General features: G+C 41.3%; 2 protein-coding genes across 11 annotated transcripts; one reads left to right on the top strand and one right to left on the bottom strand.

Annotated features, from left to right (window-relative positions):
- Positions 1 to 31,509: 31,509 nt before the first annotated feature.
- Positions 31,510 to 63,559, bottom strand: NOP58 (NOP58 ribonucleoprotein). Of its 2 annotated transcripts, XM_080671374.1 has the most exons (16): positions 63,295 to 63,553; positions 60,902 to 60,978; positions 58,710 to 58,762; positions 58,393 to 58,511; positions 55,133 to 55,254; positions 51,851 to 51,987; positions 50,957 to 51,021; positions 49,479 to 49,613; positions 48,567 to 48,712; positions 44,501 to 44,627; positions 41,661 to 41,824; positions 40,545 to 40,679; positions 38,014 to 38,075; positions 35,727 to 35,860; positions 32,053 to 32,219; positions 31,510 to 31,790 (listed from the first exon to the last, which is right to left on the bottom strand). In XM_080671374.1, the coding sequence occupies exons 5-16, from the start codon at positions 55,238 to 55,240 to the stop codon at positions 31,740 to 31,742; spliced, it is 1,431 nt and encodes a 476-aa protein (XP_080527500.1). In that variant the 5' UTR covers positions 55,241 to 55,254; positions 58,393 to 58,511; positions 58,710 to 58,762; positions 60,902 to 60,978; positions 63,295 to 63,553; the 3' UTR covers positions 31,510 to 31,739. The 2 variants fall into 2 exon arrangements, with proteins under 2 accessions (XP_080527500.1, XP_080527499.1); XM_080671373.1 differs by lacking the exon at positions 58,393 to 58,511 and having other exon boundaries at positions 63,295 to 63,559.
- Positions 63,560 to 67,382: 3,823 nt separating this feature from the next.
- On the top strand, positions 67,383 to 103,571 carry SUMO1 (small ubiquitin like modifier 1). Of its 9 annotated transcripts, XR_013960602.1 has the most exons (8): positions 67,385 to 67,506; positions 74,708 to 74,805; positions 75,832 to 76,072; positions 91,674 to 91,748; positions 93,255 to 93,332; positions 98,870 to 98,941; positions 100,609 to 100,717; positions 102,608 to 103,571. XR_013960602.1 is itself a non-coding variant. In XM_080668178.1 (7 exons), the coding sequence occupies exons 3-7, from the start codon at positions 76,061 to 76,063 to the stop codon at positions 102,674 to 102,676; spliced, it is 306 nt and encodes a 101-aa protein (XP_080524304.1). In that variant the 5' UTR covers positions 67,389 to 67,506; positions 74,708 to 74,805; positions 75,832 to 76,060; the 3' UTR covers positions 102,677 to 103,571. The 9 variants fall into 9 exon arrangements, 6 of the variants coding, with proteins under 6 accessions (XP_080524305.1, XP_080524304.1, XP_080524300.1 ...); XR_013960601.1 differs by lacking the exon at positions 74,708 to 74,805 and having other exon boundaries at positions 67,383 to 67,506; positions 93,260 to 93,332; XM_080668178.1 differs by lacking the exon at positions 100,609 to 100,717 and having other exon boundaries at positions 67,389 to 67,506.
- The last annotated feature ends 554 nt before the right edge of the window (positions 103,572 to 104,125 follow it).

The following is a 104,125-nucleotide window of genomic DNA, read 5'->3' as shown; positions in this document are numbered from 1 at the left end:
GAAGGGTCCCAGGTTCGATTCTGGCCAAGGGCACATGCCCAGGTTGGGGCTCAGTCCCCAGTGTGGGGGCATGCAGGAGGCAGCCGATCAATGATTCTGTCTCATCATTGATGTTTCTATCTCTCTCTCCCTCCCCCTTCCTCTCTGAAATCAATAAAAATGTATTTTTTAAAAAAATAAAAAACTTAATTTCTTCTTTCTTTATCTAGAATTTCCCTGGTTAAAATTGGTTAGATATGTAGAGCTAAAATGTGTTTTATTTTCTAAACACAAAACTAATCATACTTAAAAGCTGAACCTCTTCCACTCAAAAATTTCTTTTCTCTTCAACTAAAACACCAATTTTAAACGCCCATTGCTGTAGAAAGTAGAATTATACAACAAATTTAGGATAAAATCTTTGTCTAAATTTGGTCTCAAAGGTGTTCAAAGAGCAAGACCACCCACTCTTTTTTTATGGCAAGAAATCCAAGTTATGCTTATAAAAATAACAATTTAAAAGAAGGCTGAGCCCTAACCAGTTTGGCTCATGGATAGAGCGTCGGCCTGCAGACTGAAGGGTCCCAGGTTCGATTCCAGTCGAGGGCATGTACCTTGGTTGCGGGCACATCCCCAGTAGGAGGTGTGCAGGAGGCAGCTGATCGATGTTTCTCTCTCATTGATGTTTCTAACTCTATCCCTCTCCCTTCCTCTCTGTAAAATATCAATAAAATATATTTTAAAAAATAAATAAATAAAAGAAGGCTGACCATGGGCGGCTCATCTCAAAGCATGTCCCTATTTCATTTGGCATAAAGCTGACTGTATCTCTGGCATCTTTAATATTATTTTGCTTCAAAACAATCATTGCCTTCTACTGGCTAACTCATTTCTCCTGGGGGGATTCTCTTCCAATATGTACTGTTCGTGTTAATCCCATTTTTCATTATAGCCCTAGCTGGTGTTCTCAGTGATTAGAGCGTCCGCCTTCGCAGATTTGATTCCCGATAAAGGGCACGTACTTGGGTTGCGGGTTCGCTTGGGACACGTACAGGAGGCAACCAGTCAATGTGTCTCTCTCACATGGATGTTTCTCTCTCTCTCTCTCTCTCTCTCTCTCTCTCTCTCTCTCTCTTTCCCCCTTCCTCCCTCGCTCCCTTCCTTCCACTCTCCCTGAAAAAGCAGAGGAAAAAAATATCCTCATGCCCTGACTGGTTTGGCTCAGTGGATGGAGCGTCGGCCTGCGGACTGAAAGGTCTCAGGTTCTATTCCAGTCAAGGGCATGTGCCTTGGTTGCGGGCACATCCCCAGTAGGAGGTGTGCAGCAGGCAGCTGATCGATGTTTCTAACTCTCTATCCCTCTCTCTTCCTCTCTGTAAAAAATCAATAAAAAATATATTTAAAAAAAAAAAATCCTCAGGTGAGGGTTAACAAAAAAATTTTTCCCCAGTATATATATCTACTATTATTCAGAAATCAGCTCTATAAATTTATGCTTCATAAAGCACAGAATTAAAATATGGAACTATCAGGCTTATGGGTTTTTTCTCTTTCAAATATTACAAAATAATCTCTCCACATGCCAAAAATAAACGCCGTTGGGAAAAGGCACCAAACACGAACTATGACTAGAAGGGTTTCACGGCTAAGAATTACTCATACACATTCTGTTCCCAAGTTCCATGTAGGACATCTGACAGACATTTTATCTGTCTTTGCCTCTCTTTCCTACATCTCCCTCTTAGGATTTTTTTTTCTTTGCACAAAATGTCAGTAATAGGAAAAATGGGGCAGAGAGGAAAATCTGGTGGTATGATTAGCCTCAGTAACAATTTCTAATTAAAAGGCTAATGATCAATATCACATAACCAGTTATCCATTACCTCACCTATCTCTAACTAAGGACAATCCTATAGGATGAAGACTAACCCCTTAGCTTATGACAAAGGTCTTCACAATCTTTCCAGCCCTAGCCACCCTTTTTATTCCTTAGAGTCCAGATATACTGAGCCTCCTGCAGTGTGCTGAACATACCAGGCCCTTTCCAAAATTTCACCTTCTTTCTTTTGTTTAAATACATCTTTATTGATTTCAGAGAGGAAGAGAGAGATAGAAACATCAATAACGAGAGAGAATCGTTGATCTGCTGCCCCCTGCATGTCCCACACTGGGGATCCAGCCCACAACCCGGACATGTGCCCTGATTGGATTTGAATGGTGACCCCTGGTTCATAAGTTGACACTCAACCACTGAGCCACGCCGGCCAGGCATCCTCCTTTCTAATTTAAAAGAAAGCCCTAGCTGGTTTGGCTCAGTGGATAGAGCATCACCTGGGGACTGAAGGGTCCCAGGTTCGATTATGGTCAAGGGTACATGCCTGGGTTGTGGGCTTGGTGCAGCCGATCAATGATTCTCTCTCATCATTGATGTTTCTATCTCTCTTTCTCTCTCTCTCCCCCTTCCTCTCTGAAATCAGTAAAAATATATTTAAGAAAGAAAGAGCCAAAACAGGTTTGGCTCAGTGGATAGAGCGTCGGCCTGCGGACTGAAAGATCCCAGGTTCGATTCCGGTCAAGGGCATGTACCTTGGTTGCGGGCACATCCCCAGTGGGAGGTGTGCAGGAGGCAGCTGATCGATGTTTCTCTCTCATCCATGTTTCTAGCTCTCTATCCCTCTCCCTTCCTCTCTGTAAAATATCAATAAATATATTTTTAAAAAATCTTCTGGATTTTTTAATATTCTATTTAGTACTTTGGTTTATTACCAGTTAGATTTGTGACTCTTTTTTATTTTTTTGTTTTTCTATTTTATTGTATTATATCATTCAGGTAAGCTTCCCAAAGCCGTTGGTGGAAGAGAAACAGTGTAAAGCCATTCTGGCACTAGAATTTTAACCAGGTTTCACCAGGCCCACATATTGAGCCGAAGTGGGAATACTTCTTTAGAGCAAGGCATCATGAAGACAGCAAAACAACTCACCGTGTGGCTTACACCCGTAGTATGAAAGAGCTGCAGCATGCAGTCAACATAAGCATACCTATAAACAACAAACCATCAACGATATGCAGGAAGCTCTGATATTTATTTCTATCTCTTCTTGATTATACAACTAATGAAAACCCTTAGCTGCAAATGGCTAATTTGTGTTTTCTTGAATTTGTTTTAATTTACCTCCTTCTGCTGATTTTCTTTTATGGGTTTTGTTCTTGCACAATGCAGATCTGGCTAATATACAAACAAGACGGCTTATGAGATCAGGACCTTTATTATTATTTGCTAAAGCAGTGATGCGTTCTAAACCTGTAAATTCTGAGTGATCACTTCAAATTGTATTGTCTAGGTTGTCAGTACGATTCCTGGTCAGGCAACATACTTAGGTTGTGGGTTGATCCCTGGTGAGGGGGCATATGGGAGGCAACCAGTCGATGTTTCTCTCTTACACTGATGTTTCTCTTTCTCTCTCTCCCTTCCTCTAAAATCAGTAAAACATATCCTCGGATGAGGAGGTAAAAATAAATGGTGCAGCTGTTTTGGAATGCAGTTTGATAGTTCTTCAAAAGTTAAGCATACAGTAGCCACATGACCCAGTAATTCTAATCCCAGGTATATCCCTAAGAGAAATAAAAACATGTCTATATAAAAATTTGTACATAAGTGTTCACAGCAACACTATTCATAATAACCATAAAGAATAAACAACTCAAATGGTCATCAATTGATAAATGGATAAATAAGAGTGGTATATCCATGTAATGGAATATTATTTAGCCCTAAAAATAAGTGAGGTACTGATACATGGATAAACCTTGAAAACTGAGTGAAAGAAGCCAGACTCAAAAGACTATAAATTGTGTGATTCTGTTTATATAAAATGTCCAGAACAGGCAAATTTAGAGACAGAAAGTAGATTAGTGGTTGCCTAGGGTTGAAGGCAGAGAGGGGTTGGAAGCAAATGGGGAGTGACCAGTACTGGAGAAGGAGTTACTTTTATGGATGATGAAAATGCTGTAAAACTGATTGTAGTGATGGTTGTACAATTCTATGAATACACTAAAAATTATTGAATTGTCCTATTTATATATTTATTTATTTATTTATTTTTGTTCATCTTCACCCGAGGATATTTTTCCATTGATTTTTAGAGAGAGTGGAAAGGAGGGAAAGAGACACAGAGAAAGAAACATCGATGTGAGATCTCTCTCCCACATGGGCCCTGGGGATCAATTCTGCAACCGAGGAACATGCCCTTGACGGGAATCGAACATGCGACCCTTTAGTCCATAGACCAATGATCTATCCACTGAGCCAAAATGGCTAGGGTTGAACTGTCCACTTTAAATGAATTAATTGTATTCTACATGTAGTCTATCTCAATAAAGATGTTTTTAAAAAGGAACTGAAAGGCATTTGCCAGCAACAACTAAATTGTTAATTCTCAGCTCCGGCCATGTGGCTCAGTTTGTTGGGCATCATCCTGTGTACCAAAAGGTTTCCAGTTTGATTCCTGGTCAGGACACATGCCCAGGGTGTGGCTCGATCCCTGGTAGGAGGTGTGCAGGAAGCAGCCGAGCGGATTGATGTTTCACTCTCACATCAATGCTTCTCTCTTTCCCTCTCCCTTTCTTTCTCTCTAAAAAAATAAAATAGAAATTGCTAACCTTCAGACTTTCACTTCTCTTGTAGAGAGAAAGGGAGAGGGAGACGGAGCAAGAGAAACACCACACACACCCAGCGACACTTCGGTGCACTGGATGACTCTCAACTAACTGAGCCACACTGGCCAGGGCTCTTGCAGGACACAATACTTTTTTTTTAAAATTATTTTATTGATTTTTTACAGAAAGGAAGGGAGAGAGAGAGTTAGAAACATCGATGAGAGAGAAACATCGATCAGCTGTCTCCTGCACACCTCCTACTAGGGATGTGCCCGCAACCAAGGTACATGCCCTTGACCGGAATCGAACCTGGGACCCTTCAGTCTGCAGGCCGACGCTCTATCCACTGAGCAAAACCGGTCAGGGCAGGACACAATACTTTTTAAGAACAGAACCATACTTGAGAAACACATTAGATCTTAAAGCAAAAATTTCTGAGTCCTTCTATTAACCTTAGAAGCAGGGCAAAATCAAGATTATGAAATTGAATCACTTCTTTCCCATGGGCCTTTACCAGATATTATCAGCATATTTATACACAATTTGGTTTGTTGAGAACAATGACTGAAATCTTAAGCTGCTTTAGGTTATAAGAAGGGAATAATCCTTAACTTGTAAACTTTAGGCCTTAAAGTAGGTACTAGAATTTGTAAGCTTTGCTTATATTATGAGTGGACTTTCTATTTCCTTCAAAATCTTGTACAAGCAAGTGGTGTATTAAGCAAGAGACAGAGCTGTGATAAGAGAATTTCTTATAATAACAGTGTACCTGTATCCCTGCTGAGATATCATCAATTTGGTGACAGGCTTGTTTTAAACTTTCCCAAAGAACTGCCAGCCAGTAATCCTATCATTCAATCCCAAGCAACAATTACAGCAACCAAGATGATGAAACCGATAACTAATGGTACGAATCCACTATAGTGCCAAAGCTGGTCGCTGGTCTCTACTTCACAGAGGATTTTGTACTAGGATTAGAGGGGGGAAAATTAATGCAGTCATAATGGAAAACAAATGACAAGAGAAGAGTAAGTGAAGTCACTAGGATTTACTTAGAAATCAACTGAAGTTGTCAAGCATTTTTGCAAATAACATCAAAGCAAGAATAGAAAGGTGCTTGCCTTCCCGAACAATCCCAGAAGAATGGATTTATATGACTTACTTTAACAATTAGTAAAGTGACATTTACTTAACTTTTACAGAGCATTTTCACACCTACTTTTGCATTTAAGCCTCCCTCCCGTGGGGTGGCTAGAACAGATGTTACTTTTCTCATCATCACTACCGTAAGAAATGACCTATACTGAGCCCTAACCGTTTGGCTCAGTGGATAGAGCGTCAGCCTGCGGACTCAAAGGTCCCGGGTTTGTTTCCGGTCAAGGGCATGTACCTTGGTTGCAGGCACATACCCAGTGGGGAGTGTGCAGGAGGCAGTTGATCGATGTTTCTAACTCTCTATCCCTCTCCCTTCCTCTCTGTAAAAAATCAATAAAATGTATTTTAAAAAAAAAAAAAAAGAAAAAGAAATGACCTATACTGAGTTCTTTTGTCCCAGGCAAGAAGGGATTTTTGGCCCCAGCACTTCAACCCAAAGAATGTTTTCACTGGGTCACAGGGAAAAATAAAATTTATGGAAATAATAGCTACAAAAGAAAGCTCACCATAGCAGTAGGTAAAATTGACAAAGCTTACGAGCATAAAAACCTGATGACTGAAATGAATCTCATTGTAAAATGTACATGAAAAAAGTTGATCCTGAGCATAATCATTGCAGTAAAATAAAAATGAGAATAGAAAAAAATTGGAAATAGTTTCACTGTTATTGCAAGGACATTTGATCAAGAAATAAATTGGTTATAATTATTGTTTAAATTGATATATTAATAAAAATAGGGTTTAAAATGGCAGGTTAAAATTATGCACCTGAATCAAATGGGGGGACAAAAATAAGGAGGAGAGAAAAAAATAAGGAGGAGTAAATGGCAGGATCAAATTGGCATTATTGACTTGATTGTTAGAATCCTTCCTGACTTCTTACCAATTTAACATCCTATACAATAAAAGCATAATATGCTAATTAGACCAGATGTCCTTCCGGACGACCTTCCGGACGAAGCTGGGGCTGTGAGGGAAGCCCGGGTCCTGGGTGCCAGAGGGAAGCCGGTGCCGGCAGCCAGATGAAGGAAGGCCTACTCTTGCATGATTTTCGTGCATCAGGCCTCTAGTAATTATATAATGTTAAAATAAGTCTCATTTTCACCCTGGCTGGTGTGGCTCAGTGGATAGACTGTCAGCCTGCAGACTGAAGGATCCCGGGTTTGATTCCGGTCAAGGGCACGTGCTGGGTTGTGGGCTCAATCCCCAGTAGGGGGTGTACAGGAGGCAACCAATCAATGTTTCTATCTCCCTCTCCCTTCCACTCTGAAATCAATAAAAAATATTTTATAAATATAAATAAATAAATAAATAGATAGATAAATCTCAAAATCTCATTATCACCTGGCTGGTGTGGCTCAGTTGGTTGAGTGTTGTCCTGTGCACCAAAGGGTTGCTGGTTCGATTCCCAGTCAGGGCACATGCCCAGGTTTTAGATTCATGAATGTGGGAGGCAACTGATCATTGTTTCTCTCTCGCATCGTTGTTTCTCTCTCTCTTTCTCTCTCTAAAATCAATAAAAAATATATTTAAAAAATAAATCTCATTATCAAGCTCTCTCTTTATCTGTAAAACAAAAAATATAACTATAGGAACTACCTCATCATGTTGTGGATTAAATGAGATAATGCTTATAACATGGTTAGCATAGTAGTGCACAAGTAGGAGGTGTTTTAACCCTACCTTTTCTAAGAATTTGTTGTATTTTTTCAGTGTACCAGACCAGGATCTTTAAAAATAGGTCTCCTGCTCATTAAACCACATTATTCCATCCGTAAGTACGTTCTTGTAATTGACGAAATACCCAGAGAGCTCTCTGATGAAGCTACAATGGAGCTTTACCTCTGACTATCTATATACGTTAAAATAAAAGTTTAAATTAAGAAACATTCTCCCAAGCAACTACTGGAGTATAGAATTAATTAAATATACTCCCAATTGTTTAGAAAATATGAAAAATAAAAATACCTGTGTGGGGTTTTTTTATTTGACACATGAATAGAAGTTATTTTAGTTTGGCTTATCCACCCCAAAATTGCTTTATCTCTTTTCAAGAAAAAAGGTAGGCCAATGAAGTAATGGTATTCTTAGTTTCACTAACAATAACGAAATAGGGAATACTGGGAAATCATTCAGACTATCAGTCTTCTATAGAAAACAGAGATGAGTGAAATACACCCACTTCAGAGTTGTTGTGAGAACTAATTAATGTCTTTAAACTGCTTTGAAATTCACATATGACAAACACCTAATCTGATCTTTATCTGGGAGAGATGGGTAAAACATATGTGGGAAGACACTATTCATATAGAAGCTAAATGTGGAGTTTGCTTGTGTAACTTGAATTTCTACTTGGTAAAAATGTAATTTAGCAGAGAGTGCTGTTATACAATTTTTAAAATGCATGTCTCAAAAGCATAATACTCATTCATTTTTTCATTGTTTCATTCTTCCCATATGATACCAACCACAGCTATTATTTTTTAAATCTTTCCTGCTTTTTCAGTAATCAAAAATATGCAATTCTTAATTGTTTTTTTCCAGGTTCATAACTTATTGTACACATTGAGTATCACATGATGCATTGGCATTAGCTTCTCCAGGAACGGGAAATTAATAAATGAGGTACAGTTTAGAATCCTTTTCTTAAAAAGTTTTTATTGATTGATTTTAGAGACAAGGAGAGAGAGAGAGAGAGAGAAACACCGATTTGTTGTTCTACTTATTTATGTATTCATTGGTTGATTCTTGTATGTGCCCTGACCGGGATTGAACCCCCCACTGTGGTGTATGAAGATGACGTTCTAACTAACTGAGCTACCCGGCCAGGTCTAGTATCTTTTTATGTTGCTTTCACAGCTGATTTTTTTGAGACCTTAACTTGAAGTATAAAACCAACACAGCAATGCCTCCAAATGTGTCCAATACACAATTTATTCTACCTGTGAGAGTATAAGAGTTGAAATATTTTTGACTCCTGTGAAAAGGAATTAGACATCAGTTTCTGAATCTGACATGATTTCAATTTTGCAACAAGCATGAATTCCTTAGCCTCTGTCCTTCAATCTGTGTGCGGTTACCGCTCAGCTCACTGGAAGAATCCACCTGCCTTGCACATGTTCAACCAGCTGTTAATTGTATTTTTTTGTTTTTGTTTTTTGGTTAATCCTCACCCGAGGATATTTTTTCCATTTATTTATTTGTTTATTTACTTATTTTAGAGAGAGTGAAAGGGAGGGAGGATGAGAGAGAGAGAGAGAGAGAGAGAGAAACATCTATGTGAGAGAGACACATTGATTGGTTGCCTCCTATATGTGCTCGGACCTGGACCAGGCATCAATCATGTAACCCAGGCCCTAACCGGTTTAGCTCAATGGATAGAGCGTCGGCCTGCGGACTGAAGAGTCCCAGGTTCGATTCTGGTCAAGGGCATGTACCTTGGTTGCGGGCACATTCCCAGTAGGGGGTGTGCAGGAGGCAGCTGAATCAATGTTTCTCTCTCATCGATGTTTCTAACTCTCAATCCCTTTCCCTTTCTGTAAAAATCAATAAAATATATTTAAAAAACAAAAAACATGTAACCCAGGAACATGCCTTTGGGAATCAAAGTCAAGATGCTTTGGTCCACAGGCCAATGCTCTAAACACTGAGCCACACTGACCAGGGCTAAATTTAAAAAAAAAAAAAAAAGATTTTAGAAAGTATAAATGCCCCATATTTCAATGGCCCAGAAAAACCACTGCTAATAATTTGGTATACAGGTACTCTTCCATTTTTTTTCCCTTTATAACACACACACACACACACACACACACAAACGAATCCTATATAATAAAAGGGTATTATGTAAATTTACCCTATTGGCGGAATGATTGGAACAACCTGTCACTATGCAGTACACTGACCACCAGGGGGCAGATGCTCAACGCAGGAGCTGCCCCTGGTGGTCAGTGCGCTCCCACAGGGGGAGCTCTGCTCAGCCACAAGCCGGGCTGATGGCTGCGAGCGCAGCAGAGTCGGTGGGAGCCTCTCCCGCCTCCTCCACAGTGCTAAGCCGTCAGTCAGACATTCCCCAAGCGCTCCTGGGCTGCCAGAGGGATGTCTGACTGCCAGGTGAGGCCCGATCCCCTGGGGAGTGGGCCTAAGCTGGCAGGTGGACATCTCCTGAGGGGTCCCAAACTGCGAGAGGGTGCAAGCCAGGCTGAGGTACCCCCCACAAGTGCACAAATTTTCGTGCACCGGGCCTCTAGTATACATATAAATAATAAAAGCCTAATATGCAAATTGTCCCCTTGACTGGGCGTTCAACCAGGGGGTGGGGCCGGCCAGCCAACTGCGGGAAGGGAGGCCCTGGCCAGCGACAGCAGCAGACAGCCGGGGGAAGGGAGGCTCTGGCCAGTGACAGCGGCAGACAGCCGGGGGAAGGGAGGCTCTGGCCGGCAGCCGGCAGCCACTAGGGACCCTACCCGTCCATGAATTTTGTGCACTGCACCTCTAATATATATAAAATATAACTGATATATAGATACATATGTATATATATTGCATATATGCATACACATATATATGTATATGCCATCCAAAAAGTTTGTACCAACTTAATTATACTTATTTATATATGTAATTATTATTTTAAAATACGGGGTTATTTTATACACACTATATTGCAGAGCTGAGATCAGAATGAGGCAAAAGAGGAAAGAGACTAGGATTTAAAATTTAAGGAGGCATTCACTCTCAGGGACCAAACCTGCACCCCTGCCACCCTAACAGTGAGTGCTTCCTTAAGTATTGTGCCCTTGGCCTTGCCTCCCTTGTCCCCATACCTCCTGCAACTTGCTTTTTTTTTTTTCCCATTAAGTTATCCTGAATATATTTTCATATAGAACTGTTTCTTTTCAGTGGCTACATAATCTTCCATTTATGACTTATTTATCTGATCACCTTTTGAAAGACACGTGTTTCTAATTTCCAGTGAGCATCCTTGCTATACACATCTGTGCCTATTTGTGTTAGAATTTCTCTGTGCTGAACTTCAAAAAGAACAACTAGATCCAAGTCTAGTAAGCACTTAATTTATTTTTTAGTAACTAAAGGCATTTTGTCCTCAAAAACAATTGTACTAATTTACACTGCCATCAAAAGTGCCTGTTTCCTAACATGCTGACCAACACTGGGTATTTATGAATATGTAAAAGCTTTGGCAGTGGGATAGGTACAAATAATGGCTTGCTGTGGTTTTAACTTGCATTTCTGTAAATGCTGTTGGGCATTTCTTCCTCTTCCTTAACCATTTTTTTTTTTATTTTTACTTCTTTTGAGGATTGATTTCCCACAACATTGTTTTTTCCTGAAATTTTATGAGATCTTTGTATGTTAGGGATTCCAGTATATATATGTATGTATATATGTATATATATATGTATGTATATACATGTATGTATGTGTGTGTGTGTGTGTGTGTGTGTGTGTGTATTAGGGAGAGAAACATCAATATGAGAGAGAAACATCAATCTGCTGCCTCTTGCATGCCCCCTACCGGGCATCGAGCCCACAACCCAGGCACGTGCCTCTGACTGGGACCCTTCCGTCTCCAGGCCGACACTCTATTCACTGAGCCAAAACAGCTAGGGCTTAGCTCTTATGTTTAAGTCTTTGGTCCATTTTGAGTTAATGTCTGTGTATAGTGTGAGGTAGTATGATCCAACTTCATTCTTTTACATGTGGTTTTCTATTTATCCCTGCACCATTAGTTGAAAGGACTATTCTTTTCCCATTGAACTGTTTTGGCATCATTGTGAAAAATCAACTGATCTTACATGTATGGGTTTATTTCTGAACTCTCCAGTTCCCTTCCATTGATCTTCATGTCTATGCTTGTGCCAGAACCACACAGTTTTGATTCACTGTTACTTTGCAGCAAGTTTTGGAATTAAGAAGTATGAATCCTACCTTTGTTCTTCTTTTTCAAGATTGTTTTGGCTTTATTGAAACCCTTTCATTTCCATATAAAATTTAAGATCAGCTTGTCAATTTTTGCATAAAAGCAGCAGCTAGGACTGCTCTCATTAAAAAAATTTTAGAGAATAGTTTATTGATTTTTAGAGAGAGGAAAGGAGAGGGGAGAAGAGGTAAACACCAATGCAAGAGCACACACATCAATCGGGCTGCCTCCTGCATGCCCACTACTGGGGATCAAGCCCAAAACGCAGGCATGTGCCCTTGACGGGGAATTGAAAAGGCAACCTCCTGGTGCACTGGACAACGCCCAACCAACTGAGCCACACTGGCCAGAGCTCATTCAAATATTATTAATATATTTACTTATGGTTTCTTGTGGGACTTTTGCTCTGCCTATATAACTAACAAATTCCTCTCAAATCCGCTTTCCGGACTTCAACCTTGTGACCTAAAAGCAGGCTGCAAAAAGATACAGCATTTTCTGTCTAATTAGGCATAAAAGATGTGAAACACTTTAATATTTGGTTACTACCTACGGGGAATCGTTAGTTTCAAATATAAATGTAGCTTAGTGCCGTGCCCACATCCAGAAACCAGATTGTGAATCAGATGTTGTAGCACAATGTATCATCACTACCTTGAAAACTTTCCTCCCATTTTATGTCTATGGGCCAAATGACAGACTTTAATTCATGCCTATTTGTACTATGCTCATTCCTGCTTTCATGCCTGGTAGTATGGTACAAAGTCAAACAGCAGGATATTTTAGTTAATAAACAAATCTTATATTTTATTTTGTAAAATATCTCTTAAAATTTTTTTTTATTGATTTCAGAGAGGAAGGGAGACGGAGAGAGAGATAGAAACATCAATAATGAGAATCATTGATCTGCTGCCTCCTGCACGCCCCCTACTGGTGATCGAGCCCACAACCTGGGCATGTGCCCTTGACTGGAATCGAACCAGGGACCTTCAGTCCTCACTCTGACTCTCTATCCACCGATCCAAACCAGCTAGGGCTGTAAAATATCTCTAAATGTAATACAAACATGAATTTATAATTGTTTGACTTAACACTAACTGCCTGGCCAAAAATTATAATTCTGAGGATTACTCTCTATTATATCATCTAATACCAAATGTAGACCAGGCATCTAGGGTTCATTTTAGCATACTTGCATTAAACACTGTGTGAAACATTATGAAGGTAGTACTTTATAATGTTTCGCACAAGGAAACTCATTTGAGGGGTTAGCTGGTGTTAGCTGACAATAATCTTTTGAGACAAGCATTTCTCTTTCTTTGCAAACTGCTCCAGCATGTATGTTTACTTGCACCAGTAGTGTAAGTCTTCCTATATTATCAGTAGTGGTGTACCTTTCTAACTAATCATTTAAGAATAAAAGTTAATCTTCCCTGGATGGTAGCTCAGTGGTTAGAGCATTGGCCTGCACACCAAAGGGTCTCAGGTCTGATTCCTCATTAAAGGCATGTACCTGGGTTGCAGGTTCAATCCCCAGCCCTGATCGGGGCGTGTGAGGGAGGCAATCAATCAATGTGTCTCTCTCCCACATCAATGTTTCTCTCTCTCTCCCCCCCACTCCCTCCCTTCCACTCTCTCTAAAATCAATGGAAAAATAAAATAAAATAAAATCAATGGAAAAAATCCTCCTGTGAGGATTAGTGAAACAAACAAAAAAGTTAATCCAATCTTATATTTAATTGTTTTGTTTGTTTGTTTTAGAGAGAGAGGAAGGGGGAGGGAAAGAAAGAAACACTGATTGGTTGCCTCCTGCACACCCCTCACTAGGGATCTAGCCCGCAACCCAGGCATGTACCCTGACCCCAAACGAATAGGCAACCCTTTGGTGCATGGGACGGCGCTCTACCAACTGAGCCAAACCAGCCAGGGCTATTTCGTTGTATTTTTGTCTTCCAAGCCATAAACTTTTCACCAGCCAGAAAATCAACATGAATGAACATCTCCAAATCCAGAAGCAGATCCAATAGGAACCTTGGAGAGTCAGGCAGAAGGCTGTCACAGAACCCGATGAACAGGGGAGAGCATTACCAACCATAGGAGGAGCCCGTGCTTACAGTTAACTGCCTTCCATTTTCATGTTCTGTCCTTTAGGTCCATTTCTCCAATGTCAAGGAAGGATGTATATATTTGACTACTCAGTGGGAGCAGTTTCAAAATAATTGGGTGCTGTTTTAAAATCACCAACACTTGGTGTGGATATACAGACCTCAAAGCCCTCCTCTTCCAGGCCTCTGTTAATGGTACAGTGTCTCCAAACTGTAGTGGCCACTATACAATCTGGATTCCTGCCCTAGTCAGTTTGACTTTGTGGATAGAGTGTCAGCCTGCGAACTGAAAGGTCCCAGGTTCAGATTCTGGTCAGGGGCCCATGCCCAGGTTGTGGGCTCGATCCCCAGTGGGGGACTTGTGGGAGGTAGCTGATTAATGATTCTTTCTCATCATGGATGTTTCTATCTCTCTCTCCCTCTTCCTTCCTCTCTGAAATCAATAAAAATATATTTTTAAAAAAATATCTGGATTTCTAGATGCCTTGGTCAGCCTCAAATGTAGCAGCTTGGTGCTGAACTTTCTCAACTGATTTTAAAAATATTTTTTTAAAATATATATTTTATTGATTTTTTATAGAGAGGAAGGGAGAGGGACAGAGAGTTAGAAACATCGATGAGAGAGAAACATCGATCAGCTGCCTCTTGCACACCCCCCACTGGGGATGTGCCCGCAACCAAGGTACATGCCCTTGACCGGAATCGAACCTGGGACCCTTCAGTCCACAGGCCGACGCTCTATCCACTGAGCCAAACCGGTCAGGGCTCAACTGATTTTAAAAGTTGTTTCAACTGTGCCTTCACTAAAACTCAATTGAGGCAACATAAATTAATACAAGATTAATGGTTAAGAGTGTGATCTCTGTAGTTAAATCACCTGGATTACAATCTCAATTCTGCCACTTCCTATTTGTGTGACCCTGGGTGAGTTAACTAACCTGTCAATGCCTTAAGTTCCTTATACAAAAAAATGAGGATAACAATCTTAATTTACTCATGGGGTTATGATAAAGCTTAACTTGTATAAAACATTTAGAAGAGTACCTAGTACATAGAGATTACTTAATAGATGTTAGTCATTATTATCAACCCTCCTTCACTTGAATATATAGAGGGACTTCATGAAATCTTGGAGATCGTATGCAGAATTTTGGAGGTATGTGTATACTGCATTTTCTGGAGAGTTCATATTTTATCACATTCTCAATGAAATTCCATAGCTGCAAATATTAAGAACCATTGTCTTTCAAATAAATTGTTCAGATTTTAAAGCAATTAGAATTGTTTATAAATTCATATAATTTTAAAACTTTCTCTATTGTACGTCATTATAAATATATTATTATTTTACCTTATTTTTAGTGTATTTTAATACACTACTAGTTATCTAGAGGTAGTAGGTTCATTATTATGTTTAATTTTCTTCTTTAAATTTTCTATAACCTCCAATCTTACTTTTATAATCAGAATTTTAAAAAAAAATTAAGGGTAGAAAAAAGGAATCTGGCAAATACTGTGATTTTTTTTATTTAAAAGGCTATCTACCTCATAGAAAATTAATCAAATATCATCACACTTCTCCTCTTTAACACCAGAAGACAGTGAAGTAATATCCACAAAATTTGAGGGGAAATTATTGTGATCCAAGAATCCTATACCCAGCTAAGCTATTTGTCATATGCCATTCAACAGAAAGTATTCTCACACATTCTTTATTTTTTCAAGGACCCAAAAAATATACTATCCATATACACTTTGTAGAACCATTTTATTCAGAGAAGCACTCTAGCCAACCTCCTAATGATTTAACTTAAAGACCTCTTTTTTTTTTTAATATATTTTATTGATTTTTTACAGAGAGGAAGGAAGAGGGATAGAGAGTTAGAAACATCGATGAGAGAGAAACATCGATCAGCTGCCTCCTACTGGGGATGTGCCGCAACCAAGTTACATGCCCTTGACCGGAATCGAACCTGGGACCTTTCAGTCCGCAGGCTGACGCTCTATCCACTGAGCCAAACCGGTTTTAGCTAACTTAAAGAACTCTTGAAAAGAAAATGCTATGATAAAATAAAAAGAAGTTAACAATGATCAAACAATACAGAGTTTAACTTAAATGAGTTGTAATTTAAAACAATTTTTATACAAAAATTTCCTACTTAATTACTGAAACGTTTCTTGAGAAAAAGAAACTAGGACTCATCACTCCCTGTTAAGCATTTTTAAGTGAAGTTCTCTCTTGGCAAATAACACCTACTCACTTGAGAAATTTTCATCCCAAAGAAGAAGTGGGAAGAAACCAGCCCTCAGGTGTTTAGGCTGCACATTGTGATCAACTGACTTAGTGACTCAAGCCAAGTAATAAACAAAGAGTGAACCTATCTGTGCAGGACCCAACTTGATGGGGAATCAAGGGAATTCAAAAACAACCACCCAGCATTACATGGTTTGGGCCTTTGTTTTTCAGAACACTATAATTTTTCATAATCTTTGCCTTGAATTTTCTGTTATTGGATATATCTCTTCCTGTGGATTCTTTTGACATGATTCTTCATGTCACCTTGAGGGTCAGGCTTATTCTAGAAGTGCAATGAAGACAATGCTAGCCCTCGTTGAGATGCCTCGTGTTCTAGTAACAGCTCTGCCAGTTAGGAAAGTGGTCCTGAGGCTAGTGATCAAAACATCCTTTCTGAGCCTTAGTGTCCTCACTGTTACTCCTCACTACCGTAGTCAGGGTTGAAAAATGAATGGACTCAACAATGCTTTGAACATTCTCAGATGCTCTTGTAAAGGTAAAATACTATCTTTATTCTTTTACTTTGAAATCACCATTATTCAATCAGTCTTGATGGCTTAGCACCTTAATATGCTTTTAAGATTAGTATCAATGTCAGTTCCACTGTATGTAATGTTAAGAATAAAGTGCCTCAAGAGTGCGGAATCTCAGAGGGAAGGTGGGTGAGAGGTAATCAACCAAAGACCTTGTATGCATATATGCAGACAGTGGGATGGTGAGGGCAGGGAAGGCTGGTGGAGGTTAATGGGGGCGGGGGAGGGACATATGTAATACTTTTAACCATAAAGATTAAAAAAAACACACACAAAACAAAAAATAAACTGCAAAAATAAAAAGAATAAAGTGCCTCAGAAGATAACTGATTATCTTTCATTTGTATGTTTTTATAAGGACAGGAGCATGTCAAGGGGCCCCAAGGACTGACCTGAAAGAACACCAGATAGCAAGAGATGGAACAATTTGAGTAACATTATGATACGGGATTTTTGGACTGGAAGCCTGGGCAGGATGGCTTCCCTGGGCTCTTTGTCTGACGGAGTCGAAGAATGAAACCACAGACCAAAGATGTATAGCAAAGGTAGAAATTTACTGAAGAACAAGCACAGACTCCCACATGTGGAGGGGGTAAGAGTCCCACCGAGTTCCTTTTTTCATGGTTTATAAAGGCTGCAGTTTTTTGTGCCTCTATATCCTCTTTGATTGGTCACTATCCCCTTCTGATTTGGTCACTATAGCAACTCCTGAACGCAAAGGTCGAACCTCACATGGGACATGTGAGGCCCTCCTCCCTCATTGTTCTCCTATTCCCTCTGGGCTTTCTTCCTCCTTCTTTATTTTATAAACTAGAGGCCCGGTGCATGAAATTCGTGCATGGGGGTGTGTGTCCCTCAGCCCAGCCTGCACCCTCTCCAATTTGGGACCCCTTGAGGGATGTCCTATGGGGATCGGGCCTAAATGGGCAGTCGGACATCCCTCTCACAATCCAGGACTGCTGGCTCCCAACTGCTCGCCTGCCTGCTTTCCTGATTGCCCCTAACTGCTTTTACCTGCCAGCCTGATCACCCCCTAACTGCTCCCCTGCCAGCCTGATTGATGCCTAACTGCTCCCCTGCCAGCCTGATTGCCCCTAACTGCCCTCCCCTGCAGGCCTGGTCCCTCCCAACTGCTCTCCCTTGCAGGCCTGGGTCCCCTCCAGCTGCCCTTCCCTGCAGGTCCAGTCACCCCCAACTTCCCTCTTCTGCCATCCTGGTCACCCCTAACTACCCTCCCCTGCTATCTTGATCGCCCCCAACTGCCCTCCCTTGCAGGCCTGGTCCCTCCCAACTTGCCCTCCCCTGCTGGCCTGATCGCCCACAAATGCCCTCCCTTGCAGGCCTGGTCCCTCCCAACTGCCCTCCCCTGCTGGCCATCTTGTGGTGGCCATCTTGTGTCCACATGGGGGCAGCCATCTTTGACCACATGGGGGCAGCCATCTTGTGTGCTGGAGTGGTGGTCAATCTGCATATTACTCTTTTATTAGATAGGATAGAGGCCTGGTGCATGGGTGGGGGCTGGCTGGTTTGCCCTGAAGGGTGTCCCAGATCAGGGTGGGGGTTCCCTTGGGGTGTGGGGTAGCCTGGGAGAGGAGCCTGTGGTGGTTTGCAGGCTGGCCATGCCCCCTGGCGACCCATGCGGAGGCCCTGGTATCTGGGATTTATTTATCTTCTACAATTGAAACTTTGTAGCCTTGAGCGGAGGCCAGGGCAGGCCAGGCTGGGCAGGAGGCTTGGCTTCCACCATCGCCAGGGGCAACCCAAGCCTCCTGCTCTCTCCAGCTCTGTGGCTGCTGCCATTTTTGTTGGGATTTATTTATCTTCTATAATTGAAACTTTGTAGCCTTGAGCAGAGACCAGGGCTGGCCAGGGCGGGAAGCTTGGCTTCCTCCATTGCCGGGGAAACCCAAGCCTCCTGCTCACTCTGTGACTGCAGCCATCTTGGTTGGGTTAATTTGCATACTTGCTCCTGATTGGATGGTGGGTGTGGCTTGTGGGCATAGCATGTTTCTCTTTTTTTTTTTTTTTAATATATTTTATTGATTTTTTAGAGAGGAAGGGAGAAGGATAGAGAGTTAGAAACATCGATGAGAGAGAAACATCGATCAGCTGCCTCCTGCACACCTCCCACTGGGGATGTGCCCGCAACCAAGGTACATGCCCTTGACCAGAATCGAACCCGGGACCTTTCAGTCCACAGGCCGACGCTCTATCCATTGAGCCAAACCGGTTAGGGCAGCATGTTTCTCTTTTATTAGTGTAGATATAAACCTTTTGCTACTCCCAGTTTCCTTATCTTTTGGAAATGTAACTGCTGCCTCTCCCAACTCCCTTGTCTTATGGAAATGTAACCTTTTGCAACTCAGTAGCCCTGTGTTTTTTCCATGGACCCCCTTAATTTTAAAAATTCCCTAAACTTGTCTATTTCACCCCTAAAAATTCCTATTTCAAAAATGAATAACATAGTGTTGGATTATAACTCAAAGTAAAAATTAGTGTAAGTCCACACAGATATAAATGAATGAATGAATGAATGAGGAAGAAGAAACAAATCTTCCTGACAGAAGAATTCCATTTAGTACATTCACCAGGAGATGAGCTTAGTCTCCACTCCCTCACGACCCCACATTCCATTCCCCTCCACCTTTCTGAGAGTAGCTACACTTAGTGATTTGCTTCCAAATAGAGTACAGAAAGGGAGCAATAGTAACTGTAGAGTGAAGAAACCTGGCAAACTCGGCGTTAACCGAATGATGAAGGTGAACTCACCAGGGATGCCTGGTAATGCCATCCACCCCTGGCATGATGAGAAGGGCATCTCACCTCTGAGGAGTTCTTTCCAAAAGCCCACAGTGCCCATCTGATTGTGAGGAAAACATCAGACAATCCTAATTTGAGGGACAGTCTACCAACTCTGACCACTACTCCTCAAAACTGTCAGGGTCATCAAAAAACAAGGAAAATCTGCCTTATCCGGTTTGGCTCAGTGGATAGAGCGTCGGCCTGCGGACTCAAGGGTCCCAGGTTCGATCCCCGTCAAGGCCATGTACCTTGGTTGTGGGCACATCCCCAGTGGGGGGTGTGCAGGAGGCAGCTGATCGATGTTTCTCTCTCATTGATGTTTCTAACTCTCTGTCCCTCTCCCTTCCTCTCTGTAAAAAATCAATAAAATATATTTTAAAAAAACACAAAACAAAACAAGGAAAATCTGAGAAACTGTCACAGCCAGAGGAGCCTAAAGAGACATGATGATTAAATGTAATACGGTATTTCTGGATGAAATCTGAAATGGAAAGAAAAAAAAAAAAACCTTAGGGAAAAACTAATAAAATCCAAATAAATGTGGAGTTTAATCTATAATAATAAAAGCGTATATAACATGCTAATTAGACTGGACATCCTTTTGGACGAAGCCAGGGTTGCAAGGGAAGCCGGTGCCGGTGCCGGCAGCCTGGGGAAAAAAGGCCTACTCTTGTACGAATTTCGTGCTTCGGGCCTCTAGTTAATAATAACAGTCCAGTGTTGGTTCCTTAGTTGTGACAAATGTACCTGAATAATATAAGATGTTAACAGTAGAAGAAGCTGGGTGAGAGGTTTATGGGCACTCTGTCTTATCTTTGTAACTTTTCCGTACATCTAAAATTATTCAAAAATTAAAACTTTTGTTTAAAAAAGTTATTATAGAAAATGGGAGAAAAGGTAATTCTTTGGAGGAAGCCATATACTGTAAAATATACTTTTAAATAAATTATTCTCCCTTAAAAATGGTCCTACCAAGAGATAAAGAGGCATGAGAGTAATCGTGAGATGCCCTGGGAAAGGATCTATTCATTTTGTAAATTGTGTTTTAGGGTAGAACATATTAGCATTTGGTCTAAAAACTCCAGGCTAAGCATTTGTGAGGAAATGTTCCAATGTTCACAGAAGCAACATAAGGGCTTGCCTGTCCTTGCCTGCGGCTTTATTCATCTGGCTCTGTTTTCTGGTAGAAGCTGCTGATTTGACATCTAAAGGAACATTTTCCCACTGATTTCTCATGCTAGCCTGGGGCCTCTGAGAACCAGCAGGGTGAGCCTCCAGCGGAGCCCGAGTTTGGGGAGGGCCGGCAGTGGGTGATTATGCAGACAGGGCTGTCTGCATTTTCCCTTCCTCCGCTTGGCAGAACAAGTACAAAGTTCTGAAGATGAAAGGCTCCCATTAATACCAAACCAATGAAAGTTCAAGAGGTTTCTTGACGATGGTTGGGTCATCACCACCATTTCTCTTTTTCTTCCTTCCTTTCTTTTTTAAAAACGTGTTTATGAATCCAAGTCAGGATGTTGGCTTCCCTGGGCTATTTTCTAGTTTCTATCTTCTAGGTGTGAGGCAAAGATTCAAATGCAGCTTTAATGGTTTCCAAGTATGAGAAGAAGCAAATGCCTTCATCCCTGGCAGCTCCTTTTCCTGCTTCCAAGGATGGGAGGGAAGTAGGGAAGCAAGAGAAACTGTCTTTTCCTCCTGTGTCACACATTGTCTTGTACTTCAGAGACATCCATTCACAGCTCGGAGAGCTGCCTCCACTGCACTTCAGGGACCCACACCCACTTTTACCCAGACCTCCTTGTCCTCGCTGCACCACTTCCTTCACTAATGTGCTCTATGGCCCCCATCTCCTTCCTCTTTGTTCATTTATTCATTCAAAGCTATTGAGCAAGTCCTTTTAGGCTGAATGGCAGGTGCAGGATGTAGGGTGAAGTGCTCCTGGGATTTACAGTCTGCTAGAGATACGGCTGAGTTTGGGGTACACGGATGTGAGAAATGTGAGAAAGATGGTTGGAGAAGGAGCTCCTTTGGGGAGGTGATTTGCATACTTCGGCCCTGTGGGCTGAAGGTAGGAGCATGGTATTCAGATAGAGGAAGCCAAAGTCCTAAGGCTCTGAGGCAGGAATGAGCTAAAGTACTCCCATCTGGAAGGCTGAGGTCAAAGGATGGAATGAAAGGAGAAAGGCCAGAGAGATAAGCAGGGCCCCATCGCAGGGTCCTTGTCTGTCCTAATAAGGGGTTTTCAGTTTCTTGTCATGGGAAGCCATTAGAGTTGCAAGCACGGGAGTAATACGATGGCTCACTTTTCTTTGGAGGGAGTAGTTTTTCCTACATATACATTACTCAAGTTCACCAGTTGTTGCTATTTTACCCTGATTGGTTCTCTCTCCCATCTTGTAAGACACAAATATCAACAATAAAACTCTCTCCCTGAACTCTCCTTTCCCTTCCAGCTGCTCCAAAGGCAACCTAGGGAAGGTACTCACCTATCAATCACACCTGAGAACAGAGCTCATTGGCCAGAATGGGTGGAGCTACTGCAAGCCTGAAAGTTTGGGATACATAATCCCCTTAGCAAAGGAGTCTTCTCTCTTGTTGCTTTTGGCTCTCTTGCATTCGCCTGCATGGCCCACCCCACACGTGAAGGACTGATGGACTGCAGCTGGAGACACAAACGAAGCTGGCCTGATGCTGGATCAGACTGCTTCCGCATGGAACAGAAACTTGGACACTGGCTTTTATTTTAGCTCTTTTAAAAGCAAAATGGGACGTCTGTGGCGGGACTGAGGGAAGTGGGACTTTGGGAAACATGGGGGGTTAATTCCACACAAATATAAACCACTCATTCTCCTGTGCACATCTCAGAAAATTCTTTTTCTTGGACTGTCCACTCCCAGGAGCGACAGGCGGGGATGAGGACCTCTCTCCGCTTGTAACAACAGGATTACGGGTGATTTAATTCTCTTTAGTATTCATATAATTTTTTCTCTATGATGAACATGTATTATTTGTATACCAGAGGCCCAATGCACGAAATTCATGCAAGGGCCTTGGCCCCGGCCCCCACCCGCCACCGTGGGCCTCTGCCCGCCTCTGCCTCAGCCCCTGCCCGCTGAGGCTTTGTCCTGAAAGGAGACATCTGGTCTAATTAGCATATTATGCTTTTATTATTATAAAGGAGGCATCTTGAGGCACACCTGTTGCCTGGGGCACCGATCCTAAATTGCTTCTCTTACCAACTTCCTAGTACCAGTGTGCTTCCTACCCAGTCAAGGTTTTTCTGGATTCTGATCTCAGGACTTCTTGTTCCCAGGGAGGAACTCTCTTTGTCCTCAGACCAGATTCCAAACAGTCTTTTGGCTTAGTCACTTATTTCTTTATTCTAGTACAATGTGGGCTCTCCCTCTGCCACGGTGCTGTTGGCCACCCTGTGTAAGAGAGAAAATATGCTGGAATAGAGAAAGGTACTCTTTCCTCTGACCTATTATTTCACTTAGTGAATATTTTAGGACTAAAAAATATATTTTTTTATTGATTTCAGAGAGGAAGGGAGAGAGATAAAAACATCAGTGATGAGAGAGAATCATGGATCGGCTGCCTCCCGCACTCCCGGGGCACGTGCCCTGACCTAGGAATCAAACCCTGACCTCCTGGTTCATAGGACGACGCTCAACCACTAAGCCATACCGGCCGGGCATTTTAGGACTCTTGAGAACTTGGAGAGAAAGGTCACGAGTACAAAGTAAAGGTTTGGAATAACATAACAGACTTATGATGTGTATGAAAGGACCAGGCTTGTTTAACCGTAAAGTGAACTAGGTAACATACTATGCTCCATCTCCACTGAGGAAAAACGTAAAAAGGGGCTGCAGGTGCAGAAAAGGGGATTCTGGTGAGATCAGCAACTTGTACACTTTTGGCTGTGGAACCTTTCCTTTTAATAAAACAGAACCTGGGGGCCCAATGTGTGAAAGAGAAAAAAGAGGAATGGTGCCTATTGAAGCCGGAGTGGGGGTTGCCCATGTCCGCCAGCCCTTTCTTCCCTCAGAGGACTTGCCAAAGCAGTTTGAAAACCAGAGTTTTAGATCAAGTCAACAAACTATAGCCAGCTGACTTTTTTGTAAGGACCATGAGCTAAGAACGTTTTTCCATTTTTAAATGGCTAGGGAAAAAAGAATTATTTTATGTGCCATGTAACAAATTTCAGTGTCCACAAATAAAGTTTTTTTTTAATTTTTTAATATATTTTTATTGATTTCAAAGAGAAAGGGAGATAGAAACATCAATGATAAGAGAGAATCATTGATTGGCTGCCTCTTGCATGCCCCCTACTGGGAGGGATCTAGCCCACAACCCAGGCATGTGCCCTTGGCCGGAATCGAACCTGAGACCCTTTAGTCCACAGGCTGACGCTCTATCCACTGAGCCAAACCGGCTAGGGCCACAAATGAAGTTTTATTGGGACACAGCTACACTCATTTGTCTATGGTGACAATGGCAGAGTTAAGTAGTTGCATTAGAGATCTTATGTTCCGTAAAATCTAGAATATTTACTGGTCCTTTGCAAAAAAAGTATGCCAAACTCTGGTTTAGATGGAAAGCTTTATGATACTGTACTGTTTTTAATATGCAATAAACCGTTTATATGATTTCTTCCTTTTGAAGGCATAAAGTTAGGTGAGGCTGTGGTTTATGAGAGGTCCTGACTAAATAGAGTAGAAATGACTGGTCTCAAACCACCCAGGATCCCTGACAGTCTGTCCCTTCCAGCCCTGGGAGGCTGTGGTTTCACCCGTGGGCTCCAGCCAGTCGCCTGCAGATGGCTGAAGGGAAAAGAAGGCAATGACCTGGCAGTATGCCAACCTCCCCAACCCTCCCTTTCCCAGTTTGGAGCCTTGAATTCCTGGCAGTTAAGAAAAGGATTTCCTTCAGAAGAATACAATGCAGTAAAGCTCTGGCCAGTCACTAGATTTCACAGGGTGGGAAAACATCTGTGATTTGGGAAGAGGAAAGAAAACCCAATCTTAAGCACTGATAAGAGATGGTGCTGAGGAAGACTATGAGAAAGGAATAAAAACACGTTTAGAACAAGTGGAGAATGATAGCAAAATCTTAACATCTCTTAATGCTTTCTTTGAAATTACCTATCGTTTTTTAAAAATACATTTTTATTGATTTAAGAGAGGAAGGGAGAGAGATAGAAACATCAATGAGAGAAACTCACTGATTGACTTCCCCCTGCACGCCCCCCACTGGGGATTGAGCCTCAACCCAGACATGTGCTCATGACTGGAATTAAACCCGGGACCCTTGTCTGAAGGCCGACACTCTATCCACTGCACCAAACCAGCCAGGGCGAAATTACCTATCATTTAGGATCAAATCAGGTCATTTGCATTAATACTTAGGACAACTCTTTTGTCTCCAATCCAGCATTTCACAAACATTAAATTTCTTGATATATTTCTGTCACCAAATGAGGATGAGACCTTAATACTGTCGGGGCCAGGGAAACTATCCCCTCACCCCTTTAGTTCACCCAGCTGGTCAAATAAGTCAAATAACATACAGCAGATTAACAAGAGAAAATAAAATTTTAATTCATGCACACAGGGAATTCACGTAAGCCTGAGCATTCCAATGAGGCAAAATGAGGTATATATGCCATTTTGGACTAAGAAGGCAGTAGGCAATTCACAGTAGATGAGAAAGAGCAAACATTGGTAAACAAATTCTTGCAGGGCCACCCAGAAACAATGGGACACAAAGGGGAATCTAAGGAACATACTGTGTTAAAGTGAACGTTATTTCCCTTCCTGAAGCAGGTTTTTCTGTCTGAATCTCTTTAGGCAGATAAAGGGGAGGTAAGAAACTCTCCTTGAGTTTGTTGGATTTTAATTGTTTTCATCTCAAAATAATGTGCATGCGAGGGTGGCACTTTCTGGGGATATTCACTCCAGACCTTCACAATACCTTCAAAACCATGGGGCAATTTCTTAGCCTGAAGTATAGTGATTAGTATCGGGGAACTAAGGGAGGGCATGTGTGGGGAACTGATAAATCTCAAATAATTTTTTCATTTATTTTTGCTCTTTAGTGGAAAAGGTGCGGTGATTACAGTGGCGAACCACAAAGCTATGAAAAAAGATAGACCCCTCATGGTCTCCGCAGGGAAAAAACAAACAAACAATAAAACAAATAGGCCCTAGCTGTTTTGAGTCAGTGGATAGAGCATTGGCCTGTGGACTGAAGGGTCCTGGGTTTGATTCTGATCAAGGGCATATGCCTGGGTTGTGAGCTTGATCCCCAGTGGGGGATGTGCAGGAGGCAGCCAATCAATGATTCTCTATCACCATTGATGTTTCTATCTCTCTCCCTCTCCCTTCCTTTCTGAAATCAATTTTAAAAATAATAAAAAAAATAAAACCAAACAAATAGCCAGTACCATAGTTGTTAAAAGACTTTCTCGCCGAAACCGGTTTGGCTCAGTGGATAGAGCGTCAGCCTGCGGACTGAAGGGTCCCGGGTTTGATTCCGGTCAAGGGCATGTACCTTGGTTGCGGGCACATCTCCAGTGGGAGGTGTGCAGGAGGCAGCTGATCAATGTTTCTCTCTCATCAATGTTTCTAACTCTCTATCCCTCTCCCTTCCTCTCTGTAAAAAATCAATAAAATATATTTAAAAAAATTAAAAAAAAAAAAAAAGACTTTCTCTAAGCCCTAGCCAAGTGGCTCAGTTGGTTGGAGCATCGTCCCATATACCAAAAGATCACGGGTTTGACTCCAGTCAGGACACATACCTAGGTTGAGGGTCCTCAGGGGGTGTGTAGGAAGCAATTGATCTTTCCTTTATGCCGCAAGCCAATTCCAGCATGTCATAATTTCAAGTTTCATCAAAAGGTTGATGGAACTTGGGGACTCAACAAGGACTGAGAAACATATGTTATCACCTGTTGGGAATGGCTAAAGACATTTCCCCAAACCTGAAAAGGATGCATTAAATGATTGCTTGCTGCCAGACAGCTCAGGGCATCTTAATCTACATGTATTGCCTCCTCCTGGCCAAACACCTGAACAGTCGGAGGTAATTCTTCCAATCTGACAATGGATTCTGTACCTAACCCTGGCCTTTGATGTGTATATCTCCACCTTGCCTTGGGACAAATGTGTTAATAAAAAGCAAGGGGTCCTGAGACAAGGAGAACTTAGTTCCTTTAGCTAAGACTTCTCTGACTCCCTATAATGACTTTCAAAATTATGTTTCGTCTCTGGACTCTTATTTAATTTACACACAGCCCTTCTCCAGATTGCTGAACCCTTCTAGATGCCAGATCAAGACAACCGGCGTTACCTTTACTCTCAACATGGGTGAGGATTAAAAAAAAAAAAGACTTTCTTGCCCTAGCCAGTTTGGCTCAGTGGATAGAGTGTTGGCCTATGAACTGAAGAGTCCTGGGTTTGATTCTGGTCAAGGACACGTACCTGGGTTGCAGACTCCAGGGCGTGTGCAGGAGGAAACCAATCCATGTTTCTCTCACATCAATATTTCTCTGTCTTTCCTTCTCTCTTCCACTCTCTCTAAAAATCAATGGAAAAATACCCTCAGGTGAGGATTAAAAAAGTGTTGAAAAACAAACAGATAAATAATAATTTAAAAAAAACTTTTGCCCTAACCGGTTTGGCTCAGTGGATAGAGCGTTGGCCTGCGGACTGAAAGGTCCCAGGTTCGATTCCGGTCAAGGGCATGTACCTGGGTTGTGGGCACATCCCCAGTAGGAGGTGTGCCGGAGGCAGCTGATCGATGTTTCTCTCTCATCGATGTTTCTAACTCTCTATCCCTCTCCTTTCCTCTCTGTAAAAAATCAATAAAATATTTAAAAAAACACACAAAAACTTTCTCTAAAATTGTTTAAGGTTACACTAGCTGCTGAAACAAATAAAAATATTAGGTTGAACCATATTACATTTTTACAGGTATAAAAATATCGGCAATTTCATGTTTAAAGCTAACATAATATCCCAAAGGTAACAAAAGTTTCTTTCTCTGTAATGTCCAAAACGGATGTTCCCGATTAGTGGATAGCTGTCCTCCAAGCCAGTGGTGGTGTTTCCGAGCACCAGGTTTTTTACCTTATAGCTTCTGTATCTTAACACCTGGCTCCCAAGATTACTGTTAGTCTGCATCAATAGAGGGGGTCAGAAAAGGGCACTGACAACTTCATTTTTATGGACCAGGCTTCCAAGTGGTGAGTTACCACCACTACCATTCCATTGACTCGAACTCAGTCACATCTAACTACAAGGAGGGCCGAGGAATATAATCTAGTTATGTGCCCAGAGATAAGAGAAATGGGTCTGGTAAATGGCTGGCTGGCCCTAGCAGGTTTGTCTCAGTGGGAAGAACATCAGCCTGCAGACCAGAGGGTCCCAGGTTAGATTCCGGTCAAGGGCACATGCTCGGGTTGCGGGCTCAATCCCCAATAGGGGGCGTGCAGGAGGCAGCCAATCAATGATTCTCTCTCATCATTGATGTTTCTCTCTTTCTCTTCCTCTGAAATCAATAAAAATATATTTTTTTAAAATGGCTGGCTAGTGGCTACCATAGAAGGCTCCCTAATGCCTCCCAGCCTTCTCCCCTGCAATACATAACTTTCGGGTCTTTCCATTTTTAAGTATAACAGATTTTGAGTAATACTTTATACTTCTTCAGTTTATAAGAAATTCTTGCATAAATTATGAGTTCCCAAGAGCCAATGAGATAAACAATTATTTCCATCTTGTAGATGAAGAAATTAAGGCTTAGAGAAGGCACATGTTGACTTGTCCAAGGACATGAACAATGAAACCAGCTCATAACAGCAGCAAGGATACTAATTTATATAGTACTTTTTGGCTTATGCAAGACTTTTGTATGTATATTCTCTGACCGCTAGAATAGGGACCTCCCCATTCTGACAGTTTGTGGCCTCTCCATCATGGCTGCTGGTTATTAGTATGTTGCTGGCCCAGCAGATTATAGGATATAAATAGATGCATTTGTTGTCTGACCACCTCTTGCTGGAGTCAGACACATTTACCCCTGATAGAAACCAAGGCCTTCTCTGCTTCTTGTCTCAGGTTAGGAAGGCAGGTTTTGAGGTCCTAAGAATTCATGTGATGGCTTACCTACACTTCTATGGTTCAGCCTGGCTCTCCAGGTGAATGCCAAATTGCCAAAACTCAAAGGATGTTGGGAGAGCAGTTTCAGGGTGGGGATATGGGACACAATGGAATGTAGCCACTTACAATTCAATTACCTGCCAAGAGGTGGTCTCTGCTGCTGCTCTGCTGTTTTCTTTCTTCAGAGTGCAGTATCTTTTCACAGGTAGTGCAAGAGGGATTTCTCTTCCATAAACTCTAATTGCACTTCACAGCTTTCCCTTTCAAAATGTCTGTATTTCTGATCTTCTATTGAGATCTTGAATTCTGCTCCCCTGCATTCCCACTTCTTTAAGCAAGCAGGGACTTAAATAGCAACATGACCATCTTCCTCAGGAGGGTTTCAGGTTGACTTTGTGAACTACCTGAGGGTAGCAGCTGCTACATCTTCTTTGAGTTCTCTTGGTTACCTAGCAGGTACCTGGCCTCTAGTGGGCATCCCAAATGCTTGCTGACCAAGAATGTTGTACAAGTATCTTAGAATTTTCAGAGATAAAGAACTCAGAATTAAAGCAAAATAAATAGCATGTTATTGCTTTAAAAAAATAAGACTTTTAATTATGATCACTTTCAAGCAAACAGAAAATACAATGACCAACCATATACCCACTACCATGTATTTCAACAAGATTCCAATTTTCAGGCTAAGAAAATGTCCCAACACAGAGTAGCTTGCACTTGTCAGAATCAGAGGTACAGCGGGGGAGGAGAGAATGAGCCAAAGCCAAGTCTTAAAAGATGGACTTATGGCCTTGAGAAGCAACAAGTGGACAGAGAACTGCAAAAAGCTCCGAGGGTGGGGCGCCTAAGGAAACGGCTCAGCCAAGGCCTTGGTAAGCATACTGAGGACCCAGAAGACAGTGGAGAAATATAAGTTAGTTTAAACTAGAAAATATAAAATTACAATTTTGAAGAGAAGGGTGTGGAATTCAATAAAGAATGAGTTAAGTTTTTAAGTAGGGATTATTTTATGTGGCTATCACAAGAAAATTCTTCAAATTTGCTGATCAAAATTAGGTATATAAAATTCACCTGAGCTTCTCATTTCAGCCTATGTTCCCAAGTCTCTTCAATAGGACCAGTGCTTCAATTTAGCACAAAGAACCATAACTTCCCATTTGGTTAGTGCTTTAAACAGTTCAGACTTTGGCACTTAAAAGCTGAGAGCTCTGTTGATGGGGAAAAATATATAAAATAAAAAGGGGTATTAAAAAAAGAAAAAGCTGGTAGCTCTGTGATTCAACTGTTTTCCCCAGGCCTGTAGAAAACTCAAATTGACTAGGACTTTAGTATTCTCAGTCTACTTTGCTTCAGACAGAAAGCTTTGACTATACTGCTCTTGGCAGTCCATACGCCACTTTCATCTAAAAGTTATTCATCTAAAAGTCAATAAAGTGTCTGGGATACTACTGGATGAGGCAAAATGACGACATTCTCTGGGGAAAAAATGAACAGCTTTATGTTATAGAAAGTTGTCTATAGATGGCTACATGTACTTCATGCAGCATTTACTTCAATCAAAATACCTAAACTTGAAATGCATTTACATCTCTTAAAAGTTTGTATCATCTTAATTTCTATAAACCAGTTATGACAGGTAATGTTGACCATTATTTATGATTTACATATAAGAAAATGAGGGGGGAGGGGTGTTCATTTGCCCAGTTACATTAAAAGCATAAGTGGAGCCCTGGCCAGGTAGCTTGGTTGGAGCGCTGTCCCATACACCAAAAGGTGGCAGGTTCGATCCCTGGACAGAACGCATACCAATTGATATTTCTCTCTCTCAAAATCAGTAAAATATATCCTCATGTGAGGATTTAAAAAAAAAAAAAAAAAAAGGCGACGGTGCAACTCAAAAGATAAAATCATAATCATTCTAACTAGCCCAACCCCTTGAATGCTTTTACTGATTTGGGTTTTAGCATGATGCCCATGGCATACACAGAAATGCAAGACGTAACAATCCTGAGAATTGTGACTGTCATGATAATACATGGCTGTCAACCAGGCTGCTGTTCACATATTAAACACCATCTTTTATAAAGATTTCTCTTTGGTGTCCTAAGTCCTGGTTTACACCACACCTACTAACATTTTATTTTTGCTCAGCTTATTTTTCCCTTTACCCCCCATTCTTTATAAAATGAATATTACCCTTTATAAAAAGTTCCTTTAGATTACTTTAGAAACAATTCAGGGCCTACATTAAGAATTATTTTGTGCCCTAGTTAGTTTGGCTCAGTGAATAGAGCATTGACCTGTGGACTGAAGGGTCCCAAGTTCAATTCTGGTCAAGGGCGTATGCCCAGGTTGTGGGCTCGATCCCATGTGGGGCGTGCAGGAGGCAGCCAACCAATGATTCTCTCTCATCATTGGTGTTTCCATCTCACTCTTCCTCTCCCTTTCTCTCTGAAATAAATAAAAATATATATTTTTAAAGAAGAAAAAAGAATTACTTTGTTGCATCTTTTGGAATTCCAAGTAAGTAAATAAAGTTAGGGACATGATTTCTTTCTTTCTGGAGAGATGCCCAATATTTTTGCTCATCTAATTTTAAAATTCTGAACACAAAAACCAGCTTTATTTAAATAAATTCAGAGGCAGAAAGATAGCAGAAAAGGAAAAAAAATGGAAGTCCAAAAGAGCGAGAGAAACATAGAGACTCTTAAATTGGTCCATCTAACAACTGCCTTACAAAAGGCTGTTTCAAATGAATAATTCACAACTCTCACTTTTCAGATATGCTTATCAAAAACAGTAATCATCAAACACCAAATAAAATATAGAAAGGGCCAAAGGTTCTCTACCTAAAATAGAGATCACAGAACTGGCTCAAAATACCAAGAAAATATTTTTATTTGTATTACAAAGACTAAAAATAATGACATAATAAAGTTAACAGAGTTGATGTCAAGACACAAGTAGGTTTGAAAAGCTATAGATGAGTAATCACTTTGTTTCACTAAACCTCTGTTCATCCTCGATTATCTTAGGGAGCATCTCTGGCATACTCTTGACTGAATCTTAAGGATGATGTATCCAGGTGATCCAACTGTGATTCCTTTCCACTAGTCCTCATTACCTTTCTTCTTCTTCTTTTTCTTCTTTTTCTCTGGACTCTGAAAATAACCAACAAGAATGCTTTTGAACGAGTTGTAAATGTATGGCTAATAAATTTTTCCTCACACAAAGCAAAGTAGATCTATTTCTCTTAAAAATAAATTTAAGGGAAAGATTAACATTTTAAAATATAAGCCATCTCTAAGAAAGCTACCCGTACTAGATCATATTCTCTCCCCTTACTCAAAGCAAATCCATTTGTAATGAGTCTAATTTTGAGAAACAGTCTTTTATAGTATTGGTAATCAAAAACAAACATACAGGAACCGCTGTGCTGGTGCATGGTTCTTCCTCAGAAAGCGGTTCTTCCTTAATGTGTTTCTTCTTATCCTTTTTCTTCTTCTTCTTTACAGATGTCTCCTGTTCTTCCACCACTAGTACACCTTCTTCTTCTTCTTCTTCTTGCTCTTCGTTTTCTTCTACTTCAACTGAATAGGGTAAATGGAAAGATATAACAATTGACATGGTATCAGACCTCAGTCCCACCAAACCTTTTGAATCTTAGTCTCCTCCTGTCATTCTGGTCAATCATCCAGAGTTTATTAACACTTACCTAGTGCAAAACCACTAACTTTACAAATGATATAAAGCTCAGAGATAAGTAAATTACCCTTGATCATGCAGCTATGCATAGAAATTAGAATTAAGACAGATCATCTCATCTGCAAATCCACTGTTTTGGGGAAGATAGTGAATTAAATCAGAAATGATTAAGAATTTGTGCTATGGAGTTAAAACATGCATTAATTCAACCTGAGCAGTGGCCCTGAGTAAATCGTTTAACTTCTGTAAACTCAATTTCCTCATCTATAAAGTGTAGCAATGCACATCTCAATGGACTATTAGGGTGTAATGAAATAACACATATAAAATACTTAACACATTAGAAGGAAGATTCAGTAATAGGTAGCTATCATCAAGACAGTCTTTTTACACAGAATCAGTGCAAAGGATAAAAATAAAGCAGGAAGGGCCTGGCAGGTGTGACTCGGTTGGAGCACTGATTGTTCCATGCAACAAAAAGGTTACGAGTTTGATCCCTGGTTGGGGTGTGTGTGGGGGGCAACGGATCAATGTTTCTCACTCTCTCTAAAATCAATAAACATATCCTCGGGTGGGAATCAAATAAATAAATAAGAAAGCAGAAAGAGGAACACTGAGGAAGGTGATGCATGTGGACATTTTACACAAAAGTTGGGAAAACACCTAAAAGTAAGGGAATGTATAATGCATGAATCTTGCCCTGGTTGGTGTTGCCCAGTGGTTAGAGTGTCAGCCTGTGTACCCAAGAGTCTCGGGTTGATTTCCAGTCAAGGGTACATGCCTGGGTTGCAGATCGGATCCCCAGACCCAGTAGGGGTCTTCTGAGATGCAACCAATTGATGGGTGTCTCTCTCTCTCTGCCCCCACCCTCTCTAAAAAAATCAATGGGGAAAAAATACTTGGGTGAGGATTAACAAAAACAAACACCCCCCACCCCCCCCAAATGAATCTTGAGGGAAATATTCCTGGTAGAATAAATGCTAAGCTTATTTTGGAAGAAAGGGGTGGATGGCAGGTTCAATGAATAACAAGAGCCAGTGTGGCTGTTACATTAAGTGGCAGGTATGATAGATGGTGAGATTCTGGATATATTTTCAAAGTAGAATCAAGAAGATCTGCTGCAAGAACACAGTGGGTTATAAGAGAACATAATTCAAGGATAAGCAACAGAGTGGAAGTGGCAAGGATCCATAAATGTTAAGTTTGAAAAGCTTATTGGGTATATAAGTGAAGATACATATCTGGAGTCTGGTGCTTTCAAAAGCTACTAATAAACTGAGACATCTCCTTATTGTTCTATAAAAAAACAGAAGCATATGAGTTAAATAATGTTTTCTTCATCTAGGGCAGGAGCCCACATTTGTTCACGGTATACTTTTGACCAGTGAGCTATTTAGAAACCAAAAATTAAATCAGTCATTGCTTTAATGCCTGTCTTGCTAGACTATGTGGTAGGCACTCAATATAGGTCCAGCTAATAAAAAGGGATAGTTACCTTTCAACTTTGTAAGACAGCCTAGTATACTGGAGAGAACCTTTTTTTTCCTTTTCTTTTTAATATTTTTAGTGATTTCAGAGAGGAAGAGAGAGAGAGAGAGAGAGAGAGAGAGAGAGAGAGAAACACCAATAAGAGAGAAACATTGATCGGCTGCCTCCCACACGCCCCCCCATTGCGGATTGACCCTGCAACCCAGGAATGTGCCCTGACCTGAAATCAAACCAGTGACCTCCTGGTTCACAGGCCAACACTCAACCACTGAGTCACGCCAGCCATGCCCCACCCCCCTTTCCTTTTGATTTCAGAGAGAGGGAGAGAGAATCATCGATCAGCTGCATTTTGCACGCCCCCTACTGGGGATCAAGCCCACAACCCAGGCATGTGCCCTGACTGGGAATCAAACCACGACCTCCTGGTTCATGGGTCTATGGCTCAACCACTGAGCCACAGCAGCCAGGCTGGGGAGCACCTGTTATTTTTATTTATTTTTAAATATTTTTCATTTATTTATTTTAAACATTTACTTCAGAGAGAAAGAGGAAGGAAGGAAGGGAGGGATGGAGGGATGGAGGAAGGGTGAGGGGGAGGGGAGGGGGAGGGAGAGGGGAGGGGGAGGGGGAGGGGGAGAGGGAGAGGGAGAGGGAGATCATTGGTTGATTCCTGTATGTGCCCTGACAGGGGATTGAACCCACAATCTTGGTGTATGGGGATGATGCTCTAATCAACTGAGCTACTCGGCCAGGACTATTATTTTTAAAAATTTATTTTTAGTCCTAGCCGATTTGGCTCAGTGGATAGAGTGCCGGCCTGCGGACTAAAGGGTCCCAGGTTCAATTACGGCCAAGGGCACATGCCTGGGTTGCGGGCTCCACCCCTCCAACCCCCGGAAGGGGGCATGCAGGAGGCAGCCGATCAATGATTCTCTCTTATCACTGATGTTTCTACCTCTCCCTTCCTCTCTGAAATAAAAAAAATATTTACATATATATATATATATATATATTAATTTCAGAGAGGAAGGTAGATAGAAACATCAATGATGAGAATCATTGATCAGCTGCCTCCTGCATGCCTACTACTGGAGATCGAGCCTGCAACTCTGGCATGTGCCCTGACCAGGAACCGAACCATGACCTCATGGTTTATAGGTGAATGCTCAACCGCAGAAACACACCAGCCTAGCTAGAGAACACCTTTTATTTTTTTAGTTAATCCTCACCTGAGAGTATTTTTTTCCCACTGCTTTTCAGAGAGGAAAAAAAAAAAGGCTGAGGAGGGGGGCGCAGAGAGAGTAACATCTATGTTAGAGAGACACATCAACTGGTTGCCTCCTACACTGGTCCCGACCGGGAGCAAACCCTCAACCCAATCCTTCGGTGATCATGCTAAAATTCTAACCACTGAGCTACGCCAGCCAGGGCCAGAGAGCCCCTTTTAAATAGCATTACTATGATGGTAGGCTAATAGTATACTAGCACTCTAGTCCATTCAAATTAAGAGAAACCATGAAAAACACCTCTGCTGGCTCAATCCTATACTTAACCATATAACAAAAAGATCTAAATAACCCATTTAGAAACAGCATGTTGTTTTTTTTTCCATTTTAAGCCGATTCTCTCAAAATAGTTCATGTGGTAGAAACCAAAGTTTTGGTTTGATATACTTAGTGTAATATACAATTCCACATGTTCATAGAAATGAACCCCTATGAAATCTGATAAATTTAACAATGTCCTAACTATTCTCAGAGAACACGATGGCTTATTAAAATAACACTAACTTTCAATACGGATGATTTCACAATAAGGTTCAATGGCACAAATTTTACCAAGACTTATGAAGTCTGTAATTAAGGAATAAGAGTATAAATGACATTTAAAAAATTCAAACTAACCTTTAATTTTAACCTTAGCTTTTTTTGCCTTCTTTTCAATTATTTCATCCTCTTGATCTACCTGTTCTATCTTGCGTTTTTTAGAACAGGTAGGCAGTGTGGAGTCACCAGAAGGATCATAAGTCTTCACTTCACTGAAAGAGTCAAGGAGTTTAAGAAAATCTCTACAAATATCTGTAACTAAAATAATCCTAGAGAAGTTTAAAAGAAATGCTATTAGATAACACGTAAGCATAAAATGCTGTTTCAGTTTAGTGGCTTGGGGGCAGTTTATGAAAACTAAGTTTCCAAAAAGGTAAAGAGTGTTTTAATATTTTCCAGGTAGGTTAATCACACTCCAAGAGAAGTGGTGAGCTAAATGAATTCTGAATCAAGTGACTACAGTGTAGAAAAATATTTAGCCCTGGCTGGTGAGGCAGTTAGAGCATCATGGGTTTGATTCCATGAAGGGCATGCATGTACCTGGGTTGCAGGTTCGATCCCTGGCCCCAGTCGGGGTGCATACAAGAGGCATTCTCTCTCATATCCATGTCTCTCTCTCCCTTTCTATCACCTCCCTTCCACTTTCTCTAAAAATCAATAAAAAAAATATCCTCCGGTGAGGATCAACTAACAAATAGATAAATTTCAATTAGCATGGGGGAAAAAGATCTCTTTACAATATAAAGTAATTCAATGAAAACCAAACCAAATGATTTCAATCAAGTTTAATACAGAAGGCTCATCTCAAGAACCCAAGAGGTAGAGGAACAGGAGGGATGGATATCTATGCGTAAGTCCTTAAAACCCAACGACTACTTTGGTTCTAACGTAGCAGAAAGAAAAAAAATGGAAGGAGTGCCAAAAATGTGACGTAAATCTCATAATTAGTGTTTTAAGTGCATGTGATTAAAGTTATAGCATAGAAAATTAAAAATTTATACAAAACAAGCTAAAGAATTGTCTGTTTCTTAAGTTGACTTGCAGGCTAATGACTTTTAGAGGTTAAAATTAAAAACATAATTTAAAAACAAAGATCCATATTTGTCAACTGAGAAATTTGGAAACTTTATATACTATAAAAGAAAACATTAATGCCCAGCCAGTGTGGCTCAGTGGTTGAGTAGTGCCCTATGAACAAAGAGGTCATCAGTTCTATTCCCAGTCAGGGCACATGCCCAGATTGCAGGCTTGATCCCCAGTAGGGGGTGTGTAGGATGTTTCTCTCATTGATGTTTCTATCTCTCTATCCCTCTTCCTTCCTTTTTCTCTAAATGAAATAAAAACTTATTTAAAAAAAAGAGAAAACATTAATGTCCATACTGAATATACATAAGGTTTCTTTCCAGAATAAAGGAAAACGATTTTTCTGAATGTGTATATTTAAATATATACATACTTATAACAGTGATATACTATATATTGCTTTCCCCACCCACTTCTTATTAATTAAAATTCTTAAAGAATTACAAGATTCCGCCGAAACCGGTTTGGCTCAGTGGATAGAGCGTCGGCCTGCGGACTGAAAGGTCCCGGGTTCGATTCCGGTCAAGGGCATGTACCTTGGTTGCGGGCACATCCCCAGTGGGAGCTGTGCAGGAGGCAGCTGATCGATGTTTCTCTCTCATCGATGTTTCTAGCTCTCTATCCCTCTCCCTTCCTCTCTGTGAAATATCAATAAAATATATTTAAAAAAAAAAATTAAAAAAAAAAAAAAAAAAGAATTATAAGATTCCTAAAAGTAGAATTTATGAGTTAATGACTAGAAACATTTTTAAGGCTCTTGATGCATACTAACTGCTTCCCAGAAAAGCTGTCCTGCATGCTACTTCCATCATCACAACCTCATCAATATTAAGCATCACCTCAAATAATAACCAGAACACCTCTCCCCACACACATCTTTTATAAATTTTACGGTTAGGTCTGAATACTTTATCATGTGTCTTAGCCATTTTAAAACTTTTCTTTTCTCTCTTTTTTAAAATATAGATGTTGATTAACTCTGAATTTTCTTTTTGATAAATTGTATAGTATACAGGAACTATGAATGCCAAATATTTACTATCAATATTTGGAAATGAGTAGGGTAAATATTTTAAAAAGCCAAAACAAATATACAATATGTACTTATTACAACAAATAAATTTGATTAAAAAACAGGACTAAATATGAAAAACTATAAATGGCAAAAAAGGGGGGGGTGGCATTGAGGTGCTTCAGTTTATAATAATAAAAAAAACTGCTGTCAACAATTAACATTTAAATAAGTAGGAACTGTCCATCCATCTCCCCCACATGTACTCACCTTTTATGCTCGTATTTTTCTGCTTTTGCTAATGCCTTTCCTGTCCCGCTTATTTTCCTTATCTAAGAAACGAAAAATTATTTTTTAAGATAAAATCTTAATAGTATATACTCTAATACATCAATTCTTATTAAATGTAAGGGAAATTGTCAACAGTAGACACAAAAGAATGAGACATGGAAACCAAGATGGCGGCATAAACACCTAAACTGCTGCCAAGCACAACAATTTCAAAACTACAACTAAAAGACAAAACAGACATCATCCAGAACCACAGGAAAGCTGGCTGAGTGGAAATTCTACAACTAGAAGGAAAGAGGAAAGCCCATTGAGACTCAGAGGAGCTGCAAAAGGCTGAGGTACGGAGACGCGCAGGGAGGGAATGGGCGGCTGAGTGCACGGCTGGCTTTCTACAGCGGGAGGGAGACGGAACCTCCCGAATGCGCTGAACTCCAGTCCCGGGCGAGACTCTGGGAACCCAGACTTATTCGGGAGGAATCTGGACTGTCAGGAAAAGAGAAAGCACACTGAAACTCAGGGGAGATGCAGAAGGCAGAGGTCCGGAGGCACGCACACGCAGAGGACTGACTGCTGTGTGCACGAGCAGCTGAGTGTGCGGCTGGCTTTATAAAGAGGAAGGGAGACGGAAGCTCCTGACTATGCTGAACTCCAGTTCTGGGCGAGTTTCTGGGAATTCAGACTCATTCAGGGAGAAACGGGACTGACTGACAGCGGGCAAAACTTGAGGGCGGCTTTCTCTCAGAGATGCTTGCAGCGATTACCGAGGGACACTGTGACCCAGGGGCCTCATAGGGCAGGGCTGACGGGAAGCCAAGGCTGTCTGCTCCGCCCTGAGACTCCGCCCCATCCAAGCTGAGCACTGAGGCTTTTGCAAGTCTTGTCTCATAAGGGTGTCTCCAGCACAGTTCTCCCAGTGTAGACACAGCTGATCCTCACAGCCAATTGGCCTGGAGGTCAATTCCTCCCAGTGATACCAACAACAATCAAGGCTTAACTACTACAAGACCGTGCACACAGCCCACAAAGGGGTGCACCAAGAGTGTCCACCTCAGGTAACTGGGGGAGGCTGAGTCACTGGGCCCTATAGGACACCTACCACACAAAGCCACGCTATCAACTCAGGGAAGCAGCGAAAATGCGGAGACAAAGAAACAGATCACAAATTAAAGAAATGGAGGAAAGCAAACAACTGGATACAGTTATAAGGTTTTTAAAGAATTTTCTAGAAAAGGCCGATAAATTTAGCGAGACCCTTGAGGATATGAAAAAGGACCAACTAAAAATTAAACATACACTGACTGAAATAAAAAATATTATACAGAGACCTAACAGCAGACTAGAGGACCGTAAGTATCAAGTCAAAGATTTGAAATACAAAGAAGCAAAAAACACTCAACCGGAAAAACAAAAAGAAAAAGAATCCAAAAAGTTGAAGATAGTGTAAGAAGACTCTGGGACAACCTGACACGTACCAACATGAGAATTACGGAGGTGCCAGAAGAAGAGAGAGAGAGAGAGCAAGATACTAAAAACCTATTTGAAGAAATAATGACGAAAACTTCCCCCACTTGGTGAAAGAAATAGACTTACAAGTCCAGGAAGTGCACAGAACACCAAACCAAAGAGGACCACACCAAGACACATCATAATTAAAATGCCAAGAGCAAAAGACAAAAAGAGAATATTAAAAGCAGCAAGAAAAAAACAGTTAGTTGCCTACAAGGGAGAACCCATACGATTGTCAGCTGATTTCTCAACAGAAACTATGCAGGCCAGAAGGGAGTGGCAAGAAATATTCAAAGTGATGAATAGCAAGAACCTACAACCAAGATTACTCTACCCAGCAAAGCTATCATTCAGAGTTGAAGGGCAGATAAAGAGCTTCACAGATAAGAAAAAGCTAAAGGAGTTCATCACTGCCAAACCAGTATTACATGAAATGCTGAAGGGTATTCTTTAAGAAGAGGAAGAAGAAAAAGGTAAAGATAAAAATTATGAACAACAAAGTGACAACAAATACATATCTATCAACAAATCTAAAAATCAAGTGAATAAAAAATCTGATGAACAGAATAAACTGGTGAACATAATAGAATCAGGGGCATAGAAGGGGAGTGGACTGACAATTCTCGGGGTAAAGAGGTGTGGGGGGTGCAGGAAGAGACTGGACAAAAATCGTACACCTGTGAATGAGGACAGTGTGTGTGTGGGGGGGGGAATAAGGGCAGAGGGTGGAGTGGGAACCAGGTGGAAGGGAGCTATGTGGGGGAAAAAGAGGAACAATTGTAATAATCTGAACAATAAAAATTTATTTAAAAAAAAAAGAAAAAGAAAAGAATATATGAGACATACTAAAACCTATCACAAAACAAAACTGTTTATAGGGGTCAATGGGGAAAAAAAGGGACATATGTAATACTTTAACAAAAACAAAACTGTTTAGCAGGTGAACTAAGTTGATTAACTTTTAATAGGTAACACTTCTGCAATGGGCAGGGTGTGTTTCTTACCCCTCTATCTTCAATGGCCCTCAACCTGGCCTCTAATTTGGCTCTGTTCTCAACTCCCATCGCAGAACTGGAATCTTCACCAAAAGCATCATACCGGATAGCCAGAACAGTTTTGGCTGCCAACATTCGAGAAATCTAAATAGAGAACTTGAAGTTAGAAACATTCATGCTAGAATTTTCTTTAAAGCAAGAATTACAAAAGCATTCTGAATGATACAACTCAAGCCACCTATCTTATATTTAAATCTTTGCTGCAATATAATGGCTAACTGGTTATGTACAACCACCATCATTTTGGTGGATAAAAAGATCTTTAGTAGTTATGTCTAAACCAGTTCAAACTATTCTGCTAATGCCCTCCTTTAGTTTCTACTCAATGAGGAGGACAATCAGAAAAAGTACAGCCCCTTTTCAGGCTAATTACCATTTTTATTTTCACAAACTCTTTATTTCTCCTATCACTTTGCTCTGAATTTTATAAAATTTGTTTCTTTTAAAATATGTGCCTTTGCCCTGACCGGTTTGGCTCACTGGATAAGAGTATCGGCCTGCGGACTCAAGGGTCCCAGGTTCGATTCCAGTCAAGGGCATGTACCTTGGTTGTAGGCACATGCCCAGTAGGGAGTGTGCAGGAGGCAGCTGATTGATGTTTCTCTCTCATCGATGTTTCTAACTCTCTATCCCTCTCCCTTCCTCTCTGTAAAAAATCAATAAAATATATTAAAAAAAAAAAAGTGCCGTTTTTCCAAAATAAATAAATAAAATATGTGCCCTACAAAATAGACACAACATCACTGCACAGGGCTATTCTTTTTTATAATTAGTAAAATTACAAAATTGATGCTAAGCTGGTTTCCTGCCACAAGAACACTTTTGATGTATCCCTTACCAATGGGTGAATTCTATGAAAATACTGATACAGGAAATAAGATGGCTTTAACAGGACCGCAATTACTTTCTTTAAACCTGTTCTTTCAGTATACGGAGTGCTTTGAATTCACTATTCTCTATTTAACGAGAATAGAAAGATTCATTGCATACTATACAGTATGAGGAAAAATGAGTTGCTTGGAGGAAAAAAGAGAGAAAAGTCTACCTCAGGAAAACTCTACTCACTTTTCCTTTGTGTTTGGGACTTGTCTGGCCTACGAGTGAAGCATGATAAATGAGACCATACTTAGGGGTATCCCGTCTAGACTTCAGAGCTCTGAAGAGTGCCTTTTCTGCTCCAAGAATCTGAACTGTGGAAGCTGCATGTTTGGCCAAATTCAAAAGAGAACCTTCAAGAGAAAAGAAGTAGCTACAATCACTTTTTAATTATTTCAAAGTTCCATGCATTAAACACAGAACCTACAATCTGGTTATTATAGCCACCAGAACAAAAATCTGATGTAATACAAAAATTTTCTAAGACTAGAATTTATTAAAAATCCTGATGCCTCAGCAATTATGATTCTTCCATTAGCATCACAAGCAAAAGTATATGATGAATGTCTGTGACAAACTGAAGATTGAGCTTGTTCAATTTTACATATTTGCCTGAGAAATAGTTTTATTATTTTGCATTCCAATTAGCATACCACAAGGTCCTATATAATAAAAGCCTAATATGCTAAGTGTCCAATCGTTCATTCAACCAATCAAAGCGTAATATGCTAATACCACACTACCGCACACTATGACGTGCACTGACCACCAGGGGGTAGACACTCCATCTGATAGGTGACCTTGCTGCTGCGGTCTGGCCAATCAGGACTGAGCGAGACAGGCCAGACACACCCTGGAGTTCTCCCGCAGTCCCTCCCTGGCTGGCCAACCTCCCGCATCCCTCCCTAGCCTCTTTCGTGCACCGGTGGGGTCCCTGGCCTGGCCTGCACCCTCTTGCAATCTGGGCTGAGGGACCGCCCCCTCCCCAGAGTGCACAAATTTTGTGCACCGGACCTCTAGTATAAATATCAACATATATATTTAGAGACAACCCTCAACTAGTCTCTATTTTTTGAGATTTTGGATATCAAATATACTTCAGATATGAAAAAACAACAAGCCCATAAAAGTAAATGGAACCTGCCCTAACCAGTTTGGCTTAGTGGATAGAGCATCTGCCTGCGGACTGAAAGGTCCCAGGTTCGATTCCGGTCAATGGCATGTACCTTGGTTGCGGGCACATCCCCAGTAGGGGGTGTTCAGAAGGCAGCTGATCGATGTTTCTCTCTCATCGATGTTTCTAACTCTCTATCCCTCTCCCTTCCTCTCTATAAAAAATCAATAAAATATATTTTTTAAAAAAAGTAAATGGAATCTTATTAGGACATCTTATAGAATCATGTGATATACTCCAAACACTTTTGTTTACCCCTAGTTAAGATATGGATGGAGATATGCTTATAAGTACACAAATTGGGTATGAAAAGTTGCTGCTTTGTTAGATCTGCTACGAATTTAGATAAACCTATCAAATTTTGGATGCAGACAACAAAACCATCCTAAATGATTCCATCCTTACAACTGGGGATATTTGATGACATATTTAACCAATGAAGTATCCATTCTAGTTTAAACAGTTTGCTGTAGGTGACACATTAAGGTCTTCTTTGATGAATTATTACATCTCCAGTAATATAAAATAATGAACCAATACCTTACTGTATTTACAAGTATTCATTTACATAGTTTTTGTAGCACTCATCTTTATGATAACACCATGTACATGTATTGAGTTTTATTATAAGTTCCTTATTTAAAATGTTATTTAAATACATTAAAATATAAAACAGCATATTCAATTGTGAAACACATTCTTGATCAAGGCTTATATAGTCTGACATTTCCTCAACAATAGACCACATACATGACAGCAGCAGGCCATATAACGTAGGAGGCTACACCATCTAGGTCTGTGAAAGTGCACTCTATGACATTCATACAATTTTGAAATGGCCTAATAATGACCAGTTTCTCAGACTGTATCCCTATCGTAGTGCACAACTGTTAAGTATCATCACCTGCTGTGATTTTTCAGAACTACTCAAATTTTGATCCAATCAGTTTTCAAATTTTCTTTCTTTTTTAAATCCATACCTGAGAACATGCTTAGGAGGAGGGAGGGAGAATGAGAAACATCAATTGATTGCCTTCTGAATGTGCCCCAACCAGGGATTGAACTTGATATCCAGGCATATACCGTGACAGGGAATCTTACTGGGAGCCCGTCGTTACACAGGACTATGAATGTTCAACCAATTGAGCCAGTGTGGCCGGATAATTTTATTTTCCAATTAAAGTTGACCTTCAGTGTTATTTTGTATTACTTTTGGGTGTACAACAATCATATACTTTACACAAGTCGTCAGACCAGTGGTCGGCAAACTCATTAGTCAACAGAGCTGCAGTGGCTCGCGAGCCACGGTTTGCTGACCACTGGGTTAGACAATCATATACTTTACAAAATGTTCATGGGTATTTAAAGTACCAACCTGGCACCATATATAGTTATAATAGTATTATTGACTATTTTCACTATGCTCTACTTTTACTTCCTTGGGACTATCTTGTAACTACCAATTTGTACTTCTTAATTCCTTCATCTTTTTCAACAAGCCTCCGAACCCTCCTAGTAACCGAACCCTCCTAGTAACCATCAGCTGATGACTTTTTGTTATAAAATGTTAACTTATTGCATCCTCCTGTATTCATCTGATTATTCTAATTAACAGCAAACTTCTGACAATGGACAAGTGTCTCAGAAGAGGTAGTGACTAAAGATGCCTTCATTATCCCAAAGGAAATCAGGCATACAAGTAAAAATCATCATTGAACACTGGTCCTTAGCCTTCACCCACATATTACCTAACTCTATTATCTAAAATTTCTTTAATAACTGTAATTTAAGTATTTAAAAAATCCTTGCTAGAAAAACTTGATATCCATATTACAAATTACATTACAATCATCACCTGCATGAGCAATAAGCCGTGCTCCAACTAATTCTCCAACCATGACTGTGACATTGGGTGCAATGGCCATCATTCGATTTTGCAGGTATTCATAGAGCTGGGTTCTATATTCTGAGATTTCAATCACCTAGTATAAGGAACAAAATGATTAACTCATAAATGATTAAGACTACAGTTTAAAATTTACAAGTCTAAAACCTCAGTCTTATATCTATCATAGAACTAATCATTGCATACATCAGTTTCCTATAAAAGGGCTGCCGTGACAATTTTTATTACATAACTAGGAGCCCAGCGTGTGATTCGAAATCATGTGGCGCCGCCCACCCTAGAGTTGCCGGTCCAGCCCTGCCTCACTCCCCAGGCCCCGCAGCTGCCACAACCACTGCTGATCAGGCCCTCCCCAGCGCAGGAGCGTGGAGGCCCCTGCTGCCCCGCCCACAACCTCCTCCTGTCCTGTCAACCCGTTACAGTGTCCCGGTTAATTAGCATATCTCTATTTTATATAGATAAATAGATGTATGTAAACAACTTAATACTAGTAAACTGAAAATGCTAGCCAAGTCTAGCTGGTTAGGATCAGTGGATAGAGTGTCAGCCTGCGGATTGAAGTGTCCCAGATTTGATTCTGGACAAGTGCAAATGCCTAAATTGTGAGCTCGACTCCCAGTAGAGGGCATGCAGGAGGAAGCCGATCAATGATTCTCTCTCATCATTGATGTTTCTCTCTCACTCTCCCCACTCACTTCATCTCTGAAATTCAGTAATAGTAAAATATATATATATATATATATGTAAATAAAGTATCAGGCGCCCTAGCCGGCTTGGCTCAGTGGATAGAGCGCTGGCCTGTGGACTGAAGGGTCCCAGGTTCGATTCCGGCCAAAGACACATGCCTGGGTTGCAGATTCATCCATGATTCTCTCTCATCATTGATGTTTCTATCTCTCCTTCTCCCTTCCTCTCTGAAATCAATAAAGAAATATGTTTTTTTAAAAAATGTATTAGGCAATATTACTGTTATTTTTAAAAACCTCCAAGGGCTAGATATTTGTGTCACCCTCTGATTCTTGTACAGCTATTTCCAAAGGAAAGGGGGGAAAAAATCACTACAGGCTGTAGACATAAAAGTTAAAATAACTCAAGCTATCCTTCTCTGCCTTCATAATTTATAATAATTATTCTGACAATGGAAAAACGCAAATAAATTAGTACTTTTAAACAAAAAACATCCTCGGGAGAAACCAAGATGGCGGCATAGGTAAACACCTAAACTGCTGCCAAGCACAACAATTTCAAAACTACAACTACAAGACAAAATGGACATCATCCAGAACCACAGGAAGGCTGGCTGAGTGGAAATTCTACAACTAGAAGGAAAGAGAAAAGCACACTGAGATTCAGAAGAGCTGCAGAAGGCAGAGGTACAGAGACGCACGCGCGGAGAGGGCTGGCAACTGAGAACGCAGCTGGCTTTCTAAAGAGGGAGGGAGACAAAAGCTCCTGACTGCTCTGAACTCCAGTTCCGGGCAAGACTCTGGGGACCCAGACTCATACGGGTAGAAACTGGACTATCTGGCAGTGGGCAAAACTCGAGGGCGGCTTTCTTTCAGAGGTGCTTGCAGCGATTACCGAAGACACTGAGACCCGGGTTCCTCTTAGGGCAGGGCTGACGGGAAGCCAAGGCTGTCTGCTCTCCCCTGAGACTCCGCCCCATCCAAGCTGAGCACAGAGGCTTTTGCAAGTCTTGTCTCATAAGGGTGTCTCCACCACAGAAGTTCTCCCAGCATAGACACAGCTGATCCTCACAGCCAATTGGCCTGGAGGTCAATTCCTCCCAGTGATACCAACAACAACCAAGGCTTAACTACAACAAGGCTGTGCACACAGCCCACAAAGGGGTGCACCAAGAGTGTGCACCTCAGGTAACTGGGGAGGCTGAGCCACTGAGCCCTATAGGACACCTAGCACACAAAGCCACGCTATCAACTCAGGGAAGCATCCAAAATGCAGAGACAAAGAAACAGGTCACAAATGAAAGAAATGGAGGAAAGCAAACTACTGGATATAGAGTTCAAAACCACAGTTATAAGGTTTTTCAATAATTTTCTACAAAAGGCCGATAGCCAAAATCGGTTTGGCTCAGTGGATAGAGCATCTGCCTGCGGACTGAAGGGTCCCAGGTTCGATTCCGGTCAAGGGCATGTACTTTGGTTGCGGGCACATCCCCAGTGGGAGGTGTGCAGGAGGCAGCTGATCGATGTTTCTCTCTCATCGAGGTTTCTAGCTCTCTATCCCTCTCCCTCTCTGTAAAATATCAATACAATATATAAAAAAAAAAAAAGAAAAGAAAAAGAAAAGGCCTATAAATTTAGCAAGACCCTCGAGGATATGAAAAAGGACCAACTAGAAATTAAGCATACACTGACTGAAATGAAAAATAATATAGAGATCCAACAGCAGACTAGAGGATCGCAAGAATCAAGTCAAAGATTTGAAATACAAAGAAGCAAAAAACACCCAACCGGAAAAGAAAAAAGAATCCATAAATATGAAGATAGTGTAAGGAGCTCTGGGACAACTTCAAGCGTACCAACATCAGAATTATGGGGTGCCAGAAGAAGAGAGACAGCAAGATACTGAAAACCTATTTGAAGAAATAATGACCGAAAACTTCCCCCACCCAGTGAAAGAAATAGACTTACAAGTTCAGGAAGCGCACAGAACCCCAAACAAGAGGAATCCAAAGAGGACCACACCAAGACACATCATAATTAAAATGCCAAGAGCAAAAGACAAAGAGAGAATATTAAAAGCAGCAAGAGCCGAAACCAGTCTGGTTCAGTGGATAGAGCGTCGGCCTGCGGACTGAGGGGTCCCAGGTTCGATTCCGGTCAAGGGCATGTACCTTGGTTGCGGGCACATCCCCTGTGGGAGGTGTGCTGGAGGCAGCTGATCCATGTTTCTCTCTCATCGATGTTTCTAGCTCTCTATCCCTCTCCCTTCCTCTCTGTAAAATATCAATAAAATATATTAAAAAAAAAAAAAAAAAGCAGCAAGAGAAAAACAGTTATCTACAAGGGAGCACCCATACGACTGTCAGCTGATTTCTCAACAGAAACTATGGAGGCCAGACGGGAGTGGCAAGAAATATTCAAAGTGATGAACAGCAAGAACCTACAACCAAGATTACTCTACCCAGCAAAGCTATCATTCAGAATGGAAAGTTAGATAAAGAGCTTCACAGATAAGAAAAAGCTAAAGGAGTTCATCACCGCCAAACCAGTATTATATGAAATGCTGAAAGGTATTCTTTAAGAGGAAGAAGAAAAAGGTAAAGATAAAAATTATGAACAACAAATACATATCAACAAGTGAATCTAAAAATCAAGTGAATAAAAAATCCGATGAACAGAATAAACTGGTGAATGTAATGGAAGCAGGGGCATAGAAAGGGAGTGGACTGACAAATCTTGGGGGGAAAGGGGTGTTGGGGATGTGGGAAAAGACTGGACAAAAATCATACACCTATGGATGAGGACAGTGGGGAGGGGGGGGGGATAAGGGCAGAGGGTGGTGTGGGTACTGGGTGGAGGGGAGCTATGGGAGGAAAAAGAGGAGCAATTGTAATAATCTGAACAATAAAGATTTATAAAAAAAAAAAAGAAGAAAAAATTCCTCACCTGGGGACATGTTCATTGATTTTTAGAGAGAAGGGAAGGGAAAGCGAGAAGGAAACACCCACATGAGAGACAAACATCAATTGGTTGCCCTCCGCACACATCCAAGACTGCAGCTGGAAATTGAACCCACAACCTTTTGGTGTATGGGACAACACTCCAACCAAGTGAACCACACTGGCCAGGACAGCACTCTTAATTTCATTTTAGTATATATTTCCCCCTTTAAGTATATAAATCAAGATGGCATCAGATGAGGTAGTGACTGAACACCCTCATATTTATTTATCAGGTGAACAATAAGTTAAAAATCATCACTGCCATCAGAAAATTATTATTGCAGTGCTGGTACCACCACAACTAGTTTCTCTATATGCACAGTTTACCTGAGTGCAGAGATGCAGAATGTTGCAAATATCTTCTTCTGAAACCTCTGTTCCCATAGATATCTCTGCAGCTGCTTTCACTTCTGCTTCAACTTCCTCTGGCAGTAATTCAGAAAGTTGAGCTGAGGCATAATTCTTCCTATCACCTATGGAATGTTTGCAGAGGAAGAGGGAGAATCACTTTTGAATAAATTATACAAAAGCCACCAATCAATCAAAAAAAAGGGTGGAGATAAGACAATGAAAAAGGTGCTTAAACAAAAACAAAAAGCAAACAAATTTGGCCTAGTAATTTTCCTTATGTAAAGGTTTAATTTTAGAGAGTAAAACCTCTCCCCATCACCTCCCTCAAGAAACAAACAAATAGATTAAAAAAAAATAGGAAAAAACGAAAAACCCACCACCAACACAAAGCCCAAAATATCTCCTTCAAAAGAACTAATATTGTGACAGACAATCGGTAGTTAAGGTTATATAGAAGCTACGGCCATAAATTCTTGGGACAAGAAAATGGCAATATAATGAGCCAAGTAACTCATTTATTAACATTCAGCATTTCTACTAATATTACTACTCTATTATTGATATAGACTATAACACTAACAATACAGATAGCAATATAGTGTTTAATATTAAATATGGATATTCCCCAGTCTATAGTTGCTCCTATTAATGGCAAATTCATTATGGGACATATTCACCAGAAGAAGCCATTTAAAGAAAAATTAGAGATCCATGTTCTGTTGCACAGGCCTTCAAAATAAAAGTTAAATTTGTTTTTGAAATCTAACAGGTATTAATATGGCCACACACCTAAAACATAATTTTATGTAAAAAATTCTGGGAAGCTTGTTAAGAAAAAAAAATTGTAACTCAGGTTTTTCAATGCCTTAAAGCATAAAGTTAACTCACCAACTTTCTGCAAACACTTGCAGTATGTCAAATTATCTGAAATTATTTTTCCTAATTCAGGGAAATGCCAGCCATACCATTCTCTACACCGCATAATGTAGTTGTTTAGTTCTTTATCCAAATCATCCAACAAGGCTGCAGCAGATTAAAATAAAAAAACAAAAGAAAACAGGAATTTAAGAGGGTTTTTAAAATTGTGGTAAATACACATAAAATTGATCTCACTTTAACCATTTTAAAATGTACATTTCAGTGGCATCAAGTACATTCACAATGTTGTGCAACTATTAGAGAACTCTTTCATCATCCCAAACTAAATCTCTGTACCTATTAAAGGACTCTCCATCCTCACCTTCCCCCAGGCCCTGGTAATGTTCTACTGTCTCTATGTATTTGCCTATTCTAGAAACCACACAAGTCTTTTTGTGTGTGGCTTATTTCATTTAGCATGTTCTGAAAATTCATCTCTGTTGTAGGTAGCATGTACTAGAACTTCATTCCTTTTTAAGGATGCTTATTTCATGGTGTGTATATACCATTATGTTTGTCCATTCATCTGTTAACAGGCATATGGTTTATTCCTATCTTTTGGCTATTGTAAATAATGCTGTATAAACAGGGGTTTATAAGTATCTGTTTGAGTACCTGCTTTAAATTCTTTTGGGTATATATCCAGAAATGCAATTGCTGTTTAAAGGACTTTTTAAAATTGAAAAATTAAAAGTGGTATTTCAAAAAAATCACTTACTATGGAATGACCTATTATAAAACCAAGTAGAAAAAGCAAAACAGCACAATACGGTTCCCATATAGTTTTAGCATTTTTCATGGAAGGCAAATGAACTGGTTTACACTAATAATGTCATTCACATTATTTCCAACTAGCCTAAATTATGGGTAGTTTTTCCTTTTTCTATACTGCATTTTCCAATTTCTTATTAAGAGTTTTAGTTATGCCCTGGCCAGTGGGACTTAGTTGAGTGTTGGTCCCAGCACCAAGAGGTCACTGGTTCGATTCCCAGTCAGAGCACATGTCCAGGTTGTGGCCTCAATCCCTGATCAGGGGTACATGTGGGAAGCAGCCGGATCAATGTTCCCCCCCCCCCTCTCCCCTCTAAAATCAAATCAATTAAAAAAAATATTTAAAAGAGAGAGTTCTAGCCCTAGCTGGTTTGGCTCAGTGGATGGAGCGTCAGCCTGCGGACTCAAGGGTCCCGGGTTCGATTCCGGTCAAGGGCACATGCCTGGGTTGTGGGCTCCATCCCCAGTGTGGGGCATGCAGGAGGCAGCCAATCAATGATTCTCTCTCAGCATTGATGTTTCTATCTCCCTCTCTGAAATCAATAAAAATGTATTAAAAAAAAAAAAAAAAAAGAGAGAGAGAGTTCTAGTTATTCTCTTTCTCAACAGATAGTTTTAATAGTAGGAAAAAAACAAACCATGCAGAACAGAATAGACCTCACATTTACTATACTTACAAATTGCCTGAACAATCATTGTGTCCACTTTATCAGCACTAAATTTCAATCTATACCGGGACAAGCTGGGGAGAAGGAAGATAAATTACTAAAATAGCATGTATAAAAAGCATTTATTTAACACCTTAAAAACTTGTAAAACCCAAATCCCTCCCTCAGAGTTAGTTTTAGTTTTACTTTTTCTACATGGGAAAATCAGTTGCAAGACCAGAAAATACACATTTAAGAAGAAAATACACCTGTCCTGCTATGACCTATAGTTCTGTAACATTCATTTATGAATGACAACTAGAATAATGCTGTATAGTACAGGTCATGTTGATTCAGATTATTTTTACAGCATATTAATGTCTTATACCAGCAGGTAAGGGAAAAAAATGCAGCACTGTGCCCTAACTGGTTTTGGCTCAGTGGATAGAGCGTCGGCCTGCGGACTGAAAGGTCCCAGGTTCGATTCCGGTCAAGGGCATGGACCTTGGTTGCAGGGACATCCCCAGTAGGAGGTGTGCAGGAGGTAGCTGATCGATGTTTCTCTCTCTTTGATGTTTCTAACTCTCTATCCCTCTCCCTTCCTCTCTGTAAAAAAATCAATAAAATTTATTTTAAAAACTGCAGCACTGTAACACCTGAAAACAGAAAGCTATGGAGGAATAATCCTATATAATAAAAGCGTAGTATGCAAATTGTCCCCTCGACTTGGAGTTCGACTAGGGGGCAGGGCCAGCCAGGAGAAGGGAGGGAAGCCGCTAGGGACCCTACCAGTGCACAAATTTCCTCATCCGTAAAATGAGGGTACTACTATTGATTGTTATGAGAATCGTAGAATGTGCTTAGAACAGTACTATATAATTGTTTATTAAGTAAAAGCCAACTTTGTTTTGCATTAAATCTCACCTGTGGGCCAACCCAAGACACATAGCCGCCATTTCTCGTGGTTCTACCCCAGGTATCAATCCATCCATCTGTGAACGAATTCCTCTCATAAGTTCATTAACAACAGGACTATGGATGCAACTCAGATTCAGCTTTTCCTATAAAAACAAGAAAAATTTGTATTAAATAAAGACATAAAAGCTATAAAAAGTTAAATACAGTTTAACCTAGTTCTGTGTTTTATTGGTGTGAGAAATCTTTTACTACCTTACATTATTTATCTTCTTTTAAAAATTATAAAAGTAATTTAAAAAATTATAAAGGTAGCCCTAACCGGTTTGGCTCAGTGGATAGAGCGTCGGCCTGCGGACTGAAGGTCCCAGGTTCGATTCCGGCCAAGGGAATGTGCCTTGGTTGCGGGCACATCCCCAGTAGGGGGTGTGCAGAAGGCAGCTGATCGATGTTTCTCTCTCATCGATGTTTCTAACTCTCTATCCTTCTCCCTTCCTCTCTGTAAAAAAAAATCAATGAAATATATATATATTTTTTAAAAAAAGGGAGCTCTAGCTGGTTTTGCTCAGTGGATAGAGCGTTGGCCTGCGGACTGAAGGGTCCCGGGTTTGATTCCAGACAAGGGCATGTACCTTGGTTGCGGGCACATCCCCAGTAGGGGGTGTGCAGGAGGCAGCTGATCTATGTTTCTCTCTCATCGATGTTTCTAACTTTCTATCCCTCTCCCTTCCTGTCTGTAAAAATCAATAAAATATTTTTTTAAAAAGGGAAAAAAATTAAAAATAAAATAAAAAATTATAAAGGTAATATACACAGATTTTAATCAATAGAGCTCTAGGACAAGTGAATAAAAAGCAAAATTTTGAGCCTTAAGCCCTTTTCCTACAGATAAATTTTAGCATCCCTTAAGTGCTGCCAAATACACATATACATGTGCTAACCAACACCAGAATTTTGGGCCATACCACCCTGAACTTGTCTGATCTCCAAATATATACATGTTAATATTTATGTATACACACATACAAAAACCTTCATAATACAGTTTAAGGTTTTACACACCCCTTACAAACAGGATAATAAATTTTGTTTTCCATACCTTCATTTTGTCATACTGAGTGTATTTGCTAAATCCATCATAGAAATCTACAGTTCTAGTTCATCAAATACAAATATACAAAAATTGTATATATTGCATCATGTTTAAGAAACAAATATTTAGAATGCATATGAGTAATATTCAGTGTAAATTTTTTTTTTAAATATATTTTTTTATTGATATTTTACAGAGGAAGGGAGAGGGATAGAGAGCTAGAAACATCGATGAGAGAGAAACATCGATCAGCTGCCTCCTGCACACCTCCCACTGGGGATGTGCCCGCAACCAAGGTACATGCCCCTGACCGGAATCGAACCCGGGACTCTTCAGTCCGCAGGCCGACGCTCTATCCACTGAGCCAAACCGGTTTCGGCTCAGTGTAAATTTTTTAAATGGAGAAACTGAAAAGAAAAAATTAAAGATACCCATAATCTCACCATTAAGCAATTTGCCATTCTGCGTGTCTGTTTATATAGTTATTATGCTAAAAGTTAATGATAGGTTGCCTTCTGCACACCCCCTACTGGGGGTTGAGCCTGCAACCCGGGCATGTGCCCTTGACTAGAAACAACCCTGGGACCCTTCTGTCCACAGGCCAATGCTCTATCCAAAACCAGCTAGAGCTAAAAGTTAATGTTTTAACAGAAAAAAATAAACTAAGAATGAAGGTAGAGACTGACACCATCACAGAAAACTTCATGACCTGATAGTATTAGAAATAATCTATTTACACAAACCTCTTTAAATTCATGATGCTGGCTTTAAGAACACTCAAATCTCTAACTTTCCTACCTGAAAGCTCTACAACATAAAGTAACTCCAAAGATCAAACTATCACAACTGGCTCTCAAACGCTTCTGCTTCTTATTTTTGGGAGCCTACTTTTCTGGTCTTTCCTTCCACTCTCACTTTATGGTTAACCTCTAGCAACTCTAGCCCCCACTAAAGTTTTCTAACAAACACATACACTAAAAAAGAAATGTCATGACTCCATTAACGTTGGGGGGAAAAATGTGCCTATACCAAAATATGGCAGGATATACACAAATGGTTAACAGACAATCTCTAGGTGGCAGGATTAAAGCTATTTTTAAAAAAAATCTTTATAGGTAAGTACCTAAACTGCTGCCTTGCACAACAATTTCAAAACTACAACTGAAAGACAGAACGGACATCATCCGAACCACAGGAAGGCTGGCTGAGTGGAAATTCTACAACTAGAAGGAAAGAGAAAAGCTCACGGAGAATCAGAGGAGCGGCAAAGGGCTGAGAAACTATGCAGGCCAGACGGGAGTGGAAAGAAATATTCAAAGTGATGAATAGCGCCGAAATTGGTTTGGCTCAGTGGATAGAGCGTCGGCCTGCGGACTGAAGGGTCCCGGGATCGATTCCGGTTAAGGGCATGTACCTTGGTTGTGGGCACATCCCCAGTGGGAGGTGTGCAGGAGGCAGCTGATCGATGTTTCTCTCTCATCGATGTTTCTAGTTCTCTATCCCTCTCCCTTCCTCTCTGTAAAGTATCAATAAAATATATTAAAAAAAAAAAAGTGATGAATAGCAAGAACCTACAACCAAGATTACTCTACCCAGCAAAGTTAGCATTCAGAATGGAAGGTCAGATAAAGAGCTTCACAGATAAGAAAAAGCTAAAGGAATTCATCACCACCAGACCAGTATTATATGAAACGTTGAAAGGTATTCTTTAAGAGGAAGAAGAAAAAAGTAAAGATAAAAATTATAAACAACAAATACATATCTATCAACAAGTGAACCTAAAAATCTGAGGAACAGAATAAACTGGTGAATGTAATGGAAGCAGGGGCATAGAAAGGGAGTGGACTGATAATTCTCAGGGGGAAAAGGGTATGGGGGTGCAGGAAGAGACTGGATAAAAATCGTACACCTATGGATGAGGACAGTGGGGGGAGGTAAGGTCAGAGGGTGGGGTGGGAACCGGGTGGAGGGGAGCTATGGGGGGAAAAAGGAGAAACAATTGTAGTAATCTGAACAATAAAGATTTATTAAATTTAAAAAAATCTTTTTTTGGTGTATTCGAATTTCCTGCAATGAACATACATGCTTAGCTCTGATAATCATATCGAAATCAATGATGTAGCCTAGGCCGAGCTTTGAAGTCACTCCGCTGTATGTTGAGTTCTGATTAGAAGCATGAAAGAAAAGAGTAACTTTACCTTTATGACCCCTCCTAGTTTAGCATCAGCTACAGCCAGGGGTTCATGGGCTTCTTTCACTATTTTCTTCAGAACTTTTTTTAGTTGCTTGTTGATTTTACCCTCCATCAGAGCTGTGAATGCTTTTCAGGAAAAATAAAAACAAAAGAGAATAATGCTCAAATTTTTAACTGTAAGAGCTTAAGATCTTATTTAAATTTAAAAAATAAAAAATGTACACTCCCTTTCAAAAGGGCTAAATTTAACATGGTTTCTACAATGAAATGATAAAACATGTTTTACAGGTTACACATTTCATAACCTCATCTGATCTTGTCACTCTCATTTCTACTCTAGAACCAGGAGTTAAACGGAAGGTTCTGCTGCTATGTAAGCATATCGAAGTGGGGCCTAACCTCTGCTAATTCCCAATCCAAGGTGTCATGGGCCTATAAACCTCCAACGATGGAAACGTTATTACAAAGGCAGCCTGTTCAATTTTGGGACAGCTTTCACTTCGGTTAGGCTTTAAATCTGTTACTCTTATAACTCTCACCTTCCTCAGACCTACACTTACATCTTCTGAACCCACAGGAACTAACACCTCTTTTGATATTTGTCTGGGTTTTAATTGAATTTAATGTATGCCTGGCAGGAAGGAAGTTTGTCATAATTTCAAAGGCCAAGCATTTAGTCATCTAGATACTTGCTCTTTCTTCCTGACAACATCTCCATTCATTTGAATTACACATCAATTTCATTTGTTACCTGGGAATATGAACGGTGAAGACAAAAACATTTGGCTACCACACAGCTCTCTACACTCTAAAAAGCGAAGATTCAACCTATTTTTGTTGGGATCTAACCTTTCACATTTTGTACAATATTGACTCCTTAATAATTTACCTTTTTAGTAAGAGTTGTATTCTTTCCTTACATAATTAAAAACTTCTAGGGGGGGCAGACTAGAAAGGATCAATGGGGAAAAGTTAGGGGACATATACTTTAAAACTCTCTGCTCTCTATTCTAACATTTACATTTATCCCCCTTTATAAACAAGTTCGTTAATTACTGTTCATATGTACTTTAAAAAGATGACATATAGAGATGGCGACAGGGAAAGGGGAAGCTGAGTCTTCCCTCTACTTATCTTCTCTGCTGGCTATTGTTCAGCATGTCCTAGTAGTTCTCACTTCATCCAAATGTAGGTTGGCCCAAACTTTACTGTGACTATTTTGAAGACTTATATCTTAAAAATTTGACCAAGAGTAAAAATAAGCCTTTTCATGCAAAAGTCATATTTGAACTTCTGGGACCAGTATAAATTGACATTACACCCCATCAGATGCTTTCTTACAATATGGAGTGTTAACGCATAGTCTGACATCTGCAACCACTGAATTTTGGTTCTTGTAACAGGCAGTGGGAAGTTTAATTCTCAGCAAGAACTCTATTCTTGGTAATAAGGCAATGTTAAAATTTCTGATAAAACAGATGGGAAAAGGCATTGTAGAGGTTTCTATGACCAGATTCCTGATAGAGCTTTCTACTTTCATTCATTTACTCCAAAATATTTACGTGCTAGAATCTAGGGATTTGAGAGCAAACAACAGTCTCTGCCTTCATGGAACTTATCAGGTGTCCTCAAACTGCGGCCCGCAGAGGATCTTGATCCGGCCTGCCGGTGCCGCTGCCTGTCCTGCTTAGCAGCTGACTCGTCCTGGGCCCGCAGTGCGCATAGGAATTTGTTCATAGTTTTTTTTTTAAACTATAGTCCGGCCCTCCAACCGTCTGAGGGACAGTGAACTGGCCCCCTGTTTAAAAAGTTTGAGGACCGGGGCAAAACCGGTTTGGCTCAGTGGATAGAGCGTCAGCCTGCGGACTGAAGGGTCCCAGGTTCGATTCCGGTCAAGGGCACATACCTTGGTTGCAGGCACATCCCCAGTAGGAGGTGTGCAAGAGGCAGCTGATCAATGTTTCTCTCTCATCGATGTTTCTACCTCTCTATCCCTCTCCCTTCCTCTCTGTAAAAAATCAATAAAATATATTAAAAAAAAAAAAGTTTGAGGACCCGAGAGTCAGAAGGTTCTCACCTCGTATGGAATTTTCACTATCTTACAATATTTTAAGAAATATCAAAAACCTGGTAGGGAAATATGCTTCCTCTGAAGCTTCAGTTTTATCATCTAAAAATAGTGCTATTACCTACTTCACAGGTTTCAAGATTTTGGAGCGATGAATACAAAATCTAACAAACTCTATGTGACCAATATATTAGCTATAGTAAAAACTTGTTTCATGTTTGGGTAGAGGTTGGACCTATCCATTTAATAGTTTAATAAGGATTGATCAGAAATGTCCCAAAAAGATTAAAGAGGTTATATACAAAAAGTTCAAAAGAGGCCACCCAGGATCAGGACTTGCAGCTTTTTACAACTCTATGTGACGAATGCATCCGAATGCATTTACCCATATTTACTTTTAAAGCTATGATGTACAGAACTATATTTTAAAAAATACCCCAGGTAAAAATTATCATAGTTGTGCTTTATGGTGCTATAAGGCTTTTATTACCAATTTAGCAGCCCTAGAACCATTTTTTAAAATTAAAAAAAATTGGCCCATTGTTGGGTCTTCCTTCAGCTCACCCCTCTGCCAAGATTAGGATGGCCCATTAATAATCCAGCATATTTATTTAGTTGGATTCCCAAGTTTCACAAGAGAACTATATCCTTCTCCTGTGGCTGATGAACCAAATTATTTGGGTTTGTCAAATTCATTAAGACACATTCTTACTTATGGCCCTTCATTTTCAAATTATACTTCAAGTAGTTGGCTGATTTGATAAAGAATCTAAACAACTGAAAAATTTATGATTAGGGTTTTATATCTGGTCTTGCGTCCCCTAATATTAAAAAAAACCAATGTATAAAACCAATTGCCTACTGAAGCCAAGTCAACTTAATAAACCCTATTACTGTATGTCTGTTGTCCTATCAGAAGGACTAATTGAAGGATGAGCCATCCATTCTTCTACAGCATAAAAAATCACGCCTCCATAGGTAACAGCTCTTATGCCTCTCTGTAGTTTCATAATAAATATGCACAAACCTAAAGGTATTAGTTTTCCTAAAACTTTTAATAATGTTGTGTTAACCTTTTTCAAACTAAAAATGTATATCTTTGGAGAGCTATTTTATTATTTCAACTGGGAATGCTAGCTATTCTCAACTTTACCATTATAGTAGAATGATCAGAGCTGTGTGCTTGACCACATTACCTTGGTCCCTTGTAGAACAGCTTTTACTGAATTGTGCTTTAGCATTATGCTGTTGGTTTCCACAGGGAGATCAATTTAACCACTTCTCAGCTCTCATCACATGGGGGGGAAAACCAGCCCTATGGTGAAAAAAGCTAACTCAATGTTGTCTCAGTGGTAGTGACGAATTTGTTAGATCACTTAAATTCAGTTTCTGAAAAGAATGCATCATTGACAACATTGAATAAGGTTAACTCAGGCAACTGAAGCAAACAATTTTTAATAAGGATAACAATTGCCAAGATTAAAAACAAAAAAAAGCTAGCCTTTGACTTTACCTGCTAATGCTTCTGCTGTATCCTGAAATTTCTCAAAATGTTTTAGCTTAACTCTAGAAGAAAGAAAAAAATGTCATGCAGGCACACTGATTTCTGTAAAAGCCACATATTTAGGAAAGGGTGTCGGACTGTTTCCAAAGCATGCACTGATAAAAGAAATGTTCCTGTCAAAGAGTACCAGGGTACAAAGTTAGATATTCTTCACAAAATGACCAGTTCCTCTAAATGTTAGCCTACTAATGTTTGGACTATTATAGAGAAGGCTTGTAGGCTTTGAAGGAAACATAGAACAGGAGAAGAGGTTGGCTACCACATCTAAACCACAGGAAAGATGCTAAAGCTTCAACATAACCTCTGCTGCTTAAAGCTAGACTCAGATGCCTAAGAAAAGACATACGAGCCTGTCTTAGGTCAGGAATCTTATGACACTAATTAATTTGTCATTCCAGTAAAAATACCATTAAACAACAGCTTATTGTCAGATCTAATTCCTGTCAACCTTATTTAAATTTTACTCCCTTCTTTCTCCCACACTTATGTGCAGAGTAACATTTCATATGGAAACAAAGACATTTAATCCATTGCTGTCTCAGTGGTAGTGACGAATAGTTGAGTGAGATCACTTAGATTCAGTTCCAACAAGAATACATCATTGACAACAATGAATCAAGTTAACCCAGCCAATTAAAGCATATATCCCTTTAAAAAGAGAAAATTAGCCCTAGCCAGTTTGGCTCAGGGGATAGAGCATTAGTCTGGGGACTGAATGGTCCTGGGTTCAATTCCAGTCAAGGGCATTATGTCCCGGTTGTAGGCTCAATCCCCAGTAGGGGGCGTGCAGGAGGCAGCCAATAAATGATTCTCATCATTGGTGTTCCTCTCTCTCCTCGCCCTTCCTCTCTGAAATCAATAAAAATATATTTTAGGGAGAGAGAGAGAGAAAATCAGTCTAATCTATTGTGTCTAAAATATTATCTTAAGCAAGCTTTTCTTACCTGGTCAGAAACACCCTGTTGGCCCCTTAAATACACATCCAACAATTCAACGATTTGAGGAAAAAGTAATAATTTCATCTATCCTGCCTTACTTCACCCCTATTTGCAACCTTCTGCAGTGGCATTTGCTCATACCTCTCTGTATTTGCATAAATGCATATATAGATGCACAAGAACATGGCAAAAATGGGATCACATTATACAAAATCTGAAGCATGGTTTTCTCAGTATATCATGGACCACTCACTCTCTAGATTTGTAAGAGATCTATAGATATACTAAAATTTATTCAACAATTATAGTACCAATGAGCATTATTTCAAATTTGGGTTTTTGCCACTACAAATGCTGGAACTACGCATTTGTTTCTCTAACTATTTAGTATGACATTTCTTTGGGTTCAACACTCTTTATCTTTAGCAAGCTTTAGTAGTTTTTTCTATTCTTGTGAGTTTTTATTAGCACTAGCAGGTGAATTATGAAATGTCCCTTAGCACCCAACGATATAACCTAAACCCACATGTATCAAGGTATTAGTCAGGTCCTTCCTAGGACCACATTCACTAAATGGGTTATTTCAAAAGGGGATTCACAGATGGTGAAAGCCATCTTGACTACCCTGAGGAAAAGCCAGCTCTCTCTTACCACTCATTCCTTAAGCTGGCATCAACATTACACTCTATTTTCCACTCCAGAGACCTTGGGCATCAACATTACACTCTATTTTCCACTCCAGAGACCTTGGGGAACTCAGGCTACCTTTCCAGGATTTCCTAGCTAGTTATTCCTCCAGTGGGAGCTAGGAAGTAGAAGTCATAAAGAATGAATAAACTGCAAATTAAGTTAAAAAGCATTTGAATAACACTAACTTAGAGAAACTAAAAGTTAAATCCATGCTTTTTGACAAATATTACTTTTAATAGAAATTTATACTTAATTCACAATCAGTTCGTGCTTTGAAAGAACTTACGAAAAATTTTGTGTTGCTACCCAATCTAGTCTGAAACTAATACAAAAAGATACCTTATGCTCCAAATAAGGAAATCTAATAATTAGGCTTATACCAATATCATTCCTGAAATACATTTTAAAACAAAAGTTTTGAAAATAACAATTATGTGAACAGAGGGGAGGGGTATGTTAAAAAGAACCCCTAAAGATGTGAAATGCTACATTCTTATTTTCAAGGTGACTTACATTTTATTTGCTTTCTCTGGAGTTTCAAATTCTTTCCACAAACTATCAACCTCTTGAAGTTTCTTCTCATTCAAAACCTGTAATAAATATTTAAATAATTTTTTAAAATAGCATAGCTTAGCCCTAGCCAGTTGCTCAGTGGTTAGAGTGTCAGCCCTCAGACTAAAGGGTCCTGCGTTAGATTCCAGTCAAGGGCACATACCCTGATGCCCAGCCCCAATAACAATCACTGTTTCGGTCTCTCTCCCTCCCTTCCACACTCTCTAAAAATCAATGAAAAAAATATCCTTGGGTGAGGATTAACAATAAGTAAATAAGTAAATAAATAAAAGCACAGCTTAGGCACCCATATACATCTACACACTTCAAGAACAACTGCACATGTGAAATGAGGATGGTGTAAGTTATTTTTTTCCTCTGAAATAATGAACCAGTTTTCTTACCCAGTATAAAATTTTCAAATTAGTAGCTCAAGTAGCACATTTAATAACTGGATGGAATTCAGATCTAGTGGTGGTGGTGGTGGGGGGGATGTCTTTGCTGAAAACTTTCTATTTTTAAGGACACCTTAACCCTTTAAAAAAGCATATCCTATTCATAGACTTTCTTTAGAATACTTTTAATATACCATTATTTTACATTGCCAATTAAACTGACCTGCTGTCAACTGTAAGACATCCTAATTTCAAGGATGTTAAAATGGGGGGCGGGAAGGGCACGGCAGGGATGTATCTTAAGATTGATCCTACCCGCCCTAACCAGTTTGGCTCCTCCGTGGATAGAGCGTCGGCCTGCGGACTCAAGGGTCCCAGGTTTGATTCTGGTCAAGGGCATGTACCTTGGTTGCGGGCACATCCCCAGTATGGGGTGTTTAGGAGGCAGCTGATGGATGTCTCTCTCTCGTCCATGTTTCTAACTCTCTATCCCTCTCCCTTCCTCTCTGTAAAAAATCAATAAAATATATTTTTTAAAAGATTGATCCTACCCTATCTTGTACTTGAGCAGTTCACTTACCACAGAGTATTGGTCAGGGTGTAGAGAAATAACTTTTATTCACTCTTGATTTAAGTGAAACTAAGAGAATTTCTTGAAGGCAATTTGGTAGCATCAACATAAAATATGCAATCCTATATAATCAATTAACTACTCTTTATAGAATAAATTGTTATTTACTGTTAATCATCCCAACATGAAAGCATTACAGCTTTCTCTAAAACTAAGATGCCATTAATTGTAAGACACATTCTGTCCCAAGAAAATTTAAAATGCGAAGAAAAAAAGGGGCACTTTAAATCTAAGAATCAGTTATTAACATTTAGGGATATATTCAAGACTTTCTGACTGTGTGACATTTTATTTGTGCATACCACACACTCAGCATACCATGGATGTAATTTTAGGTTTTAACAACCTAGAATTGCTGTGCATGAATAGACCATCATGTATGCTTTTATTGATAAATATTTAGGTTATTTATAAACTTTCCTTATCCTTCAAAACATTTTTGTATACACACACGTTGCATTTTTATAGAACAAGCTACTGGAAGTGGAGCTCAGAAGAGTGTCTGCACTCACTCTACCTCATTCTTCCTAACGTTTCAATAGCCTCCCAATATACAAACGACCCACTGCTCAATGATTTCTATGCTGATGAAGACTTAACCTCAAACTTTACCTACTAAAACAACCCAATCTCAACTTGATTATCAACCCAGATTTCTCCCCTAGGAAGGCTTCAAATTTGAAATGACGATTGCATTTCCACGTATAACAAACATCGAAAGCTTCATACAGCCAACCTGTAACTCTTTAGTCCCCCCCACTAAAAACTCAACAACCTGTTTTTCTTCTCTTCCCTATCATCACGCACCCACTGACTTACACCAAAACCCCATTTCAAGCCATGAGCCAATCCGTCAGTTCTACCTTACAATTCTCCGATGATCATCTTCATATCAACCTTAATCAAAGCATCTTTAGCTTGTCTAGTTTAATGCAAAACCACCCTTGCTTCCTTTCCTGCAGCCCTGTAATCTAGTCATAGAGCACAGGAAATTTATTCCTCTCGTTAAAACTTTTCAGCCATTCTTCAAAACACTCAGGATGAAACCCGAACTCCTTCATAACCTTTAAAACTCTAACATGGCTTCTGTTCACCTCTCTAACCGGGCCAAATCCTCTAACCCAGAACCCTGAACCCCAAAGAGCGAGGCCACGTGTTCGCCGAAACACGCGCCTCCCAGGCCCAAAGCCTGCCCTTCCTTTCAGAGCAGGGGAGCATGAAAGGCACCCATGCTGCCCTGAGCAGTGTCATCCTCTCCCTAAGTCTTTCCTCCTCCCCGCCGCTCCGACACCCGCCTTCCCCCTCCAACGGCTCTATCTGCCCCCTACCTTAAAGATGGCGTAGCCGACGGACGTTTCAAACAGCACCAGCATGGTTAGGCCGGGTCAGGGCGCTGCGCGATCCGCCGCGAGCTCTTATCCTAAAGGACAAAGACCAGACTTGCGGCCCCCCAAGCCCGCAAAGCCGCGGCTGGCCAAGCACAAACGCGCACGCTTTCCTGCAAAGCACCAGACCACGTTGCCTAAATGTTCCACACTGCACTGCGTGCAGGTCGCGTGAACGCGCTTCTCCTTCACCGAGGATTCTGGGAGGTAACGCACTTCCGGCGGGCGACGTGACGCTTGGGGCGCACGTGACGTCACTTCCGTAATGTTCCCGCCACGGGGGCGGGGCGGGAGAACCACGGAATTGTCGCGAGATTTTTGCAAGGCAACGCGTTTTTGTGCCTGTAGACTGCACAGCAATCAAAATAAAACTTTGCTTATTATTATTTTTAAGTCTCACATATGAAATATTCCATGTGTGTCTCGGCGTCTGCCTCAGGCATATGTAATTTAAGAAGTGCAAGCCGCTAGGGCTAGGGCGGCTGTACTCCTGCCTTGAAGTCCTCAGAATAACAGTATGGTAGTCACAGTATCTGCGAGCTCTCCGGATTGTTCTTTCTGGCCAAAGTGATTGTTTTGCACAGATGTGTTTCAAATATATGTGGGCCTCCCCCACTCTTTTTTTTTTTTTTTTTTACTGCAATGACTCTAGGGCAGTGGTCAGCAAACTCATTAGTCAACGGAGCCAAATATCAACAGTACAACGATTGAAATTTCTTTTGAGAGCCAATTTTTTAAACTTAAACTTCTTCTGCCCTAACTGGTTTGGCTCAGTGGATAGAGCGTTGGCCTGCAGACTCAAGGGTCCCAGGTTTGATTCCGGTCTAGGGCATGTACCTTGGTTTCGGGCACATCCCCAGTAGGAGGTGTGCAAGAGGCAGCTGATTGATGTTTCTCTCTCATTGATGTTTCTAACTATCCCTCTCGCTTCCTCTCTGTAAAAAATCAATAAAATATATTTTTAAAAACACCAAACTTCTTCTACGCCACTTCTTCAAAATAGACTCGCGCAGGCCGTGGTATTTTGTGGAAGAGCCACACTCAAGGGGCCAAAGAGCCGCATGTGGCTCGCGAGCTGTAGTTTGCCGACCACGGCTCTAGGGTATGAATGTAGTGTTCTGTTCTTTTATGAGTGTAATTGATAACCGGAATGGTGAGCCGAGGTGTTTTCAGGGTGTCGTGTCTCGGGATGCTAAAAAATGAGCTACGTGGACCAGAAGATTTAAGCAAAAGTGTGGAGAATTTATTACAAGGGGGCCCAAAGAATGGGATGCCAGCAAAGCAAGTCGTCCTAAGACGATATATGTGCTACAAGCCTGCTCCATATCTATGCCACCGCCTGATTAATTCCCTCATTGTGCCCAACAACGAACCTGAACTTTCTGCTTCTATGTGTACGTACACCTTGTTTATTGCAGGCCCTCCCTTGGTTTCCCATGCCTCCCGCTCTCTATCCAAAAACATTTTATTTAGCCGAAACCGGTTTGGCTCAGTGGATAGAGCGTCGGCCTGCGGACTGAAGGGTCCCGGGTTCGATTCCGGTCAAGGGCATGTACCTTGGTTGCGGGCACATCCCCAGTGGGAGGTGTGCAGGAGGCAGCTGATCGATGTTTCTAGCTCTCTATCCCTCTCCCTTCCTCTCTCTGTAAAATATCAATAAAATATATTTAAAAAAAAAACAAAAAACACATTTTATTTATTTTTTCAGCATGGTTGGTTTCTGTTATTAGGCTTGCTTAAACTGCCGTGTCTGCCCTTTCTGTGTCCTACCTGCCTTTGTTTCCCACTGGATCCCTGCCCTATCTGCCTGCGTTTCAAGCTAACTCCTCTAATAATTTGCTTTTCTGATAACTTTCAGTCTCCTTGACTGGTTTAAATACCCCAATTCTTACACAAGTCTGGCTCCCAAAAGCAGTAAAATTTCTTTCCTCACTTCCAAGTCCCAATATCCAGATTGCCTGCAAATATTAAAGAATAACCTCCTGGAACTTATGGAACACTACGTAACTTGATTTTCACAAGCGGCTCTGCAACGGAGCATCAAGAGAAATGAAAATTCTGAACAAAGTAACAGAAAAAGGTGAAAGTGGGGGGAAATCAAGAGGTTGGGGAATCTGTGGTACAGACTAGGTATGATTGATTATACCATAGGATCCAGTGTGGTCAGGGAAACAAGAAGCCAACATGGCTTGATTGGGAGAGGAGGGTAGGGTGGGGTGGGTAGATTAATTGGAAACACTGTGTCTCTTTATATTGTTATATAACTTTATACTTTTTTAGGTCTAGTGTCCTTAATGGCAGTGCATCTGCTAGAGAATGGAATCTGTATCTTTCACTTACTTGGATCCTTATAAGGAACTAGAGGCCCGGTGCATGAAATTCGTGCACAGGGGTGTGTGTGTCCCTCAGCCCAGCCTGCACCCTCTCCAATTTGGGACCCCTCGAGGGATGTCCGACTGCCTGTTTACGCCCGATCCCACTGGGCCTCACAATCCAGGACTGCTGGCTCCCAACTGCTCACCTGCATACCTTCCTGATTGCTCCTAACCGCTTCTGCCTGCCAGCCTGATCACCCCCTAACCACCCCCCTGCCAGCCTGATTGATGCCTAACTGCTCCCCTGCCAGCCTTGTCACCCCTAACTGCCCTCCCCTGCAGGCCTGGTCACCCCTAACTGCCTTTCCCTGCAGGCCTGGTTGCCCCCAACTGCCCTCCCTTGCAGGCCTGGTCCCTCCCAACTGCCCTCCCTTGCTGGCCATCTTGTGGTGGCCATCTTGTGTCCACATGGGGGCAGGATCTTTGACCACATGGGGGCAGCCATCTTGTGTGTTGGAGTGATGGTCAATCTGCATATTACTCTTTTATTAGATAGGATAGAGGCCTGGTGCACAGGTGGGGGCCAGCTGGTTTGCCCTGAAGGGTGTCCCAGATCAGGGTGGGGGTTCCCTTGGGGCATGGGGTGGCCTGGGTGAGGGGCCTGTGGTGGTTTGCAGGCCGGCCACGCCCCCTGGTGACCCAAGCGGAGGCCCAGGTATCTGGGGTTTATTTATCTTCTATAATTGAAACTTTGTAGCCTGGAGTGGAGCCAAGCCTTCTGCTTGCTCCGTGGTGGCAGCCTTTTTTGGGGGGATTTATGTATCTTCTATAATTGAAACTTTGTAGCCTTAAGCGGAGGCCTGGGCCGGCCAGGGTGTGCGGAAAGCTTGGCTTCCTCCATTGCCGGGGAAACCCAAGCTTCCCTCCTGCTCTCTGTGGCGGTAGCCATCTTGGTTGGGTTTATTTGCATATTTGCTCTGATTGGCTGGTGGGCGTGGCTTGTGGGTGTAGCGGAGTGAGGGTTAATTTGCATATTACTCTTTTATTAGATAGGATAATGTGCTAGTCATGAAGTCAGATCTCATTAAGTGATTTGTAAACATTTAATGAATGATTATCTGCAAGAAGTAAAGTTCTTTTCTTTGTGTCTAAAGCTTGAACCCTTTACACAAAGAGAAATGAAACTATTCAGTGAGAAACTTATTTACTGTGGCATTTCCTAGACGTTGTCTTTGCACAGTGCCCATGTAATTAAATTAAGACAATAATTCAAATAGACAAGAGGTGACATCAAAAAGGAAATAAAGGCTGGGGGTCACAGTTTGATTCCGGTCAGGGCACATGCCCGGCTTGTGGGCTCTATTCCCAAGTGTGGGGCGTGCAGGAGGCAGCCAATAAATGATTCTCTCTCATCATTGATGTTCTATCTCTTTTTCCCTCTCTCTTCCTCTCTGAAATCAATAAAAAATATATTTTAAAAAATAGGATAAAAAATAAACACTGGCCTGCTTCCACTAAGGGTAAACATGCACATCACATCCTACAGAAAGGGAACACACAAACCACGGTGTACCCTAAGAAACAAAAACAAGACACAACAAAACTAGGGTCTAGTAGTTCTAGATCCCAAATTCAATGAAACCTTGAGCCTTTCTGTAAATTATTTACTCCCGAAGAAAAACAACTCTTCCGCTGACTTTTGCAGTGCTGATATCTGAAGACAGAAGAGAGCTTTGCAGATAAGATAATCATCTGGGCCCTGGCTGGTAGCTCCGTTGGTTGGAGTGTCGTCCTGTGCAGCAAACGTTGTGGGTTCAATCCCGGGTCTGGCTGCCTATGGGTGCGTATGGGGAGCAACCGATCGATGTTTCTGTGTCGCACTGGTGTTTCTCTCTCTCTCTCTCTCTCTCTCTCTCTCTCTCAAGTCAATTAAAAAATCCTCGGGTGAGAATTTAAAAAAAGATAATGATGTGAGAAAAATGCAATTTTTTGTTAACTAATTGTTAACCTGGTGACGTATTTTTCTTTAAATGAATGCTTTGTTTATTTGTTCTGTTTTGTTTTGTGATGAGCGAGCCTTTGCAAACTGGCCTCCTTCATAACTTTCTTTGCAAGTAAATTTTCTGTCCCGGTGATTTACCTGTTCATCCTGAGTAGACTGCAGTGCCAGAGGAGTACTCTTTTCACCTGGACATAATCTTTCTGGCTCTCCAGTTGCCTCTCACGTGGCAATAGGGCTTTACTGCCTAAATGTCTTTCTCTATTTCTGTTTCTGTTTCTAGTTAATGGCCAAGTCTGGATGTTGTTCTGGTTTTGATTTGTACAACTGTTGCTGGCAATAACATGAAATCTGGCATATTTGTTTGTTTATGATATGACTGTTTGGTGTGTGCTAGATGGCAGTCAGATAGGCACAGGGAATCTTGACCCGGTTGGCTAGCAGAAGGCAGAGTATGTGACTTTGTTTGTTTGTTTTTTGATTATTTGTTCATTTCTCTTTCTGTTTGTTTGTCCTGCCACTCTTTTTAAAAATATATATATATTATTGATTTTTTACAGAGAGGAAGGGAGAAGGATAGAGATTTAGGAACATTGATGAGAGAGAAACATCAATCAGCTGCCTCCTGCACACCTCTCACCGGGGATGTGCCCACAACCAAGGTACGTGCCCACAACCAAGGTACATGTCCTAGACCGGAATTGAACCCAGGACCCTTCAGTCCGCAGGCAGATGCTCTATCCACCGAGCCAAACTGGTCAGGGCTGTCCTGCCACTCTTTGTTATTTGTCTTGTCTGTGGGACATTATGAGTTACATAACTAAAAACGTTTTATGTGTCTGTGAACAGAAAACAGCTCTTTGAGATCTGGAGCTACTGTAACCAACTGGTGAGTTCTGTGCTCTGTTTCCTTTCAACCCTTGGCTGATGTTGGAAAGCTATGGCTACTGGTTTTCTGTTTGTGTATAAATGAAAAAACTTTTTCCTCCCTGCAAATAAAAGGTAGCTAGCTTTTATAATGATTCAACGATTTCTGTATCTGTGGCCACACACCCCCTCTCTGAAAACTATTGAAGATTAATTGGTCATAAAAATCTGTCATTTGTGCCCTAGCTGGTTTGGTTCAGTGGATAGAGCATCAGCCTGCAGAATGAAGGGTCCCAGGTTTGATTCTGGTCAAGGGCCCATGCCTGGGTTGTGGGTTCGATCCCCAGTAGGGGGTGTGGCAGGAGGCAGCTGATCAATGATTGTCTCTCATCATTGATGTTTCTATCTCTCCCTCTCCCTTCCTCTCTAAAATCAATAAAAAATATTTTTAAAAAAATCTGTCATTTGTATGTAATCAGAAAGATTACCATCAAAGGGGAGAAAATATATACAATGAGGGTGGAAAATAATTTGAAAAAAATAAATAAATTGAAGTTCTTGTTAATTATGGTAAACTAGAGGCCCGGTGCATGAATTTGTGCACAGGTGGGGTCTAGCTGGAGGTCTCAATGGATGGAAGGCGGGGCTGGTCAGGGGGAGGGGTCTTGGGTGGACAATTTGCATATTAACCTTTTATTATATAGGCTAATTTGGCCTTGCCCAAGTCTGGCCTTTGCCCTTGGCTTCTGGGAGGTAATCTATATCATATTTGATAGGAGTGTCTTTGTTTAGGGTAAGGATTGCTCATTCAGGAAAGACCAACCATGTAATCAACCAGGCCATAAGTTCAACCATATGGGCAATCAGTCAATCAATCAATCCATCGGTATGCCTAGATTATTAAGCCCCAATAAAAATCTCTGAACCTGCCCTTGCTGGTTTGGCTCAATGGATACAGCGTCAGCCTCTGCAGACTGAAGGGTCCCAGGTTTGATTCCAGTGGGGAGCACATGCCCTGGTTGTGGGCGATCCTCCCCAGTGGATCTCTCTCTTCTCCCTTCCTCTCTCTGAAATCAATAAAAATATTTTTAAAAAAACCTCTGGACCTAGTTGGCAATAATCTATGAATATTGTCACACTTCAGTGCTGGGAGGGTAACAACATCCTCACTGATGGGAGAGGACAGTGGAAGGTTTGTGTTTGGAACTCTGCCAGATTTTGCCCTGTGTGTTTTTCCCATTAGCTGATTTCGATCTGTATCCTTTCCCTGCATAAAATTATGGCCCTGCCAGCTTTGCTCAGTGGTGGAGTGTCAAACTATGAATGAGGAGGTTGTGGTTCGATTCCAAGTCAGGGCACATGCCAGGGTTGTGGGCTCCATCCCCACTGGGGGCATGCAGAAGACAGCTGATGATTCTCTCTCATCATTGATGTTTCTGTCTTTCTCTCCCTCTCCCTTCCTCATGAAATCAATAAGAAAAAACGTTTTAAAAAAACCCAAAATTTTTTAATTCTTTAGCTTTCTTTTTTAAATTAAAATTCTTTCTTGTTTAAAGTATTACACCTGTCTCCTCTTTCCTCCATTTATCTCTCCCTGGCAGTTCCCACCCCCAGCAAAATGGTTTCCTTTATAACAGGCATTTTCATACCTCATTAAAACAAATTCTTGTGGGCTTCCTTTGGGGCATGCCCAGAGCTTTCTTCCCCCTTTCTCAAGCATGTATCTATGTTCTCTTTCTTCTAAACTCAAAGGGTCCCAGCAAGACTTGCAACCAGGGGAGCAGCAGGCAGTGGCATTTCGTCTCAGGTAACCCCCTGAACCTGTCTCCAAGGCCCCCTTTTCTCTGACTTTTCAGTGAGCTAATAGGAGCCCACCTTGGCTCACTTCTGTCACTGTGACTTTTACTTCTCGGTCAGTCCATTCTGCCCTACGTGACTCACTTTCTTCCTATAGCAATTCTGGAGGGCCAAAGCAGAGCACTGCCTGTCGCTTCTTCTATACCTAAGCGCTTCCTTGGTTCCACTATTCCCAACTTTCATAAATTTAATCTCAAAATAAAAGGAAGAAAACACCAACAAATCCTGAGTTCATTTTCAAACAAGCATGTATTTTTGTTTTTTGTTAATCCTCACCTGAGGATATTTTCCCATTGATTTTTAGGGAAGTGGAAGGGATGGAGAAGGAAAGACAGAGAAATATCAATGTAAGAGAAACACATGGATTGGTTGCCTCCTGCGCAGGCCCTGGGGCCCCAATCAGGAGGAGCCTGCAACCAAGGTACATGCCCTTGACTGGAATTGAACCCAGGATTCTTCAGTCTGCAGGCTGACACTCTTTTCACTAAGCCAAATCAGCTAGGGCAAGCATTTACTTTCTATTTTTATTTTTCTTTAAATATATTTTATTGATTTTTTTACAGAGAGGAAGGGAGAGGGATAGAGAGTTAGAAACATCAATGTGAGAGAAACATTGATCAGCTGCCTCCTGCACACCTCCTACTGGGGATGTGCCCACAACCAAGGTACATGCCCCTGACTGGGATCGAACCCGGGACCTTTCAGTCCACAGGCCGATGCTCTATCCACTGAGCCAAACCGGTTAGGCAAGCATTTAAATATATATATATATTTCAGAGAAGAAGGGAGAGGGAGAGAGAGATAAAAACATCAATGATGAGAGAGAATCATTGATTGGCTGCCTCCTTCACACCCCCTACGGGGATCAAACCAGCAACCCGTGCATGTGCCCTTGACCAGTATCGAACCTGGGACTCTTCAGTCCTAAGGCCGATGCAGCCACTGAGTCAAACCGGCTAGGGCAGCATGTTTTAAAAGAAAACCATCGGAAGAATTAGAAGCAATCCTATAGCATGTAAGCTCAATGAGAGTAGAGGCTTTATTTGTTTTGTTCATTGCTCAGAGTGGAACACTAAAAACAAACAAACCTATGTGACATTTACATAACAGGTGGACAGAATAAACCTAATATCAATGGCCGAAAAGATGGCAAGCCATGAGATGCAGTGGCAAAACATTTTGCGAAACTGTTGCTTAAGATTATTTGAGCAGCAGACCACATGTCTACTGAGCCCTGGGGGAAGGGAGTAGAAAATAGAAACTTAATAGAGGTTATTTTTAGAAGAGAGTGGCAAGATATTATAAGAAAGAGATGAGATCAGGAAAGAAATCCCTTAAGGGTTTGTAAGAAGCAACAGAAAGGAATAGAGTCTAAAATTTGAGGCCTTAGAGCCCCAGCCGGTTTTGCTCAATGGATAGAGCATCAGTCCTCAGACTGAAGTGTCGGGGTTGGAGTCCTGTCAAGGGCTCTGGTTGGGGCCCATGCAGGACGCAACCAGTTGTGTTTCTCTCACATTGTTGTTTCTTTCTCTCTGTTTCTCCCCATCCCTTCCTCTCTCTCTAAAATCAATAAAAACATATTTTAAAAAAGGAAACTACCACTTGTCCAGTTGGGGTGTACTATTATCACAATTATCTGAAAAATATCAAGAAAATATCACAATTATCTGAAAAAGCTATTAAAATAGCCCTCCCTCCCTCCTCCAATTATCTACCTGCATGAGGTTGTATGTTCTTTACATAAACAAATTATAACAAATATCGCAACAATTGAATGAAGTACATACAACTATCTGGTGTCTTCTATCAAGCCAGGCATTTGAAAAATTAAAGACATTTGCAAAAACAAAAAACAGTCATTCTTCTCATTAGGTTTTTTATTTTTTGAATTTGGAAAACATGGTCATTTTTTTACACAAATATGTTATTTATGCACTTCAAGCGTTTATTATTTTTTTAACAAATACATATTTAAAAATTTTTCTCAGTTTTAATTTCTAACATGTTAAATATTGGTAGCAATAACATGTAAACAAAAGCTCTTTTGAATCTTCAGCAATTTTTAAAGGTTTAAAGGAGTTCTGGGACCAAAACGTTTAAGAATTGCTGCTGTAGCTGATTTCTACTTATCCTTTGGATTTCAATTTAGATTTTATTTTTATTTTTAAAAAAATATATTTTATTGATCTCTCACAGAGAGGAAGGGAGAGGGAGAGAGAGCTAGAAACATCGATGAGAGAGAAACATCGATTAGCTGCCTCCTGCTCACCCCCCACTGGGGATGTGCCTGCAACCAAGGTATATGCCCTTGACTGGAATTGAACCTGGGACCCTTGAGTCCGCAGGCCGACGCTCTATCCACTGAGCCAAACTGGTTAGGGCTAGATTTTATTTTATTTTTTTGAAGCTTTTCATGTACATCTGGTTGGATGTAAGTGTCCTATGTGCTCCATTAATACCTTACTTATTATTAGCAGCTCCTCCCAGCTCCATTATATATATACTAGAGGCCCGATGCACAAAATTCGTGCAACAGTAGGCCTTCCTTCCCCCGGCTGCCGGCACTGGCTTCCCTCTGGCACCCAGGACCCCGGCTTCCTTCACAGAGGGAAGCCCTCCCACCCGCCACAGCCCACCAGTCCGTGGCCTGGGCCTCCCTCTTTGGGGTGATTGTGGAGCCCTGGATTGATCACCCCGCTGGCTGGTGGCCTGGGCCTCCCTCTGCAGGGCAATGTCCGGGCCCCCAATCAATCGCATTGCACCCACCTTAGCTGGCCTGGCGCCAGTGGGTGTCATAGCATGGTCCCAGAAGGTTGTCTGGACAGTCGTTGTGCTGTTTGGCCTTCCGGTCTAATTAGCATATTATGCTTTTATTATTATAGATATATATTTTTATATTTATTTTTTACTGATTTCAGCGAGGAAGGGAGAGGGAGATAAAAACATCAATGAGAGAGAATCATTGATTGGCTGCCTCCTGCACACCCCCCTCTGGGGATTGAGCCTGAAACCTGGGGTATGTGCCCTTGACTGAAATTGAATCTGACCAACGCTCTAGCCAGCTAGGGCTCCATTATATTTTATATGTAACAGTTTTATTGAGGTATAATTAATATTTCATACAGTTCACCTATTTAAAATGTGTAATTTTTGTAGTTTTTTAGTATATTCACTGTGTTGTGCAACCATCATCACAATCGATTTTAGAGTATTTTCCTCACCCCCAAAAGAAAACCTGTGCCTCTTAGTAGTCACTCTCTATTTCCTCCCTAATCCCCCAGCCCTAGTAAAAGGCTGGACAGTAGCTTAGCAATTTATTTTCTGTCTCTGCAGATTTGCCTATTATGGACATGTCATATAAATGGAATGATACTTTATGACTGGCTCTTTTCACTTAGCATGTTTTCTAGTTTTATCAACATTGTTTGAGTACTTCACTCTTTTTTATGGCTTAATGATGTTCCATTGTATGGATACACAACTTTTGTTTTTCCATTAGTCAGTTGATGGATGTTTGGGTTGTTTCCACTCTTTTGCTATTATGAATAGTGTTGCTGTGAATATTTGCATACAAGTTTTGGTGTGGACATATGTCATCAGTTCTCTTGGGTATATATCTAGGAGTAGAATTGCTAGATCACGCTAACTTTGTGCTTAACAGTTGGAGGAACTGCCAGAATGTTTTCCAAAGCATTTTATATTCCTCCTAAATAGTATATGACGATTTGAATTTCTCCATACCTTTTTCAACACTTCTAATTATCACTTTCTTTTTAATTATAGATATCCTAGTGGTGTGAAGTGGTATCTCATTGTAGTTTTTTAAAAAATATTTATTTTATTGATTTTTTTACAGAGAGGAAGGGAGAGGGATAGAGTTGGAAACATTGGTGAGAGAGAAACATTGATCAGCTGCCTCCTGCACACCGCCTACTGGGGATGTGCCCGCAACCAAGGTACATGTCCTTGACCGGAATCAAACCTGGAACCCTTCAGTCCGAAGGCAGACGCTCTATGCACTGAGCCAAACCAATTAGGGCCTCATTGTAGTTTTAAGTTACATTTCCCTGATTGCTAATGATGTTGAGCATACAAATGTCATTTGAAGAAATGACTATTCAGATTATTTTAGTCAATTTTAATATTGGGTTGTCTTTTTGTTATTGAATTGTAATGGTTCTTTATGTGTTCTGAATATTAGACCCTTACATATATATATATTTGCAAATACTTTCTTCCTTTCTTTAGGTTGTCTATTCAATACAAAAGACAAGTTTTTTGTTTTGTTTTTAAAATATATTTTATTGATTTTTTACAGAGAGGAAGGGAGAGGGATAGTCAGAAGCATCGATGAGAGAGAAACATCGACCAGCTGCCTCCTGCACACCTCCTACTGGGAATATGCCTGCAACCAAGGTACATGCCCTTGACCGGAATCGAACCTGGGACCTCTCAGTCTGCAGGCCGACGCTCCATCCACTGAGCCAAACCAGTCTGGGCAAAAGTTTTTTATTTTGATGAAATGCAATTTATTTTCATAAATTGAAATAAATTGTGTCACATCTAAAATCCATCCCTAATCCAACAGTAAAACTTAGCCTTTGTTTTCTCCTAAGAGTTTTATAGTTTTTGGCTCTTACATTTAGGCCTTCTATTAATTTTTAAGTTAAATAATTTTCATAAATTCCGAGGTAGTGATCCAAATTCATTATTTTGCATGTGGATATCCAGTTGTCCACCAACATATGTTGAAAGATTTCTTTCATCATTGAATTGTCTTGGCATTCCTGTTGAAAATTAACTGATGTGTGAGTGCTTCTTGATTTATTTCCAAATCTCTATTCTATTTGTCTATATCTTTATCCTCTATGCTTATGCCAGTAGGGCCATTGTATTTTATTATATTCTTTATTTACTTATTTATTTTTTGTAGGGCCATTGTATTTTAAAGAAGAAATCATAGAAGGATCATTCTTTTAACTCAAAGCAACGAATTCAAGGGTCGGCATTAAGTCCTCCTCCCCACCAGTTTAGAACTTTTCAGCAGCATCTTTTCCATCAGTAACCACCCAGATCGTGTCCAATGAGATCCTTGTTTTGTTTTGCCTCCCCCCACCCATCAAGGTCACGTGTTTGCAGGCTGGGGGTGGGGGCTGGTGAAGCAAAAATCTTAGCTCTAGGGCCAGGAGCGCTGGTATCCAATCCCATTTATTTCGGGAGGTTGACCAGCTAGGCGGAGACAATGGAAGTACTCGGCTCAGCCTTCTGAAACCGGCTAGGCGTCGGAGAGGGAGGGGTGGGGCTGTCAGCAAATCCCAAACACCAAGGCTGGGGACCCGGAACTTTCCCCCTGGGGGTGGGCTCGGGATGAAGGCGCAGGGCCCGGTCTTCCGCGGAGCATACGAGACTGTTGTTAATTCACTCGCACGCCCCCGCCCGCAGCTCCGAGGCCTCCCGCCGCGGGTGCCCCCCGCCCCGTCTGCGCTCCGCCTCGGCTCCTTCCCCGGCCCCGCTCCCACCGCGGAGCGGAAGTGACGCGCGACTCAGCGGAAGTCCCTCCAGCCGCGGTGTTGTGCTGTGGGGAAGAGGGACGGATTTGTAAACCCCGGAGCGAGGTCCTGCCTACCCGAGGCCGCTGCGGTGCGGAGACCCCGGGTGAAGCGCCGTCACCATGTCTGACCAGGTACCGGGCTGGGAGCCGTCTGATGGCGGTGGCTGGGGCCTCGCTCGGCAGGTCCGCTCGCCGCCGGGTTGGGGCTGGGGGATGGCAGCGCGGGGGAGGGGAGCGTAGACGGGGGGGAGGGGGCGGCCGGTGGGGACTCGGCGGGCTGGGGAGGAGAGTGCACTGGGGCCCGGGGCGGCGGGGCCTCCCGGGGCCTCCGGAAGCCGTCTGCCCACTCCGCGCTCGCTCATCACCCTGTGTCCCGGCGCCTGTGGTCGCGGCCTCCTCGAGTCGTCCCCCTTGCAGAGCCCAGCTCCCACCTCCCTGGGAGGGGGAGTCCTTGGGGAACCCGTCTGCCTACCTCGTTAGAGGACTGATTGCTGGAGCAGGGCCCTGGGCCCCAGTTATGTAACGGGAGAGAATCTGCCCCGGAGGCTCGGTGGCCCTGAAAAGCGGGTGGACTCCACTTTTTGGTTCTGGATCTGTGGATAGTCCCGGAGTGGAGACGTGGGGGCGGGGGGAGGGAGACGCTGTCGGGTGTCGCTGGGAACCTAGGAGGCTCTGCTTTCCGTTCGGATTGTAGCTGGGAACGGGCCGCTGCTGCTCTTTCCTGAGTCTTTTTCTATGTGGGGGTGCAGAGCTCTCGCCTCTTTTCTCGTGCCTTTCCATTTCTTACTCGGGATTGGTTCAGCAACTCTCCAGTTGTAAGAGAGCACTCGGGATAATCAAGAAACAAAGTAGAACAAAACTGTTGGAGCCACAGAAAGCATTCCCTCTGGGCATTAACTGAGGAAGACTAATACTTTTTAGGGAGAGGTAGGAAAGCTTCGTGCCTTTAGAGCAGTCGCAGAACATTTGCAGAAAGCTGCCTATTATGGCAAAGTGCTCCATTTCGATGTTAGTATCAAGAATTTTCTTGGAATTTGTACTCCATCAGGAGAGTCCGATTGTCTGTGCTAAGTGTTTCTTAATCCTTTTCTAGTTAACCACGCTTCCGGCTAGTTTTTTAAGCAATAAGGTGTTTTTGTCTGGCCTTTTGTTTGCTAAGACGACTTTGACTTTTTAAAGTCATTTTGGACCTTTCACTTGTTTAGTAATTATCTAGAAAACTGTTTTTCATTCAACTCCATAATGCACTTGAACTTTTAAATTTAGCACACTTACTCCATTAAGCTTTTAACTCAGTTCAGTTTTGTAGGTCTTGGGCATACCAAGGGAGGCTTTTGTGGGTTTGTACTGCTGTGGGAAATGTACGTTTACATTTTTAAAGCTTAACCTATAATCTAGATTAGTTTTGGGTGGATCTTATTACTAACAGTCTGACTCTAGATTAATTCCCAAGTTGGTATGGGGATGGCATTATAAGTATCTCCCTAGATAGTTGTTTACTTGGTTGCTAGGGAGGAGAGAACAGGTGTAAATGTTTAGTTTCATCAGCCTTTTATTTTGATGCTCAGAAATGGCTAAGAAACATGTTGAGATTTACTAGTCGGGTAAAAGAACAATGTACAGAAAGAACTATAAAGTAAATTGTAGAATTTATTGCTCTAGTTTTAATTCTGCTCACTTAAGAAAGACTTGAAGGGGGAAATAAAGGACTTGGGACATTAACAGCTGGCTTTAGCCCAGAGGGTCTTTTTTTATTTTTATTTTTATTTTTTAAATATATTTTTATTAATTTTTTACAGAGAGGAAGAGAGAGGAGAGGGATAGAGAGCTAGAAACATCCATGAGAGAGAAACATCGATCAGCTGCCTCCTGCACACCCCCTACTGGGGATGTGCCCGCAACGAAGGTACGTGCCCTTGACCGGAATCAACCTGGGACCCTTCAGTCCGCAGGCCGACGCTCTATCCACTGAGCCAAACCGGTTTCGGCTAGAGGGTCTTTTTTTAAAAAAATATATTTTTATTGATTTCAGAGAGATGGAAACATCCATGATGAGAGAGAATCACTGATCGGCACACCCTCCACTGGGGATGGAGCCCACAACTCCGGGCATGTGCCCTTGACTGGAATTGAACCTGGGACCCTTCAGTCCGCAGGCCAACGCTCTATCCACTGAGCCAAACCAGCTAGGGCAGCCCTGAGGCTCTTGAGATTGTTTTCCAGGGTTCCTAAAGCCCAGAACTTTTCATGGTAATACTAGGACATTATTTGTCTTTTTCATTCTGATTCTTTCATGAGTGTTGAGTGGAGTTTTCTAAAGACTGACATGACTGATATCACGACAGATTAAAATGTGGAAGCAGATGTGAAAATCCAGCTCCTTTCTATTAAGACAGGCATTAAAGAGATTTGAAAAATGTTGAACAGTGCCACTCTTCTCACTAGTTTAGTTTTGAAAACTATTTCTTAAAATTGATTTTAGAGAGAGAAGAGAAGGGGGAGGGGGGGAGAGAGAGGCATTGATTTGTTGTTCCACTTAAACATTCATTGGTTGCTTCTTGTATGTGCCCTAACCAGGCATGGAACCCAAAACCTTGGTGTATTGGGACGATGCTCTAACCCCGTGGTCGGCAAACTGCGGCTCGCGAGCCACATGCCACTCTTTGGCCCCTTGAGTGTGGCTCTTCCACAAAATACCACGGCCTGCGCGAGTCTATTTTGAAGAAGTGGCGTTAGAAGAAGTTTAAGTTTAAAAAATTTGGCTCTCAAAAGAAATTTCAATCGTTGAATTATTGATATTTGGCTCTGTTGACTAAGGAGTTTGCCGACCACTGCTCTAACCAACTGAGCTATGTGGCCAGGGCCTTGAAAACTGTTTTAATAAAAAGTTTTGCTACTACATGATGGGCTTATTGTTATTTTAAATTGAATTAATATTTAAAGCATTTGTTAGTTTCAATGCCTAGAACTTTAAACCATAATAGGTATAATTAACCTGACAAAAGTTTTATGGGGCTTAAATAATTTTTAAGAGCATAAAAATCCTGAGACCATAAAGTTTGAGAATGTTTTTCTAGTCTGATAGACCAGTATCATTCTATATAATAAAGAGCTAATATGCAAATGGTTGCCATGCCCACGCTTTGGAACTACTCAGACACTCAACACTGGGGAGAGATGAAGGGGTCCAGCCAGGCACAAATGAGCTTGAGAGGAATGGGGACCAGCCAGGCACAAATGAGCTTGCAAGAGAGGAATGGGGACCAGCCAGGCACAAATGAGCTTGCAAGAGCGGAATGGGGGACCAGCCAGGCACAAATGAGCTTGCAAGAGAGGATGGAGACCAGCCAGGCACAAATGAGCTCGTGAGAGAGGAATGGGGACCAGCCAGGCTGTGCCTGGGAGAGGGACAAGCTGCCTGCCCTGTGGTCCCAGGTACCAGTGGCTGTGCCTGTGCCTGCGACCCGGGAGAGGGACAAGCTGCCTACCCTGTGGTCCCGGATGCCAGTGGCTGGGCTGTGGCCCGGGAGAGGGACAAGCCGCCCACTCCGCGGTCCCGGTTGCCAGCGGCTGTGCCTGTGTCTGTGGCCTGGGAGAGGGACAAGCCTCCCGCCCCATGGTCCCAGGTGCCTGCGGCTGCGGCCCAGGCAAAGCTGCCCGCCCATGGTCCCCTGTGGCTGCATCCGACTCAGGCAAAGCTGGCCCAGGTCCTGGGTGCCTGCAGCCGGCCAGAGGGAGGGAATCCTAGGTCCTGGTTGCGGGGTGAGGCAGAGGCAGTTAGGGGCGATCAGGCAAACAGGCAGAGGTAGTTGGGGCGATCAGGCAAACAGGCAGAGGTAGTTGGGGCGATCAGGCAGGTAGGCAGAGGTGGTTAGGGGCGATCAGGCAGGTAGGCAGAGGTGGTTAGGGGCGATCAGGCAGGTAGGCAGAGGTGGTTAGGGGCAATCAGGCAGGCAGGTGAGCGGTTAGGAGCCAGCGGTCCTGGATTGCGAGAGGCAGTTGAACATGCCCCAAGGGGTCCCGGATTGGAGAGGGTGCAGGCCAGGCTGAGTGACCCCCCCACCCCATGCATGAATTTTGTGCACTGGCCCTCTAGTTGTTAATAATTGGGACCCAGAACAGTTTCAGGTTGGGTGCTGTACAATTTCATGTTTATGGTGGATGCTAAGGATTTAGGGAGGTAGGAAGCTGAACTTGTATCCTTAAGAGTTTATGAGAGGAAGTAAGAATACCAAGTTACTACTGGGCAATATCAGTAGCATGAGACTGAACCATTGTCCCCAAAAGAGAATCTTTCTTTAAAGGAAGTTTTATTAGAACGATGTATTTTTTCAGGCACCTCTCAGGAGGTTATTGTCTGGGGCTAAGATACTGAAATTGAATAATAATTTCAAGTTAAATTAGGTAGACATTAAATTCACACAGGACTTAAATTTCTGGGTTCTCCATTAATTAATGAAATATGAATATTTTTGGAATTTGAGTGAAACACTTGATTATAATTTTTAACAATTCTAGCATTATCCAGTGGATTTTTGGATCATTATCAAACAATCCTCTAAAACAGGTTTTAAACCCAAGGTTCATGGACCCCAAAGGCTGAAAATCCAGGGAAATTGTATGGAATGTTTTGTGAGTATTCGTGGATGTGTGTATTTTTAGTGAGAAAGAGCCCATAGTTTTCATCAGGAGTACATGATCCCTCAAAGAGTTTAAGAACTAGCCTGTAACAAATAACAGAGGTCTGACTGGGTGATCTCCTTTAGCCTAATCCACCTTGCAGCAATTCTAATAAGCACTTATATAGAACCAGAGCTTGTTATCAAACCAGTAAGGGTAATTTGTACAAGTATTTTCCTTCCCCGTATTCAAATTTATAGTGTTTCTTTTCTATACCAAAACCATCAATGGCAGCGTGTACTTCAGCTCTTCAGTTCAGGTCTGGTAATTTATAATAATTTGATGACTGATTTGCTTCAAATCCTAATCGAATCTGTTATAACAAGGTTTGCTTTTCCCACGCCCACCTTAGGTTGATTGGATTATTTCCTTTTATTGTTAGTCAAGGATTTGGAAGCATTATGTAATTCTGTTTACCTGTTGGTACCTAACAAACTGCCTCAAAACTTAGTGGCTTAAAACAACAGCCTTGTATTTTACTATAAATCTGCGATTTGGGCTGGACTCTGTGAGCGGGACTCCTCACTGCCCTGTGGTGTGTGGGGCCTCTGTTGGGATTACAGTACTCAAGTGGTTGGGTGCTGGTGTAGCTGGGCTCTTCATGGATTCTCAAGGTCTGAGTGGTCTCAGCATGTGTTTTTTAAAAAAATAATATTTTATTGATTTTTACAGAGAGGAAGGGAGAGGGATAGAGAGTTAGAAACATCGATGAGCGAGAAACATTGATCAGCTGCCTCCTGCACACCCCCTATTGGGGATCGAGCCCACAACCAAGGTACATGCCCTTGACCGGAATCAAACCGGGAACCCTTCTTCAGTCCGCTGGCCGATGCTCTGTCCACTGAGCCAAACGGGTTAGGGCTCAGCATGTGTTCTTTTCAGCATGGAGACCACAGGATAGTCAGACTTACACCATCTCAGGGCCCATAGGGAGAGTGGGTACTCCCAGAGAACCCTGGGTGGAAACCTCAGGCCTCCTAGGACCGATCCTTGAAGTCATTCCTGCCTTCTGTTGGTCAGGCAAGTCACTAAGGCCAAATTCAAGGGAAAGACATTTATATGTTTACTTACTTACTGACGGAATTATTTTTAATTGGGATGTAATTGACATATATTAATTTCAATTGTACAATATAGCGATTCGATATGTGTGTGTATATTGTGAAATGATCACAGTAAGTTCAGTTAACATTCATCACCACACAGTTACAAATTTTTTTCTTGTGATAACTTTTAAGATCTGTTTTCTTAGCAACTTTTAAATATACATACAATTCAGTATTATTAATTGTAGTCACCAAGGGAAAGACAGATTTTGTTTCTCAATGGGAAGAATAACAAAAGAATTTGTAGTCATTTGTAATCCACCACATTAATTGTATTTTTAAAAAAATATATTTTTATTTATTTCAGAGAGGAAGGGAGCGGGAGAGAGAGATAGAAACACCAATGATGGGAGAGAATCATTGATTGCTGCCTGCAACCCAGACATGTGTTCCAACTGGGAATCGAACTGTGACCTCCTGGTTCATAGGTCGACCCGTCAGCCTATGAACCACACTCTCCAGACCCCTGCAGTGTTCTTTATATTTCCTTGTTGATGTTTATTGATTTTACTCTTAAGTTTGAGATAGGAAATATGATGAACTGGGTAGGTATTAGAATTAATAATTATGTATACTATTATTTATGAAATAGAATAAGTATGCTGAACTGTAGCTATGACTTGAGAGAAATGGTAGTCTGACAGATACATGAAGTGTTGCTAGTGGATATTGCAAGTATATAGGTTATAACAAAATATTACAAAGAAAATCTGACCTAAAAAATATTTCATTGTTTTTTGAAAGCAGAATATGATTGTTATGGTTAGAGTTCTCATAAGAGTAGGTTGAATAGTTCCAATTTCAAAGCTATAAAGCAGCCATAAACTACCCATAGCAGTTAGCTTTTATATGTAGTGTTAACTATTTAAGTACCTTCCATTAGATTGTTCACTTTTGAAGGCCAGGAATCAGCCTTTATTCATCATTTATTTCCGAAGTGTCCAGTACAGTGACTGCATACTTAGTAAAAGTTCCTAAAGTGGTCAGATTCATTCATTTAACAAGTCTGTATTGAATGCCAATATGTTCAAGGCACCATTCTAGACCCTAGAATTGGAAGGTTGCCCCAAAAACATGAAGCAGCAGGTATGTTCCTCCTCCACTTTCAATTCCCAGGATGTTTTGTTATTAAGGGCTGGTTGTCATGGAGTGGTTTTCATTTTCTGTTGTTTTTGCTTCATGATCTTGAATTCTATTAACAATAGTTACTTGGTAACTTTATCTCCACGATCAGATCATTTGCTTCTTCCAGAACATTGGGCTTATTATGGATAATTTTCTCTAAGACTGGTGTAGTACAGTATCTCATTTTAGAATTTACAGAAATTGTGATTTTTTTTTGGGGGGGGGGTAAGTAATTCTCTAATATTCTACTTCTTTAAAAAAGTCACGTGGGCCCTGGCCGGATAGCTCAATTGGTTGGAGCATCATTCCCATACACCAAGGTTGTGGGTTTGATCCCTGGTTAGGGCACATACAAAAATCAACCATTGAAAGCATAAATAAGTGGAACAGAAATTGGTGTTTCTCTTCTTCACTCCTTTCTTTCCTCTCTTTATTTATATTGTGTGACTGTACTACGATTTACTTATCATTCTGCTTTTGATGCACATTTGAGGTAGTTTTCTAGGACCTGTATATTTTTTTAAAGTTTTTCTTAATCCTCACGGGAGGACATTTTTATTGATTTTGTTGTTGTTAGAGAGAGAAAGGGGAAGGGGCAGAGAAAGAGAGAGTGAGAGAGAAACATGGATGTGAGAAAAATATTTGTCTGTTGCCTCCCACATACACCTCCATTGGGGCTGGGGATTGAACCTGCTACCTAGGTATGTGCCTTGACTGGGAATCGAACCTTTCGGTGTACAAGACTAAGCTCCTACCAACGGGGCCACTCCGGCCAGGGCTTTAGGACCTATTTTTAACATAAGCCAAATGATATCTATTTACAGCACCTTCTATGTCAGTTCAAACTGCTTTTGAACTGAATAACAGAAAGTCTGATGCATTAGGTTAAACAAATATGCAGCTTAATTTTCTCATGGAACATAAAGTCTAGACATAAGTAGTTCAGGACTAGTAAGGCAGTTCCACAATGCCTTCATACGCCTTTCTTCTTTATCCTTAACAGATGTTCACTCTCATGCTTGTCTCCTTGCAGTCACAAAAAAGGTTATTTTGTTTCTTTGTTCCAGGCAAGAGAAAGGGATGGAGAAAGGGAAGGAGCAAAAGGAAAAAATATGCCATCTTATATCTTACTAGGGGCCCAGTGCACGAATTCATGCACCTTGAAAGGAACAGTGGGCTGCGAGGCTGCAGTGGGCACAGGGGTGGGTCTCAGCCCATCCTTAGCCACTCCCACCTCAGCCCCCAGTCCCCAGTCTGCCTCCAGCCCTGCTCCCGCCACCGCCGCTCCCACGTGCTGACAGCACTGACCCTGCTCGAACCTGCTGATGGCAATCGCCCCTTAGGAGCAGGGGGAGGGTGGAGAAGCCCTTAGGGGTGATCGGGGCCGGCGCCGGTGCCAGCAGCAGGTGTGAGTGCCGGGCAGGATCACGGCACATGGGAGCAAAGAATTTTCCGTAACCACCAGAGACTCGCCCCAATGACAGCCACTGGTGCCCCGCCTTGGTCTAGCGCCCCTGCTCAGCTGCTTCACCATCTCGCCACGGCAGATGCCCACCATGTTCCATGTGTGCCCCCTGGTGGTCGGCGCACATCATAGCGACCAGTTGTTCAGTCTATTTGCATATTAGCCTTTTATTATATAGGATTGGCCAGCACTGCATCACGTGGCCATAAGAGCAGCTGAGAAATATGTTTGTTTTTTGTTAATCTTCACCCAAGAATATTTTTCCATAGATTTTTTAGAAAGAGTGGGAGGGAGGGAGGGGGAGAGAGACAGACAGAGACACATCTATGTGAGAGAGGCACATTGATTGGTTACTTCCCACAGGCGACCTGACCAGGGCCAGGGATCGAGCCTGTAACTGAGGTACGTGCTCTTGACTGGAGTCAAACCTGCCACCCTTCATTTCGACATTGTCTACTAAACCAAACTGTCTAGGGTGAGAAGTATGTTTTTTAGCTGGCCAGATTTAGGCTTTCCTTTGTAAGGAAGAAGGAGAAAATGGATATCGGATAGTAACTAACAAGGCTGCCATACCTCTAAATCTGTTTGCTAGTACTTTTGAATACACTGAAATAAATTTGTTCCAGGTTTTGCATAGATCCATAGTCTAGACTCCAAGAGGATGTTTTATAAAACCAGTTCAGCTATAATTTTAATTCCTGAGAAGTTGGCTGTGCATATCTTGCATTCAACCACAGTTCTAGGATTGCATGTAAATTTCCAGAAGATCCAGTATCTTGACAGCTTTACTAAACATTGAGGCTATGGAGCTAAATCTGGTCAGTTTCATTCTAAATCTCTAGTACTGTCTCATCAAGTGTGAATATATGCAGCATAAAAATGAAAGTATGTATGTATTTTTGTGTTTTTAGAATTGTGGTATATCCACTGAAGTATGGGAGAAATGACTTTTTCTTTTAACATAACCAGCATACTATTATCACACCTTGAAAAATGAACAGATCTGTCCTGGCTGGTGTGGCTCAGTTGGTTGAGCGTCATCCCATTCAATGAAAGGTTGCCGGTTCGATTCCTGGTCAGGGTACATACCCAGGTTGTGGGTTAGATCCTAGATTGTGGTGCGTACTGGAGGCAACTGATTGATGTCTCTCTCTCGCTCGCTCGCTCGCTCGCTCGCTCTCCCCCCCCTTCTGCTCTAGATTCAGTGAAAATGTATTTTTACAAAAAAAACAAACAGATCTGTTAATGCCATCAAATAAGAGTAAATATATTCTATGTTTTTGGGTTTTCCCCCAAACCACCCCTGTTTCAGAAGAATGAACAATCCTTGTACAATTGGAAGGGTCAGTGACAGATTGAGGGTAGTTAAATTAGATGCCCTCTCGCTCCAGTTGATTGAATTGTCAACATACTGATTGCCAGAGTGATTTTAAGCAGAGTTCTTGTTGACTTTGAAATTGCACAATAAAATCCTTCTCATGAATTTTGAACATTTGTAAATGAGGATTGCTGTGTCTTCCATCCTCTCCAGACTAGTTTTCAGACCCTTAGTTGTCTTCTATTTCCAAGCTGTTCCATCTATGTATTTTTTAAAATTAAATATATTTTTTATTGATTTTAGAGAGGAGGGAGAGGGAGAGAGAGAGAAACATTGATGATGAGCGAGAATCAATAATTGTCTGCCTCCTGCACCACCCGTACTGCGGATTGAGCCTGCAAGCTGGGTACATGCCCGGACTGGGAATCAAACCATGACCTGATTCATAGGTTGATGCTCAACTACTGAGCCACACCAGTCAGGCTCCATCTATTTCTTGGAAAGAAGAGTGGATGGTGTGTAGTGTCTGATAAATTCCGTCATCATTCTAGTTACCATGATTCATTCTGTGGATGGCACATATCTGAAAATGTGGAGGTTTCCAGCTCCTCTCTTTGATCTTGTGCATACATTTACTTTTCTTTCCATTACCAGTGTCTTCTGCTCTGGGGCTGTGTGTTTTTTACAGCCAAACCAACCAGAGCTCCTGGGATTCTCTTTTCTCTGATGACCTGGTGTCCCAGACACAGTGCTGAATGCTTTCACTGTTTTGTAACTGGTGTGTCATACCATTCTGTACTGGCTGCTTTTTTACAGGGGAGAGAGGGAGAGGCATCATACAGAAGATACTGAGATTACTGGGGACAGACTTGGCGTTTTTGTCCAAGATCACCTCATTTTCCAGACTAGTCCGTCAAAGGAAAAAAAGCACATGAAAAGTTGGAATACAGCATTAGGCAAGCATGGGGCTGTTAAGCAAGGGGCACAGGCACATTGTTACAGTGCTTCAGCGTTGGGAAGAGATCACCAAAGTGGAGTGACTAGGGAAATTGGTAGCATACTTTTGGAAATTTCAGATCCTGGCATTTACATATTCTTACTAAATTGAAGTGAATTATCTCTTACCCAATGGTGAATATAAAAAAACTGAAAGGATTTTTGTTTGGACAGACTAGTGTGTGCAGTAGAAGTATGAAGCATTAGTAAGATTGGTACAGAAAATAGTGCTGTCAGCTTAGTTCAACAACATTAAAGAATTTGCCTGACAACAGAATTTGCCTAGTGTTTGCCTGACAACTATCCTATATAATAAAAGCCTAATATGCAAATCGACCAAATGGCTGACCAAATGGTGGAATGACTGGTCGCTATGATGCGCCCTGACCACCAGGGGGCAGACACTCAATGCAGGAGCTGCCCCCAGCCCGCAGGCCAGTCAAGGCGGGTGCCAGCGGGGGGCCCCCCCGATCACCCTGTTGGTTGCCCCATAGATTGGCCCTGATCGCCAGCCAGGTCTAGGGACCCTAACTGTGCAGGAATTTTGTGCACCGGGCCTCCAGTAGAGATTATAAAGATGAAAAAACTTGGATTCTCTCCTTGTAGACTTGTAGGGAAGATAGGACATTCAAAATGGTCACAGAAAACATTAACTTATTTATTAACAAGCACATTGAGTATCTTCAAAGTTCTAGGCAGTATGCTTGACTAGAAATGCAAAGAAGAGTAAGGCATACCAAAAGGAACTCAATCTGCTGGGAGATACAGATATTTAAATATGTGGTTATAAAGGATAGAAGTAAGGAGTGTGGGAACGTTCAGGCAAGTAAGCAGGGACATAATTTTGAAGAAGTGATGCCTGAGTGGTCTTGAAAGGGGAATAGCATAGGAAAGAGCATTCCAAGCAGAGGGAATTAGTATGTACAGAGATAGTGGAGATAAGGTAGAGTGTGCCATGTTCAAGAAATTGTAGATAGTTCGGTATGGCTAGAGCAAAGGATAGTATTAGCAAGAGAGATAGGAGAATAAGGCTGGATTGCTAGACAGACCAGCACAGGAGGGACCAATGTGTGTCAGCTAAAGAGTTTGAATTTAACCCTGAGATTTCTGGGCAGATTGGATTACATTTTAGAGTGATGGCTTTGGTGGTAGTTTGGAGAATTAATTGAAGGAAGCAAGATCGTTACGTCTGGTATGCTATTGCAATGATGTTTTTTTTTTTTTTTTAATTTAACAAATCTTTATTGTTCATATTATTACAATTGTTTCTCCTTTTTCCCACCATAGCTCCCCTCCACCCAGTTCCCACCCCACCCTCTGACCTTACCTCCCCCTACTGTCCTCATCCATAGGTGTACGATTTTTGTCCAGTCTCTTCCTGCACCCCCCATACCCCTTTACCCCAGAGAATTATCAGTCCACTCCCTTTATATGCCCATGATTCTATTATATTCACCAGTTTATTCTGTTCCTCAGATTTTTAAGTCACTTGATTTTTAGATTTGTTGATAGATATGTATTTGTTGTTCATAATTTTTCTCTTTTTTCTTCTTCCTCTTCTTAAAGAATACCTTTCAGCATTTCATATAATACTGGTTTGGTGGTGATGAACTCCTTTAGCTTTTTCTTATCTGTGAAGCTCTTTATCTGCCCTTCCATTCTGAATGATAACTTTGCTGGGTAGAGTAATCTTGGTTGTAGGTTGTTGCTATTCATCACTTTGAATATTTCTTGCCAGTCCCATCTGGCCTGCATAGTTTCTGTTGAGAAATCAGCTGACAATCATATGGGTGCTCCCTTGTAGGTAATTAACTGTTTTTCTCTTGCTGCTTTTAATATTCTCTCTTTGTCTTTTGCCCTTGGAATTTTAATTATGATGTGTCTTGGTGTGGTCTTCTTTGGATTCCTTTTGTTTGGGGTTCTGTGTGCTTCCTGGACTTGTAAGTCTGTTTCTTTCACCAGGTGGGGGAAGTTTTCAGTCATTATTTCTTCAAATAGGTTTTCAGTATCTTGCTCTCTCTCTTCTTCTGGCACCCTCTTAATTCTGATGTTGGTACGCTTGAAGTTGTCCCAGAGGCTCCTTACACTATCTTCATATTTTTGGATTCTTTTTTCCGGTTGGGTGTTTTTTGCTTCTTTGTATTTCAAATCTTTGACTTGATTCTTGTGATCCTCTAGTCTGCTGTTGGATCTCTGTATATTATTTTTCACTTCAGTCAGTGTATGCTTAATTTCTAGTTGGTCCTTTTTCATATCCTCGAGGGTCTCACTAAATATATTGGCCTTTTCTAGAAAATTCTTGAAAAACCTTATAACTGTGGTTTTGAACTCTATATCCAGTTGTTTGCTTTCCTCCATTTCTTCCATTTGTGACCTGTTTCTTTGTCTCCGCATTTTGGTTGCTTCCCTGAGTTGATAGCGTGGCTTTGTGTGCTAGGTGTCCTATTAGGGCCCAGTGGCTCAGCCTCCCCAGTTACCTGAGGTGGACACTCTTGGTGCACCCCTTTGTGGGCTGTGTGCACAGTCTTGTTGTAGTTAAGCCTTGATTGTTGATGGTGTCACTGGGAGTAATTGACCTCCAGGCCAATTAGCTATGAGGATCAGCTGTGTCTATGCTGGGAGAACTTCTGTGCTGGAGACACCCTTATGAGACAAGACTTGCAAAAGCCTCTGTGCTCAGCTTGGATGGGGCGGAGTCTCAGGGTGGAGCAGACAGCAAAGGCTTCCCGTCAGCCCTACCCTAAGAGGAACCCGGGTCTCAGTGTCCCTCGGTAATTGCTGCAAGCACCTCTTGAGAGAAAGCCACCCTCGAGTTTTGCCAGTTGCCAGACAGTGCAGTTTCTCCCCGAGTGAGTCTGGGTCCCCAGAGTCCCACCTGGAACTGGAGTTCAGAGCAATCAGAAGCTTTTGTCTCCCTCCCGCTTGAGAAAGCCAGCCGCGTGCTCAGTTGCCAGCCCTCTCTGCGCGTACGCCTCCATACCTTTGCCTTCCGCAGTTCCTCTGAGTCTCAGTGTGCTTTTCTCTTTCTTGACAGTCTAGTTTCTCCCTGTATGAGTCTGGGTCCCCAGAGTCTCGCCCGGAACTGGAGTTCAGAGCAGTCAGGAACTTTTGTCTCCCTCCTGCTTGAGAAAGCCAGCCGCGTACTCAGTTGCCAGCCCTCTCTGCACGTGCGCCTCTGTACCTCTGCCTTCTGCAGCTCCTCTGAGTCTCAGTGTGCTTTTCTCTTCCCTTCTAGTTGTAGAATTTCCACTAAGCCAGCCTTCCTGTGGTTCTGGATGATGTCCATTTTGTCTTGTAGTTGTAGTTTTGAAATTGTGCGAGGCAGCAGTTTAGGTGTTTACCTATGCCACCATCTTGGTTTCTCCCCTCACCAGAACTTGTTTATTGATTTATTAATGGTAGCCATTGTCGTTTTAGTTTGCATCTCTCTGATAACAAGGGACGTTGAACATTTTTTTTTCATGTTTCTTGGCCATCTGTATGTCCTCTTTGGAGAAGTGTCTGCCCATCTTTTAATTGGGTTGTTTGTCTTCCCTTGTTGAGTACTCTCACACGAAGTTTGGTGAAAAAGACGAGGACAACAAGTAGAGAAGCCGATTGAGGAGGGAGTATTTTTAATTGAGAATAAATGGTATAAAATATATGAATAGGTTGCAAATAAGAGCATTAAAGGAAAATATTAATCCCATTTGGAAGGTGGAGGCATGCTTTGGTTCCTCGAAGCGTTTTTTAAATACTGACTTCAGATGATGAGGGGTGCATTTCCCTGAGATGATTTCAAGAGAGCTGAGGGAAGATATATATATTCCTGGTAAAGGAAACAGAGACCTCAAAGGGTGGAAGGTGGAGAAATGCTGAGGGGCGTTTTCGGGGAACAGTAAATAGTCCAATGTAAAGGAATCCTTGGGTTTGTAAAGAAAAAAGTTGAGAGTTGAGCTTGGCAGTGGAGGAACTCAGTGCGGTGCTGTGGGGTTTAATTCTATACCTTAAAGTACTGGGAGCTGCTAATACTTCTTGATCGGGGTAGTTACACAATAAGAGCAGCTGTGCTGTAGAAAGAGTTCTGAAGCCTGTGGACGATGGCGGGGAAAGAACTCTTGTCCTGAGCAGCCTCTGTAGCTGCCCTATCTAGGAAATACTGGAGCAAAATGCTCCCTATTGTGCTGACTTACTGCTGCTGGGGCTGGGGTGGATTCTTTGTGCTAACTTAAACAAAGCTTCTTTACTAACACTCCTCCCAGGAGTAAAGAGAACTCGGGGCTTTGTTGCTCTTCACTGCGTGGAATAATCTGTCCTTGCCCTCCGTAGATACATAAAGAAAAAAGCAGCTGTTTTCTGTGAATACAAATTCATAGAAATGTGGTGGTGAGACTATATTTAAGACAGTCTTCTAGTTTCAGGTGAAATACTGTCTCACTAAAGGTTAATTTTGCCTGCTGCCATAATATGCAGTAGTCAGCAAATGTTGAAAGTTCTGCAGAATGCAAAGCAGGCAAGGAAGGATTCACACGAATAAAGTCAATTCTGTTATCTAAGCATTTCCCTAGACACTAACCTGTATTTTCCTGTTAAAAGCTACTTCTAGTTTCATAGGTTCTGTTAAATTTTGAATGTTAAAGAAAACTTATTAGTTTTAAGTTATCACCAGCATGAGATACACAGGTGATGGCCTTGTGATTTTACTTGTAAAATACAGTATCATTGCTTATATTTTTATCAAGTGTGAGGCTTGATTAGCAGTTTGAAATTGTTACGAATAATGGAGTATATATTTAAATAAGCGGATAATTTGGTGGCCAAGTGAAAATTTCCATGCTACTCTAGGATATGATAAGAGACCGGTTTCTTGATTTCTAATAAACTGGTGTTTGGGCCAGTAATTGACTTGGGGTATTTTTGCTTAATTGACTGGCCAAGAAAATACATGTTCTTTGTATTCTCAAGTGCATATTTTGTACCCTGAGCTAAAGTAATAGGTACTCATAAGTGAGTAATGAAAATAGAATGTAGGAACTTTTATCTTTAAAAGTACTTTTCTTTCAGGAGGCAAAACCTTCAACTGAGGACTTGGGGGATAAGAAGGAAGGAGAATACATTAAACTCAAAGTCATTGGACAGGTGAGTTTCGTTATTTTTCTTTGACGACTCCTTGAATATGTGAATAATTTGTGACACACAGGAATAATTCTGACTGGCAAGACAAAAAGACTTTGGTTCTTGTCATCTTCTTTTTTTAAAACAATATATTTTATTGATTTCAGAGAGGGAGGGATGGGGAGAGAGGGGGTGCATCAATGATGAGAGAGAATCATTGATTGGCTGCCTCTTGCACACTCTCCCTCCTGGGGATTGAGCCTGCAACCGGGGCATATGCCCTGATTGGAATTGAACCATGACCTTCTGGTTCATAGGTTGACTCTCAACCACTGAGACATGTGGGCCAGGGTTCTTTTTTAAAAAATATATATATTTATTGGTTTCAGAGATGAAGGGAGAGGGAATTGTGACTTCCTGTTTCGTAGATAAATGCTCAACCACTGAGCCATATAGGCCAGGTGATAAAGATGATGTGTTTATTTTACATTTCTCAGATTATCAGTGAGCTGTAATTTTTGGTTTATATTCTGCTAGAGGCCCGGTGCACGAAATTTGTGCATGGTGGCGGGCGGGGGGGGGGGGGTCCCCTCAGCCCAGCCTGCATTCTCTTCAATCTGGGACTCCTCGGGGGATGTCTGACTGCCCGTTTAGGCCCTATCCCACTGGGGACATCCCTCTCACAATCCAGAACTGCTGGCTCCCAACTGCTCACCTGCTTGCCTTCCTGATCGCCCCTAACCGCTTCTGCCTGCCAGCCTGATAACCCCTAACTGCCTCTGTCTGCCGCCCTGATCGCCCCTCACTGCCCCCCCCGCTGGCCTGGTCGCCCCTAACTGCCCCCCTGCCGGCCTTATCACCCCCAACTGCCCGCCCCCCCACCGGCCTGGTTGCCCCCTATTGCCCCCCCACCCCCGCCAGCCTGGTCGCCCCACACAGCCTGCTGCTCGGTCGTTTGGTTGCCCCTCACCCCGCCGGCCTGATCGCCCCACTCAGCCTGTTTGGTTGTTCGGTTGTGTCAGTTGCTTAGGCTTTTATATAGATAGATTGATTACGTGTTCATATTCTTCTCATTTACTGTGATTTCTTACTTTGAAAAATTTTAAAGATATAATTCACATACCATAAAATCCATTTTAGAGTATATAGTTCAGTGACTTCAGTTGTCAGGGGAGGTACTTTTTGTTTTGAGTTGCTTTGGGGAGGGGTTTGTAATAATTCAGCTTTTATTTTACATATATAGGATGGGCATGCAATTATGAAGGAATGTATTCTTTGATGCTTTTACTTACACTGCTAACTTAAAAATTCAAGACAGATTGTCTTTATGTTTGTTTTATTAAGTTTATTTTGAAATGGGTATAGAGTAATGATTAGAGTGTTTTAATAACACCTGTTATGAATACTGAAAAAATACTTTGGTAGGAAAATACAGGTAACAAGGTTTGCTTCTATTTGTGTAATTATTTGTTTCAAGTAAAACAAATAATTTACACAAAGAAGCATAATTTTTCTCTTGTATCTCCTTAGGATAGCAGTGAGATTCACTTCAAAGTGAAAATGACAACACATCTCAAGAAACTCAAAGAATCATACTGTCAAAGACAGGTTTGTATGTTATTGTAGTAAATACAATGCTTTATATGTCATTCATTTATTTTTATGGCTTACCAGTGTATGTAATAAAGGCAAGTACATTTTGGTGATTGCTGTGAAATCTTGTTTGTAACCACGAATGTTTAGCCATATGTTAAATTTACTAATAATTATCTTTTTGTTTTATTTTGTCTTTGTTATCCTCACCTGGGATATTTTTTCCATTGATTTTTAGAGAGAGTGGAAGGGAGGGAGAGGGACAGAAAGAGAAATATCAATGTGAGAGAGACACATCTATCAGTTGCCTCCCGCACACATCCTGGCTGTGGCTGGGGATTGAGTCTGCAGGGAGGTATGTGCCCTTGACCTAAGGCCCTTCCATCCTTGGGCTGCTCTAACCTGGCTAGGGCAATATTATATTTTTATTTTTTTTAAATATATTTTATTGATTTTTTACAGAGAGGAAGGGAGAGGGATAGAGAGTTAGAAACATTGATGAGAGAGAATCATCGATCAGCTGCCTCCTGCACACCTCCTGTTGGGGTTGTGCCCACAACCAAGGTACGTGCCCTTGACCTGAATCGAACCTGGGACCCTTCAGTCCACAGGCTGACGCTCTATCCACTGAGCCAAACCAGTTAGGGCAATATTATATTTTTAAGTATTAATTAATTTTTTATTTTATTTTTAAATTTAATGTTTTTAATACATTTTATTGATTTTTAACAGAGAGGAAGGGAGAGGGATAGAGAGTTAGAAACATCGATCAGCTGCCTCCTGCACACCTACTGGGGATGTGCCCGCAGCCCAGGTACATGCCCTTGACTGGAATCGAACCTGGGACCTTTCAGTTCGCAGGCCGACACTCTATCCACTGAGCCAAACTGGTTAGGGCTTTAAGTATTAATTTATACATAGTACTACTGATAACTGCTAATTGCATTTTGTGCTTTCAGTATTAAGGGATTTTCTCTTTTAAATAATCATATAGAAGTCTATTTAATTTAGTAATACCAAATTCTCATAGAATCTGGCCTTTATGAGTTATATCAATAACAAATTCCTTTAACCTTTCTAGATTCAAATTTGGGCTCCATCACTGTTTGACTGTGACTGTGGGACCAAGAACAAGTTATGTGCCTTGTTTTCCCCTTAGAAAAATAGGAGTGTTACAGTGCCTTCCCCATGAAGATGAAATAAGATGACCTACATAAAGCTCTTACCCTGATGCCTAACAACGTTCAGTAAATGTTGCCCATTATCATTATTAACAAAATACATTAAAAAAAATAAATGTACTTGGAATTAATATATAGATGCACCTTAAAATGGGGTTGTGTCCCAATAAACTCATCATTAGTTGAAAATATCATAAGTCAAAAATGCATTTAATACACCTAATCTGTTGAAAGTCATAGCTTATTATAGCCTATCTTAAACATGCTTAGAACACAATATCCAGAAATGCTGGCAACACAGTACACTTAACCCTCATGATCGCATTGCTAACTGGGAGCTACAGCTTGCTGCTGCCCACCATCGTGAGAGTATTGTACTGCATCTCACTAGCCTGGGAAAGATCAGAATTCAAATGTTGAAGTACAGTTGACCCTTGAACAACACAGGGATTATTTTGTATGTTATCTGTATTATTACTGTATTCTTTTTTTAAAAACATTTAATCACCATTATGTATTTATTTTTTGTTTCTTTTTGTTAATCCTCACCCGAGGATATTTTTCCGTTGATTTTTAGAGAGAATGGAAGAGAGAGGGAAGGACAGAGAGAAACTTTGATGTGAGAGAAACACATCGATTGGTTGCCTCCCTGCAGGAGCCCTGACCAGGGACCAGGCCAGGGAGGAGCCTGCAACCAAGGTACATGCCCTTGACCGGAATTGAACCTGGGACTCCTTGGTCTGAAGGCTGATGCTCTATCTACTGAGCCAAACTCATAAGGAAATATATTTATAATACTGTACACATTTATTGAAAAAGATTCATGTGTAATTGGACTTGAGAAGCTCAAACCCATTTGTTCAAGGTTGAACTGTACAACTTCTACTGCACCCATATCATCACTATTGGACCATTGTAAAGTCAAAAAAATCGTAAGTTGGGGACCATCTGTATAGAGGAGACACCAAGATATAGTTTAATAATTGAATTGTGTTACATGATATTATTAACTCAGGTATTGTAGGTTTTCCGGAGGGTTTCTTTTTACAGTTTAAATTACTTACGTAAAAATCACTTTTGCCAGAAGAAAAAGAGATCACTTAGGATAAGTAAAACAGTAAACATTTCTGTCTCTTCTATTTTTGATGTTAATTTTTAAACCCATTAAAGTCTTATTAATTGGGGCTCAACAAGTTCACCAGCCAATCAGGAGTTAGTATGCAAATTAACCCAAACAAAGATGGTGGGTTAATTTGCATATGCAGGTGCTGAGCAACCAGGGGTGGGCGGGATGCTTGCGTCGTCGCCATGGCCACGATGCATGTGTTCTGCATTGTCCCAGCTGCTCCGGGCCTCTGGGCAGCATGGGAAGACGGAAAGGCGGCTCTGGGCCAGAGCGAAAAGGCGGCTCCTGCAGGAGCGAAGGCGGTGCCGGCAGCCAGGGGAAGGAAGGCCCATTCTTGCACGAATCTTCACGTATTGGGCCTCTAGTTAAAATATAACAACAACTTAGAATCATTTTCAACTTTTTTAAAAAAATATATTTTATTGGTTTTCTACAGAAGAGGAAGGGAGAGGGATAGAGAGTTAGAAACATCGATGAGAGAGAAACATCGATCAGCTGCCTCCCGCACACCCACTACTGGGGATGTGCCCGCAACCAAGGTACATGCCCTTGACCGGAATCGAACCTGGGACCCTTGAGTCCGCAGGCCGACGCTATATCCACTGAGTAAAACCGGTCAGGGCTCAACTTTTTTTTTAATGCTTTTTTATTAATTTCAAAGAGGAAGAGAGATAGGGAAAGAGAGAAACATCAATGATGAGAGAGAATCATTGATTGGCTGCCTCCTACACGCCCCACACTGGAGATTGAGCCCACAACCTGGGTATGTGCTCTGACCAGGAATCAAACTGTGACCTCCTGGTTCATAGGTTGATGCCCAACTACTGAGCCATGCTGGCCTAGTTCCATTTTGCATTTATTCATTTTTTTTGTAGAAACTTCTTCAAAAAAATATATTTTGCTTTCAGAGAGGAAGGAAGAGGGAGAGAGAGAAACATCAATGATGAGAGAGAATCATTGATCAGCTGCCTCCTGCAGACCCCCTACTGGGGACTGAGCCCACAACCCAGGCATGTGCCCTTGACCGGAATCGAACCTGGGACCCTTCAGTCCACAGGCTGACACTGTCCACTGAGCCAAACCGACTAGGGCAGTGGTTCTCAACCTTTCTAATGCCGCGACCCTTTAATACAGTTCCTCATGTTGTGGTGACCCCCAACCATAAAATTATTTTCGTTGCTACTTCATAACTGTAATTTTGCTACTGTTATGAATCGTAATGTAAATATATGTGTTTTCCGATGGTCTTAGGCGACCCTGCTAGCGGTTCTCAACGTGGGTTGTGACCCACAGGTTGAGAACCGCTGCTGTAGAGCCTAAGACCATCGGAAAACACATATATTTACATTACGATTCATAACAGTAGCAAAATTACAGTTATGAAGTAGCAACGAAAATAATTTTATGGTTGGGGGTCACCACAACATGAGGAACTGTATTAAAGGGTCGCGGCATTAGAAAGGTTGAGAACCACTGGACTTAGGGCATATAGAAACTTTTTCGACCCAAACACAATATAATGCTTCTTTTTCAAAAAGATCCTATAATTAAGTTAAAATCAAAGCATGTTCTGCCTTTGTCAGTTATATTTATTTTTTTAAATATATCCCTGGAAGAATTTAAAATGAAATGAAGGGTAAGTGTGTGTGGTCTTATATACTTATGTGTAGTACATATGGAAAGATAGTTTTAATTTTTTGATGTTTTTGGGATGGTGTTTAAGCAGTCAACAAAAATCTTAATATGTTAGGTATTTAACAAGACTTTCATAATACTTTTGGACTGAATAAATAATTCTTGATTTGTATTTATTAGTTATTTCTCTTTAAATTATCATTTCCCTTCTTACAGCTATTTTGTTGAACAAATGATTAGAAAAGTATATTTTAACATTTTTTGTGATATTTATAGTGCTCTGTATGCTATCACAGGTTTATTGTAGCTTATCTGGATAGCTACTGTGCTTTACCAGATTTTTATGATTTAATCTTTTTTTTTTTTTTTAAATATATATTTTATTGATTTTTTACAGAGAGGAAGGGAGAGGGATAGAGAGTTAGAAACATCGATGAGAGAGAAACATCGATCAGCTGCCCTCCTGCACACCCCCCACCGGGGATATGCCCGCAACCAAGGTACATGCCCTTGACCGGAATCGAACCCGGGACCCTTCAGTCCGCAGGCCGACGCTCTATCCACTGAGCCAAACCGGTTTCGGCTATGATTTAATCTTTTAAAACCAGTTTTGCTTGTGTAGCTGGAAGCTAGTTAGGGTGCTCATCCAATTTCTGATTTTATCTTACTAGAGGCCCGGTGCACGAAATTCGTGTGTGTGTGTGTGTGTGTGTGTGTGTGTGTCTGTGTGTCTGTGTGTCTGTGTCTCAGCTCGGTCTGTGTCCTCTCGCAATCCGGGACCCCTTAGGTAGGATCCCTAGGCCTGGCCAGGGATCAGAACCTCTTGGGGTTTTCCTTCCCCTGGCTGCCGGCAGCTGCACCCTCCCCCGCTCCTCCCCCCCCCTCCCCCCCCCCCCCGCCACTGCCACTGCTTGCCATCTGTGCGGCGCTGCCACTGGTCGCCTCCCTCTGTGGGCAACAGGCTTGGGGTGCGATCGCTTGGCTGGCCTGGGCCTCCCTCTGCAGGGCGATCGATCGCGGAGTCCCCCCATAGATGGCCCCGCAGAGAGTAGCCTGGGCCTCCCTCTGTGGGGTGATCATGGGGCGATGGCGGGGCCCCCCAACCAATCGCATCGCACCTGCCTTGGCTGGCCTGGTGCCAGTGCGTGTCATAGTGTGGCTGTCCTGAAGGTCATATGGACGGTCGTTCTGCTGTTTGGTTGTTTGGTCGATTACGCTTTTATCATTCTAGATATAGATAGAGTTTAGCTTACAGATTTCAGAGGAAACTGTAAAATAGTTGTCAAGAGCAGAGGCTTAGAATAGATTTAGCCTTAAATTTTTGGCTAGCTGTTGTACCCTGTCTATACCTTTGATTCCCTAGCTGTATAATGAAGATAAGGTGATGAACATATATGATTATGTATGTAAAATACTTGGAACAGGGAGGGCCTAGCAAATAGAAATAAAAAATTGTATTATGATGATAGGGTTAGCTGTCTAGTTTTATGTTCTGTGTATTCTTTTGAAGCTTTTATGTTTGCTTTTTGTGCATCAAAGTTCTTATCTCCTCTAAGATTTGTATATATACCATATATATGTATATATATGGTTTCTTTTTTCCTTTTTAGGGAGTTCCAATGAATTCACTCAGGTTTCTCTTTGAAGGTCAGAGAATTGCTGATAATCACACTCCAAAAGAAGTGAGTAAAATGTCTTCTTTGAGTTAAGAAAAATTTTAAGTTCTGCATTGAATGATTTGGTTCACTGGTATTAAACTGCCCACTTCTTTTTTGTTGTTGTTACTAAACTGCCCACTTCTTGAATATTCTCTGATTTAAGTGGTATATCATTTGTCAGAGAGAAAAAGAATATTTTGAATTGAACTTCCCATATATTTCCTTCAAAAGTGCCAATAAAAAGAGAGGTTGAAAGTAAAATGGGTACTGAGGCTGTCAGAAGACACATACTATGTCTTTTTGAAGATGGACAGATATTTCTCAAATTTGGCAGATTTCTGGTACACTTTCATTGTGAGGGTGACCTTTATGGTTTGATTTTGACTTTTTTTAAAAAAAGTTTTTTTTATTACTGAATTTTAGAGACAAAGTGGGAGAGGGAGAGAGAGAAACATCAGTGTGAGAGAAAAACATCGATTGGCTGCCTCTTGCAACAACCCCTACTGGGGCTCCAGTCTGCAACCCAGGCATGTACCCTGACTGGGAATGGAACTGGCAGCCATTTGGTGCACGTGCCTGGCCAGGGTTCGATTTAGACTTGACCATTTCGAGAACTTGATACAGAAGCTTAGTATATATATTAATGTATTTGGCTATGTCACCTTGATTTATGTTTTTAAGTGCTTCTGTGTCTTTGTTTTATCATATAACCTGGTTCTGTTTATATATTCCTTCAATTTGGGTTTGTCTGACATTTCCTCATTATTAGATTCAGTTTTGTATTTTTGGTACGCGTGGCACAGAGAAGCTGTGTACTTGTGAGTACATCACACCAGGAAATACATGATGACCATTTGTCTTGTTGTGGGTAATATTAACTTTGGTAACTTAAGGTGGTAACTGCTAGATTTATTCATTGTAAAGTTACCATTTTTCTTTTTAATTTGTAATTTGTAGGGAAATACTTTAAAACTGAGTATTCTTCTTGGGTTATTGGCCAGTGAGGGCCCCTTCAGGTTGGTGTCTGTGTTCTTTTTAACATGTCTCCATCTTTTTAAAAGTTTTTTTTTTTTTAAATATATTTTTATTGAATTCAGAGAGGAAGGGAAAGGGAGAGAGAGAGAGAAATATCAATGATGACAGAGAATCATTGATCAGCTGCCTCCTGCACACCTCCTACAGGGGATTGAGCCCGCAACACAGGTATGTGCCCTTGCCTGGAATCGAACCCGGGACCTTTCAGTCCACAGGCTGACGTTCTACCACTGAGCCAAACCTGGTAGGGCTTTGTAAAAGTTTTTATTTGGAAATAATTTTCAACTTGCAGAAAAGTTGCAGGAGTAGTACAAAAAAATTTTACATTCTCCCACCTAGATTCACCTGTTTTAATATTGTTCCACCTTTGCTTATTATTACTTCTCTCCCCTCCTCATCCCCCCCTCCCATGTGTAAATGTATATATATATCCCTTGAACCACTTGGGAGTAGGTTGCATGTGCTATGGCCATTTACTACTTAATATGTTATTTATTTATTTGTTTATATTTTAGTGTGTATTTCTTAAGAACAAGTATATTTTATGTAACCACAGTACTGTTAATCAAATTTAGGACACTTAATATTATTAGAATACTTGAAGCTACAACCTAATTTTGTCATTTGTCCCAATTATGTCTTTTATAATAAACTAGAGGCCTGGTGCATAAAAATTCATGCACTGGAGGGGGGTTCCCTCAGCCCAGCCTGCCCCCTCTCACAGTCTGGGAGCCCTCAGGGGCGGGAGGCGACCCGGCGATCAGGGTAAGGTGACGCCCCATCACACCTCTGCTGCTGCCACTGCCAGCAGCGCAAGCCTCGGGTGGCCCTGGGCGGCTGGGGGGGCTGAGGGGACTGGGGGACTCTGGAGGCAGGCGCACAGAGCCGTCAGGCCTGTCTGGAGGCGGGCCCAGCCTTGCTGCGCACCTGCCGCCCCAGTGGGGCTGAGGGGACTGGGCGCCACCATCTTGTGACTGTGGGTGCTGCCATCTTTGAGGGCGTGGCAGTCAATTAGCATATTCCCTCCTTATTGGCTGTGGGTGCCGCCATCTTTGAGGGCAGGGCAGCATTTAGCATATTCCCTCATTATTGGCTGTGGGTGCCACCATTTTTTAAAAAATATATTTTATTGATTTTTTACAGAGAGGAAGGGATAGGGAGAGAGAGTTAGAAACATTGATGAGAGAGAAACATCAATCAGCTGCCTCCTACACACCTCCTACTGGGGATATGCCTGCAACCAAGGTACATGCCCTTGACTGGAATCGAACCTGGGGCCCTTGAGTCCGCAGGCCGACGCTCTGTCCACTGAGCCAAACCGGTTAGGGCATGGGTGCCACCATTTTTGAGGGCAGGGCAGTTAATTAGCATATTCCCTCCTTATTGGCTGTGGGCGCTGCCATCTTTGCGATGGCGTGAGGATCAATTAGCATATTCCCTCTTTATTAGATAGGATTTTCTCCCATCGCAGGATCCAGTTCCGTGTCAACATACTTTACTCAAGTGCCTTTTACAGAGAGGAAGGGAGAGGAATAGAGAGTTAGAAACATGGATGAGAGAGAAACATCGATCAGCTGCCTCCTGCACACCCCCTATTGGGGATGTGCCCGCAACCAAGGTACATGCCCTTGACTGAATCGAACCTGGGACCCTCACTCCACAGGCCGACACTCTATCCACTGAGCCAAACCAGTTACAGCTCAAGTGCCTTTTTAATCATCTTTAATTTGGAACATTTCCTCAGCTATTCTTTGTCGTCCATTACATATATAATTTTAAGGAAAACAAATCAGTTGTTTTCCAGAAAGTCCTGGATTCATGTTATGTATTTTTGGGTGGAATACTATATAATTGGTGATGTGTCTTTCTCAGGTTGTAGTATCTGGAGCACACGAAGCCCTTTATGGGTGGTGTTAATTTTGTAAAAAAAAAAGTTTTTATTGATTTTAGAGAGAGGGGATGGGAGAGTGATAGAAACATCAATTAGAGAGAAACTTCAATCGGCTGCTTCCTGCACACCCTCTATTGGGGGGTTGAGCTGAAACCAGGGCATGTGCCCTGACTGGGAATTGAACCGTGACCTCCTGGTTCATAGGTCGATACTCAACTACTGAGCCACACTGGCCCAGCAAACTATTATTATTTTTTAATCCTCACCAGAGGAGATGCTTAGAGGAAGGGGAGGGGGGGGGGGGAGAGAGAGAGAGAGAGAGAGAGAGAGAGAGAGAGAGAGAGAGAAACATCAATGTGAGAGAGAAATATTGATTGAACCTGTAATCCTGGTATTTGTCCAGCAACTTTTTGGTGTATAGGATGATGCTCAACTAACTGAGCCACTCCAGCAGGGTTATTTAAACTATTAAATACACATTCCATTATATTTTAAACTCCTCTAAGGTCCTGTTCAATAAACACTTAAGTTTTATATGGTGAATAAGCTGGGAAGTGAAATTGATTAAGCAAAATAATAAATGACTTCACTGACACATCTCTATGTGTCCTTAGATTAAAGGAACCAGGACTCATAGTCTTAGAACAGTGTAACTATGGATTGCCTCTGTATCCTTTTGTTCTTTAAAACTGTGGCCACATAATTGCAGCCAATTAAAAAAACAGTGCTTTTATATTCTAAAATATTTTCCTTTTCTCTTACAGCTGGGAATGGAGGAAGAAGATGTGATTGAAGTTTATCAGGAACAAACAGGGGGTCATTCAACAGTTTAGAAACTCTTTTTATTTTCTTTTCTTTTCCCTCAATCCTTTTTTATTTTTAAAAATAGTTCTTTTGTAATGTGGTGTTAAAATGGAATTGAAAACTGATGCCCCCCCATCTCTTTAAAACATCTGGTAATTTGAATTCTAGTGCCCATTATTCATTACTGTTTGTTTTCATTGTGCTGATTTTTGGTGATCAAATGTCAGCCTCCTTCATATTGCCCTCTCCTTTTGAAATATTACGTGTGTGCACAGGGAGGCCACCTTTTTCAGGACTGTGCATTTTCAGGCTTGTGATATAAATAAGGTCGACCAATGCAAGTGTTCATAATGACTTCTAATTGGCCCTGAAGTTCTAGCATGTAATTGCTTCACTCCTGGACTGTGACTTTCAGTGGGAGGTGGAAGTTTTTCAGAGAACTGAACAGTGGAAAAATGACCTTTTCTCAGCTTGAAGCTACTTTTAAAATCTGAAGGTCTGGACCAAAAGAAGAGGAATATCAGGTTGGAGTCAAGATGACAGATGAGGTGAGAGTCAAGACTAACTCCAAAGATGGCTTCACTGAAGAGAAAGCATTGTAAGAGTAAAGAAAAATCTTGTCAGAAGATCCCAGAACAGTTTTAATTTTCATTAGCAGTTAATAAAGTTATTCATGCAGAAGTGTGTGCAACAGAACACTGCTCTTTTTGATTTTATTTGTACTTTTTGGCCTGGGATTTGGGTTTTAAATGGACATTGTCTGTACCAGCTTCATTAAAATAAACAAAATGTTTGTAAAAATCTTACTAATGTTCCATTTTATTTTTATTGTATAGAAAGAAAAAAATGGCTGAAACAAGATTTTCTTGAATAATACTGGAAATTATTGTTTGTATATGGAACAAATAAATTTTTTCTTCAGTACTGTACAGTGATGATCGTGACTTTGAAGCACTGAAAGTTACTGAAGTGCCTTCTGAATTAAGGATTCAATTAAGGCCACAATACCTTCTTAAATGATCAGTGTTCTGTGTGTGTTTTTAAAACTTGATATTTCTGTATGGTGCATATATATGACACCCAGTCATGTTGAATAAATGGGCACGTCAAAAATTCTTAATTGATTTATATTGATAATTTCAGTTTTTCCTCTAACAAAATGTTCTCTGCTTACTTAAGGTTTGGTATATTTTGTTTATATTTTTCTTTCATTTCTTTATATCTTATATATTTAAACTTAAAATACCAAATTAGTTTCTTTTAGAGGGCCTAACCTTTTAAGTTTTATTTATCTTTATTGATTTTTTTAGAGAGAGGGGAGACATCGATTTGCTGCCTCCTGCTCGCCGCCTACTGGGGATCAATCCTGCAACCCAGGCATGTGCCCTGACTAGGAATTGAACCATGACCTCTTGGCTCCTGGGTCGATGCTCAACCACTGAGCAACACCAGCTGGCTAACCACTTAACCGTTTAATT

This window comes from Plecotus auritus, assembly GCF_963455305.1.
Source record: "Plecotus auritus genome assembly, chromosome: 5".
In the NCBI taxonomy this organism is placed as follows: domain Eukaryota; kingdom Metazoa; phylum Chordata; class Mammalia; order Chiroptera; family Vespertilionidae; genus Plecotus; species Plecotus auritus.
This window is presented reverse-complemented; position numbering and strand designations above follow the sequence as displayed.

Bases quoted from the DNA above. Each gene is read 5' to 3' on its own strand.
- NOP58 (XM_080671373.1), bottom strand. From the start codon at position 63,339: ATGCTGGTGCTGTTTGAAACGTCCGTCGGCTACGCCATCTTTAAG. The intron at 58,763-60,901 runs GTAAGTCACCTT...TCTTTCTTCTAG, and splicing joins CCAGAGAAAGCAAATAAAAT to AGTTAAGCTAAAACATTTTG. The intron at 32,220-35,726 runs GTTAGTTTGAAT...TACCCTATTCAG, and splicing joins AGCTAAGGTTAAAATTAAAG to TTGAAGTAGAAGAAAACGAA.
- SUMO1 (XM_080668174.1), top strand. The intron at 76,073-91,673 runs GTACCGGGCTGG...CTTTTCTTTCAG, and splicing joins CCGTCACCATGTCTGACCAG to GAGGCAAAACCTTCAACTGA. The intron at 98,942-102,607 runs GTGAGTAAAATG...TTTCTCTTACAG, and splicing joins ATAATCACACTCCAAAAGAA to CTGGGAATGGAGGAAGAAGA.